Source organism: Molothrus ater, chromosome 1, assembly GCF_012460135.2.
Source record: "Molothrus ater isolate BHLD 08-10-18 breed brown headed cowbird chromosome 1, BPBGC_Mater_1.1, whole genome shotgun sequence".
NCBI lineage: Eukaryota > Metazoa > Chordata > Aves > Passeriformes > Icteridae > Molothrus > Molothrus ater.
This window is the reverse complement of record NC_050478.2, coordinates 136,893,219-137,037,397: the sequence shown is the minus strand read 5'-3', so window position 1 is coordinate 137,037,397 and position 144,179 is coordinate 136,893,219. Positions and strand designations below refer to the sequence as shown.

Sequence of the window (144,179 nt, the reverse complement as noted above, 5' to 3'; positions counted from 1 at the left end):
GACCACGTTAGTACAGAACCAGCCAGTGCTGGTAAAGCCCTGCTGAGTTTGGTTGTGTTATTTCAGGCTTGGCACACTGCTGCCATCATCACCTGCTTTTTCTTCAGCTCGGAGACATTCACCAGGGAGCTTCAGTCTGCACAGAGCAGCAGCAAGGGCAAGCTCACATCAGCAGGTTTCATTTTTCTTCCAGGCTTTGTACATGATGACATACTTCTAGCTTACAAAGTTTGAAAAAAACCAGAAACATGCACTAACCCCTCGTTCCTGCCTGGAAGAAATGAGAAATGCCAGTCCTTACACCTTCAGGATTAGGGATTGGGTGAATCCTACTGCTACAGACACAAACCTCTTCATATGCTTGTGCTGTTCACACATAAGTGAGTTGTAGGAGAAGATATCAAAGGCTGCATGTACCTGTGGACATCAGCACTGGGGCACCGTGAGCCACTTCTGCTCCCTCTTTTCTACAACACTTGCTCAGCAAATGCCTGTTCCCCCAGTGCTGTGTGCTGGCTCTGTAGCCCTGATTTCAAAGTCTGCTCACTGAGATTAAATTGATCACTGGTTCCACTTCCCATGTAGGTTTAAAAAAAAATATTTTGTGTTGGAAAAAATTCTTTTCCTGACAGGTTCCATATGTGAACAGGGATATTTTAGCTTGCCCCAAAGGGACAATGCATTAAACCCTTGTTCCTGCCCAGAATCAGCAAAAAGCACCATTTTTACACCCTCAGTGGTTAGGGACTGGGTGAATCCCACTGCCTGGGCCTAGAGGAATAAATCCTTACTGGAACCAGGAGGAAGTGTGAACTTCAGAAGAGTGAAGCAAGGTGAAACCAGGTCCAGGTATTTCTATCAGAGTAACACTGGGAAGATTTAGGGGAATGAGTAAATCCATCAGTCATGTGTCCTCATCACAAAAAATCCCTCCTGTCTGAGACCATCCTCTACAGAGGAGAAAGCACCCTTCTGGGATTAAAAAAAGGCAAGACAGACACCTTACCTGGGGTGGGCTCAGGCAGAAAATTCATATTGCACTCAGAGCAAGTTTGTGAAGAGTAGTGGGGGAAAAGACCAATAAAATTATTTTTTTTCCTTTCTAACATTAGTTTTTTTCTCATTCAGCAATGTCACAGAATGATTTATTTAAAAGTAGAGGCCTTGCCTACACATATGGTGCAAAGAGCCTGATAACACCATCTTAAAAATCTTTATCAAATGTGTGCTTCTGAGTACCTCCCTCTGTGAATCACATTATTGCTCATCAGTGCAATACTGTGGTCTGTCAGTGCCTCTGTTGCACAGCTGATATTCTAAGAGATTTTTCAAGGGGGGAAGTTGGAGCATGTGTCCTGACAGTTTCTCATACCTACGCATACTCTAGAAAATTGGTTATCCCAAGCTTCTCCAGTATTTCTGCCATGGTTTTCAGAAACCCGTCTCTCCCCAGAAAGCAAAGACTTGGACTGCTGTAGGACTTCCTGACCTCATATGGTTTCCACAAAGTAGCAGCAGTCCATGGAGTCAGTATTTCCATAGCAGAGCCACACCAGCTTGTGGGATAATGCATCTGCTCCCATGCTTGTGGCAGTGGCAGTGCTGTGTGTTTCCAGAGAAGTTGCTTTCATCATTCCGAAGTTTTTCACCCGTGTATCATAATCCATGTGTCTTCATTGCAGGGCAGATGTTTTTCCCACTTTCTGTTGCAATCCCAGTTATCCAGACCAGCAGACCTGCTGGAGCGCAGCACATTTCCTTCCTTTCTCAGCAGATGTGTCCCCCTCTAGGAGAGGGACCGTGCCTTGCAAGACCCCATTGCAACACACATGCCAGCAGAGAGTGGCAGCTGCACTCAGGCCTGGGAGGTCAGATGTGCTCTGAGCTGTTCCATGCTATTTCCATGAGCCTAGAAGCAATGGCAACTGGGATGTCTCAGTCACATCCAGTTCTGAACACTAAAGAGACAAACAGGCAGAAAAAATTACACAATGACAGGGTTGTCCCTGAGCACTCACAAACCCCTCATGCAACAGTACCTCCCATAAAGCAATATGCTGTGTCCCAGAGTGTAATCCATCTGCTGTTGCCATGAAAGTCCCTGGGATAAGTACATGTCTTGTAGTGCTTCAGTTAATTTGCCCAGGGTGAAGATACACAGTGTTGTCACCTATGTATCTTCCCTACTCAGAGTTAATGGCAATGACACATCCTGTGAGAAAACACTAAAATATAAATATGTTTGAATTACCCAGAGTACATCTTGCTATCTTGAACCTTTGGAAAGCTGGGGTGCATCTCTCTTTTTAGAGTTGAAGCAGCTTCTCAGCTCTTTGGTATTATCTCAGTCCTAGAGCCAGTGGCAGGCTGCCCCAAGGCTGCCCCATTTATGTTGCTAGAAAGTCACAGCAGCCATCTACCATCCCGAGGGTATTGCCAGAGCACAGCACACACAGTCCATGCTTCCTGCATCTGGGGCAGTGGGACCCAGCAGTGGGCAAGGAAGGTAGGTCTGGAAACCAGAAGGGGAGTCTGTACTGCACAATACAGCACTAAGAAGACAGTCAAAGGAGCTCAGGCTCTTCTAAACTTAAACAAATACCAGCAGCGGATAACTTCAGAGAGAAATCTCTTATTCTTTTGAAAAAAACCCTAGCAACTTGTTTTAATTGTAAAGAAATAATCAGAGGGAATGAGTTTGAGAGAGTTAGTCTATTAATCATTTATTGTGTTATTTTTATATGGTATTGTGCTGCTGCTATGATATGTTAAATATTGCAGCTTGGTGTGTGGTCCTCAGGCCCAAGGAGTCCTATAAATTAGATGGATTTTTCTAAAGTTCTCTCAGTGAGAAAAGTTCCAGAAAAAGTGAGAATAGCTACATATTGTTCTATCTCCTTAGATGCAAAATAACCCCAGTTGACTGTGTATTATCCTAGCTGCACAATATTATTATGGGAATTTTATTCACAAGCATTCTTTTTTTTTATGAGACTTTGAACAGGAGAACTAAATGGCTGTTGCGAGGTACAGCATCCAAATAACAGGAAATTTTCTCAGGTCATTGTAAAGAGATTTAAACTGGAGTAAAATTTGTCTGTCTTTCCCAGAGTGAGAAGTGAGAAAGGCAACCAATGTACCTGGCCCAACCTTCCTCATTAATGAGCTGGAGTCAATGTCAGACATTTTCCTGTGAAGCATACAAGGAGGAAATCTTCATTCACCCAAAGAGGTAAGAAGGAGTGCTCCTGACTTGTGTGCACTCCAGACGTGTGATTTGAGGGACCTCAGAGCCTTCCACTGTTCACAGAAAGGTTACAAAAGTCTGACCTGCTGTAAGCAACCATCTCCAGCCAAAGCCACGAAAGATCAAAAAAGTGTCCTCCTATGCAATCCAGGGACCAACTTTCTCCCAGTAAAGCTATTCTCCTTGCAAAATTGTGATGTCCCTGTCCTGACAACAGCAAATGTACACCTGAAGCAGCTGCTGCTGGACTGGGGTAAAAAATAGTTTTGTCATTTGCTGAGAAAGAGAGCTCTCCTTGTGCTTTTTTTCTCTTTAGTTTTAAGCCAGAACAATATCAGTATATCAATGTATTAACAAATCAAAACTGGCCACACTCAGCACCTCTCAGGAAAGCCCCAAATTATAGGAAACACCCTTGGAAGAGGTATCAGAATCACCAAAAACGGTATGAACTGGTAACACTGGAACTAGCAAAAAGATTAACAAAAATCAGCTTCCATATTTAAAAATAAACCTGGTCCACAGTCTGTGAAAGACAAGATACATGGAACTCTATATAAAATTTCTAGGCTTTTCTGCTCTAAAAAGTAATAATACCAATTTTCTTAAAACAAATAAACAAACAAAAAAAACCCAACATAACAAAAAAGAAACCCACTAAAATAAAATCTGGACAATCTGAATGTGCAGTCTTTATGCCAACTTTCCTTTCATACAATGTCTGAACAACCAGGTTTTGAAATTGTGAAATCTAATTCTGTACAGTAAATTATCAGTATTGAAAATACTGTGAGAAATGGCCACTACTAATAGTGTCACAGGGATGGACATTTCCAATGGCTCTCCCTTTTGTAAACCTCTCAGTTGGTTTACACTGACAGTTTTGCCTGAAAATGGATCAATTGGAGACTGCAAGATCTTGATTGCTTTTTATTAATTCTATGAAAATGTATTAATATGATCCAACTTCCATTGAAGTCAATGGAAAACTCCTATGTAAGGAGCAGGTTTACTGTGGCCAAAGAGTAAACCCTAAATTTCAGCAGTACAATCATTTGTTCAGGATCTTCAGCCAGTCTGATTCAATGTAACCTTGGACAAAATTTGGCTATTATCCTCTACAGAAGTGTGACAAGATTTTATTAAAGTTTCAAGATGACCATAAAGACTTTTTGCCTCAGGCCACAAAGTGGTTTCAATCACTTGGACCCACACAGTGATGCTTGTTAAGGCCTGGACTGGAGAATCCCAACAAAGCAGCCAGGGGAGTTCTTCCTCTTTGCTCCTCAGAATATATGCTTGAAAAAAGCAACCAAACAAAGGAAACAGCAGAACAACCAGCCAGGTTTGTGTGAAGGCATGATCCTGACTGGAGGGCTGTTCACCATTAAACTAAACTGATATTATGGCTTGTGAATTCAGCGGGAGCAGCAGGACCCTTGCCAGCTCCATTGAGACGCTGCGCAGCCCCATCAGTCACTGGCACTCCCACTAATGTTTCCTGCTCTCCACAGGGCTCAAAGCACTACACACAAGGCAGATGCACAGGCTGCCTGGGCTCTGGCAGTAAGCAGGGCTTGACATACATTTCAACTTAAAGCACGACTCCTGGGGCAGGCAGAACATTTGGCTTCCTGGGACAGGTTACATCCATCAGCTCAGAGCATGGGTGGAGCAAGCTCAGGTCTAGCTGCAGTAATTAGGCTGCAGGGCCAAGCACATGCAGGTGTGAGGATTAAGGCTGTCTGAGCTTCTGCTTGCATGTAAATGTTGCCTTCGTAAATCAGCTAAAAGAAGGGACTGCTGGAAAGCTGGCTACCTGCTCAGGTCTGCTCAGGTGTCTTGAGGTGGGTCTATTTCATGCTGGATGGTGAAAAAAGTTGATTACCACCTAGAGTCAGAATTCTCAAAGACTTACTTCAGTTCTCCTTCCTCTGCCACCCATGTGCTCCTCACACCTGGAGGTGAACAAAGAATGAAATACAATTTCTGACCTGCGCTAGAAATATGTCTTTCACACAAAATGCTGAGTCTTTTATTAGTGCCCCTTGGGAGCTACAGGCTTCACTTATAGCAGGAAAATAAAGAATGCCAGGGAACACTCTGGATACTACAAATCTGCCAGTGCTGCTCTTGGTTTGCTGGAATGGTCCTTGGCATGGAGACAGGCTGGTACAAGTAGCATTTTCCCAAGCCATTCCCAGTTCAGAGACCTCAAAGATCAGGAGCCACTCTTGGGTTGAAGTTTGCATACAGCCTTCCTGTTCTGCAGACCAGAGTGGTCAGTGGCATGGAACCCTTTGTGCCAGCTGGGATCAGAGAGCGGTGCCAGACCTGGTGAGTTACTGTTATTGCTGTAGCCACCATATCCAGGTGAAGTGAGAGTTGTTTTTGTAACTGTATCACTGTGCAGAGGGAAATGAGGTTGGAAAATGGATGTCTCCATTCAAACAGTTGCCAGCAATGCCAAGGTGTTTACCTTTGCCATTGCAGTTACAATAGCATCTTGAGGGAAAAGAGAAGCCCGGTTTGGATCGCTCCCCTCCAGCTCCCCCAGATTCCAGCCTTCACACAGCCTAGGGAGAGAAACCTGTTCTAGGGCTGTCTGAGCCTGGCTGGAGCTGCCTTGGGCAAGATGAAACAGAAGGTCTGCCATAAATCTAAGGGAACCTGAACTCAGACATTTTAAAACCTTCTTTCTTCACCTCTGGTACTCAGTGTACAGTGCCAACCACCCAAGACCTTGAATTCTCAGAGCAGCCCCACATCTGCAGGTTTTATTGACTTCAGCTGACTTCGCAGAAATCAGATTTCAATTCCCTGTGTGGAATTCCTGGAAAATAATGAAGAAAATATTAGCAGCTACTTTCAGAAATTTGGGGAGAGACTTCCATGCAGCCTCCCACAGAGACTTTATGACAGAAGCAGAGATAGAAGCTACACCTCCTAGATCGCAGCCAATTACCTTAACCACAAGACTACTCCACTTCTTCCTGCTTTGTATGTGACACAGGCCTGCTTCATTCTCTATCCATCACAGATACATTGGAAGAATCAGAAGTCCTGTGGAAAAATGGGGTAAGATGAAATAGTGTCACATCCTGTATGTACTAAAGGTCAGACAGTGAAAGGTCTGTAGACAATGTGTCAGCTCTGTCCAGCCTAGAGAAAAAGCAATGTTTATGTTATATTTAATTAACATGGACTAATTCAGGTCAAAACTATATGTCTTATATCCACATCAAAAAAAAGGGTGAATTTAAGTCCAGCTCGCTTATTTCATGTTAACCACATTTCTAGTATGGGAAAGGATCCCATTCCCTGAAAAGTGTATGATGAACAACTCTCTGTCTCTTGGTGCATGAGCCACTCTCAATATAATGCAAATAAAAATCTGTAGTGTTAGAATACAGTATTAGTACTGCTTCAGCAGAGCGTGGTTGTCAGTTTTCCAGCTGCACTCATATTTATGCACATGTTGATGGAAATGGAGGTATTAATGTTACAGACAATGAAAAAGGAAAAATAGTAGCAAAGTAAAGTAAACAGGGATTATGGAATTTGCTTTGACCTCAGTTTCACCCTGAGGAGAAAGAATGATGCCTATGCAGTCATTAGAGTTGCTTCAGTAGTGGAGGACCAGTGTCACCAAAAGGCTCTGCTGAAAACAAATCATAGTCCCTAGGTAAGGTCACCTTCTCCACAACATTGTACCTGAAATAAAATCAGAGTCCACCCACTCAGCAGCTTAAACCACCTATAATTCAGTGTATGGGGGTTGATCACCATGGTCCTGCCAGTGGCCTCGGGGTCAGTTCTGCCCACAGGACATTTTCTCCACAGCACACTCTGGCTGTTCAAGAGGGATGTCTGGTTGAGAGCCTATGAACAGTGGTGTTCCTGCTGCTGCAGTGCCCAGCCAGGTCCTCAGTGCCCCTGCTGGTGAGAAAAGACCAAGTTAAAGCAACTTGATTCAAAAAGGATCCCAAAGGGCTTCTTTGCCCTTTAGTCTGAGCCAGCTTTGGTCACCCAACAGCTGTAGGAACCCCTACCTGCCCTGATCTACCAACCAGAGCTGCAAGATCCTGGAGACAGCCCTGTCCTACCTCCTGCCTTCCTCACACTGTCAGGTCCTTAGCTCTGCACAGGAGCTGCCTGGGTGGTAGCACTGGTTTACCCTTGCAATTTTGCTATTTACAAGATACAGATATGAAAAACAGATATGAGACCCCATTAACCCCCCTGTAAACTCTGCAGCTGCTAAAAGTACCCCAGAAATCCAGCACATGCCCCCCAGTAGCTGACATGTTGCCATGCCAGTGCAGAAGCAGGAGTTAAATAGCTCAGAGGAGCTGGATATTCCTGCTCCTGGGAATGCTGTGCTGAGCTGTCACCCCTGGCCAGACAGGCACGATGTCATGGCATCCCTTGCTGTGCCAAGAGCACACAGGAGCTCTGACTTTGACTTTCTCTTTAAAAACAGAGGTGAAAATTACTTTACCAAATTGCCTCCATAGTGGAGCTGGGATCTTAGCTGGATCCCTTTCCAGGAGCCCTTTCCTGAAAATGCACAGGCAGCTGAGGAGCAGAGTGTCACCTGTGCACATGCAGACATCCCCTGAGATACACACGTGTCCTGTGTGTGAACAGCCTGCTGAGGCTGTGCCTGGCAGCCAGAGGTGCTGTTCATCCCAGAGGTGCTCACACTGCATGTGCCTCCAGCTGCTCTGCAGCGACAGCACAACCCTCCAGACCAGGACCCCTCTGTGGCACCACTTTAGCATCCTAGATACACAGGGGTTTGCAACTTTTCCTGAACTAAGCATAAGAAACATCATCTTCTTTCAAGATCCTACTTAGTTTCCTATCATATTTTGCAAGGACAATTGGAAAAATTTGGAAGAAAGGCTGTTTCAGACTGATTTGTCAACCACCCAAAGTTCAAAGCTATAGCTATCTCTTGTATTAAAATGTTCTGTTGTTCCCTAAGGAAGAATTTTTAATTTCTGATAGGGCTCGTGTCATAGAAAAATTGCCAGTGTGGGTAAGCCTTTGAAAAATTATGTTTTATTCATTAATTATTTTCTCTCATAACCTCTCCAAAGAAAATCAAAGGGTAAAAAACTATGTTACGAAACTGCAACTTTGCTCTCTCTACTAGAAGTAAAAATGTTGTTATGCAGCACATTTTCCTTACTACTCTAAACCAGTCTTTATCTTGGAGGAAACTAAATCACTCATGGAAGATACTGGGTCTCAAAACTATATTTTTCCAAATGTATTTTCCTTATTTATCTAATTAAAGGATCATGTGTATGGTAAGGCCTACCCCACGATTCACATTAAGTTAGTTTTAAAATAATTTGCCATTTACATATGTTTTCACTAGATTGAAAATGTAAAACCCACATTTTATGTAATTCCAGAAATAAACAATAGAAAGAGTCATATATATCTCCCGGGTTTGGTTCAGCAGGCCTGCACTAGATCCTTGTGCCTCGGAAAGTGATATGTTTTCAATGGTGAAGGGTTAAAAGAGGATACCAAACTATCTTCTGGAAATCATTAACTTACAAAGCCCCAAGAAGATAAAAGTTTCCATTTTCTAAAATGTAAATCTAAAACATATTCATTAGTATTGCAAAACAAACATGCAAATCGTCACCACTTGAAACGCTCAGCTAAATATGTACAAGGGCAATACCCAAAAATACATCTGGTCCTCGGTTAGAAAACTTGCCTTTTTGGTTTTATCTAAAGAGCTTGTCTGTCTTCCATGGTTGGCTCCCTGGATTATTGCAATTCATAATAAGCCTTTTAGCTAAGGATGAAATAAACAAAGATAAAGTCTACGTCCTAGTTTTAAATGGTCCAGATGGGATGATTTTTCCATATGTTTAGCACACCAAATGTTTATTAATCATTGCTAGCAGAACTCTGAAAATTGCAACAGCTTATTAAAGAGGGAAGGGTATAAAATTTGCAATTTGTATCATTTTGCCACCTTCTTAATCCTCCACTAACACAGGGTGTGATTTTGTACTGAGTGGGATTCTGTGTGTGTGTGAGCCAGGTTGTGCCTGTGTGTGTGCAGCCGTCACAAGGCAGGGAATTTCAGTTAACTGATCAAGAGAAGGTTTTGTGCCCTAATTTGGATACAGTATCAGTCATGAGGAATGTGTTACATCATAACAATGACAGTGTGGGTAAAACTGGCAGAACTTGACTCGTTCCTCATCAGAGTGATTTACTTAGTGTCTGGCAATCTGTTTTTCACATGATGTTTGTTTCCCATAAACAGTTTCAACATGGGAGAGTATGGTGTCAAGATAACACGCATATCATCAGTCATTGCAGAACATCTACATGGGCTGCCAAGAAAACGAGACTCTTTTATCTCTAGCTCCTCTTAAGTGCTTGTGTTTTAGTGATTGTTTCTCATAAGGTGCATGATTGTTTCCTGAAACCTGACCATCAGCAGCTCCATTATGTTGTCACCTCAACCTGAGCTGAAGTCTATCAAGGGAGCAGGGCTGCCAGGAGGAGCGGGGGCGAGGCTGTGCAGAGACTGTCTTCCACAGGCACCAGGAAAACAGTGCTTAGAAAGTAGCACAACAATAGAGAGACTGGGAGTTAAACCACAGGCAAACACTGAACAATCTGTGAGAGGTGCATTGCACCACACTGTTTTTCTGTGACCTTTCAAATAAAAGGCTTTTGGTATTAGTCAGATAGGATATGAAATTTTCCGTCGCATTTTATGTGTATTCCTTGTACTTAAAAACATTCTACATTTGAAAGAAGCAGGATGAATACAACTTCAAATAGCAAGGAGGCAGCTAACAACTGAATCTCAAGGCATGTTTTGATGGAATGTAGCCATGACTTGAAATACAAACAACAGAATATAAGAACACAATTATATAATTTTAATGTCATAACTCACCATTTTATTTGAGGTAACTTACAGGAGCTTTGGGGTAGATTTATCTCAACCAAACAGAACTGACTTATAGCTAAATAAAGAGAATGCAATACGTATTTCTGATTTGAAAGAAAGGTACTTTGAGTCCTGCACATGGCTGCAAAAATTTCCCCCAAAACCAGAGGTGTGTCAGTAGTCTCCACACCTGATGAACACACATTTTTTCACAACAGTTAGCCTGCCCAAGTCTCTGCTTCTGACTTAACAAAGGGAACTGGTGACTAAAAATGAGACTTCAGTGCTTCTGAAAACACTACCCCTTGTGGACTGCACAGCCAGTGTGTCTCAAGGCAGGAGATGCTCTGAGTCACCTCGCATCCCTTCCAGCCTTCTTTCCCTAAGATGCTGTGAGTTCCTCTGGACCTCTCTGGGGCAGTAATGGAGCTTGGCCGGCATGTCATTTATAAAAAGGAGTAAGCCTTTAAAGCATCCAGTCATGTCCTGGCACCTGCATGAGAGCTAGCTGGATAAGAACCTCTGAGTGGATCTTAATCTTGGCAAAGGAAAAAATAAAACTTTGGACAAAAACAGTGCAACTCTGGTATGAAATCTCAACCCCATATGCCAGATGAAACAGAAAGTGCTCAGGACAACCTATTCAGAAATGTCTGCTCAAGCTCGAGGAAACCAGCAGCTGCAGTTGTCCAAAAGAGAAGCTTTTGGCTTGGCTTCTGATTAATTTCTATAGCCTCTGCTTCTGGGGCTTAGAAATATCTTGGCATCTTCTGGCTCCTCAATGTCCAAGAAGAACAAGACTCAATTTCCTATCCCAAAACATAGAATTGCTGATGCAAAAGTCAAGAAAAAATTACTATCATCTCTGGCACTGAAGCCGGAGATGAAATTCCTGTCAGCAAACTACAGTGTGGCCAAGATCAAGGTTTCATCCAGGCTATTCTGTGACTATTGCATATAAATTATTACATATAAAATCTCCAGTCTGCTTGCAGAGCCCAGGGCCCTCTGACATTCAGAGCCAGTCTGTAGTGGCCCCAAAGAGCTCAGCCCAGTGCTGGGCGTCCCCAGCTGAGATGCAGGAGCCAAGGGCAGTGGCAGGAAGGGTGCACACATAGGAGTCAGAGCTCCCTCGCAGGCCTGGCAGTGGCAGTGCCTGGCAGTGGCAGTGCCTGGTGGCAGTGCTTGGCCACCCCGTGCACAGAGCTGCCGCCTTTGCTTGTGACTTCCCTGTTTCCATCTCCTGGGGCAGAGCTGGGCTGGGATGCATCATCAGCACTCTTTGTTGCCACAGACCTTCTCTTCTACCTTCACATAATTTTTTGCCCGACGATGTCCTCACCCACCTTTGCTCTCATTCATTTGAGGAGTTGCCCTATCTCCACCCACATTCCAGTTGCTTCTCCCCCCACCACTCCCAAAAGTTTTGGATCTTTACCTTTGTCTCTGCACCCCATCACTTTCCAGCTCAGCTCTCACACCAGCCCCTTCATCCACTGTCCCCATTCCTGTCCACGAGGATCATCACTGCTCCACACAGTATTAGGGGATGGCTGTTTTCAATCCTTCCCTCCCATATCAGCTCAGTGCCAGCAGTGGCACTGAGTGAGAGCCCAAGAGTCACAAACTCCATGTTTTAAGCTCTGAATATCACAGTAGCCCCTGGAGATAAGAAAAGTAATTGCTTGGAAAGTCCTACTCCATCCAGGAATGGAATATGCCCAATATTTAATTCACATAGTGAAACAATCCTAGTTCAAAATTTCATTATAATCTACTAGGCCAAATGCAACAACACTTGCAAAAAAGCCAAGTTTCAAGTGAAACTGGACCAATTTACCATCTGGGGTGGAAAACTTCATTCTTCCTACTAAGTTTTGCTCTGCATCATGGGATTCACTGGAAGCCAAAATCAGAAGGTAAACTCATATGATAGAGACACTCCTAAGTTGAAGCATAAGAAAAATTTGTGTGTTCCTATGCAGATTATCTACAATTCTGTGTCCCTCTTCCTTTTCAGAAATTTTTTTGTAGGTGAAGACAGAACTGGCACAATGTATTAATTCTTACGTATGTTATAAGGGACTCAAACATACGATGCAGTAAACTGGCCACTGAATAACATATGTGAGCACAATTTGCATTAATAAAAGCAAAATGTTACAAAGGAACTGAATACCCAATCATTTGGGGATTTTGTCATTCCTTCCTGTGATTCTCTATAACAGCATGTTACAATTATTTGTCAAGACCTCCTAATTTTTCCCAGAGACAAAACCTCTGAGCCTCAGGCAAGCCTTGGCATTGCAGGCAGCCCAGAGATCCAACAAGATTTTGTACAAAGTTACTTCCCTGTAATTTCACCTGAACACCAATGGAAAACCCACCACTGATAGCAGTGAGCTGTGAAAAAACAAAAATGTCAGAGGAGCTGCAGAGCCACCTTCCCTTCCCCACATGGATTCTAAACTGAAATAGCTGTTTCAAGTGAAAGATGAAGAATTATCTCCAGCTGTTTCTGGTGAAGAGCTATCTCAAAGAAGTGATTTTGTAAGGCCCATTTCCAGTCTCTGTTACATAGTGTTACTGTCAGCCTGAGTACTTAAAAATCTTCTCCAGTGAGGGTTCCCCAAAATCACAATATAAAAGCCCTGCACTTTTAATTCCTTTTGTGTGCCCGTTGATTTACGGCGCTGCAAGTGTGGTACTTTGTGTTCACATTCCCAAGCTTTTCTCCACATGCAGGGGCTGGGATGAGCCCCTACCACAGGGCTCCAGAAGAGCAGAGGCCCAGATGTTGGGACTGTAGCATAGGGCTTGTTGACACAATAAGCCTCATCTCTGCTGTCCCTCAGTTCCTGATTATTACATATTATATAGATATATTATATAGATATATATTATTTCCACTGATGTTATGCTCCCTGTCCTGGATGTAATTAATTTCACTGCAAAAATAGCTACCTGGCTATCAAAAATCTTGTATTTGTTCAGAAGATCTCCTGGTTTCTTGGGTTCTGTGTGTGTGTCTCTTTTTCCTAACCCTACCTAAGATGTTAATATTTTCATGAGCTGGGCTCTGTCCCTTCTGATGGCCACTTAATTGGCAATGCTCTGACCATATATCTGAACTTGGCAGCATGTACTGTAGTTTTTGGCTGAAACAAAGCAGAAAAAGGGAAAGGATGAAAGGAAAGAGGTAGTGTATTTTTTTGGGTTGGGTTTTTGGTTTTTGTTTTTCCAGAAGCTGCCTGTTCCACTTACCTGGGATCACATCCTGTCCTCTAGCCCAAAGTTTTCAAACTCATACCTTATCCTCTTCCCAGCAGACAGTTCACCCAGCAGATTAAAGGCTGGTTGGCACAAGGAGTCTTCCTGGCATTGCCCTGTTTTGGAAAGTGATGCCTGAGTGGAGGGGTTAAAGCATCCCCTTGAGCTTGAAAGACACAGGTATTATCCAAGATACTTTCATGTGGGTGACAGAAGAAATGCCAAATCTGCATTTTCATCCTGTATTTTCAGTGCTTCAACAAACATTCTCAGATTAAGACCTGGGCTGCACAGAGAAGCAAAACCAGCTCTGACCAAGCTGACTTGAGCCATGCTATTTTACATGTGTTGAAGTGTTACTTTTTAATCAAGCACCGGGACTTACTCCCATCCTGGGAGTGATTTCACAAATCCAAACGATACTCCTTCTGCCTCAGACTCACAATGTATAAAAATGTGTCACTGAAACAGAAGAGTGACTAATCTGGGGATGTAAGTAATTTGTGTGCAAATAGCATGCAAAGAGCAGGACTGAGACTGTCTGAAGCCAAGTGTTCCATAAGTCAAGCCATACGGAGTGGGAAGTGATAAAGGGTGTGACCCATGAGAAAAAAGTCTAAACTAATTAGGAGGATCTCCTGCTGAATGATATGTAGAAGACTTGACATTTAAAAAGGGGAATGATCTGTTTCAAGCATCACCACCACGCATGGGGTGCTCACAGCCTGTTTGCTCCAAAAATGCTTTTTGAAATACTTATTCCAGATCAGTCCCTGCTTTGATCATTCTTACAGAAACACCCTTTTGCTTTATATCAAATTTGGAAATTGACAGCCTTAGCCTTCATTTCCTGGTATGAGTCTCCCAGCACCAGACATCATCATGGCAACACCCCTTAATCTTAATGCTCCTGGGACTGTGACTAATGAAACAGAGGCGAGTAATAGGTTTTTAGGCCAAATAAATTATTAAGATTGCCTACCCTGACCTCCTCTGTGCTGCATGCCACAGAGTCCCAAGCAGGGACTGAGTCCAGCACAAGAAGGTCTCTTTAGAAAGGAAGCAGGAGCAGTGAGCCTCCGTGAGAGAGCTGCTCCAGTGGCTGGCCAGGGAGGCTCTGGCAGTGCTCCCTGCCCTCCAGCAGCCCTCGGTGGGCAGGAAGAGGGAGTGGCTGCAAAGAGCAGGAGCAGAGCAGGAGCACAGCTGGATGACACACACACCTTGGTGAAGATCAGGTTGGTTTGGATGCTGCTGTTTTCAGAGGTTGAGGCTCCACGGGAGAGATGTCTTCCAAATGGAACATCCATGTCAGAAGTCGACCTCAGGTACAGCAAATCTGTGACCCTTGAAAACTACAAATGGTGTTCAAAGTCCAGAGTTGTTCCAGGCTGGAAATGGGGACTGACAAGAAAAACCTAGGCTCCTGCCCACTGAGGGGAAGACCTTTCCTTGCCTACATTAATCCAAGCCACAAGAGGATATTTTCATTCATGAATCTTCAGAAAGGTTTTAAGGAGATAAAGAGAGAACAACAAGTTACTAATGCCAGGTTAGCTCTCAGAATTTATGTCCCAAAAATATTGCACAGATTTTCTCACTACTAGTATTTTTCTAGAAGCGGTGGAATTTATGCATGGGAAGTGATATGGAAGTACAAAACCTTACCCTCAGATGTGTGGTGTTTGCAGTCATACCTGATCCTTCTGTTGAGAGCAGCCAAGCTGAGCTGCTCTTGTCACTGGTGGGAGGTTGGACCTCTGGAGGCAGATGAAGATCCCCTGACACTGACCCCAGTGACTGCAGCTGCTGCACATTGTGCTCAGCGGGATGCAAGTCAGGGTGCTGTAGGTGAACTTGGCTGTGGTCTTTCCCAAAGAGACCTGATCTGGATTTCAGGAAACCATCACCATCATTTTCCTTATAAAAAAAAGTAAATACAAAAGACTGCTTAAAACCCCAGTCATTACCAGAATAGAAGCATAATCTTTAAAATTACAAATATGTGCATAATTGCACAGTCCTGATTATAGCTCTCTGTATTTGCCTGGCTACAGATCTGACAACTTTGGGAGACCTTGGGCACTCAGATTGCTTTTTTTTAATCAGATCACTGACTTAAGTGTGTGCATATAAAGTCCTTGAAGCCTAAGTTTAGTGACCTATTTTTGAAAATCTTGTTCTGTTTGCACCCAAGCAAAATTACCAACAGTATAACACAAAGGGCTCTTATAGCCAGACTAAACACAGAGAAAAACTTGAATTCTCATCATAGCTACTCAGAGGCAATTAATCCCCAAGCCAAGCAGCTGTAGAAGATGCCACTCTGAATTCAGAAATGCAGATGTTTCACCCATTTCATTACTAATCAGCTAATGCCATGTTGCTTTGAGTGACTGCTATGAATCTCTCCTCCTCAGTATGGCACCCACCATCTCTTTACCTTCAGCTATCATCAGTCTCAGAACATCCTAAGGCAAGGCAGGATCTCCGTATGCTGTCTTTGGATAAAAGCTTCTCCCCAAAGATGAAGAGGATCCCAGAGCATTTCAGCATCCTGGGCAGCTCATTACACAAACTTCCTTCTGCCCTCTCCAGTCCTCTCTGCCCTACCTTTGCCAGCAAGGACCTGGCAGAAGGTCCAGAGGGTTGCTGTGAAGTCAGCAGAGGCAGCATCCACAGCCTCCCAGACCGCACAAGGTCCAGGGGTCCGTGGAGTATTCCTGCTTAATCCTCACTGAAGGGGGAAGAACAATTTTAGTGCATAGTAAAGCATTTGTTTAATTCCTCTTAGGTGCATGGTGCATTTTAATGAATAAAATATTGGATTACCTCATATAAACAAAGTTTAACACGATCATGAATCGAGGCCTGAGAGTGCTCTCTGCAAGCTCTGAAATTGCCTTTGGGAAACTGGCAATGTTTGGCATTTCCTGACTGTATATATTTTATGGAGTATATTATTCACAAACATAAAATGTGCATTAAATAAAGGTAAAACTGTGTCCAAAGCAGTGGGGTCATTAAAGATTCCATGGCACTTTATACTTATTGTGGGTGTTAGCCCTGGTCTTCTGGCCAAAATCAATTTGGCAATTACAGGCTGTTTGCCTAAATTCCCAAGAAGTTTCAGTCAGATGCCATATTCCTTGCTTCCTCCTGAGACTATTGAGTAGTAGCATTGTGTGCTGCTCAACAGTTTCTGTGTTTCATCTTTTAAATGTCTGTTCGGGCCATGTCAGAAATGGGAAAAGCTAGAAAAAGTAGGAGGACACTTGGAAGGTTTTGTTTGTCTTGGGAGGATCTTTGTGGGGTTGGGGTTTTTTTGCTATTTTGGTTTAGGTTTTGTTTTGTTTTTTGGTTGGTTGTTAGTTTTGGGGATTTCAGGGGGGGTTGGGTTTGGTTTTTGCTTTGTTTTTTGTAATTTTTATTTATTTAGTTTAAAACTGAAGAGAATTAAGACATCCCCAAAAATAAAATCCAGCTAATCTGCAGCCATATTGGAAAAATATGGTTACAAAATGTTCTTCAGCCCTGACCCAGTTACAACCTGAATTTAATTTGCTGCCTACATTGCCCATGGCTGTACTGCATCTCAGGAGCATGTTGTTCACATGATAGGGTCGGATCCAACACCCATTCCTTTCTGTGCGAGTCAGGCTCTGCTGCTAATGAGGATGGCATAATTCTCTCCTCGTCGTTATGGCTGCAATCGTGTGCCAGAGGTTACATGTTCCCTTCAGGCACATGCTTTTAAAGAAAGAGTTTATTGTGCACTTTGGTGGAATCTGGAGCTGAAGTACAGAAGCCATATGTCAGGGGCTAGCTGTTTTTATATGGAGGCTTGCCATAGTTACAGCTGTAGGTAATTATTACAAATAATAATGACTAACATTTATGTAACAGCTTTCTCCGAGCATCTCAAATCACTCAGTAAGCCTTATATATTGATTACAAATCCTGAGCCAAATTCTACTTTCATTCATATGTGCACAAGGCCGATGGTAATCTCCACTGGGATTAACAGACGTAGCTGAGGGCAGAAGTTGGTCCTGTGCATACACATGTGTACAAGTGCAATGTATCCACACACACTTAGGGATATAGAGATTGGTTCACTTGCTGGCTGAAAACTGGAGCCATGATACAATCTGAGCAACATTCAGCAACAGCAAAGGCAAGTTGGGATTAATAAATATTTCCACAGAACAGTTTTCTTTGGAAAATTGGGCTTTGTTTTAATCAAAAAATTTCATTTGGGCAAATAAACCAATCTCCAAAGAAATCAGAAAGAAAGGAATTGGTCTCTGTTCTTGTTTTTTTTTCTGAAAAACTAAATATATTCAGCATATCAAAACAAGATATTTGCATATTACCAAAGTAAAATGTATTTCCCAAAATGAAAATAAAATACTGTGACATGTCTTAATGATTTCTGTATTTTTTTCCCTTGATGAATGATCTGTGAGAAAACAAAGAACTAACTTTCTCATTGACAACAAAAACAAATCTGGAGGAGTCAAATTTCCCATGAAAAGATATTCTGTTCTCCAACCAGATCTCCTCAGCAAAGAGATCAGAACAAAGATAATGAGCCTGAAGCCTTTGTTCTCTGATGTTTACATAAACCAGGAGAAGTGGACAGAGGAGCCTTTGCATCATCTTTCAACTTCCCACCTACCTGTGAGTTTGGATTAGCAAAAGTTTGCACCTGCAGATTCCTCTAATCCTTGCATGTTAGTAAAAGAGAAGAAAGCAAACTGGTTTTCAATGAAGCTCTTACATAGGAGAATTTTGAATGAGTAGAACAAAATCACCATCACTGAGTTAATCAAGAAGCTGAAATAAGCAATCCATCTCCTGAGAAAAGTCCAGTAGTGAAAATTTTCTCTAGCATTGTAAGGGTCCTCCAGTTCCAGGCTAACCCAGGAAGAGTCAGGATGTGAATATATGACACTGTTTCCTACTGCACATGTTCCTTGAGATTTTCAATGCCTGTATTGAGCAGGCACAAGATTGCTTATCCAACAGAAAGAAAAAGTTGAGTGACATGGCAGCAGAAAAATGTAACAAGTCTCAAGACTGTGGACAGCTTCAGAAACCATAATCAAAGAGCATAAATCATTGAGACAAAAAGTGCCAAGTATTTACTCTGATGCAATGATAAGAACACTCAGATTCTGCAGCAAGTCACCTTTTACAATATCCATTAAAATGAACAGCACTGAAGTATTTATTTTAGAAATTAAAAAGCACCCTAGTGAATTATTCATCTCTTTCTCTGACTTTAGAGGAGACAGCATGGTACAGCACAGATTGTTGTAATACACAACAGCATTTTGATCTGCAGATTTAAAGAATTTCAGATTGCTTAGAGATACATGAGGCTCCGTGGTGGTATGTAACATAATTTCTCACACAGTCTAACCACTGGAACAACTCTTGCCTTAGAGGAGGTAAGTGGTAATGTGAAACATGTTGTTTCCTATTGTGAAGTTTTAAAGAAATACATTACATGTAAATAATTAGACTTTTTCCTTCATTAATATTCTAGTTAAATATATGCTACTAACAGGCAGCTCTGGGACAGTTTAGACAGCTTGGCTGATACATAATAAAAACAAGGGCCCTTGCTAAATCATGCATTGAAGTTTTTAATAAGAATAATTCCACTGATTTCAGAAGAATTTTTCTTTATTTACTGAGGTACTTCTGACAAGAGAATCAGGCTCAAAGTAATTCTATTGACAGTTTGAAAATGCTCACTCTAATCTCCACAGAGAAACATAATAGTTGAGATTTCCATTTTAAAAAGTATCTGTTTTGATGAAATACAAAAGCATATGCTTTAACAAGCTGCTGCACCATTTTCAATCAGCACAAAAGCACAGATCACATTTTAGAGAGGTATTGTGAAATATTTTTAATGAAACTTGCACAAAAGTTCACCCTCTGAGAAAACTCAGTCTACCAGGCTAATACATCAATAGGAAAGAAAATGAAACATGAAAACAAACTCGAGTCAGATGACGATAGGAAATGTTAGCTAGCCTAGAGGAATGGAAAGGCTTAGAATTTAATGCAAAATTTAACTCTTCTTTTGACACAGGCAATTATCAATGCTTCTTTGGTTACAAACCCTACTGACATAGAGGCTATTTGTTGAGGAGTTGGGTGTAAAATAAATCATTCTGGGAAAGCTCTCACATCTTTGGCAGGCCTGAAAAATCAGGTCAGCTATTAAGGACTATAAATATAGGTCTGTCTCCATTCTGGATGTTTTTTTCCACCATCCTTGTGCTCAAATCATTCATACAAAACTGTATCTTCTCCCTGCAGTCTTTGCATTTCTCTTCTGGCTGCATTTCTCTTCTGGCTGTTTAAGTCACTTAGTGCAGCATTTTTGCTTCTGCAGCCAATGCCTAGATCCTTGTCTGCCCTTGTGAAAGAAGGTGATATCCCAGGAGCCTTATTCTATCTTTTCTGCATTTGAATCTCAATTAAAAAAACCAATCTGTTATAATAAGACATGAAGTGGGACCAGTGCAGAGGGCTCAGGCCTAGTACAAATCACCTGAAAGGGCAATTCAGGGGCTGCTTCTGCTAAGGATCTGCAGTGGGACATGTTGAAGGATTGGGCTGAGCCCCTTTGCTTTTACAGGACCACCAGCACACACTCAGCAAAGTCCTTCATTCTGAACATCCTTAGAAATGTGAATAGATCTTCTGTTATTATTATTAGCCTAGGCCTCTCCTACCAGTTTTGATATGAAATATTCAGGGGGAATTTATTCTCACTGGATGTCTGAGCTGCACTCCACACAATGAAGTCCCCAGTCTCCAGTGGTTCCTCTTGTAATACAAATAAACTACAGTGATAAATATGTCTCTCAAGGAGCAAGTTTCCCTGAGTCAATGGAGTTCAGAGCAGCCCCCTTAGGCAAATTCACCCTTTCATGCTTAGCATTTAAAACTCATTTTATGAGCTGGTTATACGTTTATAATGTTTAATCTTTGCCTAATACTTTTTATGGGGTCCTTGTGGATGAAGGGTACACTTTGAGGGAAGTCAGGCTATGTGAAAACTGCTTACAACAAGAGCAGGAAGGAATGGTTAGCTGAGAACTGGGGAATAATCCTGTAGGTCCTTAACACCAGAACTTGAAAATTAGGGAATTATGGCTCTTTTCTGTTATTCTGCAATTTTTTTCCCAGCTTCTGTTTTGGGCCATGAATGTTTCCCTATAGCCAGGGTAGATAGGCTAATGGCTGGATGGCCTATAGCATTTTTATATTGTCTCATAATAAAACCAACATTGACTTGCCTTCTCAAGGCCTTAACTGACTGCAGTTAGGATATTCAGCCCTTGAAACTCCCACTGACTGTTGCTGGAGGCACCCACACGGGAGGCTGACCTTTAATCTTATTGCACTGCCTCAAGGTGACTCTGTTCACTGTGCTTTGCAGTGGCTGGCTCTCATGGGAAGTGTCTCTATAATATTTGCTAGCTATGAAATGCTATTCTTTTTAACTCAAAGGAAATAAATTTCTGCTTTCTGCAGGGGGTCTGGGGAGTTTTGGGTCTGTCAGTGCCTACTGATGACCTATGTCAGCATCTCTCATCTGCACAGAAGTCTTCCAACTCCTCCTTCTTCATCCCGCCCCTTCTGGACCTCCTCTGAGCTTGAATGAGCTCTCCAAGGAAAAAAGAAAAGCTCAGCTCCTAGCAAAAAAATAAATCCCTGATGATTTCAAGAGACTTAGGGTCATGGTCTCTGCACTCCTCTCTGCCTTTACTTCTGTGTGCTAATCTCTGTAGATAAAAACATTTGTTCCCACATGCTGGATGACTTGCAGTACACGCTCCCATGAGCACCCTCTATCCACCTTCACAGAAAAACAGTCCCTTGCTGCTTTCTACGCCCACACAAGCTTCTTGCTACAGTACCTCTTCACAGAGCTTTGTAAAAACCAGCAACCCCACGTGGTAGAGGGGCTCTGCCAATCCTCCAAAGGCTCAGGACTAACAAAATGGAGCCCTGTAAAATGTGCCTTCTCAGAGCACTCCAAAACATCCACAAATTTACCATCAGAACCCAGGGACAACGCTGGCATCACCCAGGGCTGACCCTGAGCTGGCACTCCCAGGCAGAGGCAGTACAGAGGCCCTGGGCTACATGTACCCCGATCTGTCACGCGCTGGGGCTCGCTGATCACTTTGCTCGTTAGGGTGATCATGTGAGCATTGCAAGACCTTCTACTTTGTTCTACCTAAGTGCAGACCACTGACATTAAAAAGTTATATTTTCAGAAAAATATACTGCAGCAGGCTCTCTTTTATGAAAAACAACTCATTATTTCAAACAGTTCCTTTGCAGAGCAGGTGCCTCTGCCTCATCGGGTATCAAGCTCAGCTAATGTTTTGATTGCAAATAAACATCTGCCTTGCTTTTAACTCACTTACACTGACAGTTCCCTGTAGCCATTTGCAGCACAATGTGCTGTGAAATCATCCATGTGAACTGGAAATCTTAATTGTTACTCTTGTTGTTCTCAATCAACACTGCAGGCTCTTACCTCACACCAAGTGACACCAGCAATGGACAAAAACATGAGGTCCTGGTATTTATCTAATACAGCAGCAGAGGGAAGGCCCTGAATACTCATTCAAGATGTTGACCTGAGCAAAAACAAAAAAGGAATTATCTGGATGATGATTCAAATCAAAGGATCCAAAAAACACAGAGATTATTTATACTGTAGAAAAACCTTTTTGGCCTGCTTAGTACTTTTAAGCAGTTTTCCTGTAGTCACAGGCTTGCGATGGATAGTAATTATTTCAGTCCTTAATACAGACTTCAGCCCCCCTCCTTTTTCTCCTCCCTCAGAAAAAAAAGTTATAGGTAGTAATTTTCCTTCATTGGCCAACACATGGCTGTGTGTGAAGAATACTCTGGATATCCAGCACGATGTAGGCTTTGATGGATGGAAATAAAAGATCATTCTCTGCAAGCTGGAGCTGAAATGTTAGCCTTTGAGAGCAAAGGTTATTTTATCAGGAAATAAATCAGAGCCCTCTTTCATTACTGTTTTTTTCCGTGCTCATCTCAGTGATGACTAGGGTGTGTGTTCAGACCACAGGAATCTGAAGAACCACCCAGTCGCTTCATCAGTCCTAGAAGACGACAGGGCCCAGAGTCAGAGCTGCACCATCCTGGATCTTTTATTTTTTTCTTTTTCTTTTTTTTTTTCTTTTTATTTTTATTTTTATTTGGTCTTATTTCTGTTTGTTCGTTTGGATGTTCTCATTTATAGGCTGGTGGTTACAGTTCATTCCATGGACTCTGAGCCAAGAGACACTGGGTTTTTCTTCCAGCAGCCTGTCCCCTGTGCTGCCATGCCATGAGGTGCCATCCCGTGGCTCTCCCTGATCCATCCCTGGGGAGCCGCCTTCCCCCAGCTGTGGAAAGCACAGATCCTTCTGCAGATCAACATCCATGGCCCTTCAGTGCTGCTCTTCCATCTGGCACATCTCCCCTGCGCTCACAGCTCGCTGCCAGCTCCTTGCGTGTGGCGCTGGGACAGTGTGCCAGCCACAGGGGTGGCTCCAGGGGATGTGGCTGTGGAGCCTCCAGACCCCCACAGAGTGAGGGGACTTGTTATTAGATCTTTCCTAGGGAGGCATGCAGGAAGGAATTGCACTCTGCCCCTGTGTCCAAAGCCAGGGGAAAGGGGGGCCCAGCTGGAGTTGAGAGTTGGGGAGGAAGGAGGGGAGGGTTTGGGGAGACAAACATGGGATGGCAAGGGAGGAAGGCCTGGAACAAGCCTGCACATACATCACATACATAACATACATAACATCCCCCAGGGCGGGTGGCACGGGCTGCCAGCAGGGCAGAACAACAAGTGGCCATGGAGAAGCAGGGTCTGGGTACACGAGTGAGCAAAGAGGATGAGCAAGGAGGATGAGCAAGGAGGATGAGCACAGGCCTTGCCAGGGAGCCAACCCTGTGAAGTATCCACAGCCCCAGGCCCACAATGCCTCCCTACATCAGTCCTCAAATAAACTGGGACACCACACCTTCAAGAAAAGATACAGCTATTTATAAGCATTCCAAGTATGCCTTTGATGCTATTTCAAAACCCTAAGATATAATTTAGGTTTGCTTTTTTTTTTTTTAAGAAAAAAAATGAGAGTATCAGAGAAGAGAGAAAAGAAAGACGTTTGAAACCAGAAATATAGTCCTACCATCACAGCTCACCACTGACTTACAGGCCTGCAGGTCCCACTCAGCCCCTGCCTTCCTGGCAATCAGATTTTAATTCACTGATTTATCACTGGCATTTCATACAATTAAGTGTGTATTTTTTCCAAATATGAATTTTACATTTATCAGCTGCTAAACATACATCACCCATGCCCCTTCAGGAAACATAATAGGTATCACCATTTTACAAATGGCAAAATTAAGACATCAACACACTAGGTGACATATCAGGTTTGCCAAAGCAAGCCTATGTCAGAGATAAGGTGAGAGCATGACTGCTTCATTTTCTGTTCTGATGCTATATGCCATGCTTTTCTTTTTAATCTGTCTTACTTCAACCTGGCAACAATTTTAAGTCTGACTGGAGAAATAAGATCTTCAAATTGAATGTCTCTCAGTGATCTCACTGTGAGTCTTACTTTTTTTACACCAAAATCCTGCCATGGATGGAGTTTTTGTTTGTTCCTGACAACATTGTAGATTATACATTGTTTTAATCATTGGACATACCCATCTTTTTGGATACTTGTCTGTTGTATTACAGAGGTCATGAAGTAGTTGCAAGATCCAAGCTTTAGAAGCATCATTGATCAAGATTCATGCTATGATATTAACCACAACAGAAGGTTCCTTTGAATAAAATGAGCAGAATTTATGCTGCTGCAAATGGGTCACCTCATCAAGACCTCTTTTGCTCGCCCATATTTTGCACAGCTTGGTTCACACATGGTTGTGAAAAATCTCTGACTAGGCTTTGCAGGAGGAACAATCAACTTGTAAGGGGCAGCTCTGGCCTTGCGTCCTCAGATGAGGTGAGAGGAGTATCTGAACCAATATTTCATCATCCTGAACATGCACATCAAATCTGATAAATTTTAGAAGGCAGCATTTTAACCATGGCTGTGGCCTTTTTTGATCCTGGCCTTGTGCCCATGATATTAGTCACATGCTATGAGAACAGCAGCTGGGTTTATCACAGCATACATTTTCTTCTATCTAATTACAGTCCTGAAGTCTAAATTATCTGCACAGCTTTGTTTGAAGTCTACAATCCTGCTTTGAACGTCCCTTTAACTTCCTGCTGGTCTTGCAAAATCTTTCTGTGATTGCTCTGGAGGGTTTCTCGAGGACCCAGCATACTGAGCAGGAGCCAGCAAAAGCAGTGGCTTCAGGTAAGTGTAACAGCAGAGCCTAATGTGTTAAAATTCGGCAACAGTGTGTCATGATTATATTACAATATATTTATCCTTTCATTCCACAAGTGTAGTGAGAATTCTTCTCCTCCTTTAAGGATTCTTTATGCTGCTCAGATGATACAAAAAGAAATGTTTTAAGGCATCAGTGCCCTTCTGCTAGGAAATATCATCCTTATAAAACAGCTCGCCTGCTGGTTTGGGAATGGTGCAATGACTCTGGCCCTCTCAAGCCAGTGACCCAGGAGGGAAGGAGGGAGAGCAATGGGAAGGACAGGGAAGGGGAAAGGCCTGCATGGAGAGGGCAGCACGCACAGTATGAGGATGCCCTGCCACAGCTCAAAGGATGATGCTCCAGGGCACCCATCAGAGTGTGTTGATTTGGCACAGCCTGGTTTTTGGTAGCAGGGGAGGGCTACAGAAGTGGTTTCTGTGAGAAGCTGCTGGAATCTTCCACCATATGTGACAGAGCAATCTCTGATGGTTCTGAAGACAGACACGCTACTGGGCCAGTTAGAGAGGCTGGTAACACCTCTGTGATCACATATTTAAGAAGAAAATCAAAACAGCACAAGCGTAGTTTTTTCCCAGGGGCAGCCCATGGCGATGCACCATGGCCACCGCCACATGGTGCGGCCTGCAGTGCCCCTTGCCGGCCTGGCCACCCCTCGCCAGCCACTGCAGGATCCCACAGGGATCTTTAAATTAGTGGAACTTGTTGGCAATGGCACCTGTGAGCAGCAGTTTTTATTCTGGTCAGAGAAGAGGAGGAAATGAGGATATGTGAGGGAAAACAACACAGCAGCACCAGTGGAAGAGAAAGGGGGAGGAGGTGCTCCAAGCACCGGAGCCGAAATTCCTCTGCAAGCCAGAGTGAGGACTATGGTGAAACAGGCTGTCGTCCCCCATAATGCATGAAGTCCATGGGGGATGCAGAGATCCACTCACAGCCTGTGGAAAAATACTCACACCAGAGCAGGTGGATACCAGAGAAAGCTGTGATCCAGTGGGAGAACCAAATGGAGAGAGGGGGGCCTGGTTCCAGAGATAGAGAGTCCTTGCTTCCAAACTAGAGCAGCCTATCCTTAAAGGACTGCACCCCATGGATGAATGACCCACGCCACAACAGTTTTGGGAGGACTCTTTGCCCGTGGGAGGGACCTCATGGCACAGCAGAGAAGGCTCCTCTCCCTGAGTAAAAAGAAGAGGATCTCAAGTGATGGACAAACTGACCAAAACCCCATGCCCTGTCTCCCTGTGCTTTGATAGGAAGGAGGGAGGGCCTGAGGAGAAAAAAAAAAGGTGTTTTAAAGGCATATTGTACTTCTCATTATCCTCCTCTGACTCTGTTAATAATAAATTTACTTTATACCTTTAAATTTGAACGTATTTTGCCCCTTACAGTGCTTTCTCCCAATCCTTATCTCAACTCATGAGCCCTTCATTTATTTTTTTTTTCTTTTCCTCTCCTGTGCACAGCTGAAAGCAAGAAAGGGGTGAGCAAATGACTTTCATGAGTGTCTGGCATTTGGCCAGTGTCAAACCATGGCACAGAGTCCAAGAGGTGCCCTGAAACCCTCAGAAATGCAGCCCTGCCTCCCAGCATCACAGAGGGTATTTTATCCATACTGTACTCCTGGTTGGGACCCCATACACAACTGCTGAGTTTAACATTTGTGATAGCCTGAGTGCATCACTGAAGACATTATATTTATCTGTACAGTATGGGGGAAGTTAGCAAAATATACTGTGAACAGACTTTTCTTAAACACCATTTTCAAAATGCCTTAGGATTATTCACCTCATTTTAAATACATACTGCATTTGTAACCTGCTTAAATATATCTTTAACTGAAGACTGGACATGTTCCAACAAAGTCATCTATATAGTTGAGCAAATGATATATATTTGCGACCATATGTTATTCTATTAAATAAAAAACAACAAAAATTGTTATTGCCAAAGAGAAAAAGAAAATAACTTCCCAGAAAACATGTATTTACTTAGTGTTATGGCTGCTATACAAGTTAAGAGAAGCCAAGACATTCAAAATCAAGGCTATCCTTTATGCTTTTACCCAGCAGCTATGTGAGGTAAGAGTCAAGTGCCAGCCATAACTTGCATTTCTTGTCCAGCACTGGTTGATGTACCAATTTGTGTGTTATGGCAACAGGCTTCATCTGTTCCTTCAAACCCTTTCCTGCTTTTGCAGTGCCTACAGTAAGCATCCAGAATTTTCCTCTTCCTGACTCTTTTATCTTCCAGCTTTTTTACCCAGAGCTGCTGCAGCTCAGCCGTCCCTGAGGCGGTGCCGTTGCAGGACAGACTTTCCTGGGAGAGGCAAAATCCCAGAGGCCTGAGGGATGGAGGGGAAGGATGGGGGCCAGAGGCTGACTGAACCAAGGGGCCAATGAGTCCTGGTACAGGGAGTGCCTCAGCTGCTGCTGAGCCTGTGGCCACACACCACAGCCAGGGGAACATGATGCATGTTCCTGCAGATTTGGGCAGCTCCAGGCACCAGCTGCCTCCACCCAACCCCTCTGGACTCAGATCCCTGGACTCATCCACCCTCCCAGAGTACACTCCAGGCCCTACAGGCACTAGTGTGAGGATGATCCTCGCTCTAAGCAATGGTTGGATTGGCTTGCCCATACTTAGGATCCAGCAGGAAAGAGAGCTATGTATCCCCCATATTTCAGGAGCATCCAGGCAAAGCTCAGGATTTCACAGGTCCTGTCCAACCTTGTGATAAGGTGCCTAGAACCAAGAAGAGCTGAGTATCAGCCACAGCAGAAGTAGCTGGTGAGCCTCACTCCACAAACCCCACTATTATTTACTGTACAGGTTGCATTAAACTAAACACCTGAGCCACAGAACAAGACACCATGCTCTCAAGTTCTGTGCAGCCTCAGAACTGAGGGATGATCTCCTCTCTGACAAGCTTACTGGAATGAGAGCCTGACATTGTTCTTGCAGATGAGTTCTGTTCATTTCTCTGAACCAGTATCACAACATACAAACAAGTAATCTCCTTACAAGATATACTTTCCAGAGTTCCCTTGTGCACAGCATTTGTCCTCGCAGAAGCACAAGGAGAGGAGAGAAGGATATGAGCAGGGGTGAGTGTGGGAGAGGTGTCCCTGACCAAGGGTTTGTAGGGTGAATGGCTTGTACTTGAATTCAGTGCATGCTGGCTGACAGGCCAGGACTAAAGGGTTGCATACCAAGTGGAATTAAGATGTGCTAGTTTTCCTAGCTCCCATAATTTTTAAAGAACGGAAAGAAAAAAAAAATTCTCGTGGAATTAATCTATTTCTTATGCTCATTCCAGCTGTGCCTAATTTACCCTCTGCTATTTCTCCCCTCTGATCGAGGAATGCTGTATCCGTACATTCATATTTCCCCTTAAAATCCCTGTGTTGAGCAGAGCTTTTCTTAATTGCTTTAATATGCTGCATTCTGGGATGGGAGAAGCTGATCCAGAGTGACAACTGCTCCTTGTCCCCCAGCAGAGCTGCAGCCCCACTGGGATCCGTCATCCACCCAGCAGCCCCTGCCCCCAAAGAGTGACAACTGTTCCTTGTCCCCCAGGCTGTGGCTGCAGCCCACACTGGCCCATCTCACCCAACTCTGCCTGTGCAGAGAGGCAACCACGTCATGTGCTGGACACAGTGACACCAAGCACCCTGCAGCAAAGCCAGAATATTCCCCTCTGCATGGCTCACTTTCATTCATGGATTAAAGGCGAGAGAGAGGCCTTTGGGCGGTCAGATGGAACCCAGCATCCTGGCAAGGCTGCCCAGCCCTGATTTAGCAACCAACCAGATGGACCAAGCCTGGAAGAACAGGGATGGGGCAATGCCAAGCCAACGAGGCAAAGGAAGCACAAAAGGGAGAAACCAGGGAAGAGGAGGGAGATTCAGAGGAGTTTGAGGTTTGTGTGTATGTGTTTGCCTCGACTTGGCTGCAGCTGGTTTCTGTCTACAGCCCCTCAGATAACCTGGGCTCTGCACCTAGCTCTTGCATATGAGACAGGCTGCTAGACAGAGCATCTGTGCTGCAGGCAGCCTAAACATTGCCACAAGCTCTAATGCCACAGGAAGACCTCCCTGCAGGCAGAACAAGAGCCTTCTCCCACCAAGTAGCCTTGGCTGCACCAGCGACACCAGCATGTTAGCCCAGACCCAGAGCAGGGACACATCTTCCACCACCTTCACCTGCCAGTTTCCTACTGACCCACCCTGCAGATGAGGTGTTGCAAGACTGTGAGAGTACTAGCTACCAAACCACAGCCCTGTTTTCTTCAAGTGGAAGGAGTTTCCGTGAGTTGTCCCAGTGGTTTCATTTTTCTTGTCCTTGAAACAGTATCCCATACCCCAGACAATGTGTTATTCTGTTCAGCAGTACAGGAGTGTCCAGGAGGAAGGTACACACCTCTCCAGAGGATGAACCACAGAGGGATAATGTATCTAGACCCCTGCATAATGACCAGATTGAACATAACGCAGCTCTTTGCCAAAATAATCACCCCATGTAGGCCAGTCTCATGAGCTGTGCAAATCATTAGGTCTAACGTATGTGGCAGAACTGCTCAGCAAAATAGGAATTACATAACAATTTATGGGGGATAGAATGCATATTCTATGCCATAACTTCCTCCTCATGGAAATTTCTCTGTAGGTATTTCTCCCCAGCCCTGTTCCCCTGCTGAAGATGCCCTGGCCATTATTCAGCCTCACGTGATGCCCCTTACTAGGAGTCTGTGGAGACTGCTCCCTCCCTGAGGTGTTTAGGATTCATTGCTCCCCACTTTGAAAGCCACTCCAGGGAAGCTTGGGACAGATCATGTAGCAGGAATTTTTTTTATTTTTTTAAATTTTCCTATTCTGTCCTTTTCAGAGACAGCTGAACAACAATAAATAGACCAAACTCTTGGAAGGAAGGAAAAATAAAAGGCAGGCAAGATGATGATGATGTGAAGTTATGCAGTGAGATCAGAAGCTGACAAAGAGGTAAATTATCTGGCCTTTTACAGAGGTGGTCCATGGTGGTGTGTACACTGTGCCCTGCCTTTGGCTTTGGAACAACCCACAAGCAGCAGCCCAGTGTCTGAAACAAGCTGGGCTGAGTCTCTGGATGCCAGGGAACACCGGCACCACCTTGTCCACTAACAGGCCAGGCTGGGGTTTCCTCCTCTTGTGGCCACAGCTATGCTTCACCACCGTCTGGCTGGCTGCTGCTATTTATTCCATGATTTTCTAAAAATGTGCTCCAGCTAGATATCCAGACTGTTGCCAACCTCCTTCTTTAATAAAAGTAACAACAGCAAGGTATTGAAAATCACGAGGCATTTAGAAATATACAGACTCCTTTATGGGTGAAATAATCTAATAGACAAGCTGTTGTTAATTTACAGCCTCAATTTTCAGACACACTTCTTGAGTCAAAAGTACTTCCTGCTCCATAATTCCTACAGGGACACAGGTGGCCCAAATTGCAGTATACATCTACTGTACATTAAAATGTATTTCGGACTTAGCTTAAACATTTTTGAAATCTCAAGTTTATGTCTAGACTATTTTAATCAGCTAAATGTCATAATAAGCCATATGTTGGGCTTGATAGGTTACATATACCAGCCCTGCTCATAAAGTATCAAAAGGTGTTTTTAAAAAGGAGTCTGTGTTTGTTTTACCAGGAAAATGGTGCTTTTAGTCAGTCGTATCAAACCTACTGGCAAAGTGCACAGGTTCTGACGTAACTACTGGGAAAGACGGAGGCCAGGGTGGCCGCAGTGTGGGGAACAGAGATGGCTCAGTGCAGCCCCCGGGCACAGGCAGCTCTGCTGGCAGGGAGCCCTTCTCCTCCTGCCCGCTCGGAACGGCTGCCGGCACCCACGCACCCCCCCAGGCTGCTCCTCTCTGAGGAGCATTCCTGGGCTGAAGTGGCTGAATATTTTTTGCCAGACCCTTCTATGCAAGAGCAAAGGGCACCAGCCAGATCCTAAGCATCGCTTTGCATCAGGCCTTACCTGTGTAGGGGGTGACTTGCTAGAGCAGTGCTGGCAGGTTCTTTGGGTTACACCAGAGAAAGAGAGCTTTCACCAATAAAAATCTGCCATTACCAAATTAAATTAATTAAGCATAACTGCACAAAATCAACCATTCTTTCTCCAGAGATTTCGCTAGTATAAACCAGCAAAAATCAAAGTCTCTTTCCTGAGCATTGTTAAGCCAAAACGCCCAGCTTGGGAAATGACCCATGACTGAGGGATGCCTCATGCCAGAGGGACGGTTCCTCACCACGTAGGCTGAAAGGGATCCTCTGTTTGCTCTGAGCCACAGAGGGCCTATGGCACACAGACACGTAGCTTGGACTGGCTCCAGCAGCCAAGGATATACATGCACACAAATTCATCACACTGTTGTATGAGATTATTTCCTTATGAAAAGCTGGCTCCCTTCTGGATGCAGAAATTCCCCTTCAGCTTCCAGACACTGCCACAGGGAGGTCTCGCAGCCCCAACTCAGGCACCGTGACCACCAGAATGGCTATGGGCCATGCCATGCCCAGTGTCCCCCAGGGCAGTATGTCCATCCTCCTCATTCTCTTCTCCTGACAGCCCTGGCACAGAAGACTTTTATTGGAAAAACCACATATGACCCTTGGAGACATATCTGTGTGTGTCCCAGTGGATGAATCCCAGGGGTTCTATGTCTGGGCACTTCCCTCTGGAGGTTCCCCAGGGACTGAATATACATACAGGAGAGCTTAAAGAGTATTTTAATTACAGTCTTTCCTCAGGAAAAACAGTCCATTCAGTGCACAGAGATCCCCAGGGGCAACACCTGAATTGTGACTAAAAGTAGAGTAACCCTTTGGTTACCCCCCCATCATAGTTCCATGGGATGAGACATTGGAGATAATAGCTGGAGTAACCCACAAACTTTACATCAGCCCCCCTCACACTATCCCAATTCTTTGGCTCCTGAGTAATTTAGCCACTCGCTTTCCAGATGCAATTTTTTTTCCTCCTTTTAACAAGCCTCCAGGGCAGAGGATGAGAGAGAAGTTGTCACGCTCTCATTCTGCAAAGAAAGTGTACTTCCTCTGCAGAGTGTGAAATACAGTCCAGTGGGGTGAAACCATGAAGAAGCAGAGCGTGCCCATGGTACCAGGTAAGAATACTGGCTTTTTTAAAAATATATTTTACTGTCAGTTTCTCCACCACAAAGCATAAATCCTTACGGGATCCCTTTTTTCAGAGTTCCCCTGTTTGCCAGCAGTAAACATCTGAGAGCTGTTTTTATTCCCACAACAGTTTATTGCCATGCAAATACCATAATTTTCAGTCTCTACAAACAGAGAGATCGTCATCCACCCAGTTTGTTACTATACTTGCTGGGCAGAAGGATGTAGTAAAAGTCATGATTGCTCTTCATGTCCAAACTGGAATTCCAGTTTTTAACTCTTTCCCTGCCTCTGCAAGCTTCAGGTTATTTCTTCTAATGCCAGTTAGTCAAGTTGAACTCTGGTGTGAAAATCTGCCCCATCTTCTCCCTGTCATGCTGAGCACCTGCAGAGGAAGGAATAGGCACAGAGTTACAAACACGCAGTGGAACTCAGCAGCCAGTGGAAATTGGTACAGCTTCACTGAAGGTGCCATGCTGAAGATATGCAGCATCAGGGCTTATGGCCTTAGTTCCAAAATAATGAGTCCATGGCCATGACCCACAGGTGGTCATTTCACTTTTTTCTCTCCCAGGCATACATCCAAGACCCTGTATCACTGCAGTGTAGGTCTGCCCAACACCTTCCAGTCTGTCTGTCTGTCTGTGCCTGGACATGAGGAGTGAGCTTGCTTGCCCCAGCAAAAAACTTTGGCACGTAGCATTGCAGGAAGGGACAAGGCCAGCTGGATTTAGGTGGCCTCTCGGGGTCTTAATGGTATAGACAGATCAGCCCCTTTAAGAGAGGACATGCAAGCAAATGTAATTCTGCAACTTCTGGATGACTGATTCCTAATATGGGTGAACAGGAATCAAGAAAAGAAAGCAGGAAGCAATTAGGAATAAAATGGAAAGAGTAGACAGTATCAGCTGAGTCTCTTTTCTCAGACACATAGCTCAGCTGGGCTGGGGACATCTAGTTTTCTGTAGAAGCAAATGGTGATATCAGAACAAAGATAAGGAATGGGATCTGTGTTCATCAATAAAGAGAGGTTAAATTCTGTTGTTAAATCAGAGACACACTGAGCCTTGCAATCACAGTCACTAGGATTATGCATGAGTTTTCAGTCCACTACCTGATAATGCTCTTTCTTGCTTTAACAGTTCAGTGTCACAGAGGCAATAAATAGTCCAGGTAGGATCAATCCACTTAATTAAGGCTCCTCTAATTCTCAATACAATGGTTCTTCTAATTCCTAATATATTCATCATGGAAATTACATACCTCCAGAGACTTCCAAAATGTCAGTCCTGGCTATGTCCTTAACAAGGGACTAGAAAGAGCTTCCCAGTCCTAGGTCCAGACATGTAACTCAGCCACAGACTTTTCTTTCTGTGGGAAGCAAATCTGGGTGTGTTGGAAGGGGACAAGCAATGTCCCCTCTCATCTGGCTGAAGGGAAAACCAGGGCTGTGAGGCACCTGCTCTTCCTGCCTAAAATCAGCTCTACAGGGAAATCAGGCACTTATTAAGGAGACCCAGATCCCATTAACAAGTACATCCATCTTTCCTGTCAATTTGATGCACCACTTTGTTCCCAGATGAAGGGAGTTGAACACAGCTGTTACCTTGAAGGTCAAACTCTGAGTTCAGTCTTGCACCTAACAGGCAAAGGACACTCCTTGGTGTGATCCTGCAATTATACTGAGACATCTCATCCAAACACTCTTGCACACATTCTTGACATGAAACATTTTCATAAGCATGTACATTTCTTTTATCATTGAAACGCTCTATGTGGCTTGTTTGGGGTTTTTTAAAATCAAATCCTTGTGTAAGGTGTTCACACTTTTAATCTATTTCTCATTAAAAGTTGTTGGGTTTTTTCCTAGAAGTAGCTTTGCTTTCATTTTTTGAGGGTCTGTTGAGATTTCCTTTTTTTAAACTTACAATGAGGATGATATTTTTAACAAGCAGTAATTATAAAACACAATACCTGATAGCTTCACAGACAGATGGATCACAAGAGAGTGTAACTGGAGGCAGGTAGGAAATTACACCCCTACCATTCACAGATGCCTCTGTTCCTTAGACAGAAACACTTCTTCTGATCCTTGAGAGCTCTTTAATCTAACAAGCACACAGGGAACAAAATATACTCTTCTACATTGAATGTTGTTGACTACATCTCTGTCAATCAGCACAATATTTCAATTAAGTTTTAGACAGTGGATTTTGACAAAACACTGTCTGTTAGACCAAAGTTGCTGTTTGTACGAGTTGCTAAATGGTGTGATGCATTTTTCATTACTTATCCAGTCCTGAATCAAAGTCTCTATCTTTCTAAAATATATGCTGCAGTTTCACCATAAATTGTTATGTTGGGAGCAGTTTTCATAGTACAAAATCTACGGCTTGTGCAATACTAGTCAAAACAGGAGTAAATTCAAAAGCAACTTGGGATCAAAAACAGCAACCATTTTTTTGATGAGTTTTAATGTTTTTAAGTACCAAAGAAGGATACAAGGTTGCTAAGTCACTCAGGCATTTCTGAACATGCCTAAGTCTTGAGTAATCTCTAGTGTTTCTATACCATTTCTATTTCCAGAAATAAGCTGTTCAGTTCTATGATGAAAGGCTCACACCCACACAGGAGAGCACAGAGACACCAGTGGCGCCTCAGTCAGAGACAAGAAACCTTGTCCCAGCTCCTCCAAGGCGGTCCCAGGAGAGCATCAGCCCCAGGGGGTAGGAAAGACCCAGGAGCATGAGTCCAGCAGGGCAAATCTCTGGGGTACTGCATAGGACAGGACTGACAAGAGGGCAGGATTAGGTCATTTGTGCTGTGTTTGTGTATTTCTACCTGCTTTACTCCCTGTTGCTTTCAGGCTGTGCACACAGGTGTGTGTGTGCACTCATCTGCCTACTGGGAGCACGTGCTCAGTGTCACTGCTGGTTGGGTCTGAGCCTGTGGAGCTGCAGCAGCTTCCCCTCTACTACAGAGCTACTGGTTTTGACAACTTGTAATATAAATCTTGTGGGTATTTTCAGACAAAGCTTGAAATTAAGCATTCATTGCTCTTAAATTGATTGTTTAATGTCAGATTAAAAATAAAGCATGAGCTGTAATGGTCATTAATAGAAGAACCATGGGAAAAGTAAATAACAATATCAGATCCTCTTAACAAAGCCACAGTATCTCCATTCCCAGCTCCATCTTAAGCTCTTCTGGCAGTGAGAAAGATAGACATGATATGGAAAATGATGGAGGGAAAGTCACAAAGCAGGGAAGGGCACATCCTGGGAGGTCTGCAGGCTGTCAGCTCTGTCAGGGCAGAGGACAATTAGATCAATGTGACACACATTTGTAAAAGTGTCCTGATCAAGCAGATCAGCCTTAAAGGACCTGATGCCCTCCCAAGCTGCTGAACCCACTGACCCAGAACAGGGGCAATGAGGGAGGCAGCAGCATGGCCTGCAAGCAAGGAACCTGCGAGGGAAAACACAGCCAAGGCCAGAGTAAATCAGAAGGTGGTGTTTCTCCTGGTGTCTCCCCTAGACCAACACCAGAAACAGTTATAAAAATATCATTCACAAAATTAGAAGACAAGGGGGAGGAGAAGGAACAGAGGGAGTTATTGACAACATCATCAGTCCAACAGACAGACGCCCACACCACTGCCATCCTCCACCAGAAACTGCGTTAGGTCTGTATTTGTTGGGTTGGTTAGTTGGTTGGCTTGCTTGTTTGTCTTGATAATAATATCCTGTGGGTTTCTTCTTGTTCACCTTTTGGGTTTTCATCCTTGAAGTTGAAAAACTCTCAAGTTTTTCTTCAGTAAACCTCGAGCATTACTTAGAAAATATCCTTCTTCTAACACAAAAAGAAACCCAAGATTCTTCTCTGCTCACAGGAAATGATACTTAAAGAAAATAAAATAAAGAGCCACACAAGAAAATTGCTGCACCATCATTTTTTTCAATTGACTACAGGAAAGAACACATTCCTACAGGCAGGTGACAAGGTCTCCGCTCTCATCTGCTCCTGTGACAAAAAAATAAATCCCAATTGCTCATCTGTGAGGAATGATTTAGTTTTCCTTAGCTATGGGACAGGTAAGGTACAGAGGTCTCCTCTCTGGGGAGAGTACAGAGGTCCAATGCTGTCTCCACCGACCCTGCTGCAAGTCATGCACTTGGCAGAGTAGAAAGATTTGCTCTTTGAGTAGATTTGCTGTTGCTATTATGAGGAATGGGCTGCAAAGTGCCTGAGGCAAAACAGCAGGATCCCTCTATTTTAAGGAATGTGTGTGTATACACTGAGTATATAAACCAGATCTGACAACCAAAGTGGCAGCAAAATTAAAAGAGAACGAAAAGAATGCTATTTATGACTGAAAAGAAAAATCACTTTAAGATTAGGAACAAGCAAAAGAGAGCCAGCAAACTATATAATCCTGTTGCCCTGTCTCTTCCAGTGTTTTGAAACAGCAACAAAAACGGCCATGACATCAATGTTTGAAATGCAGCACATGCCCCAAATGTTTTTTACAGTGGCTGTTCACGAGCAGGGTTAAGCTCTGCTGCAGCACAGCCAGATTTATCACTTAGCCAGTTGCCCACAGAATGGGATGTATGTACTGGAGAGTTCAAGTACTACAGACCATCAGCCACTCCTGAAAAAACTGGCCTGGCCAAACAGATCAAAAGCCCAGCTACTAAGTGGTAACCTGCTCACTAATTCCCATTTTAACACACAGTGATTGATTTACCTTTTCTTTGTCCTAATCCTATCAGCTCATCTTTCCTAGGTGGGTACCTTTGGCTCTGTTGCCCTGGGAACTCTGCAGGTGGATGCAGGAAGTGGGAACTTGTCACTGCTGCAGGACCAGCAGATCTCAGCCTGAAGCCATGAGCTGTGCATTAAATATTGGCACATGACATCTTTTGAAAGCAGCTTTTTTCATAGCATTTGCCCAAGACTCCGACTACAGGAATTGAGAGAGGGTAATGAAGTGATGTCTGTCACTTCCCATGCTGTGCCCCAGCCCTGCACTCCCCTGTCAGACACCCAGGGCATCTGTCAGCTCCTCCTCAGGGCAGGTTGGGATTTTGAGTTTAATCTGTGACCACCAACTAACCACTGACCCCAGCGTCCACGGGCTGTCACTGATTTGACACAACAGAAAACAACCATCCCTAGAAAGACCCCACTGCTGGGGTGCAGGGCAGCAGCAGCAGCACACAGTCCTCTGCAGGGCAAAATGATGCTGACCAGTCTCCTGACAGTTTCATGCATCCCTAGGAAGGAGCTTGGGTTCCCTGTGAAGCAGCAAGCTCAGCAAACCAAGACCACACTGAGCTGGCCTTGAAGTCCAGCTCCTGTGAAACTTTTTCTTCCACTGGGCTGGAAGAGAGCATCCAACTTTCAATTTCCTGCCTGCAGCCACTTTGAAGCTGGCTCATACAACTGAAGTGTATTTTTTTAATGTTAAATTTAAGAATTCCTACATTTAATACAGAAAAATTATTACAGATGCTGAAAGGTTTCTAACGTTTCACCTGAAATGCACACATTGGATGAAACCCTTGGACGCAATGTCTGAATTACTGTAGATCATTGTAAAGAAATAATTGCTAAATTAAAGTCTATATGAGAAAACCAGTAAAGATGGATAATTGCAAAACAAGGCATGCAGGACTAGATAGGAACACAAACTCTACCTCAGCCACTTATCAATATCAAAGTACTTCAGAGAGAAGTGATTATTTCAGGGAATATATGTAACAGCACATAAATCCTTCATCCATAGTGCCTCTGGTGCAGCCAAGTTCTAAATAGTCATCCAGCTCAGCCTTGCTCCGTGGGGCCCATGGGCAATCCACAATCAAAAGGCACTAGAAGGTGGTCCGGGAACTGATTGCAGAAAAATAATTAAGGAACCAAACCAAAAAACACACACAGCATCCCACGCAGTTGGCAGGCATTTCTGTCAGTGCCTGCCTACAGGCACCACTCACTCCCTGGCTGCTGGTGCTCAGATCAAAAACCTTGTAGGTCCTTTGATTTTAAAAGATTGAGAAACACTCATTTAGCTTCTGTGAAATAGGGTAGAGCTCTGACTTGGGCTCCCAAGGTCTTCTCCCACTGAATCAGGAATGTGCCACCTCCTCTCCACTGCTCCTCCATCACACAGAAACTACCAGCAGAAGGTTCCCTGGCCAGTAACATGCAAAATAATGCCTCTCAAATTCACTCCAATGTCTTACCCTGGTGCCAGGCCCATGGCCCCAGCCCTCTGTTAGCAGCATGACAGGGGCGGGACTGGACCCACTGTGCTGGGGTGCTGGGTGGGAAGTGCTGCCACTCCAGAAGTGATGTCGTTTCATCTGCCCTTGCAGAACCACCCCACCCATGATCACCCCATCCCAGAAGCATGACAAGAAATGCCTGACCCTGAGAGGCTACAGGGCAATGGAGTTAAACCATAGCTACAACTGAGAGATGCAGCTCATCCAGTAGCTAAATAAAAGGCGAAAGGATCCCATTATTCCTAAATTTGCCATCCTGACAAGCACCAAAACTTGAAAAATAATAACATCTAGAAATATTTCCAGGTGTGACAGACTCTGCAGTTTTCCAGTGAGCAGTTTGCATGACCCTGGAGGAATTATTGGGTATGCACGTTTAGCTGATTGATAGATTTTATTAGTAAAGCAGATTTCTCTGTCGCAAAGTCTGCTCCAGTCTCCAACTAGGAGTAAAAGAACATTGTTTCTCCCCAATAAAGAAACCAGTATCTTATAACTGCCCAAATTTAAGAAAAATGTAGGTCAGGGATTTTATTTTTTTTAATTACCCTGTATTTAAAGAATTACCAGCAAGCACCCTGTTTCTCTTGTTGGGAGCTAACATCAAAAAATTGCCTGACAATTTTTCTAAGAGCCAAGAAAGTCAGCTAGTAATCATGTGGAGTTGTGTGGCCAAAGGTACATAAACTGGCTTCACATGGGACCAGCAGTAGATCAGATTGCATTGAGTAGAATGAAATAAAAAATCCCAGAAGTCTAGTTTCTTTGGAAATGTACCAAAACTGTCTAACCATACCAACCTGGCACATCGTATGTAAAAAGTGACTATTTCCTAGTACAGTATATGGGGTGTTTTATAGAAGTCAAAAAATCAGAATGGCCTTAGTCTGACATCGTAAACACAATATACTGTAATGTCATTGAGAGACTACTTGTTACCTACTTGTCCCAAGATTAATGCTGAAATTGAGCACACAGATCTACCTACAGTTTCCCTCTGAGCACAGACATGCCTGAAAAATCTTTTTGACATGCAACTTGGAAATAGTTACAATAACTATGTAATAGTAGAAACCACTTCTGTTTAATTCACATATATTATGTACATTGGCCCAGGGAGTTTACAGCACTGGGAAGCAACACTAAGGGAATGACACCTTGTTGTGCAGCAAATCTTCTTCCTATCTGCAGCACAGCTGCCCTCCTTGCTGTGACAGCAGGACTGTGTTTGGAGATACAGGTCACTCTTTCTCCCCCAGTCCCTCCTCACCTGGGGCAGCATGGCAGGGACAGAGCCCACAGCCACCAGAGCAGGGGAGGCAGGTCTGCAGTGAGGCAGCTCTTCAGCTTGGGCTGGCTTATCTGGTGCCATCCAAGAGGTAATTTTTGTGCCCCCTTTTCAAGACCAGGCCTGCAAGGGCAAGTCTGTCTGTAAACATGTTGCAGAAGATTAACAGGTGTCTATGCAGTTGATAAGGTTTAGGTTTTCAGATAATCACAGATGCAATTCTGCTGTGCTTCAGGTGCAGATGGAGGTTTGACAACAGGGAGGGAGTTGTCATTAAAGCCCATGAGCCCAGTCACAAACTGCAATTCTGAAAGTGACTACATCCTTAATCTATTCATATTTAGCATTTAGATTAGATTATCTCTTTTAACAGGCTGCACTGTGTCTTGGAGTCAGTGCATCATTCTTGCTGAATTAGATATATTGTCTCCAATGTAACTTACAGATCACCAGCAGCCTGGAGGCACAAATCACTTAGATTTCAATAATAAGAAAGAATGGTAATTAAAAGATGTTGCAGAAAAAAAATCTAACACGATTTTATGCAAATCAAGGTTTCTTTAAATGCAAACCAATATTTGTTAAGATTATATTCTCAAATATAGCTTGTGAACTCCTAAAGGAAAACACTATGACTTCAACTCTCATGTGAGATGCCAAGACTGCTAGAGCCACAAAATACAAAATGAAACAACAACAGTTAGATTTGATGACATTTGCTCTAACTGCAGTTACTAATCACTAGGAGTCCATAGGCATGCAGAAAAGACAGCAAAAAAAGGTGAGAAAGCACTAGGAAACCAATATGATCAACCAATTTGTAAACAGCACAGGACCTAAACCTGGAAGTTTCTGCCCACAGCTCCTTCATGCCAGCTTTCAACAGAACTTTATGTAGATGCATCTAGTGAGGGCAAATCAGTCATGCTTGTAGCAAGAGTGTCTCCCACAGTTACTGGTTAATAGATTGCTGTGGTGATCTTTTTGGGTCCCTTCCAACCCAGAATATTCTGTGATTCTGAATCTAACAAAGGTGGCCTTCCTTGCAAAAGTAATGCATGCAATGAAGAGTTTAAATTATATTTATGACACTTGCTTCTAAAGTGTGAAGGTATTTCTGAAAATGGGAGAGATTTTCATGCTCTTCTTTTTGCCTTGTATGGTTATTAACTTGTAGCAATTAACTCGGCCGCGCTCCCGCTGCTGCCTCTCTCCCCAGCGAGCATCAGTGGGTCTCACCCACAGTGTGCTCTCCTCGCTGCATTCCTCAGCTCTACCAGATGTCAGTCCCTTCCCTGCCTTCAGGAGGGTGAGAAGCTCATGCTCAGAAGGTCCACAGCCCTTTCTAGCCTCTCCATGTCCATCTTGGGGTTTTTTCTCCTTTTCTCTTTTGCCATGAAAGGACAGAGCACAGAGGAGCTGAATCAAGTAAAAGGTTTTCCAAGTTATCTGCTTGCTATTAGGTATCACTGTTCATCACTGAATTATTTATTCCAGCTTCCTAGGCAGGTGTGTGGCAAATTTCCATACAGCTTTAATGGGAATCAGATTGCCAACTTCAAACCCAAATTCTTCATCTGCACCACAGCATGACTGTGAAGTGTTGCTGAGCAAGGGCGGGGTGAGCAGCTATGTAAGAACAGACCGCAGTCACAGCTGGGAGAAGTATGTGGGTCTCACTTAATAAAACTTGATAGAAAATATTTGTAGCTGTTAAAAAATATCAACAAAGGCATGATACACTTCATGTAACCAACACGATTGTCTCACTGAGATGGACACAATCTGGATTTCAGAATTTGATCATCAGTGGGGACTCACTCCACTTTCAGAGCACATGGGAGCACACACACACCTGCTGGCAGACCTAGGGGAGGGTGGCACAGCAGAGCAAGAGCACTCCTTGCATGCAGACTTGCTTTAATTCCATTTCCAGGTGCAAAGTCAAGGTTTTCAGAGTATCACATGCCCAGCATGAAGAGGCAGATCTCATCTACATATAAAAGATATTGAATGAGCTGGGAAAAATGAGATGGGACCCTCCACTGCAGTGTGATCTCAGTGGAGGTACCAGGGGGATGTGCCTTGATGGACAGTCTGCATGCACCTGAGCAGGTACCCCTGTGCCTCCTCTGCAGTGGGCAGAGCTCAGGGCACAACCATCCCATCCAAAACGAGGTGCCTTCATCTGGTCTCCTGGGCATCCCGCATTTCACAGAGAGGCACCAGAAGACAGGTCCAACACGGGCAGCAGAAGACAGCTGACATGGACCAGTCTGGGGCAACAGATACACGAGAGCCCTTGGCAGGTGGTAGCCTTTAGAACAAAGCCAGCTTGTGTGGTCTCATCAAAGGGCAGCAACCAGCAATCCAGGTGGCATGGCAGCCAGGATCTCAGTGGTATTGCTGGATCTGCTCTGGAAGCAGGTAGTGGGATGCTCCCTGGGTGGTGGCTCCCAGCAGCGCTTCCCCTGCCAAGCTGATTGCTAAATATTTATCCAACCAACCCACAATCAAGAGAGTCTTGTGAAGAATCATGGGGTGCACTTTCTGCATAGCACACTACAGACCTAGGTGACAAAAAAAACTCTAACCAGAGAGCAAGAAACACCCCTCCCCCCCAAAAAAAAACAACAAAACCCCCCTCCTTTCACAGGGAAACAACAGAATGCCTTTGTTTGTTCCTTGCCAATGTCAAACACGATTCACAGTCAGATGTTAAAATAAAATGGCCTCATTTTTACTGTCACTGATACATTGTGCTGATTTGGTCAAAAATAAGACCTCTTAAAAATTACAAAAACCTGCACAGCTTCTGGAACAAAAAAACAGATCTGAGCGGAAGAACAAAAAGTTGGTACAAACTGATAGTGTCTGAATTTGTTTCTTTTAATAGATAAATGTCTGTGATTATCACAAAAGGGGTAGAGCCAGCAGTTTCACTGAAGAGTCCTTGACTGAAGAGTCCTCATGGTCTCCCTAGGCTTGCACAAATTGAATGACTGCACTGCTGGCATAGCTGCTCGCCGTGCCAGCAGGGCACAGAGGACCTGTGGGGAAATTATGGTCTCAGTTATGGATGGGGAGAGGGAAAGCTGTGCCTGGAGACTGGCCATGTTTGCAATGCTGTAGCTTGAAAGTGTGCCAAGGGCAAGTATGCCTTTATCACAGTGGAGCAGACAGAAGCATTCAGCACACCTGAAATTTTACAGTTTTAATCTGAAACTTCTCTAAGCGGGATTCAGTTGCCCAGGGTACCATGCAACCTTGGGTGAAGCACATACTTGGGAGCAACTTCTATCCTAATTATTCACTTAAATAAGAAAATAAACTGGAAATGGAAATAAATGTGTAAAGGAGTTCCATTTTGGCCATTGTTTTGAGTCACAACATGGAGTTCAATACTGCTGCTCTCTCATCTGGATCCATCTCCAAATGAGATGTTTCAAATCAGGATTACTACACTTGCAAATTGACTCAGTGAGCTGAGTATTGCAAACAGTGTGCAGCAGTGAAAGGGAAGCTCTGCAATGCCGGTAAAGCTTATTCTGAAAGAGACTCACACACAAACAGAAATGGCAGCCACTGGACAACAGCAAGATGGTGCTGGGGGATGTGATGGGTTCAGGAGCCTGATGAAGGCTCTGATTTGCAGACATAAGTGGTGAGGACACGTTCCAGTTCTTCAGAATAAAGTGTCATCTGTGAACTAATACCTGAGAAAAAAGTTTCCTGTCCACCAAGACCATTTTCACTTATCATTGCCCTACACAGACACCTACTCTCTCCAGGTCACCACCATAGTCTCACCACTTGCAGAAGATTGCTCATCACTGGCTTCAGTCTGCTCACATTCATATTTATACTTAGTCTGAAGAAATCTTCCCACTCAGTAATATGAAAAAACCCACCTTTGCATCTGCCCTTAATGTCTACCTCACATATGGGCATTTCCTCAAGTCAGTTGATTTTTTAGGGCAGTAAATAGCTCTGTGTCTTCCTAATTCCTTCCCTTTTCTCTCCCCACCAAGACATTCCAAAATGATCCCCCTTTTTCTTACCCTCTTAGTGATCATCTTCCTACCTGTGTTTTTGAAACACACCCTGTTTTAAAGCTGGCCCCAGATCCACTGCCCTCTGACATGCCAGGCTGGACCAAGAACAGGCACTCACTTCCCCCAGTCCTCCCTGTAACCTCAGTGTGCTCCTGCCAAAACCACAACACTCATACAAATCCAAACCAAGAAACATGGTACTAAAGAAGGTTTTTCAACCCTTCCATGTCAGAAATTACACATATTCTTAATAGCCATTACTCTTGTTATACCCCCTTTGGAGAGTTCAGACTTCAATTCATGTCTTTGGCAAACCAGTCATGCCAGGGCACCTGTGATGGGCACTCAGCTGGTGAACTACTAGAGAAAATCTTGGCCTGGAGATGACAAAGATTTTCATGACCAGTGTGAATAAAATCATTCTTGCAAAAAAGATTTAGAAGTTTGAAGCAAAGGCTTTACAATACAACTTTTTTTTTTTGCTCTCCACAATTTGTGATGAATCAGAAAAGACCTTGCTATTCCTGCATATATCACCCTTCAGTGATTAATAGGATTCAGGTCGGAAAGATCACAAGAAAGCAGAAGACCAAGGTACCTGCTTGTTAGAAGTGTCTCCTCCTGTTGCACTAGAGCAAACATCTGTGCCCAGCAGCCCACATAGGCTGTGTGCCAACAGCACACTCCATCTGCTCACAAACCACCATGTTTTTGTAAATGGTCACACCTGAGCCTGCTTTTGTCACTTGGGGAAATCCATCTGTTTATCCCACTAGTTGTGGACACTTGTTCTTCACTACAGTTAGCCCTCTTCAGCTCTGCAAACTCCAGTTCTCCTGGCTTTCTCACCTTCTCTTTTTCCTCTGCCTTTACCTCAGGCCCAGATGCCAGAGCACCTCATTCCCTGATGCACACACACCTTCACCAGCACGAGCCCAGCACTGCTGCCCCTGCTTTCACTGCGCCCTGCCCTCCCAACCTGCAGGGAAGTATTGGGCAAAGCTTTGCCACCAAAAGCAATGGGAAACTGCACTGAGAAATGGAATGGCCTAGCAGCAGCCCCCAGCACTCATAATGAAAAACAATGCAGGAATTGGTGAGGCCTAAAAGATTTTTTAAAAAGAAATTCTCTGTGTCAGGGTCTCACAGGAGGTGGGTCTGGATACTTTTTTTTCTGTGCTGAACAATAGAGATGGAGAAAAGTGTGAGTGGTCATCTAAGGGCACAGCACAGAAGTAGTTATGATCTTGAGATGAGAAGACTTCATTCAAAGGGACAAATAAAGCAATGAATTAAGGTATGGTGGCAAAAGGGCTATTACATGTGAAATAAACAACTTTAATGAGGTTGCAACCCTGGATTTATAGTCCCATCTTCATGTGCAGGACTTCAGGTGCATAACTCCATTAGCACTAATGGGATGTGCACAATTAAAGCCCCGTACAACAAGATGAGACTGCTGCTATTAAAATCAGCCATGAACAAGCTTCAAAGAAGTTCTCCCATTTAGCTCAGCAGAGTGATCCAAAAGAGAGCTGATCACTTTGTAAGGTGCTCAAGTAGGAGCATCTACTGTGAGTTCTCTTTATGATGGATATGAATGGGCTGGATGCTGCTCCTGCCCCTGGACATTTTAGATCTCCTCTGCCAGGAAAAGGTTTCTGCTCTCCATGAATGGCCAGTAAAAGTGTTGGCTTCAGTCACCATCAGCTCTTGCTTTCAAACTGGGGAGGGGTTGGCACAGAGGATAACCTGAAGCCTCCCTCCCTCTTGATTCCTTGGCACGTGTCATGGAATGGCAGAGGCTGGGCAGCGTGGCTCAGCTCACAGACAGCGTGTGCCCTGAGGCTCCCAGCCCCAGGCTGGCTGTGCCCAGCACACAGAGAGGACTGCAGCTAGCTGGGGTACCACAGCCCAGCCAGGTGACTTACCTCAGGCAGTGATTCATCCCTCTCAACTGCTCCCAAAGACAGCTCTGGGCTGGCCCATGCCCTGGTACAGCAGCTATTTACCTCTGAAAAAAAAGCCTCTGGGGATTCAAAATCAACATGAGACAGCATTGAAGATACTCTATAGATTTTCACAGGGACAAAAAAAAATTGTCTAACACATACAAAATACAGGACAAAATGGTTCAGTATATTAAATCTGCAAATGTCTCAACTGTTCTCAGGAGCAGAGCACATATTATACACCCCAGTGACAATATGCCAGCTGAGACCCTACTTGTTTACCTGCTATTAAATAGTGCCACCAGGCAGCCATCTCCAGCTGCAAAGGGCAGCAGTTTATATTATCAGTTTCTTTAGAAAACAATGCAGATAATACACTCAGAATTGCTTTCTTGCCAGAGAGAGGTAAAAGCTATTTAAATCTGAATAATTCCACAGCATATCTGAAGGTAATGGAATAAGGTGCAGAGGCTGAAGGCAGAACTACAATGACAAAACATTAAATACCAATATGACTTTAGATATTATATATTATGCTCTCCCAAGAGTTGTAATTCTTCAGATATATGAAGCATTCAGAAAAATTGAATTGAACCCTTCTTCACACTTTTTTTTAATACAATATTAAAAATGTAATTTTACCAGAAGCCATGGGGAGTCTTATGTTCTTAATACACTTAGAGATTTTTACAAGCTGATGTTAAAACTGACTGAATTGTCATACACATTCTTGTTCACACTTAAGTCTGGTCTGAAAGCTATTCTCTTTAATTTTGAACTGTAATGCCTATATTCTTATATTCTTAATACTCACAGATTTAAGAGTACAAAATTTTCACATCACCCCTGAAAAGTCCACGTTCACACAGAATTCAACAATTTCACCATCAGCTTTAGTGGCAGCAGGCTTAAGCCTAGAAGTCTCAAATCTGATAGGCATTAAAGAATGAGCAAATTTCCCAGCTAATCTAATTTAGCTAGCACAAGAACGTTCTCTAAGAGGCCAAGGATATTACTGGCAGCACAAGTAGCCACACTTATGAGGAAGCTACTTAACATTTTCCATTGTAATACTCTGCTTCAGGATAACTTTGAACAATTTAGGCTAAACATTCCTGATGTTAGCTGTCTGACTAATAGGATCTTTTTTGGGAAGGTTTAGCTCAAGGGATTCAGCTATTTCCAAGGCTGAGGTTACAGAAAAGGGAAAAAATAAAAGAAAAAGAAAAAAGAGAAGGAAAACTAGAGTTTCATATGAAAAGCTCTGGCACTTCCATAAGGGAAAATCAGAGTTTTGATCTTAAAATTCAAAGAATGACCAAGGATAAAGGCTGACAATGAGTAACATGATTATCTAATTACAGAATTAAGAAATGTAAGAAATTAAAATCAGGTGCTAAGAAGAGGGGAGGCAGAACAACCTTGTCTGGCTGGTAGCATTACCAGACCAGAAGGGTTCATCACACCGATGCATTTTGCCTCAACCCGGCTTTGCTGTTCAGCAGGTAGCAAAGCAGCTCATTAACACCTCTCTGCTGTCAGCTACACATAGCAGGTAATTGCATTGTGCTTCTGCTTTCCACTCTCTTGGCTCTCAGAGAGAGTAACTGTGTCTCCAACACAGCCTCAAATACAGCTGGCATGGCAGTCTACACAAATTCATACAATAATTTCTGCTTTATTAGACTTTGGAAATCTGAGCCCTCAAGAGACAGGAAAAACCTGAATTGTCAGTGCAATCTTCATCCTGTTACTCAGTACACAACCTTTTAATAGCCTAATCATGTACTATTTTCTCCATAAGATGTAATAATAAGGCAATTATACTTAGATTCTCCAAATGATATCAAGGGCCTGCTGAGCATGGGCTGGATTGAGCACATGAAGTACTTTAAATGCATATGACAGATGACAGCATCTGTCTTAAGGAGCTTACACTCAGAAAATACAAAAGAGAGAACTGCTACTTGTTGTACTGGGGGAATGAAGCACTGGGATTCAAGGACCTTCTCAGGGAGGACCTTTATCTGGATCTATTGTATTCGGGTTTAGATGGGATTCCTATTGGGCTCACATCTATGTTGCTAGGCAGATGTGGATGAAGAAGCAGCTCATATGTTTCCAATCAAGAGCTGCCCTCTACATAGAGAAATTATTCACCCATGTCTATCAACAGCACTACTGGCACTCTAGTGCCTAGAGTGGCACATTCACTGCTATGGCCTGGTGGCAGGCAGAGCTTGCAGCTGGTGAGCCACAAGACATGGACAAGCTTCTCTCCAGGAATGGGGGTTTCCTCCTTTGGGATTGCTAAACCCATGGCCCAGGTCCTCTTTCACATCCTTCAGCAAGGATGCCCTTCTGTATTTTGTAGGAGAAAAGTTTGGCTGTCCCAAGAGAGGAAGAAGCAGCAGCTACCTATGAAGGGGATGAGAAATTTCAGACAGATGCCTGATTCGTGCCACATATTTAAAAGAGATGAAACATACCATATATAAACAAAAGAAGTCTCTTCTAATAATGCTATGATCTAATGAAAGTTCTTATGATTTAAGAAATATTCACACCCACAAATGCTGACTTTTCTGCCAGCATGCATAATTTAAAGACAAACAAAAACCAGTCACTTAACAACCATGGAAGTAGTTTGGTGTTTGATGCAGAAGCGTCTCATAAATTACCTGATTTCCCTTCTACAGATACATAAAATTAAAATGTCTGGGTATCCCCATTTCCTTGGAGTGTGGGGATTAATTATATACTCTCGGAAGTCTTAACAAAAAATCAATTTGTGAATGGGAGCTCTTCACTTCCCAAGAGCTTGTTTGACTGCACTCCATGTCAGCCAGCCCCGGATGGATGCTGGTGGTCCCTGTGAACGCAGATCTGCACAGCCTCCCCTGCCACACTCTGTGCTGCGCACAGCTGGTGGTGTCAGCATTGATGAAGGATTGTGTTGAGCTTTTCTGAGGCAGAGCTGACGCAGTCATGCCGTCTCTTAGCTCCTCTGATCCCTCCCCAAGCTCCGTGGCCAAGCGCAGTTACGAGAGAGCAGCGGCTGAGCTGCCAAGGTCCCGAGCAGGCCTGCAGGACGCATGGCCACGGGAGCTGCACCAGCACTCGCTCACCAGTGAGAAACTCCTGCAGAGAGAACTGAACATCTGATGTGGCAGTTGTGTGTAGGAGTCATCGTGAACAGCTATTTGTGGTTGAACTAAGAAGACCAAAAAGCCACAAGAAACCAAGACCATGATTGCTGGTGCTCACATATATAACTGTAGAAAGTACTCTTCTATGAACTGCAAGGGCTTTTCCCCTTAACAGTACTAGAAATTTAGATGTTTTAGAGCATGACTTCAGGAGTGAAAAATTAACTTTAATATGACCTTAAAGTCCATGTAAAGAAGTTGTTAACATCACTGGAATTTGTAATTGCTAATCATTTTGGAAACTATTTTCTTCATAGCCAGTAACAACAGATTTGCCAGACTTCTGCACAGCAATTAATATGATCATGCCTTTTTTGTTGGGTTTTTTTCCCCAATGAAAAAAAAAAACTATCTGTGTGGAAATCACACATTTGGTTGAAAAGAGAAACTGCTCATGTGTTAAAATTCTTGCAAGACAGACTAGCCTTGACCTACTTACTTCTAAAATAAATAAATTGGTCATTATTAGTCAGTAAATTGGTCATTATTAGTCCAGACTTCCCTTTCAAGCACATTTTTACCACATCTTGAAAAAGGCAAGTCTATTGCAACTGGGGAGTTCCAGATATAATACGTTTTTCTGCCTTAGATGTAATCTGTGAGCTAATAATTAAATGTGCGAATGCTAAAGAAGTAAAGTGAAAGATTTGGGAACAAAAAAAACCAAACCAACTTAATCAGTTCTGTGACAGAGAAAACCTTATTTAAGTGCTTTGTTTTCAAACATCAGGATACACAAGCAAGCAAACACTTCATGTGTTATGAGACCCCTGAAACTTTCAACCAGATTTCAACTTTCTAACCTGAGGGATATGGCTCTCCATAAGTTTTACTGAGAGATAAGGGATGAAATCACACACTGAGTAATGAAAACATGGCATATATAAAACTACATAAGTATTGGTCAAATCCAGAAGGGGGGAAAAAAAAAGACTGATTTATTCTATGACATTTAAGCAACATCACCCTCAGTAATGGAGAGAGACTGAATAAACTGATCATTCAAACCAGAATGGCAATCCTTGTTACACATATTCTTTTCATCTTACGAAGTTTGGAAGGCTTCAGCTGTGTTTCTGATGGATGAATACATTGCTACTCTTCCTTGTTTATTTTACTGACACTCTAATGCCTTTTAATATCATTGTAAAATGGATCTGGCCATTTTTCCTCACATATAAATGTTTGCTTTAATTGAATAAGACATTAAGGGGTCTTTTGCTTTTCTCTCAGTAAGGAGCCTTTTGCAAAGCTGTTGTTTTCAGACATCCTCCACAGCTCTGCACAGTTCACTACTGTTAAGCATATGATGAGTTGTGTCAACAGCAATCTGTTCTGTCAATAAAAGATCAAAAATAAAACACAAGCCCAACTTTGTATAAACCTCCTTCCAGTAGTAAAGCTGACATGAAAAGCTTCTGAACAAGTCCCTCTGGACTAGTCCGAAGAGCAGCACCACCATCTCCTGAGCAGTGCCAAGCTGAAGTGCAGGGGCATGAGAAGGTTGAATTTGGGATCATACCTGACACCTGAGCAACTCAAACCTCCACCATAAATGGAATGTTCAGATCACAAAATATAAAGTGTCATTCCAACTGCAGACAAAGCTTTCCAGAAGAATTCATGGAAAAGTAAATATAATGACAGAAGGCATGGGTTTTAGAGCAGCATGCTGGTTTTGCTTAAAAATCAACAAGCTGTGGGCAAAATCTGAAGAAAATTAAAAGGCAGTATAAAATTCAAGGGGAGAAATGCACAGGCATGGAAAATCATGAGGGACGTATCTCTCACCCCAGGGCTGTCAATCCGGATGAGAAGCAGTTCTACCGACAGCAATTCAACTTCTCTTGCTGCACACACTGCACTTATTTTGACTGGGATATTATTTGCACCACCAGCTCCTAACGACATCTCAACAGAGCATTCAGAGTCCTTTGGCTGCCAAGTGAGAACCATTAAATAGTGCTTGCTTCTTAAAGATGCCTGAGATTGTCACCCATGATTTGTCACATCAGAGATTTGTCAGAAGGCAAAAAAACTGAGCAATACAGGCTAACAAGATGAATGCATGGACACAGAAATTTGCAAAGTATAAAGAGCATAAACACAAAGATGTCAAATGTTCTTTACAAGCATTATTGGTTGCCAATGCCAATCCCAGTGAGTATCCTTGCTAGCACCAAAAAGGACATCTGCAACCTCACTCAGACCTTCTCTACTCTGCCCCTCTGTGCACGTGTTTACATCTGCACAAACACTACCCATTCTTACATGGCAGCTCCTTATACCCACACTGGTCAGCTCTGCATACATGTCCAGACTTCGACAGGACACACAGGAGTAGAAATTAAGCCTCCTACATGTTTAAGTATTTGGAAGAATATCATGTGGAGCTAAAAAGAGAAAAGGACATGATAATCTGGGTAGAAGAGTGGGAGTACCCTATGTTTCTTCTATGTGGGCAGTCAGCAGCAGAATGCTTTACAGCCTAGATGGCCGTAAAGAATACCAAACAGAGAATGGAAACAGTGCATCATATCATGATGTCAAGGCAAGGCCACATCAAGCATGTTCAGATTACAGAAAAGCTCTCCCATTTAGTTTCATTTTCCTTAAATACTAATGTTAAGAACTAGATTCTGACAACAGCTGTGGCAGTTAACTGTATCTAAAGAATTTTTTTATTTTTTTTAGTTAAACGGTCCAAAGTTTAGCACCTTTTCCTATGGCTTGTCCTGAGCATAACTGGGGTGCTGGTCCAACCAGACACATTTCAGACTGTTAGAAATGCTGAGATTAATCTGTTCCACTTTGCTTTGAGCCAAGTAGGAGCATGCACCATCCATTGCTGTGACTACCTCAAATGACCAGAGCATGGAATTTCTGCCCCTTTTATGCAATACCAAACTGCATCCACCCCACCTTTCACCAGCAAAGCCTTTCTGTCTACACAGGACAAGGGGGCTGGGAAAGGGGCACCTATAAGTGGCAGCCATGGCACTGGGACCTGAGCTAGAGCTGTGGTTAAGGAAGACAGCACTTCACATCCATGTTTGCTCCAATTATCAGTAGAGTTAGACATTTCATAAGTAGCAGTGGAACAGAGGCAGTAAATCTCACAGCAAAATCTCACCAGCTATACTGGTGAAGATCCTAAGTAATAAACAACTAGAAGAAATGCTGTTCTTCTCCAGCATCAAAACTAAGATAATTGTCCCCTTTTTTCTCCTTTCAGATGTCACTTTTGAAACACTTGCACATCTAGCTTGAAGAGCCTGTAAGATTCACACCAATTAGAGATGGATACCATAGTAACACTTTCTCTTACAAGGATTACAGTTCTGCAGAAATAAAAAATCAATTACAAGCCAGTTATCCCAACACAAACCTGCACAGTTAGGAGCCTGACAGGAGATGACAGCTTGATGCAGACCGTGTGTGTGTAACTGGTAACCACAGGGCAGGTTTTCCCCTGTGTGCACATTTGGTCTCCTGTGTGAGTCTGTTACCTGTGGACATGTAATGAAGAGGGAACCACGGGGCAGAGGCCATGCCTGCCTCTGCAATGGCTTGCTGACCAAAAAGAAGCTCTAACTTCTTTATACGCATTTCTCAAAGACACTACGTCACTGCATATTCACTAGTACACAGAAAAGCCTTTCACAGACAAGAAAGCAGAAAAAACAGGTAATGCTACAATAATCAGAAACAGAAAGGACATACCTTGTGGTGAATGAGCTGCCAGCTCACTTACATTAGGTAAAGAACAAGTAAAAGCAAAGCTATAGAAATACATAGATAGTGGGGAAAGTCCACACTGAATCCAGTATGAAGACACAGCCCCATCCCTATTAATCTCCAATCTCCACAGATGTTTATTCTCTTTTCTCGATCAACACCTTCAAGTGACTCCACCTCTTGCTTCCCAGAGAAGCTTCCTCTGAATTGTTTCCACCATGACAGAAGACCAAAGTGTAATTCAGAACAGAACATAATTTAAATTATCTCCAAAATTTACTTACACGTCACCTACTTTTTTATCTCATTTCCCTCTCTGACACAGGTCTATGCCTTTAGAAGCTAAAAATCTCTACTGAAGTCTTCCTTGTTTCTTAATGGACTTTAATTGACATTTAGCACATTTTCAATCTGGTTAAAAAAAAAAATCCACTGAGTGCAGAATATTACTGCCTTCTTTCTCCATTTACATCCTCAATCTTAAAGAACTAATTCAAAACACACAGGTTGTTTTTAAGCTGTTCCAAGTATTTGTTTTGCTAACTTTGCAGACCTCCTAGTATGTATAATGTTACTGCTGCTTTCTTCCATACACATACAGAGTCAGTCTTCTATTCCCAGTTATCCAGGAGATCATTTTTTCTCACTCAAATATCTCATCTTAGCCTAATTATCTGCTCCAACTTCTGTTCCCTGGTGGTTATTTTGGTGCTACAGAAAACTAGAAAAATTAACTCAGTTTGAATACTTTTTGTATAGGAAATGAAACTCAATCATGTGGCACTGTAGCAGGATACTTTAGTGATCTTTGATTTCACTGTATAAAAGCTAACACAAAAAAAGGTGACTAAAGTTTCCAAAGTAAAATATCAGCCTGGCAATTTGACAGATATGTGAGGGCTGACCAAAATTTGCATGCATATCTACATAAATATTGCAATCACTATAGTTTAGATTGGAAAAGAATAAGTACTTAGTCTAAACCCCAGGTTTCATACACTTATGACTTTCCAAAATATTCACCTTAGAGGCTGAAATATTCCATGCTAGGTCCATATTTAAATAATATTATTTTAAAAGACCAAACCACACTTTTTCAGCTTTTTATGCTCTTGGTATTCAAGACACAATAACATGCAAGAACTCAAGAGGAAAAAAAGATGAAATCATGACAGCAACGTGTGAGTTGCCATGTACTAAATCTTTAACTTTCCTCTTAAAAAGATAAGTAGACCAAGTTTAGGAATAAAGATTCATCCACATGACAAAGCTCCAGCAGATGCTGCTCTTTTACACCGCACTGGCTGTTCCAGCTACTTCTGCACTTTCTGTCATGAACAATTCAGTAGCATCACTGGATTGCACAGAATTGCTTAGGTTGAAAAAGACCTTTAAGATCTCCAAGTCCAACCATTAACTGGTTTTCATTCCAGCTTTTGGTTCCAGATTCTGATTTCAACCCAGTTGATGGCAGCAAGAGGAAATGGGAACACACCAAAATATGGTGGAGACCTGTCTCCACGTCTCACTGGTTTTGTATGTTCTGAATGTGAAGTCTAAGAAACATTTGTGATACAGAAGGACCATTGCACCATACCATCCAAAGAGATTAAAAGAAAAAAGAGCAACTGCCCCAAGTGTCTAACACATTGCAGTTGTAACTTCTCAACCAAAACTGGGAAATCTTAAATTTCTTCTCTAAGACAGTTATACTGAACATTTGTAATATTTGTTTTTATTTCTGACTCCAAGTTAAATAAAACCTGTATTATTTGCTATGACTAAACATGAATAACTGCCAAACATTTATAAAACCTGAGTGACCACAGAAAATTCCAGTTCAATTCGGCCAACAAGTAAGAAAATACTAAAATATCATTAAAATGTGCCTTTATTTTTCTATTATAAGAGAATTCTCCATAAACCAAGTTGATTCTGTTTTACAAGACTTTCCTCCCAATATAATAAATTTTCAAGATGATCATGAACAGTGTAAAGCTGTAAATTACGCTTCTTGTTCAGGGCTTCAGCAAAGTTTCTTCAGTTGTTGTAATCCTGGAGAGCCTGAGCCATGAAAAGCTTGCCCAGGTTCTGTGCATTGAACTCCTTAATATTCTGGCAGTAGGTATTAATTTGACCTGTCAAAAGAAAAGAGTAAACCCTTGTCAGTTTTGAAATTCAGAAAGACACCCCAGAAAATAGTTTTTCAAAAGACAAATGTGTATGAATCACTGAGGATTTATATGGACGCCATTAACTCTGCTCAGCTACTCCACACTTAGGAATTTTATATTTTCAGGATGTGCCAAATATGTTTGTAACTAAATTAGGAAAACAAGTAAAATGATATGCTCAGAAAAAACCCTTACTTTTCCAGCACTACAATTTCTGAAATACATATGACAATAAAAACAATAAGTAATTCTTGCTGCTGAACTGAAAGCTCAATCACATTAATTCTTCATTTTAGCTGCTCTAAAAATTCTACAAGACTGAATTTCAGTTCTGTTCTTAGGTATATGCCTTCTCTATTAAAATATTTGCAAGAAATATTTTTCAGCAGCACATTTAAAATTGTGCCATTCCTCTCTGACATTCTGCTAGCTTTTTTTTCTACCTAATATTTCACTTTATTTCAAAAATCATCAGGGTATGAAGATTTGTCAGTGCTTTACAAATCAAATGTGCCCATCAAAGCATTTTTATACTCTTACAGCTACAAGTTATTTCCCTTGTTAGCTACGAATAGCAAAACCTGAAGCCAGTTTAATCAAAATTAAGGCTGTTTACAAAGCCAATAAACTCTCGATTTAAAGAGAAGTAGAGAACTCTCTATTTGAGAAGTTTCAATGCCTCAGAGACAAAGACCTGAGTTTTATTCTTTATCCACAAACTTTACTTCATCTAAGTTGAAGTGGATGCTTTCAATTCTTCCCCTGACTATGGTAAAAGAACAAACAAAGAAAGTGCTTTGGCTGAAAACTGTCTTTTCCTTTAAGTATAATAGTTTTCAATTGCTTCTCTCGTAAGGGGTGATTCATCCTAAGCTTTCACTTTCATAAAAAACACATCTACACATATACACTCTTCAGCTGCATTTATAAGCTCTGCTAGAGCTGAATATTTAAATACTTTAATGCTGCTAGGATTCAGTAACTGCTAAAAACTATAAAAACAATAGGGTTTTCTAAAAGAGTCTGTAAGGAGTAATAAATCAAGAATATTCTTTCTTCTAAACACAGCACTTATTATCAGTGTGAAACTATTCAATATTAAAATAATAAACTCTTGGTCACTTCAAAACTCAGGTAATTCAAATCCACTTTTTTTTTTTTTTTTTTTTTTTTTTTTTAAATGCCAAAGCACTCTTTGGTGTACAGAACATTACCAGGATTTTGAATTTTCTCTCAGTAGAAAACAAGGTGATAGCTATCTGATCCAAAAAGCCTGCTACAGTTAAACAATTTGCTTTCTCATGACATTTTCCAAACTTATTTTACTTAGCAGGGCACCTAGGTTGCCTGCTCTCTGGTGGCACTGTGAGGTCCCAGGTGTTTTTATCCTTTCAGGAGGCACAGAACAGGCACTGACAGTGGCTATGCCTGCAGCCCACCAGTGAACTGAAGAAACTGGGGGGTGGTATCTCTAGCTATGCTTTATTCCAATTTATATTTTCTCTCTCCTGACAGTGCAAGAATATGGGGCTAGTTTCTCTAAATCTCTGGCCATACAAAAAAAAGAAATTATCTCCACTCTATTTGAAATTAAAAACAAAACCTTCTCAGCTGCTGCAACAATCAGTTTAAACCTAAAATATTATCAATAACTTGGGGCTGCTATCAACTGCTCTGAATGAGAAGTTCCAGCCCAAAGAGCTTATTCCTGAGTCTTGTCTGTACAGCTCCTGAACTTCTGGAGCTGAGGGAGGGGCTGGGGCGTCAGTGAAGGGGGCAGTTACACCCATTCAAGGAAAAAGCCTGCCCCATGGAGCATTTCTCAATCTCTCCTTTAAAATGTCAAATTTACAATATCAAGGATAGGATGTGGAATGCTACCTAGCTAAAATATCATACCATGATGGCAAAGGTAATGAAAACTTAAAATGCTTTCAAAGGATACAATTGTACTTTTTCCAAGCAGACACGCTTTTGTTCAAAGGCAATTTGAAAGCACTGCTAAACATTACCTGCAATAAGGAGTGACTCCATTCTTGGAGGTGGTTGTGGTGGTTTAAAAAGCTTATTGATGTCCTCCTCAGGAAGAGGGGGCTCTCCTCGGCTTTGACGCTGTATATTTTCTTGCTGACGTCTCTGCTGATACTGAAATAAAACAACAGAATCAAAATGCAGCAGGACTTACAAAGCTGCAAAAAAATTTCTTTCCAGATGTTTTCAAGAAACCAGCAAGTATGTTTTAAAAAATACGTTTTTTAATGCAATTCAGGTTACTACAAACAATATAATGCAAATCACAGTTCATTTCAATTCACTGGCAACAGGGCTTAGCTTCTAAAATTTTTCAAAGACAAACACTGTATCTGATGGCAAGAATAGAGCATGGTTGAGAAAGGCCTCTACTGCCCCACACGACAGAGAAAAGCAAGGGTGGAATATGGAGGTGTGAGAAGCCATCACCTCAGACAGTTGCACAAACCAAAAATTCTGCATTTTATGTAAGTTAAAGGTCAAAACAATATTAATGTGAAAGGGGAAGAGAACTTGATTAAATAAGGTATTTTAAGCCAAAAAATATTAACTCCAAACTGAGAACAAAGTGGTGGCTGAAACCAAGCACAATGGTTCATTTCTCCATTAATATGCTAGAATAGCAGCTTGTAAAAGTTTTTCTGCTATATCTATATATAAAAAAATTTGTTTTCCATACTTCTCTTTGCCACAGAGATTACTCAAACTTAATAAAAATTGAGAGAAACGTTTCTGCAGCTATCAGATAAACATTTGTTCTTGCAAAGCTCATAAATTCAGGAACTATGTGAGATTTCATACTGTATGAGGATTTAGTTATGAAGTTTGTCTTCAAATTCCTCCATCCAACACAAGAAAAAAGTCTTTAAGGAGACAAAGAGTACAGAGTGTTTTCTCTTGCTTACTTAAATGTATCTGTGATCCAATGAGTTTGAAAACAGTTCTTACTTGGTGGCACAATCAAATGAAGTAATTTTTTTCCAGTAGTAGTGACAAATACATGTTTTTGGACAATGTTAAAAATAAAATATGAAATGCCCATATTTGTATGTGAATTGCATGCAGTTTCTTCTTTCTTTGTATTACCCCATTCACTTCTCAGCAGTCTGCCTATTATTCTTTATTGAAATGGCTTGCTCTTAATCACAATTGCTCCATTCTAGAAATGAAGTTACGACCACTAAGTATGCTGCAATGAGCCACTACTGAAGCAGCTATAGTTAGTAAAGAAATTAGTGAGACACCATGGAACCTTCCTTGCTCTGCTTTTCAAAATAAATAGATCCCCTTGTTGTTAACAAAAACCTTTGAAGTAGATGCCATCATTCTATTCAAATTAGGCAGTAAGGGAAAAAAAATTCTGAAGATAACATGCATGAAGCTTCTATGTCCTTGGGCATTCCATAGCTAGGACAGATCACTGATCATGCGCTCCTTCCCAAAAATATTCCCTGCCCAAGCTACACTTTAGTTATGTGAAAAAAAGCAAGTTTGATTTTAAAACAGTCTGAATGAAGTCTTTTACATGAACAACAGGTGCTCTTTTTAATAATCACTTACTGTGTGTGGCAATACCTGCAACATTTTATCTTAAAAGTGATCTGGCCCATTTTCAGTTGGCCAGTATTGAATCTTGTCGTATCTCTGTCTGCTAGATAAAAGAGCTCAAATTTATCCTTCACGCAGGTATCTCTTGAGTAAGCAAGTAACTTGTTAACTTTTCATATTATGTGAATTCTGTTCACCAAAATCTTCCCTCCAGGCTTTCAAATAATTCTCATGGTGCTTTTTTCCAATCTACCACCATCCTCCTACAGTCAGACAGAGCATTGCTTTACCTGTGCAGCAAGAGCAAAGAAAGTAATATTGTCTTCAAATAGCAGAATAGTTAAGGTTGGAAGGGACCTCTGGAGGTCCCTTGTCCAACCCTTCTGCTCAAGCAGGGTCAGAGATTGAATATGAAGAGTGCTGCTCTTCATACTCAATCTCTAATCAATGGATTTTAATTCTAATTCTCTAATGCTTTGGATTTTAAAGAGGCCCTTTGGCACCAGGAATTGATAGTCAGCATCACCCAATCAGCATCACTATTTATTGATACTAAATATGACTCAAATGTCCTTTTCAATCAGAGAACAGTCCAACTTCCTCACAGTCCACTGGACTATGCTTCTTTATTTCTAGATACATGACTACATGTGATTGTACTAAGACACAGTTTGGTTTGGAGCAAAACTTGTACTTTCACCCCTTTCATTTACTGAATCTCTTATTCCTGTATCCATGGTGTATTTATAAATTATTTTGGTTTATCCTAAATCACTAAAAAACATGTAAAATAGCAAAGAAAGCTAAATTCATACCCTACGTCAGTAGAAGTGAATTCATTTGGTAATTGCCCACTGACTAACCCATTTTATAAATCTTCTTGTACTGGGTTTGTGTGGCAAGATTTTGGTAGCAGGGGGACTACAGAGGTGGATTCTGTGAAAAGCTGCCAGAAGCTGCCTCCATGTCCAATATGGCCAACAGCAGCTGGCTCTGAGATGGACCCAGCACTGGCCAACACCAAGCCCAACAGTGACAGCAACAGCACCTCTGGGGAAAAAATGCCAGCCAAGAGAGAGGAATGAGAGTATGTGAGAGATACAACCCTGCAGACACCAAGGTCAGTGAGGAAGGAGATTCCCCTGCAGCCTGTGGTGCAGAACATGGTGAAGCAGCTGTGCCCTTGCAGCCCATGGAGCAGGGGAGGAATGTGAGGGGACCTCTCCCTGAGGAGGAAGGAGCAGCAGAGGTTTATGATGAACTGACCACAGCCCCTGTTCCCTGGCCCCCTGCACTACTGAGGGGAAGAAGGAGAGAACACTGGGACTGAAGTTGAACCCACAAAGTAGGGATGAGTAAAGGGAAGGTGTTTTAAGATTTAGGTTAATTTCTCATCACCCTACTCTGATTTGATTGATAACAAATTAAATTAATTACCCTAAGTCAAGCCTGTTTTGCCTGAGATGGTAATTGGTGAGTGACTTCTCCCTGCCCTTAGATCAACCCATAAGACTTCTGCATTTTTTCTCCCATGCCCAGCTGAGGAGAGGAGTGACAAACTGGCTTTCTGGGGCATGTGGCACCCAGCCAGGGTCAACCCACCACACTGCTTAACAGGTGTATTTTTGAAAGATCTTGCTTAGATCCCAATTTATCTGTCTTGGACAACACAAGACAAACTATATTTTGTGGGGGAAAAAAATGCTCTCATTTAAGTTTGTCCATGTTACCAACCTGATGTTTCTGCTGCTGCTGCTTGCTTACGTTCCTCAGGTAGGTATTATATTTAACAATGTCTTGGCTCATCTCATCCACTCTGTCCATCAGCAGCTGCAGGCTCTTCCCAAGGTGATTACTGAAAAAGGAGAAGCATTCATGAAAGATTAAATTTACTACCAAAAAAATTAAAAATTTAAAATTCATTCTGTCTCTTGACCAGTATTTCTGCACTAATGACACCATTTGCAAATTTTTAAGCTCCTGATTATCTTTGTTCATATATTTATTTGATGATACTTTACATGGTATCTCCTCCTCTAGCATCTTTGCCTCACTGCAAATGCCAAGTTTAAGTGTTTTGGTCTTTCTAGGAACCTCCCACTAATGAAAAAACAATGCCTTGCATGAATTTACAGTTATTAAAGATGCAGGGCATACATCTAAAAGAAAAAGTCTGATGTTTTGGTGACATGCAACCCAAGCAACAATCCAGGAGATGTGCTCAAAGTGTTTGGTTTCAAATTACTTTTTAAAATTCATTACCTGAATTTGGTTTTGCACAGATTTTTAATTATCCCTCTGTTAAATATTATTCTGAGTAAGAACAGTTAAATATTCTTCAGAACTCCATCTCATTAACCATGCCTGGAAGTTCAGCAGACATGGTTTGATCCTAGCTGTTGAGAGGGAGTCTGTGTCCTGTCCAGCCAGCTCCACATTCCATACCATAGGCAACATGGAAGCAGCAGGCTGGGCGTGTCCAGCTATGCGATCTACTGCCTTGGCCAGACAAATGCAGTCTGTTAAACAACTTTTATTGTTACCATTTTTAGCAATGCATTCACTATTTTGCAGAAATGTTCAACTTAAGGTATACCTTCCAAGTCAAAGTTTTGGAAGTTTTTAGGTTGGTGCCCATGGAGACATCCTCCTAAATTGTGTTTACAGGGTAGAGCAGTAAAAGAAGGACACTTTCTACTCACTATTGATCTCTTTGATCAGAAGCTGTTTTGTTGGCTCTGTTATCCTACTTGGCTGATTACCAACAACTCAAAACTCCATCTTTCTCCTCCTCTGAAATCTAATAATCATGAGAGTTTCTTTCCAATTTAAAGTTTGGTGCACTTCAATGTCAGAATCCCACCCCTCAATCACCGTTTCACAATGTTATCTGAGATTCTTTCTTCTTTCACAATGCTTTCCTATCATCCTACAGCCTATGGACTGGAAAAACTCTAACTGGAAGACACAGGCATAAAGTCAAAAGAGAATCGCACATGTAATACTGTGCACACCCCTAAGTGTAAATTATTTCCAGACTCCATAGAACTCATAGCTGGAGACAGAAGGTGATCAAGCACTTAGGAATACCTGCAGAGAAGAGAGCTGGAGACACCCTTATCTCTGAGTGCAAGGACAGCTGTTTCACTCACTGGGCTGCTCACTGAACAAAGGTCTGCATCAGGAACCTCAGACCACAATTTATTTACAAGCCAGAGTTAAATCGCACTTGCGTACAGAGGCAGATGGTGTGGAGGATTTCAGCTCCACAGCAGCAAGAAAGGCGCCACTATAATAATTATTTTTAAACTTCTTGGGGTTTTTTTGGTTGAGCATTTCAAGCACATGATATTTAGAACTGTGGAATATTGCCATGGCCAGGAGCATGCATGCTTTCAGTTTTTTACAGAGTTTACATTGTATGGAGTTAGTGTTAGAACTGGATATTATCAGAAATGCCTGTATGGGTACACACTAATAGCTTTGTAAGGTATGTGCACAACAGAAATACAGAATTATTTTACAGATAGTGTCCCTGTGAAATATAGTTGGTTACAAAGAATGATTTTATGTGAATCTCTTTGGGACCAGCTTAGTACAACAGAGCACAGAAACAGAGAGTTATTGTCAGAAGTTGCAGTAACACAGTGTTTGCTCTCATTGCCAGGGCAACAAAAAACAGATAACTTAAACAGATGTGAACTGAGACACGAAGTGATAAGTATGCTGCAAATACAGAACCAGCTTTTCCCTCAGTTCTCATGGGGCTGATACCCTTTTTTGCTCCATCTCTTAAAAAATAGAAAGACAAATAGGAAGCAGTTTATAAAAATGCTTACATACCATCTCTAAGTAAGTTTTATTCAGCTGAAGTTTATTCTGCTGATACTTTGAAGTTAGATCACATTGCTCCAGACCATAACACTCATCATACACCTAATTTGCCCAAAGAGTGCTTTAGGCACCTCCATACACTGTGCATTCCCTACAGCAGATCTCAAAGCTCACACTGCCACATACCTAAATGCCCTCTATGCATCAATACAATTAAAAAAAAAGTTTAAAAAAAAAATATATATTTTAAAAAGTGGTCCCAGTAAGTGCTGCTTGCATCCTTATCTAGACTCACTTCTCTACAGGGCTCTGTGACAGTCAAGTGTAGACAATGCAGAGCTCAGCACTTGCATTTGTTGTTGTTCTGGGGGGATCAGTAATAAAGAAACTGCTATTTCAATGGCTGCATTTCAGTCAGCAGATTCAGCAAAAGAGTCAATTAAATTGAGTTTACATTTAAATTAGTGAGTAATGCAGACCAACAGGAACAGACCTATAAAGCAAAACAGCTGGTGCTGAGAAACCAATGGCCATGCTACATGTGTTTGGGGGGGTTCTTATCACTGCTTCTGACATGGTCCAGTGATCTGCAAGTGGCTGAGGCACAGTAATTATCCTCCCAAAGCCTCTTTTCAGTTTAGTTTCATCTGAAACAAATCAGGTCTGAGATCACAATGACCTGAAGGCACTCTTGAATTGAGCTAGAAGACAGCTCCACCATAAGATAGCACCAGGAGACCACCACTCCTCTGGTACAGTGAATCTTCATGGAAGAAAACTATCAGCTTTCATCACAAAGTCCCCCCTCTCACATGGGGACTGTGTTCTTTTTTGTGAAGAAATACAGACAAGAAAAGAGGGGGAAAATTAAAAATCAGAAAAAGTACCTGTCATGTGGATTCTTACACATCTAATGAAGAATAATCTAATGTGAGAACACTCCTTCACCACAACTGTTACCAGAATCACGGACCTGCAAGGAGTGACCCATAGAACTTCTGGAAATTTATAATTTGAGACTTATTTGTGTAGCTTAGATAGCATAAGCAAAAATGCCCCCAAATGACTAACACATACAAACTGCCAAAGGGAAATTGTCAAAGCCTCTTTACATCATAAAACACAATAGAAACTATAGTCTGGAAAGCAGTTTCTTGAGCTGTGCATTTTTTCTGTAACAGCCTTATATGTAATGGGATGTAATTGTTTACCCACAAGGGCAGATATAAGATCAGGTCATTGACACATGAGATTCCTTGTTTAACAATGATCAAATACAAGGGTCAATTAATTCTGAGGGTGAAAGGCAGAAACCTATGAGCAGAATAGCCTAACCTTCAGATAACACTGATGGTCTTTCCTGTCTTGTTCTTCCTGCTGGTGATCCCTGCAGTTGGCAGTGATGGAATCCAGCACCCACAGAAGGAGAAAGCAACAATGATACATTAACTGAACTCACAGATCACTCACTGCACAAGGGCATCCTTGTAGGATACAGATCTGGCTAAGAGACCTGAATGCAAGCCTTGCTCTTCCCAAGGGAGTGAGTGCTCATACCACCAAAGCCTCCCTTTTGCAGATATATTTTAAGGAGAGCAAAGGTCCAGTTCACTGTTGCCAGCAAAGGCAGCTTAAGAGGTTCCACCATCAGCATCTCCCTGCCTCTCCCTTTGCCCACAGCTTACAGCAACCTGAGCTGTACGGATTCAGCTGTTTGTGTGGGCACACCTCAAACTCCTTCAGTGAAACAGTCTACTCTAAATGCAAAAACACCCCCTGTTGGGGTTTCTATTTTTTTGGGGAGGCAGAGGGGAAGGCTGGGAGGGAGGAGTGGGAGTCTGACTTTTTCCATCAGACTATGCCACAAAAGCTATTTGTACTGCCATATTCTGAAACAGATGAGGAAATAAAAATCTTTGAGGGTGGGAGGGATGTAGAGATGAAATGGGGGTAGTGGGGAGAAACAAGACAAACAGCTGGGACTGGAACCTCAAACTGGCTCTGCTTCTGTAGCATTCATAATGGGGAACTACACATGAAGCCCATATTTCAGCATCTTTAATCAGAAAAGGACTCCAGACACACTTGCTAAAGGTCTGAAACATCCAAAATGAAGCTTCAAGTCAGACAGCCAAGCTTCAAAGAAGAAGCAGTTCCCTTGGCTCCCAGCTCCCCTATGCTGCTCACTCCTTTGCCTGTGTCCAGGCACAGCTGGGCTCAGCTGGCACAGCCCGCGGGCCCGCGCTGCCCCACGAGCCGGCGGCACTGCTCCTCCTGCTCCTCCTGCTCCTCTGAGACGCCAGTCACGGTGCTGCACCCAGGCACCAAGGTTTGGGCTTTAACAATCCTGAAGCTGGAGATGTGCAAAAAAGACAGCCCCCTAAACCTGCCTACAATTGCCATAATTGGACCCCCTCACTTAATTGATTTTATTCTGCTTGTACCATGGCTAAGGAAGATGAGAGCAAGAACAGCAAGAGAAAGTGCTGGAAAATGCTGTATCTGCTGCTCATTTTTTCCACTTTCCACCACTCCACCGAGGCCTCCTCTCAGCCACTGCTTTTTGGGACAGGTGCCATCCTGTTCAGAATTTTCCTCCTGGTGGGAACAGCTTTGGGTGGATTAGAGAAGTACTGCTGGGCAAAGCACATCTTTTTGACTAAAAATGTGTAAGGTACGTTCCCACCACTTAGCAGAACTTGTTTACATCTCAGCATTTCAGCCTGAGTTCAACCTGTGTTATTTAAGAGGATTTTGTTTGAATGAGATATGTAAGTCAAGAGTCTTGAGTTCCATTCTGTTTTCTATTCTGACTTTGATGTGTACCTTTGGGCAACAAATTTACTCTCTCTGTGTCAGGTTCCCCCACCTGCAAATTAGAGATTTTCATAATTATCTTAATAATCCGTTAAGCATATTGAGAGTTTTGAATAAGCAGTGCAATGTATAAAGGTTAATATTGTTTTTAAAAGCCAAAGCAACCCTTCTTATGTTACTTCTGCAAAAATACTGCATCTGATGTTTGAAAAATATAACTGCCAAGTAGATGTTAGTGCAGTAAATGTTCAGCACATGTTTGCTTCTACTGACGCACACTATTAGAAAAATTGTTTGAGACAAATTGAGATATTATAGAACAACCCTATTATGAAGCTAGACCACAAAAAAGCTTTTTTTAATTTAAACTAGATCATCAATAGAATAAGGAAGAGATGGAAGAGAATGAGAAAGTTGGTTGTAATTATTTCCCTGCAGATCTGGAACATTATCTGACAGGATTTTAATTCTTGAGTCTCTATCAAAAGACTGGCAGTACTCCAAGGTCTTCAAGACATTTTGGTCCTTAAGGGTAGCAGGATAACTGTTTGAGTAAAAGGCCTTTACTTGCTATTACTTGCTAACCTTGTGCTGGTCTGCCTTCTTCAACCTCTTTGCCTAGAGGACTTGAGTCAATTCATATTTCACAAGAGAAACACAACTTTATGTCCAAAAAAGTAAATTACTATATACAATTATCACAAATATACTTCAAATTGAGAAAGATACTAAGGTGCAAGCAAAGTGCCTCAAATAGGTAGAGCTTTAAACTCAGACAAGGTGGGTGGCTGAACATGTGAAAATCTTGAAGAAGCAAACTCTCCAGAAGAGAGGAACTATGGGTAAATAATTTTATTGCCGAAATCATTGCTTCAGAGAGTAGAGAAGTTAGGGATGCTCCCAAGGAGCCAAAAAAGCCCCCCAAAAGCCCATCAAACCCAAGACTCCAAAGAAATAAAACAACAACAAAAACCTAAACAAAAATAAAAACAAATAAACAAACAAAAATGTCACAAACTCTAAACAAACAAAAAACCAAAACAAAAACCCCCACAATTAAACAAAACAAACTAAGACAAAAACCAAAAAACAAGGCCAAACCCAAAAAGTAGCTTTGAAGTTACTGTCAACAACAGCAAAGTTAAGTAAGGAAGATATGCACCAAAATTAAAAGTTATTTGAAATGTTTTAGCCTAAACTGCTGAAAGACAAAAATAAGGAAATATGAAAATAAAACTCCAGAATAGTGGAGATTTGAACTCCCTTTCTTCAGGTAATACATGCTTTGACAGAGTAATCTTCATAGCTGAATTCAAGTAAAAACTGGCTAAACATTTCAGCAGGCAGTACAAGTCACCTAACCTTGAATAAACAAGCATTAAAATGCTTTAGTTTGCCACCTGCTTTGCCAGTTATACCAATATAAGATATCATTGAATATAACCTGCCTGGTAAGTAAAAGTAGCTATCAAATATTAAACAAAAGGACACATACAAAAACCTCCAAACAACCCACTGGAGTAATTCCCAAAACTTTCTCTCCTTCAAACCAAACTAAGCACCTTACGTTCCTCAAAGAGATCAGGTGAGCTTCAAAAATCTGCCAGGAAAGTCTGGTTTTAGTTTTGGGCTGGTACTTTTCTTGTTCACCTCTCATTCCCTTTACTGGTAAAAAGACCAACACAAAAGCCTGTCTGCCTTGCATCAGACATTTAACACCAGAACAGAAAGTAATTTGTACATTTCTTATCTTTTATCTTGAGTCAGGACAGTGGCACAGAACAGTTACTACATAAGAGCTAAAGCTGTGATTTGTGATCTGTTCAAATTACTTGCCATTTCCGGAACTGTACTGTGTCACTAGCAGCAGCCCTTACTAGATCCAGGGTGCCAGGTAGTCCCAGCCCTTTATACAGGAGGAAACCCAAAGAATCAACTGAGGGCAATGCTGCCAGGCCACCTGGGAACCTTCTGTACCCTCAGCATGGTTCTTCCTCATTTTCACCACAAAGTGAAAGAGCTCACAAAGAATCAAACCACTGTCATCTCCTACATCCAGTCCTCACCCTCTCCTCAAATGGGAAAAGCTTTGTGATCTTTGACCATGGAAAGAAAATTACTTACAGAACACCTGCAGAGTAAACACACTGAGTATCTCAGCAAGAATTCTTCACTTCATTAATTCCAATGTGCAAAGTAACAACTTTACTGGACAGAATTACTGACTAAGTATTACTTGTGGCATTCGTAAATACCCCAGCAGAGTTCAACTCTATACTCATTCTCTCTTGATCACTTCTCTAAAAGCTATCAGATCCTTCTGAACATCCACATAAGCTCAAGTAGAGAAAGCGGAAAATTTTTGCTAACTTAGGCAACACAGGGACCACTAGAAATACATATCCATTAACTTCAGCCTTACATGATGGGTGAAGGAAGGGGAGCAGGAGAAAAAAGGAAAAAGAAAAAAGGCCACTAGGATCAGAATCTTGGCAGACAATAGCTTGATGCCAAAGTGAAGTGTTTTACCCCAAAAAACTATTCATGAATACAACCTAGCATTATTTTGTGTATCTCGTTATTTTGGTCAGACCAATAATAATCCAACTGATTGTGTTGTGTAAGATTTAAATACTGCCAAATTTTTAATCATACTGCTAGAAGTCGTGCCTACTTTGTTATCAAAAGTGGATTTTCAGGGCAAAGTGCTACAAGAAGAAAAAGTTATTCCTAGACAAAGTTATGAGAAGATCATTTTAGAAACTCTTAAAACAATTTCCAACATCATGAATGCTGTCTGTCATGACAATCAGTGGCATTTTGCCTGTTTATCAGAGCCTTTATTATTTTATTTTAAAATTCATCCTGCTACTGAAGATTTCTTTTTTATTAAAATAATTTATGTAATTACTAACAGAATGTTTAACAAAACCTATTTTTAATAGATCTATTTGCCTGAAATTCTGAGTGCCCATATTTTCTTGAAAAACCACACTCTTGTGAAACAGTTATACATTTCAAGCACTGCAAGTATATGAGGATAAGAGACTGAATTTAGTCCTTGAATCTAATGCTACAGTTTTACCATGCAGTTTTTCCTTCAGCAAAAGAACATGAAGGGTAAAGTGTTAACCCCATTAGAAGTCAAGGCAAAGCTTCCATGGACTGTAATGAGACTGGGATTTCACCCAAGGTGTTAAACTGTGGTTTGGGAAAGTGAATAAAAGTACATCCATTATTGTAACAAGTACTTACCTGCTAGCCAGACTGAGCAACTCATGTCTATCGGCTACTGCAGATTTCTTTTCCAGTTCCCACAACATCACATTGATCAGGTATGAATTCTTAATTACAATAGGCACTTCTTCAAACATGTTTTCATATGCAATATTTGCTTTTTTCAAGCTGTGAAAAAAGTTACAGAATATTTACTAATATAAAAAGTATTTCTCTTATTCTCTTTGTTGAATTGTTGCTCCAACAAACAACAGTTTTGTAAAAATTCTTGATTTTCATACTTTCAAAATTAAACAAGAGTCAAATTTTATTAAGAAAGCATTTGCATGGCAAAACCTCACGTTTACAAAGACTAGGAAAAGCTGCTCTAGGAAAAATTCTCAGAAGACAAGCAGCTGCCTTGCTTGTTAATAGATTACCTACGTGAAAAAGCCTCCAGCAAGAGACTGTACTGACAGGATTAACTCTGCCCCTTCCAAAATATTTTACTGGTTTTCCTGCCATCAGCGTTTCTTGAGCAGAATTAAACAGTTAGTTACCACATGATGCTAAAATACCTTTAAATATCATAACTACTACCATGAAGAACAATTTTCCCAGTACCTGAATAAGTAAAACTTTTACTGACCAAAAAAGTAGATTCACAAAATATTGTATGTTTTGGAATAAATCAATTCTGTGGTGAATATTAAAACACAAATTTTTAGTGTGCATTTTTTTTACAACATACACATAAAAAACTATTGCTGTTGCTTTATAATAAAGTAAATAAAATAGACAGTAATACTTTTCATAAAATATGGATATAAAGCATGATTTAGAAATCTCTAAGGAAATAGAGCCTTAACTTCTTTATATTCATACTGGATTTTGTAACAAAAACTTTTGCTTTTTGCCTCCACCCCTCCTTTTTTTGACTGATCACTGATTTGTTTGCTCATCATTACAGTTTAAGACACTAAGCAATGAAATGAATACATTTTTCCTCAACAAAAGTGATTTTAACAAGTTGTTTGTGCTTTTACTATTGAACACCAAGCAGTTGGAGGCAAAGGATGCTAAGGCCTACATCTGTAACAAGTAGCTAATCTTTTGAAACAGAGTAATTATCCTACTTTACTCCAGAAGATGGTGTCCACATGGGGAGTTAATCTAGAACAAATACACTGGGACAGCTATTCCAGAATACCTGTTCTATTTTAATTTTGGGGGGGGGGAAAAAGAGCTTAAAGACAGATCAGCTATTTCCCTCCCTCCATTTTTTTTCCCTGTTTTTGGCTCTGCTCCCACGTACAGCTATCTACCCCATGGTCCTTACAGCACACCCTCTGAGTAGCCCCAAACCCAGTTTGGGTGCCCCCACTTCTGGAAATGCCCAGCCAGCCTCTCACACCTCCTCAGCCCACTGTGCCACTGCACGACTGTCACAGCCCATACAGGCCCTGTTCCCCCAGCACACACTGCTACATGAGATTTTAAAATACAGCGTTCCATAACCCCAGGTACCGTTCTGTGTCCCAGCAACTCAGCAAACCCTATGAGAAAACGTTATTTGAAGTTACTTACGCTTCTGGAGAGAAGTCTTTTTCCTTGCAAACTTCCATCAATTTGGGAGTCAGCCTATATGCCTTCAGTGACAAAGACCCTTGGGCAGTCTTAATGGGATCTATTATTAAAAATGGAAGGAAGCCTATTATTACCAAACCCAGACTGCCTTTTTCTTTTTAAATATCTGAATGACATAAACAGGAGGAAAATTACTAAGTCGTCCTAGTGAAAAAAAAATTAAAGACAATAAACACAGAAAAGACACCATAGCAGAGGCAGTCCTATTGCACTGCTATGTAAAATACAACCAACAATATAAAGTGATGCCAAGAAGTAAATTTAGCTTGGAGAACTTGGGGGGAATCTTGATCGATTCTATTCATATTATTTCCCCATTAAAGGTCCAATTCACATTTCCTTTTTTTGTATGAATTATCCACAGAAATTATGTAAGAGTGACCTCATTTAAATAAAGAGTCTTCCTTCCAGTCATTCTGCAGTAAATTAAAATATTCATTAAACAGCATTTTATATGAAAAAAATTAATTTCAGAGTAGCAATAAGCTAATTCTGATCAAGCTGCCATGCCACTTTGTGCATGACAATGTAACTGGTACATACAGATTCGTTTTGCCTTGAATTTAGGCGGAAATTTTCTAAACAAACTGTTACATTCCTTGGACAAAGAAGCTTAACACTTGCAGCATGATAACAGCTGAAGCATGCCAACACAAGAATAAAAGCTGTGTTAACATTCATGTTGTCTGAAACTTAACACAGTAAAACTTTTAGCAATCGGTGATAAAATGAAAACCAAAATAGACTGAAACAAGTGGAAAATTCATCAAGGTCTGATGATGCAATGTTTCCAGCCAATATAACTATACTTTAACAACTTGTTCTTTACTGTAATCCAATTGTTAACATACTGAAACAATTTTGGGGCAGCTCATAAGATTGATCGTATTCATTAGTATTTTTTCTGACAGATACTCAGGACGTTACATTTACTTCTCAGCTGGAAACTATATGCAAGTCTGCCAGATATGGCAAACTGTGAGTGTTTGGGGAGGGGGAGGCTATAAAGCTGTTAAATTGCCTACGGTTCTGATACAGCACAGAACATCTGGTCTGGAGAGCTTGAGGAAACACCATTAAATAGGCAGAAAAGAAAAAAATCTTTGTGCTAAGAAACAGTCCAGGTTTTGTATGCTTCTGTCAGAGGTATTAAAAAAACTTGGCAATTCGTGTGATGATTGGTCAGTCACGTACAGAGCCAGACATGCTAGCAAGCGGGGTTTGTTAGACATCTGGTCGGGTTCCACCAGCCCCTTCCACGAGGGAGGGGAGATGAAGGAATAAAAATGAAGCAGCTACTCCAGCATTCCAAAACGTACACATCAGGGCTCTGATAGCAAGAAAAATAAACAGAAAGAAGGAAACCCTGTCTAGACTTAGCTGCTGCTGAGGCTGCCGTAGACACAGGGTTGGTATTTACTCGAAAAGGCCTGCCAGGCTACTCTTACAGGCAAAAGACAGAATACAAAAATAGTAGTAATAATATTAAGAGGGGAAAAGAGTAATAAAGGAAACCTCATACTAACCGTAAATGAGAACTACAGACTCCTCAATTGCATGCTGGTAACTGAACTGGGAGTCCAGGAGGGCACGGGTGACAAAAGAGCCATAGTATGTGGACTGGTACCAGCCAACGTGAAGATGATCAATGTTTACGTGGCGCAGGCTTCGCATCATTTCCATCTGGTATTGGACTGGATTAAATAAAAGGCGTGTTAAAAAAGTAAACTTACACAATCGGTACTATTTAAAGAGAAAGCTTGATATTAAATGAGTCAATTGTATTTTATTTTCATTTTTGCAACTGCCTAGAAATTTGTTTACTCACTGGACTGTCTTCATTAAAACCCAGAGTTTCCTCAGAGAATGAGAGTAAAACCAGCCTGAGTAAGTAGACTTTTTTCAGCTGCAGTTAATTGCTAAAGTGATCAACAAACTGTTACACGTCATTTACAGTGTGCATTACCTTCCACATTCATAAAAAAAAATCTGATACTGGGTTTCATTAAGCAGTAACATTTTACCGTTTAGTAACAAAGACTTATTGTGATTTAAGTTGCAATACTGTCTGGAATTAGGTAACTTTTGGAATCAAAAGGAGAATTATTTAATGAATATATGAAATTGATTATAAACTGTCTTTTTCACAACATAAAACTACATTTTCAGTATCAGAGCTTGGGGAACCAGCTACAGCTGTTAGATACTTTTGTTTGCAATTTATTTCCAATGTTCAGCACTGTTTCTTCTTTTTAGGTGTATATAAATGCAAAGGATACATGCATGTACATATTATTGTTTATAATACACATATATCTAAATACAGCAAGTTACCTTAAACAGTAAATGACATATTTTTTGTAAGGCTTTTTACACCAGCAGCACAAAAATTCTATTTCTATTAAATGCTTCATTCAAACAATCACCTTCATGGAACAGAGTTCTGTTCAGGAATATTTAATATAATCCCATCAAACAGAACAACATACTTTATCACTTATCAGACCTTTTAAACAGACAGACACTGTGACTGCTAGTTAAACTTAAGGAAAGAGAAATCAGTGTGATTATCAGATGAACCAACATTCGGAGCCAACTCACAGGAAATCAAATGCAAGAACACTACACAAGCCTTAAGTTTTGTCTGCAGCTGCAAAAATTACAAAGATAACACACACACCCCATGTGTTCATTTTTGGTAATTTTTTTCAAGGCTTCTCCTTGTACCGATGCAAATATGATATTCATTATAAAAGAGAGAAACACAAATTAATTAGCTGCAGAATGTGCTACATTTTCAGACTCTACTTCATATCCTTTCAAAAGGGGAAAATATCCACACATAGTATTTAAAGATATGAAGAGACATTCTTCAAGACTGGACAAATATTTTTCCAACTTATCACTCATCCTTGCAGCACAAACTACATTCTGCAGTCTTCTTAAATTGCCTTTTCATTAAATTGCCATATCTGACTGTTGTATTGTAGTAACCTATATACACTTACAGAAATCTTGCAGACTTCTTCTATCAGTACATGCTGGTGATTGTATTTTATACCATAGTATCTTAACAGGAATTACTCGAAATCTGTGTTTCATCCAGGGCACCATGATAATCCAGCATCCCACAACCAATACAGGAAAACCATGTGGGCTCTGTTCTAACACAGCCAGTGAAGGAGAGGCCTGCTTGATGTGTGTGTCTCTAAACCAAGGCAAATCTGGAGATGCCTCTACACTCTTCAGGGCAGCCTGCACAATTGATCCAACAGCTATTCCCAAGTCAGAATGAAAACCTTTCCCCTTGCCAGACCTAAGCAAGCTCATTGTGCTGCTTCCAGAAACAGAGGCCAGGCTGAGCAAAGCTGCTTACCCAGAGCCCAATGCTTTTGCATCTCAGTGTTTAGCTCAAAAGCAAAGATCTAGTTTGTCAAAGAGGTTCAGTCCTTTAAAAGTTTTTGTGGACTTTTTGGAGGTGAAGATGATATGTTTCTAAATTTTATAATTAAAACAAGAACAAAGACCTCCCCCAAAACAAACTAAAAGACTCCTCATGCAAGCATGATTTTGAATTGAAAAAGCATATCAAGTTACTAAGAGTAGCTAGAATAAACTCTTTTGGCTAAAATAAGCTTCTCAAAGGTATATCTGTGTAAAAAGCGAGAATGACTTGTTTCTCATATGACTTGCTACAACATGCTAAAAAATGAAATTATAGTTAGATCCTTTGTAGCCAAATGAAGTCATTAAGAGGAAAAACTAGGAAGGATTTTGTGATTATTAAATTTAATTAAATTAAATGTGGACTTTTAGATAGCTGAGTTAGACTTCTTGCAGTGGCAATTCTCTTGTAATGTTAGACACTCTCAAAGTAGAGATGGTCATGTAATCACGGGGAAAAGATACTTAGACATAGATTCCTATGAAATCATGCGGCTGATACATCCAGATAATTTCCACCTTGAGAAGTGTAATATTCAAGAGCAGGAAAACATCCAGGTCTTTAACAAACTTGAATAAAGGCATTTCATGCTCACAAAAGTGTTCCTCTGAGAGCTAACTGGTAACCAAGTTCCAGGAACAAGCTCTTTTCTTAAACACAGTATACCCAGCTACATGTAAGAGATGTAACACGACGCAAGAGATACTATCCAGAAGAAAAAGGGCTCACTGAAAACCATCCAGATTTCATGTCAGCAATTCCTCCTCTCATGACTGTTAGCAGTTAGATGATAATGAAGGCAATAGTGGAAAAAATGTCAAAGAACCAATAAAGCATCAATAGCTAACATCTTTGCCTTGGGAAAACAACTACAGAAATTAAAACATGATGCAGTCCCCACCAGGGAGAAATGGAAACTCTTTTAACCAAACATATATATTTTATAACATGTATTAGAAGCTAGATAGTTCCAACAAACTGCCAACTTGCACAAATGGATAACAGCCCCCAAGCTGCTTTTGTTGATACCATTACCACTGTTTCTTTACATCCTTTGCCCAATCTACAGAATGTCATCTTTTTACCTAGAAGCTTAGCACAGAGAGGGCAAGAGTTCCCTCTCTCCTTCTATTTATTACTCAATCTGCTAGCATTTGGGACAGCTGTGCACTTTTTCATGTCACAGTCCCTCCCAAGCCACTCTGCAAAGCTGACACTGAAAGGGCCTCTTAGTCTAAGAGTGCCCAGAACCGAGGTGAGCAAAGAAAAGGGCAGGGGAACAGCCAGACCAGGATGCTGCCTCCTTCTCCCTCACATTTAGACAGTGTATCTACATTTTAAAACAAACTATTTGTTCAGGGATTTCCTTATGATGGGCAAAGGCAACAGCCACGCCTGCACTTCCCAGCAGTACTGCTTGCACTGAGAACGTGCAAACTCTGTCTCCTGAGCCACCAATGCTCTCCTGAGCACCTTTCTGAGATTCTTAGATTTTAAATTTTTTTAAAAGATTCTCACTTTTCTTATTGTTAAAAAACACCAACTCCTTCCTCTAAAATGTCAATTTTTAGTTAGTTTGCAAACAAATGGGTGGGGGGAGGGAATAAAGGAAGCTAGAAAGCATTACTATAATTTGTCTAGAGCAAACAAAGTGCAAAACTATACAATATGGGGTTTTGTTTGAAAATGACTGACTTGTGTGGATTTGTATTACCAAAATGCCTTGACTGAAAAACCTTGACAGTAAACCCTATTATAGCAGTTTATTTGTTTTAATAAACACTATTTTAAAAAGATTTTTAAAAATAATAGAATAACATTTTCCTTTTCTAGAAAGTACTGCCAATATTAGAAACTTTTTCTGGGCCCTAATATATAGGAGATATATACCCTACCTTACCAACAAAAAAAAAAAAAACCTCAAAAAACCCCAAACCACCCCAAAAAAACCACAACCAAAAGAAAAAAAAAATACATAATATATCAGATACAAGACAAAGAATTGAGCCCTGATGTAATGGCCCATTCAACACTGGGACAATTCAGCCATGTCTTCTGTACCTTAAAATATCTGGTCAGTAATTTCACTATTTGAAAACCTAATTTCAGAATAGGTCAAGTCAGCTGAAGCATTGAAAAAAAGGTCCATCATTATTCTAAAATGCAAACAAATCTAAAACCCTAGAGTTAAAAACAACTGGCAAATGACACAAGTTTACTTATTACTGAACTCTTTACCAAGAAAAATTCATTAGAATTCACCTCTCATGGGGTCACATATGCATGTTGCTGACTGAAACAGTGATTGTTATCATCAGAGGAGATGCACTTCAGCCTGGCCACATTCAGACTATCAGTAACTATTGTGACATGTGAAACCCACATGATCGTAGTGGCCTGGAGGCAATATATTTGATAACACCTCACTGGCTCAAGGCCTTAATTTCCAAAAGATAACTCAAGTTGATACACCTTAAGAAACTTGATTTTAAGAGCAGCAATCCACATGCCTCCTAAAAAGCAACACCCCACTGAAATGGAAGGACTCTGTACCAGTGTTAGGTGCCACAGACTGACTGGTTTTATGTTGAGCTGCTCATCACCAAGCTTGCTGCAGTGGGCCCTGTGCAAAAGAAGTAACAACCAACTCTAAGCTACAAATCACTAACATCTGTGCAGTGTTCTGCCACCTCGGTCTGCCACTCACAACTTAGTGTTTGCCTCAACCTGCCTTTCCCAAATTTGTCCTTTAAGTGTGCTCAAAGAGCAGAAGATGCATGTGCCTTCAGGAGGGCAGGTCACTGGTTCAAGAACAAAGCTTTTAAAAAGAGACCTTTACTGCTCCCTCACCTTCTACAGACTCCTCACAAAGACACTCTCAAGGAGAATGAATCTGCAGATGAATATTGTTTGCCCAAAGAATGCTGAGCACCCAGAAGACAGATGAAGTAAAACTACCTAAAATTTACTCACAATTAGGCATACCGTCCAAAGGACACAAAAGTCCATCAGAAGAGACAGCATCCAGTTTCTGTGCAAACACTTCTCTGAATTTAACTAGCAACATGAACATAGCAAATTTTGGTTAATCTGGTCAAAATATACTGAAAAACAACCAAAATATTCCTTTTATAGCACTGCTATTAATGTGGGTTGTATTTTTAATGCAATAATTTATCTGTTTTGAAGTGCTACCATGTGGTAGCATGCGTACTGAACAAGTGCTATACACTTCGCAGCACAAAAAAATTTGGGTTTTTCTATACATATTAACTTTGCCAAACCACATGTATGCTTCAGACAGTATCTTCAATGACTAAACCAAGTTAGCAGATGCTAGTTCAAGGAACCAGCGTATGCATTTGAAAAGAAGGAAAATTGATTTATTTAATTTAGCACAGAGAATTATGGAGACAACAGATTAATTCGTTTCCCTCCACACACACAATCTCAATTAATTGTCTAAAAAACTATGAATCACAATAACTGCATCTATTGATAACAATTCCAATTGTGAAGATACAAAAAAAAAAGGAATGCTACAACCAACTTGTTATAGTTAAAAAATACAACTACAAAGAATGAGAAAAGAGAAACCAGAATTCAGAATTAATTCCAGCAAAGGCAATGTTTCATCTGAAAAAGCCTTTAGATACTGTTGAAATATATTTCTCCGTCCAAAGTGTGCAACACATATGCATACAAATATTTACAGATTTTTATCTATATCCAACCACTTCACACATACACACTTCTCCCAAGACAAATGCACAAGCTCAGTAACTCAACAATTCCCCTATTCATGGAGAAAAAAAATTAAAAGTAAATATTGCCTTCCTCAATAATATTAATTTCCTTCTCTGAAATATCAAGTCATGGTTACAAAACAGTGCTCTATTTTATGCACTTTTGCTATACAGGGCTGGAAGCACCTGACCTCATCTAAACTTGGAAGTTAAGCAGACCAGGGTCTGTAGGTAGCTGGATGGGAAAAAAAAAAATCATGAAAATAGGCAAAAGTCCAAGAGTCATAGTTATAAGAGCACAAAACGAAAAGCAAGTCGAAAGACTTAATTCAACCCTATTTTAATTGCTAAACTGAAGAATGAAAATAAGACTAGAACCTATGTGGCCAAATCACAGAATCACCTAAACCTCGACACACTATCACTGGGTTGGAAGAGACCTTCAAGATTGAAGATGTATTCCCACTGCAACACAAGATCACCAAGTCCAACCCAGCCCTAACACCTCAACTAAACCATGGCACCCAGTGCCACATCCAGGCTTTTTTTAAACACATCCAGGGATGGTGACTCCATCACCTCCCTGGCAGACCATTCCAGTATTTTTTCACCCATTCTGTAAAAAACTTTTTCCTAATATCCAACCTATATTTCCCTTGGTACAGCTTGAGACTGTGTCCTCTCGTTCTGTCAGTTGCTGCCCCTGGAGAAAGAGACCAACCCCCACCTATCCACAACCACCTTTCAGGGAGTTGTAGAGAGTGATAAGTTCACCTCTGAGTCTCCTTTTCTCCAGGCTAAATACCCCCAGCCCCCTCACTTGTTCCTCATTGAACTTGTGTTCCAAGCTTCTCACCGGCCTTTTTTTTTTTTTTTTTTTTTTTGAGGAAATTGGGTTCTATTGAGTTAGCAACAGAGGAAGAAAAACTGAACATTCACAAATCTGCATTTTCTGTACAGGCTATGTGATAAATTGGCTACAAATCTTTAGGAATCCACTCCATCTATGCCACCAACACTACTGCTCTAGTAAAAGCCAACTTCTTCTGAGTGAATGCTTATTACAGCAACTGAGGCTTTGCTAGCACCTTCATGTTTTTCTAAAACAAAAAGGTCCTTGCTTTTATGAGAAAGAATGAGAGAAACAGAAGAGGAAAGACTCTTCAGTACCAATTCATTATGTACACTCAGTAAACTCATTCATTTTTAACCTCGATCACAGCCCAATGTTGGTTTTATGACAGCACTGTGTGATATTAATTGTGCTCAACAGAATAAAGTACAGGACACCCAAAGGAGATATCACAATCAGTAGGTGAACAGTGAAAAGTAACAGAACATAATAAAAATAAAACCCCACATTTAGAGTGCTTCTGTCGGGAGATACTTACCCAAGTGTAAGCATGTACCTCCAGAGTGTTATTTGTTATCACTTTAGCCAGCAGTTGCCAGAGCACAGTCCCCAGCAGAGCTGATGACCACAGCCCCGATATTAGGGACAGGGAGAACTGTGCTGGGATCAGGGACATCCCAGCACAGCCAGCAGTGACTGCCCATGACTACCTTGCTACTTTACAGAGGAGGCTCCAAGCCAAAGGCCAGCACAAGGACAGCTGACAGCTCCTGACCAAGTAGGGCAAGGTAGGAAAGGGCAGCTCTGTCACTGGTGGGAATAAAGGATGAGGACAAGTTTTGAGAGCAAATGAGTAAAACAAGGGAATGGGGAGCACGGGGATGTGCGTGACAGGACAAGGGGAAAGCAGAAAATGGAAGCACACCACTTCCTGCACATGTGCTGGCACTCACCCAGGGTTTTCTGACAGTGGGTTTGGGACTCTGGTCTAAGCACACAATCAGTGAATTAGGAGCAATCAAAGCCATCAACCTATTACAGCATTTTATTAACACATGAGTAAACACTCAGATAAGCCTTTGGACAAGCTAAATCTCACTGACCACACAATTGTCTACACAATTCAAGGTAATGGAAACTTGTCCTGTTTTTAAATAAGTACATTCAAGCCTCAAGACGACTCTAAATGTGATGGGTAGGACTGTCAAGGTAACTTGTGAAATTGTCTTCTAATGTATGCAACATTATTCCAAAGGATAAAAACATTATAATACAATCTTTCAGAAATATTAAAACACTGAGTTTTCAAAAAGCATTTTTAATTCAGAAATTCACTACAAACTAGCATCCTGAAATAACTTTAAAATCAAGCAATATAATTAAACTATTTTGTTGGCAATGATTATCAAGAAGAAATGGTCAAAAGAAAAAGCAACATATTTGAAGGCTTTCTGCCATATCTTTGGAGTATTTTTTTCACATTTATCTAGAAAGATCCATCTTCACAGCATCTTACAAACACCCGCTAATTAATCCTCCATCTCCTCCTATAGGGCAGGTAAATATTATTCTTGTCCAAGCATCCATCTGGCTAACTACACTACTATTTCTACACTGATTGAAGACAAATTTGATATGAGATCAAAATCTTTATCCAGAGAAAAAGTTTCAGTCAGCCTACATTGTCATGACAGCAGTAAATTGTACTACTAAAAATGCCATCTGTTCAGCCTAAAGCTTGCTTTCCTTGTAAGAAGGCAGGAAGATGATATCTCATTTCCTAATAAACATCACATGCCTAATGAAAGCATCAACTGTTTTCTATTAGGAGTGTATTCCCATGGACTTCAGCCCACCTTGAAGCCTTTACTTACACCAATTTTGTCCGGTGTCATTCTAGCTGCTAACATGCAAAGTAGGATTAAAGGCATGAAAAGGAACTAGCATGGTCAAAAACCAACTCTTTGTTTCAGTAACCTCATATCTAACAAAGCACATCCTTTAAAAAAATGGTTTTTTTAAATTTCCTAAGATGTCCTTAACTTTGTTTAACAGCCATTGATTTTAGCTTGTTTACTCTAGTGAGGATACATTAACAGGTAAAAGCTCTCTCTTTACAAAATATCTTTACAACATATTCTTTACAACATATCATACAATGCTCTAAGTTACAAAGCAATTAAGCAAACAATAACACAAAAATGTGTGGTGAAAGTAATTCCTTCCTACATAAATGTCAATCAGATTAATGTATTTTTTATGAAATTTTATATTACATAAATACTCAAAGAGGTTATTCAATTACCTGGAAAAAATTGGAAATGTTTAAAGATTAATGAATTAGACAGTCACTTTTACTTTAATATAACACAGTTTTTCATGCTCAACAATTTGAAAGCAGAACAGGAACAGACTGAAATGGAAACAACTCAAAAATCACTGCATTTTGAAAATCAGTAATTTCATACACCATGCATCACAAGAAAGTCAGTCTCATTTAGTCAATAACTTTTCAGTAAGTGAAGAAAAATGATGATTTCACATAAGAGGTTTTGGGCCTTTTAAATTCCTCATCTCCCTGAAAACACAGAAAAAACCCCACTTTTCTTCTTTGTAAAGCTTCAAAGTTTGGGTATTTTCTACCAATCACTGTTTGCACTGCTGAAATTCAAAGGGCAGTGGGAAGTGGAAGGACATCTTCCACAGCTTATTTAAAGTCAAGACACCCATCTTGTGTTACCAGATACAATGAAGCAAATGGTTTTCTGATGGCTTGGTATTAAATATGCACAAGTCTGCTTTCAAGAATTTCTCACATTGTTCTTAAGTTTCAAGCTCATAAAACACAGTCTTGAGCACTGAAGCATACACAGCCCCCATACAGCAATTTTCCTGAATTGTCTTTACAGCAATTCATTGCTACTGCCTATTTTTTCAGCTGAAAGTTACACCAGTTATTTTTCTGTGACCTCCATCAGCCCATCATGTAGGGATAACACTACTAAACATTTAGCAGTGAGAATCAGTGAAGTTCCAATTTTTGGCAAAACAAAAGAACATGGTAGCCACCACCATAAACTCATCCTTTGAATCAAAATTACACAGGTATTTTATTAAAAAATAAAAAGATGATTGTATCTTCAGCATTGCCCTTACTGCTTCTGCTGGGGCCTACTGTGCAGGGCAGGACCTCCCCATGCACTGGGAAGGCCTGAAGCAGTCAGCATCTATTGCTCCTTTCAGGAAGGCAGAAGGACCCCACACACCCCCCAAAATTCAACTAGTTTTACAAAGTCTACCAGTTTTGTCTAGCCCAGGTGCTGTTACTTGCTGAGCAAACAGCTATGAAATGCCACATTAACTTCTTTCTCTTCAGTAAGAACAGCACTTAACTATCACCCCTCATTTAACACAGCAACTAGGAGCTTTGTCTAACACCTAGATGAACACAATGTCACAAGGACGCTTCAGCACACCTCTTACAACATTCTTAGAGCCCCACTTCCATCTCCAAGGAACACATCCCATTGAGCAGTCCAGGACACAGCCTGAGACATCCCATCTGACCAGCTTAGAGAGCAATGACTAAGCTGAAAGCTCTAACAAAGGGCAGCTTCACTTGGATCTCTGCGGTAGGACCATCTACAAGTGCTCCTCATGGCTGTCAGCCAGGTCTTCAAGCCATGAGCAACACTTTAATTCACAGGAGGTACAAGTAAGTCAGAATTCAAGCCAAGCCCTACCCAGCAGACAGATGACAAAGTATCTCTTCACTACAAGATCCAGGGTCAGACATTTGCTTTGCCAAGCAATGACTTCCAGATAAAATAAGTCAAGTCCTTTTGCTTGCAATCCCTGCCACAACAGAAATCTTTGCCCTTGTTTAGCTTGCAGGCAGATTAGAGTGACAGGTTCCCTTCTGGTTTAGTTCCTGAGCTAATGATTGCCACTACACAACAGACACACATATTTAACACCACTTCTTATCACTAGGCAACTCTTCAAAAGAGAGGGAAAACTCAGCTTTTTTTATCCAAACTCTAACACAAAAAATTCTTAACATGCAGGCTTACAAAAGGATAAGTAAACAACCCGTCCACCTAAAGATTTCTCTGGATGAAGTGCAAGGTTTGCATTGCACATGTGGAGGCCACGGATCCATACAGAGATGATGCCTAATGAGAGCCAGAACTGAGTATATCAGACAATTCCATTTTTTGAGTGGCACATCTTCCACTAGTATTTTATTGTAGCATGATGGCTACCAAGAGCTGTTTGTAGTTTTCTTCAGGATAGTTTTAAGTTTGTGAAATAATATGAAGGACACTGATTTTAGATGGGTTCAAAAATAGAAGACACTGATCAACATTTTCTAGGGAGCTTGAGGAAAAATATTCAATTTTGGAGGAAGAATAAGACTACTGGTTCAAACCTTGTGAAAGCATTTGCCCCAAGGACTCTTAAATTACTGCAATTAGATCACAAGACATTTTCTGCTTTTTTATTAAGTCTTCCCTGCCAACCAACAGTCACAGTTATTTTGGAAGCTGTTGGCTGCACCAAGAAACAACAGATTAAATCAAATCTCATAGAGGTAGTCCCTTCTTGCATGTGAAAATCAGCCTCCTTTGCTCCCTAAATATTACATATAATATTGTGTGCATTTCAACATGACAGGTGATAGCATTAGAAGGATATTGGAGATGCAAGAAGTTATACAGTGGGCACGTATACTAGCAGGTAGCAAGAGCTTGCAGTGAGAGACATGACACTGACCAAAAATTCATCATCCAGAACTGATGACATCCAAATTCTGAACACATCTCATCCCATACAGCTAAGCAGTGATGTTAGAAAAAAGCCAGTGTTATGCTTCATTAGGTAAAACCTTGTTTTTATGCCAATTCCAAAACAGAAATGTTCAAGAACATCACTAATACATTGTACTGTTTCCTTACATGACTACTACCACAGCATCTATCAATTAATTACAATGTGTGCAATATTTAATAAGTAAAAGGGTATTACAGTACTTAAGGTTTTAAAACTGTTACAGTTTCAGGCATAGCAGCACAGGCTTCTAAATAACTCCAAAATGATGCTTTTAAACAGGGTTAGCAACTCACAGCCCAGGTGCCATGGAAAGCCAGCAGTACAGTTTTGAAAGGCTCAGTGGAAGCTACTGCGCCACTTTATCACAAGAGCCACCACAGTTAGGGAGACACACGCACACCAGATCTTGTTTTAACACACAGGAATCTACTGCAGTACCTAAAAAACAATGGGTCAGTTTCCAGAGGCTTCCTATGTGGATGTAAAAAAAGTAAAATCTGGTACACCAGAATGGCATTTCAACTGGTCAAGACAGATCCAGACTAACTGTGCATTAACTGCATTAACATTATCCAAATCCCCAAACTATTTCTATACCAGACTTCCAACCTTGTCCTGAACAACCTGCATAGTTAGCTACTACATGTCCCATTTTCTTCCCAAGGAAATCAGATGCATCATCATCACTTACTGCCTCCTTTATTTTCAGTCATGCATGTGCATATATGTACACACACATACATACAGATGTGAGGGGGGTGGAAGAAGGGGGAGAGAGGAAAGAATACATACATACACACTACATATATATATATATATATATATATATCCCATATGTAAATACATATTTAACCATTACTCAAGGTGTATTTCCCATGGTAAATGTTAATGCACATGACCATGCTTTTATATACCCAGAAAAAGTAAGGTAAAGGCAACTTCTCAACAATAAACAAGACACAGAAGGCTGACAGCATTTGTTTCCAGTTTTACAAAGTTCATCTCAATCCTTACCCCCACTGCACCCACTCCAAAAAATTTTCAGCTTATAATTTCTCACCGCTGCCCAGATAATAACATCAAGGTCAGGGGAAATCAGGCCAAGGTAACTCAGAACAGAAATCCCCATTTCACTGAGCATTACTCCTGCAGTAAGGAACTACAACACTGCACAGCATCTACTGAATGGCATCATCATTGGTATTGCTCAGCGGAGTTTCTAAACCCTGAGCTAACACTAGCAATGCCTGCATCAGTATCACTTCTACTTTTTCAATGTATCCTCAAAAAAACAATTAATTCAGGCCAGATTCAGGAAGTCTGTTCCATAGCCCAGCAAGAGAAACAATAAAACCAGGAGTGGTTAGATATCTGAGGTAAATGACAATCATGGCTTTGCAGGGGCAGCCTTTGGCACACAGCAATTTGAGATTGTGCACTATGTTCAAATGCAAAGATACCAAATAATTTAAGCAAAACTAAAACCCACAGCAGTTTAAGAATATTTAATTTAGAAAATAAAGCTCATGGCTTTTAGATCAAGCTACACAAGACAGAGTCAGGACGAATTCCTCCTCTTTCTAGGGCTTGTAACATCATATGGCAGGATTTTGCAAGCCAAAGCTAATATTTCAGCAACATAGCACTTGCAACTTTTATATCTAAGTGTGGCTTGTTCTTTTAAAGTAGCCAAGAACTGAACTCACACCCTGTTTGAACAGGCAGAAAAAGTGCTCTGTGCCAAGAAGGAAGTTATAAACTTAAGGTTTTTACATTGGAACCAAGTTGGGAAGCAGAGGGGCAGATTCACTGCAATCAATTCTTTAATGAGTAAGAGAAAAAGCACAGTACATCAGAGCTGGAGGCAGTAGGCTGTGGTTCCACTGCTTGCTCAGCTGAAGGACTCCCTGATGGGGGCTGGACAAGTCAATTCTTTCCACTCCCACTTTCTCTGAAGAATACAAACCCTTGGGACAGCACTCACCATTTATTCTGAACAAAGCCTCGAAGCAAAACAGTTTCATTTGAGGAAGAGATGAATCATCAAATCACTTGGTGGTACCTATTTTTCACTAACTGCCAAAATGCCTTTGTAACAACATTGTATTTACAAACTTAAATTATAGTTGGAGGGGGAAAAAAAGAATACAAAAGATTAATACTATCCAAACACACTTCAGAAAAAAGCCACAAAGATGATGAGCCATGCAGGGCTGTGAGCAGCAGCACTAAGTCCATCTGGATGCCAGTCACTCTTTGTGTGCCCAAGGGATTGATACTGGGTCCAATACTCTTCAGTCATCTTCATTAATGACCTGGATGATGGGACAGAGTGCACCCTCAGCTAGTTTGCCATGATAAAAACCATAATGAGGTTTGTGCTGACTTCCAGAGTGACTTAAACAGGCTGGAAAAAAGTTCAGCAAAGGCAAATGCAATGTCCTGCTCCTGGGGAGGAAGAACTCCAGGCACCAGCACATGCTGGGACAGAGTAGGTGGAAAGAAACTCAGCAGAAAATGCAACTGGGAGTCCTGGATGGACATTTGGTTGAGCCATCAGTGGACCCTTGCCATCAATGGATGGCATCAGCGGAGCCATCAATGGACAGGCCAGGAGTTCTTGGGCATTAAGCAAAGCATTCCCAGCAGGTTGAGGGAGGTGATCCTTCCCCTCTGCTCAGCCCTGGCGAGACACATCTGGGGTGCTGTGTCCAGTGCTGGGCTCCTGGACCTACTGCAAAGAGCTCAGGGACAGGCCACAAAAATGACTGGGACTGGGACATCTGTCATTCAAGGAGAGGCTGAGAGAGCTGGAGAAGGGAGAGGGATCTCATCCATGTGCGTGAAGATTTTGGAAATTCAACTTCAATATATGACAAAATAGCTTATTTGTTTGCTTGATTTCAAACTCTGAGGAAGGGCAAACTTCCCAGTGGCTGTCAAGAGAAGCCGTAGAGCCTCCAGCCTTGGAGACAATCAAAACTCGTGTGTACAACCTGCTCTAGCTGTGCTGCTTTGAGCAGGAGGATTGAACCAGAGACCTCCAGACACTCCTTCCAAGCTCAGCAATTCAATGATTCTCTGACTGGAAAAGATGGCTTAATAAGTTAAATACAGTAAAGAAAAATAACAAAAAGAAATGCCAAACATTAATTTCAGTCACATAAAACATTATTTTTTTAAAGGGGTCAGAATCACAAAGTTTTGCTGATTGCTAAAATAAAAATATCACAATGTAAGTAAATGAAGTTTGCCTTGAATAAAATATAGGTTTCTAGAAACAACTATAGTGTGAAATCTCACTACAGGATATTTTCTGTGTTTCAAAAGCATTTATTTTCATTCTGCATTCATCTTTTTGTTAGTTATTGAAAATGTTAAAAGCAATTATACAGAGGACTATATAATTCTCAAAGGATTCAGCCTAAATACTTTTTCAAATGCAAACAAGACACAGTCACAATAGGTGCAAAATCTTTGGTTAACAGCCACAGACTATATTTATTTTACACACTCTCACTGAATGTCAAAAATGTAACAGAAATTGTTTCAAAAAATTAACATGGGTAAGCCAGTCTGAAAATATTTTGTTACACAAACTGTGCTTAGATTTGCATCTGCAGTTCAATATGGTAAGCAAATACAAAAATACAGAACTGTCAAAGGACAAAAAGGAAACAAAGGCAAGGACTGAATAACACTGAACTGCAATGTCAAGAGAACTTGAAAATAAAGGCCTGAAGAATTAATTTTGTTCAACAGAGAAACGTGGCAGAAAGAAATGTAAATTAAGAAGGATTTAATGCTTTTTAACCATGATGTCCTATTTTTAAAGTTGCATTTAAATTTTTTAAAAATAGTGTTGCAGCTATCAAGAAAGAGCAGACTCAGTAAATTCTCTTTAATATCAATATAACCAGAATTACAACTAGATGGGCTGCTGAAGACTCCTTCTCTGCAAGATATTACAAAGAATGATATTTCCTGAAGTATTTCACTGAAAAAACTAAAAACTTGCATTTGCCACAGTTACACATTTATACCAGAAAACAGTTCAAAATAATACAAGTTTAATGAGTGGAACAGTAGCAACTTTGAGGTATCTGTTAAGGTGACAATTCAGCAAGAATAACCTCAATTTATGCTAACCTAATTATTTTAAATTTCTCAATGTATTTTATTTTTACGTATAACAATCACAGTATCAGGTCCCAGTAGGGAATCTGCAAACTTTGTAAGAAGTTTACTCTGCCTTAGATGAAAGATGTTTATATCATTCTCTCAAGAGTCTCTAAACAACTACTTAAAAACCTGCAATTTGTGTTTTAAACACCTCCTCCATTTTTATCATTTGAATATACTCAAGGGGACTGGAAAAAATCCTTCTTTCTGTGGGAAGACTGAGTCAGCGATGCTTATTAGAGAGCCTTAACGTATCCACACAGACACAGAGCTTGTGGTGTATATGCACAGAGCCTTAGCCATAAAACACCAACCAAATCATGCAGATTGGTAGCATAACAGTTTTTTCACTGCCCAATACATTCAGTTGCTGATTAGCTAAGAGTCTAATACAGTTTTTTTGCAAATAATCTTTCTTCAAGTCTTAACATAAGGAGTTCAGGTGTCTTGCAACCATGTCCCACTCTATTAGCAAGTGGAAGATTCCACAGAAAAGAAATGTCCTTGCCAAAGTCCTGAAAGTTAGAAACACCCAAGAAACTGACAATTGCACCTACTGAAACTTCTCTGCAGGAGAGCTGAATTTCACAAATCCAGATGTCTACCTTGGACTCAGCATAACCCATCCCATGGTGATCCATCCCACTTCTGCGATGGACAACCACTCCTACAGAGAGATTTCCAGGCAACTGGCAAAATGAGCTGCACAATCACCACAACACAACTGAAACTTTGGCCTTTCCATCATTGTCCTTTAAAGAGAAGGAGGCCAAGGTCTTCTCCTCTGCTCCTCTCTCACAAAAAGGCCATGTGGTGAACCAAGTCTATTCTCGCAGCCTCCTCTCTTAGCCATTACTTTGGAAGCATGAGGAGAGTCAGGAATAGTACCCTGGACTTAAAGACATGTAATTAGCTTTAAAAGCAGACCTCCAAATTCCCTGACGTGTCCTCACATTATTAAACATGCCTGATGAACAAAATTCACTAAACACAGATAAACATTTCACTTGCTATCCTCTACAATTTTCCCTGGCAAAATTTTCCATGACATGGGAGTGATACACTAACTTTTTGTTCACAGACACACATAAGCTTTTAAACAATGCTGTAACTGAAATATGGCAAGGGAGGCACATGGTTGGAGCACAGGAGTAGCTGAGGGTGGACAGAAGCTGAATTTCTGATACCCCATTCTGCACAGAGGTGAAGGCCTTTGTGCAAAGACAAAGCCAGTGAGTCACACAAGTGGCCCACTTATTCAAAGATGAAATTAAAAGATTCATTTCCTTCAAGAAATATCAACTGCATCAGCCCAAGGGATCTCTTCTAGAGATTCAGAATTATTACTGAAATTACTGAGGCTTCTTCATCCAAAAGACTACTTTATGCTGTGAACAATCTCTAGCAGTAAATATGTAAGATATCAAATCACTTGAACTATTAATAAATATAGAAGTAGACAATAGGCTTACATAAACATACAAAATCTGCTCTGTTTAGTGTTACATTATCTTTACAGGCAAGCTTAGTCTAAGACTAGATCATTATACAAATGGAAATTATAAAATATCTTGCTGAAATACAATCTAAAAGAAAAATATATTTAATATGAGACATTACAATGGTTCCTCAAGTTATAAAAGGTTTCCTTTATCTCCAAACATTCATAACATGTTTAAAATATATTCTGAATTTTATTTCTCACAGTGTTTGATATAAAAAACAAACCAGAAGGTTGCCCTAAAGATAAATGAAACATCTGGTGGAACATGTAATAAGCTTCAGGCTCACATCTGCTACTGAAGTTAGTATTCCCGCACCATAGCTACAAACTCTGTGCAAAGCCCTACAAGAATAACTGAGAACAGGGAGGATTATAGGGAACACATTCCTCAATCTAAATTGATATTTCCTCTTCCATCTGAATCAACATTATGCTTCCATATGTATGCGTTAATGCCCAGCACTAACCCTCAGTGGAAAATAATTTCTAAAAGTAAAGTTATCTCAATTAAAACCTATCCTATTATTTTATATCATTAGGGGTTTTAAGCAGTTTTAAACATATGAAACCATTTATCTAGGCATATTTATATACATAAATATATATAGCTAAAACTGGATATGTGCATATATATATATATAGTTTCACTAGTTTTAGAGTGCAAGCAAACTTACAGTTAATTCATCCATATAACATTGCATTTGACAAAACTTAGTGGCAAAATAACAAAGAGTAGACAGTAGACAGCACAGTCACTGCAATTATATAGAAGTGAAGCCCCAAGTATATTCAATCAGTAACTGATAAAACTGAATGTAAGATATTTCCTAAGGAACAAACTATGTGCAACTCACATTCCTGTTTCTATAAGGAGACTGCTCAATATTTATCTTTTTTTATCCATTCACTCCTGAACTTTCAATTTCCATAAACAATGACAGCAAAATGTTTACATTTAATGCGAACAGAAATTGCTTTATATTTGTGACATTTTAAGAAGACCCTTTTGTGCCATGGAGAGTTTAGAAAAAGGCAGATATCTTCACAGCAGGGAAAAAACGCACTTACATTTTGCAACAGCTGTGAAAGATCAGTCCACCAGGGAAACCAAAATCAACGGCAAACTAGGAAGTGTTTAGGAAATAAAATGTTTCCATCACCTCATACTATCATTCACTTCCATTAGTACTGACGAAAGAGAGACTGGATTTTATACAGTGTTATAAATGGTAGGAACATTACAGGCAGTGGAAACAGAACTGATCACTAAACATTGTTTGGTGACCAACAAAATTGGTCACTAAACAATTCTAACATCAAACCTGGGACAAAAAAGCAAAAATTCCCATTGAGCATCTGGTTAGTCAGGAGATGAAGAAGTAATATCGACATCCAAACTTATTTTTCTTGGCTAAAAATTTCATAGTAGAACTGAAAGTGATTAAGATGTTTAATCAGAGGAACATGGAAACTTTTTCAAAAAATAGATTACATGGTAACACAAACTGCGCTACAGAAAACTCCCTCAGTACAAGGCCCTTTTCTCACACTTAAATTTGCAAAAATTAAATTATTATAATAATCAAAAAAGTTTTATATAGATTTAATGCAAGAGATGGGAGAAAATCAGGGAAGATATATATGTCATGTGATCACCTGGGGAACAGAAATTAAGGACTAACCACAGAAAACGTGATCAGGCCAGCAGTGTCATGATATAAATCATGCACAATACCAAGAATCTAGCATGCAGAAACAGAATTGCAATACCAAGCATACCAAATTATTAGGTGCTACTTGTGTCCTGCTCCTTGACACCCCGCAGAAAAGGGACGAAAGGCTGCAGGAGAAGAATGGACAAAGAAAGACTGCTTCTGACACAAGGAGAACCAAGGCATGGAGGGGGCATTTGCATTTGTTCAGATTTAAGAAAAAACAAGCAAGCCCCAGCTTCTCTTCCAAATAACTCCTGCAAATAATCCACCAATGTAACTTTGCAATACTCTGAAGACGAGTGTGATGCAAAAGCTTTTCAGAACTCAAAGCAGCTGTAGGGGCAAAACCCACCCCGTATTCCCAAAAAATCCAAACGGGCACAGAGAACCAAAATGTCAATCTGATGCACAGAGCCCTGTGTATTCAAGGCTCTAGAAATCATTATCTATTTACACTGCCTTGAACATAGTAGAGCAGTTTGGATGAATCTCAAGTATTGTCTAAATGCTCAAGTAACCTGTCTGTCTTTGTGAGTTCAAATGTAGTTCTTCCCTTAATGAGAGTCATGGCAGCTGCTTAGCTTTTTTACAGAATTTGACAAGTCTACAGTGGTCAAACAGGTAATACTTTGCTCAGGCTTATTTCAGAATTACTGTATCTGACATTATCTGCATATTTAGCTGAGTATAAAGTAAGTCACCACAATAATGTTTACAGCTCTTGGTAATTTTATGATAGAATAAACTCTCTGCTGTGTTCACAGACAACAAAGTACATAAGCTGGCAACAAAAATCAGACTGCTTCATGTCACACTCAATCCTTTACCCTCAACTGCTGTTGAAATGCGTGGTCCATACCCAATCCTGCTCTTCCTCCAGCTACATGAGCTTCACCAATTTGTTGGATTCAGTCTCCAGTAGATCAATAAGCTGATCTGACTTGCTCTGTGGCCATGGAAGCCCTGGATCCTGCACAAGGCAAGAGGCAGGACCAGGCAGCCAAATGCACAGAGGGACAGTTGGGATGGCTCCTATCCTCAGCTGATAGATTAAATCACATGTATTATATAAGTTCAACTGCAGAGAACAAATCACTCTTTCTAGAATGAACAGCGCTGTAACTAGAAATACCCAATCAATTTTTTTTTTCCTATTCATCATTTAAAAAAAACTGTCCTAAAAATATCAAAGAAGGGATAAATTACATGTTATGATCAATTTACCATTCTTGAAGCCATCCAACTTAATCAATACACCATTGCTTTCAAGCCACAACACAAATGCCTTGGGTAGGTAAGGGTTGCTTTGCCAGGCGTGCTTAAATTACAACCTTTAACAGCCAAGAAGATATTTAAACTCTGCCTACAAAGGTCTTCCTATAGCAATGATCATTTGCTTCAGAAACTGCAGAGCAGTGAATGGTCTGCTCCCAGCAGTAAGTGCCCTAACAAGAGCTATAACAGAAAAACATCAGCAAGACACTTAAATAAGACTTAAATCATTTAAAGTCATCCAGAACTTACAGAATTGATCAAATAATACATATGTACTTTGTTTCTTACATTTGAGAAACTGAGAAAATATTGTAAAATTAAAAGCAAGGGCTCTGTGTCATTAACTGGAAACCTTAATTCACTGAATTTACAGTGTGAAGGACAAATACATAGTCAGAGTGCCTTACACACCGACACAGGATTTATGCAGCAAATGATTAAAAAGGAGTGTCAGAATTCCAAAACACAAATCTTCTCTTTACAAAAAAACAAACAAAACCAACCACAGAACCCCTCACTTCTGTGTGGAAAGCTGTCTAAAGAGTAAGCATTTGTTTTGTCATCAAAAACAGGCATTTAAGAGAGCATCATGTATCAATACAAAAAGTATTATAGTGATTAAAAGATCCAATCCAGTTTGAGACAGAAAAACATGCAATAGAAGAGTGCATTAATAGTCAAGGTCTTCAGAGGCTGCTGGTGTTAGAACTACTGATTTGACTATTTTTACATAACATTAAGTTAGGAAATAGTTTCTGAAATTGCCAAGCAGAGTTGCAGGACTTGAAGATGTTGACATATCTTGCTTTAAGTCATTCTGCAGTCTTCTCTCTATCCTGAAGTGTGTGCAAATCACTATCTCCATCCATACACACACATCTGTGGTGCTATTGGCAAGTAGGAGTAAGATCAAGTTATGAAGAGGAAATAATGGTACATACTGTATTTCAATCTATGACCAATTAACAACTACATGAAATAAGTCAAGACAGGAACCATCAAAGAAAGGGCCTCCCTCTCTGCAGCATGCTATGCAGACAAGATTAATCACAAAAAATATTATTCAAATTTCAACTGTGAAAATGGAAGGGGAGAAAGACAAGGAAGGAAAAGGAAAAGGAAAAGGAAAAGGAAAAGGAAAAGGAAAAGGAAAAGGAAAAGGAAAAGGAAAAGGAAAAGGAAAAGGAAAAGGAAAAGGAAAAGGAAAAGGAAAAGGAAAAGGAAAAGGAAAAGGAAAAGGAAAAGGAAAAGGAAAAGGAAAGAAACCAGAGATTTCTATTCTTGGTAGAATGGCAAAATAGCAGAATAACTAAAAGTATTGAGGCATATGTTTAATTTTACAGCAAATGGATCAAATCCTGGAATTAAGTTTGATCCTTCAGGCTGGATCACAAGAGCATGTTCCCACAGCACCAGTTAACACCTCCATACCCTTTACTAGGCACTGACATTCTTGGGCATCTTTGTCTTCAATGAAAGCCACTTCACCAGCTCAAGCTTGATACAACCCACTGAATCACCTTTTACCCATTTCACAAAACCTCTCAACTTCCTCTCTGAGTAGGACAGCTGATAAAAACTAGCCAGTGTATTTCCTTCTTATTATTTCCAGCTGTCTTTCTTTCTTAGCTTGACGTTCCCTACAGCTCATTTTCTTTTCAATCCAAGCAAGCTTCATGTTGCATAGAAAATCCCACCTTGAAACACATCTGCTCTTTTTGATGCATAAAGCTCACTAAATGTACTGCTTACAGTCAGAATGTGGGGATCCTCTCAAGTTGTCTCCTAGACACATTCTTAAAAGAAGTCAATTGCAACTGAAAACATAGCCATTCCTACGTATAGGATCCACAAGGCAACAAATAATCAATCCAGTCTCTTGGTATCTTCCTCTGTTTAAAAATTATTACAATTGGCCTTCCTTTAGCTTTGGCCAGTATACTGATAATTTCTTCATATCAATTCACCAAGCTAATACAGATAGTTCTCCTATTCAACTGCTTTAATACATTAATAAAGAAGGCTGGAGGGGAAAGGAAAAGCTGTTGTTGCTATAACAAATATAAGTTTATCTCTCTACTTTTAAGCTTTTGTCTAGTTTTCCATTTTCTGCATGTAAATACTCCTTCAATACTAAAGGTTCATTTCCATTTTCCTATTCTCACACTTCCCATCACCTTTTGCCATTATTTCAGCTACATTTTTTACAAAAAGCACAAACACTGCTGACTTTGCTTATGAAGAGTTGTCCAAAACCAGCTGCAAATCATTCTCGCTTTTCTTTGAGGAACCACTCCTCTGTCAGGATGCTCAAGAAAGCTTGATAAAAATCTATTATTTTATCAGGTGTATTTTATAATCCCAACACTCAACTTGCTAACACTTCCAAGCAAGGGAACATGGCAGTTGGTGCACTACACAAATGCAACGTGACCACATTTGAGTTTACAGGTACCTTGACAGAAATAAGCAAATGTACAGCAACCCCTCTGGGGCCACTATTCTAGAGCTAGTTTTACCTGCTACACCATCAAATGGAAACTGCTAGCAAGGAGGACACTTTGCTAGGAACTGAAGAACCCATTCACACTTTCTGAGTCACTTAAATAAAATTTATGGGAAAAGACTGAGTTCCATGAAAAATTAGTGAGTAGCTTACAAAGTACTCTAAAAATCCTCTGAGATACCCAACTTCTAGGAACATGAAAACCCAGCAGAGAAAACATGCTTGTGTTTTAACAGAGACAGTTCATTAAAGTGAATACTTGAAAGGCTGAAATACTTGTAAAAATCAAAAAACCAGAATGATTTTTAGAAAATTGTTTCAGCATATACTTAAAAACAAAACCAAACCAAAACAAACAAAACACTCAGGGATACAGGCCCCTCCATCTCACCAGAACACTGCGTGCAATTACAGTTTAAAATGTGCTCAAACAAAGAACTCCTGAGAGGTTTTGCAAAAAAACAGACTGCATCAGCTAAAGCACAGGAAAAACTTGATTAAAAGCATGTACCTTATTGTAAACCAAATGTGCTACCCTTGAAGTTTATACATTGAAAGTAGTTCTGTGTCTAGTAAAATGGAAGATATCTCACCTTATCATCTCTTTACTTGCATATTTCTGTGAGAGTGTAACATAGTACTGCCTTATAAACTTGGAATGAAAAACTATCATCTCCTCCAGTAAATACTTTCAACATTTAACAGGTTGAAACATTTAACATATCTGGGTTTTACCATTTGTTGCTTAATTCTGATCACTGTTGTGCTTTTTTTATGGCCAATTACAGGTACCTTCTCATCCTAGGGTGAAATGCCAATTGAGATTTCCCCTGACACTAAATTTGCTACTCTCTGGGAGAGAGAGAGAGAAAATTTACTATTTTATAAACACAAAGTAAGCCTAAGGAGATTTGTTTCAATAGAATAAATCTGGCCTTTGAAATACTGTTAAGGGACATTCCCAAGCTTCTACCCCACCCTTCCTCCACCTTTGTAAACTGCTCCCTTTGTCTGCAATAGCCCACACTTCCACAGCAGCTACCAAGAAACTAAAAAAATTAGAAGAAAGAAAAAAAAAATCTGCATGTTACCTTCATGTTATTTAAAATAGTCAAAAAGGCGTCTGAAAAATGGTAGATTCCTTGTGCCTGTAATGTTAGGTGTTAAGTGGGACTAGATGATGGTCAACTCAATTTGTCATTGTCTTTTTCCCCAATTACATGAGACTAGTGGAATTTTCAGAACCAGGTAAGTAGCTGGCTTATTCTAAAGAAATGCTTAAAAATCCTGCTTTAATCTGCCCATTGCGTGGAACAGTGAAGTTACCAGACTTCATCTTTTGTGGAATTGTATAAAAAAGTAACTGAAAATCTGTTTGGCTTGTTTGAGTTTTTTTCCCATTGGTAATAATTGACTTATATAAATTAGACATGAAAAAAATTAGGAGCCATTAATTAATTATACTTAGAAAAACAACACGTTAAAATATTTCTAAAGATTTTACTTTTCCTCCTTTCCAGTATCACAGTAAGAACCACAAGCTTTATTTATTTTGGAATGACTTACAATCCATTTTTTTCTAGCTGGTTATAATATTGTGCAGTCTTCTAATAGATGTGAAGTATCCTTTTTTCAATAACAAATTACACAATCTATTAGCAAGTCAGCTATTTCTCTTTCTTTTTCAACTACCATGAAGGCCATCCAGCTATAGTAATTTACTGAAATATATTTTCTTTTTACTCCTAAAGAAAACAATATACCTATGATAAGCAGCAGACAGAGCAGACCTCAAATACTGTGACTCTTGTAACTGTTCAGGTCTTGTTCCCCAGTTGGTTTTACAATGACACATTTTAAAAATCTCAAGGTAAATTTTTAGAAGGAATGTTTCTGTTGGGGAGGAAGGAGAGCACTATTTACATGCCCAGTTTTCAGATAAATTATGTTTAAAATAAAATCTAGCCTGAAACATCAGAATACTTGTAAGCATGGTGTGCCAAAAACATATACTACCATCTGACAGCACCTCAAACAGATTCTAGTCATTAACTTCATATGTGTCCTGAAGTGACAATATTTTGTATAAACAGCTCACTTTACTTAAGATAATAAACTTGTTTTCTTGAGTACGTTTGAAGCAAACATCTTTCCTGGTATGCAGACAGATTACCTTCCAGAATATCTACAGAGCACACTAATTTTTTCTAATATGTCTTTTATATGTGTTTTTTGTGAAATACTGTCTACCAAAATGGAATACACAATGATAAAGTACTTCTAGCAATTTTTAAAAGCATACAAAGCATACTCCTCTGACAAAAAGGAAGCAGAGTGATATGGTTTGGCCCACATGAAGACCTACCTAAAAATCAAGTAATTATACATTTCATATCCAGTTCCTTCATTTTCAGAAAAGGAAAGCCATAGTTTCATATGTAGAGGATTCGTCCATGGAAGCCTGGGAAAGGAAAGGCTTCAAAATCTTTTTTGAACAGAAGACATAAACTGAAAGTAGAAATTACTATTAAAAAAGAAAACACCACATGTTCTAGAACAGATGCCCATATTTTCATTTTGTAGTGTTTTGTAGTGTTATCAGATTAGGTGGCACAAGGCAAAGATTACTATCCTCTTTTCATACAAAACACAGCTTATTACCAATTTATGGTGAAATACATTCTTTGCTGTCATATGTTCAGCAATTGTGTGTCTGGGAGCCACAGAAAAGCCTGCATGAAACACCATATCTGCATTTCTGGCATGACTAAAGTAACATATATTATGTTTCCATATGGAAGTTCTCTCTTAGGTTAACAGCAGGAGTTACTTTAAAAAATTATACATTTCCCTCAGTGTCAAAAACTTGCAGGCCTCAGGGTCTCTTGTGGAGGTAAAATAATCACTTAGCACACAGTTCATCAAATTTCTCAAATGCTGGTTTTTATGCATTGAATTAAATCCTTTGATTTTTACAATGCAGAAAATAAATTTACCCATTTTAGCCTTATCTTTACAGAAAGAGACTATACTAAAAAAACAACACCCTGCCTTTTAACTTCTACCTCCCATCACCACTTCACTCCCAGTAACACAGAATTACAACTCCCACTACAGTAAATATACTCTTTCTTCATGTACAAATTCTCTTCTCTCTCCTTCCACTCTTAGCCTATTTAATGCCCATATTTCTTTCCACTGTCCCTGCTTCTTAAAGCTTTGCCTGCTTACTTATGCAACTCTCACTGACTAATTACAAAACTAGTAAATTACCATCTTATAAACATAAAAGTGGTACACTATCATCTTCTGCATTCTCACTGATATGTTTTTTGCCAATCCTTCTTTGCCTATTTATTACTGGGGACTATGGCTAATTCATCTGATTTTTTTCTCAAAAAACATAATAAAGACATTCTTTTCCCAGTTAAAACTGTAAGCAAACATTCTCTTGTAGTCCATTTACTACTTAAATTTAGTAACCCACTTGGCTTGTTCAAGTCCCAGGATGTAACTGGCACATCTCTATCCTCACCAGAATGGACCTATACTATTTCACTGTTATGATATAAATTAATTACTACATAGTTTCCATTACACAGAATCTCATGACATCCATTACATTTTTAAAAAATACTTATTATCTACAAATATAAGGACACCTACTTTTACACAGCAAAGTTTCTTAAATAATGAAAATGTATTCATTTTTAAAATGTAAAATTAATAAAATGTAATCTTCAAATCAATATTGACCTGCAGTGAGATTACTAGTGTTTTATTCTTCTTGGGAGTAAGGTCTAATTAACTTGCACTAAAAGTAGTCAATTCAATTTAAAAAAATAAAAATAAAATCTCTTCCTTCAGGGCTGAATCATTAAATACTAAAAACTTCATTTCCAGCCCACTGTGAAGGGAAACAGTAAATAGGTGTTTCAAATAGGTCAGCTGGATTATTTTCTGTAAAGACAATAACACTGCATGTAAGAGCTATGTTTTCTTGGGCATTATTATTTTACAAACTGTTTTGTAGAAGAGGCAAACAAAATAAATGTGTCTTTCAATGAAACACCAAGCTTTTAAAAGAAGTCTCTTCATATTTCTGGAATTTTCTGCATATCTTAAAAATAATTGTGTAAAGCAACCAGGAGGCCCTACTACTTAGCAGGATGCCAATTTAAAAGAAGGAAACAACATGTTCTTTTGCCAGATTCCAAATCAGCTTTATGTCCAGGCCAGGAACAAAGAACCACCATGCTCTGAGATAATAATTTAATAAAATTTGTGGCATCCGAAGTAGCAATCTTTACCTCAGAATGTTATTCACAGGCATCAAATTTAATAAAGTGGCCCCAATAAAAGTTAATCAAAAGTGTTTAAATGTATTGGCAATAAAACAAATTTTATGGCAGCAGAGTCAGTTCTCTTCTGTGTGACAAATGAACTAAGCACTGAAAATGGGTGATGCATCAATACCATTTCAACAATGAAAAACGTGTGCAAGTCTGGCAGGAGAGAAACTCCATGCAGGAAGAGCACAGAAATTAGTAAAACATCCATAACACCATGCATTTTGTACAACACAGAAGAAAAAAACAACCAAAGGGGTTTTCTTTTCTTCAGCATGACCATAACTCTACCCAGGCTACATCAACAGGCAATGTCTGCTCTTTAATTAAATTGCCAAATGCAGAACAAGTACCAAACGCTCGTCGGAAGGTTTGCAGGTATCCTTACAAGAGATGAATTCTGCTCCACTCTCTACCATGCCAGTTTGAACACTCACCAGTATGAACCTCTGAAAGTTGTAACACACAAATTGTGGCCCTAATTAACTTTCTTGGAGCTGGGCGATGAATTGGAACGAGCTGGTTCATGTTACCTGTATGCATACATTACAGCAGTTTGACAGAATCATTTTCCACAGCAGAGGGGCTAGAACTAAGTGATCTACAAGGTCCTTTGCAACCCAAGCCATTCTGTGATGCTAAAATTTTTAAAAACAGCATCAGCAACTGCATTTTGCTCAAAACTTCTCAGCTTGTCATTTGAACTTAAAACTGCTAAATTCTTTTCACTGGCAACAAGCAACAGGACAAGAGGAAATGCCTCAAGCTGTGTCTCAGAAGGTTCAGGTTTGACATCAAGATGAATTTCTTCACTGAAAGGGTAGTCAGGCATTGGAAGAGGCTTCTCAGGAAAGTGGCGGAGTCACCATCACCAGAAGGGTTCAAGGATTGCCTGGACGTGGTACTACAGGCTATGGTGTTCAGTAAAAGGCTGCACTCAATCATCTTGGAGGTCTTTTCCAACCTAAATGATTTAAAGTTTTCTCCCTGGAAACCATCCATTTCCCTTCTCATCACAGAAATCACCTTGTGCCACCTAAAAAGTTTCTAAGATTGTCTTCTCTAATGAAGACAAGCTTTGTACATATGTTTCAAAATATTTCTCTTTAAGAAACTAGTTAAATAATGTTCAGCCCTAGTCACTCTTATTTTAAGGAAGAAATACTGTATGGCCTTCCTAAATGAGATGCAGATCAGAAATAAAAGACAAACCGCAGGTTTGGGGTACAAAAAAGTAAGTAAAAAAATTTCATCTATCTTGAATACCTCACTTTATGATTTTGCCTTGCAGCATGAGATGCACTGTGGCATATTCAGAAGTAGAAAAAAACCCTGCTTCATCCTGTGAGGCCAAGCAGCTGAAATGAAAGATTAAAACCAATTACCAGTACTGTCAAGTCCACAGTACTTTAACAGAAAATCCTGTTTACTTTTTTTTTCCTCTACAAAGCTGAGGTCAAAAATGTGTTCTACTTACTGAGCACATGACTATTATTATATTTTTCTCACTACCTTTGACTGTCCAGTGTCTTAAAACCAAAAGGAAGTCACTATTAATAACTGGCACATGTAATATAGAAATCATGTTTCATGATGTGGGGAGGTATGTAAGTAGTGTCCATTTTTATCCTTGGGTATTTTAAATCAGAATATATATTGTCATAGTTCAAAAAACTTCTGAAGTACACCTCTACCTTAAGAATTACTACTTTGAGTCACCTTTCTGAAGATAGCTTTTCACATATACTACTACAAAGGATGCAGCCTGCAGCACTGTTTCCCCTAAAACACAAATTTCATTTTCATATGTCTCTTTAACCACCAATGACTTGAGGTATCCTTTCCCAGGACATACTTAACTTCCAGGTACTCCTGTTCTCCTAACCAGGATGGACAAGCAGGAATTTTACACCAACATGGTTAAAACAATAAAAAAATAGCTCTGGTTATTTTATTTATAACATGAAAAAAAAGACGAATAGGAAAAAACTAAGTGGAAGTTTACTCTGGGTAACAGAGAGGTGTGTCCATACACTAAAAGAGAAATGCAATTTTATTTAATGCTCATAAATTCTAACAGAGACAAAGCCATGCCTTCATGGGAGCATTGTTAGTTACTTTTTAGTTCATCCAGAATTGCCCAGCCACCATGAGCAAAACACATATTTAGCTTCAAGCATGGCAACTCAGGGACTACAGGATTACTGATTGATGATTTCTTTAAGTGACAAGAACAAAAGGGAACATACAAAGAATGTATTTTGACACCTGTATTTTGAGAAGAGTGGGAAGAAAGTCAAGACTTAACTATTTCCATGGTAATACTCTGCTCTTCAGCTTTTAAGTTAGACAATTTGCATTGCTCTAACTCAGTTAAAAGAACTTTATTTCCCTTTTCAACAGCTGTCACCTGCGAGACCACAGTTCAAAGGACCATGGGGAAAAAAAGCACAGGGAAGGAACTCACACAACTGAAGAGCTGGAGGAACAAAAAGAGCTAGAATCAATTACTGCCTGTTGTGTAGGGAAATTAAGTGGTGTGATGCTAGACATCCCAAAATTAGCATGAGATGAACTTCAAATATTTCTGCCACAACTACCCAGGCATCCCAAGGAAGTTACTTCAATTCTTCTATGCATCAGCTTCTTTAACCGTAAACTAGTGATAGTTTTTACCTCACAGAGAGGTTATGAGGCAATTAACTGATCATAAAGCACACCAAGATCGTCAAATGAAAGGTGCTATGCAAGTGCAGGGTATTAATCTCACACTCCAGGTACAAATCATTCTCTTATCCCACCTTTTACCTAGTGTTGGCAGCTTTACAACCATTAAAACTCTCTACTACACACACTGGCTCGATTCCCTGCAGCAGACATCTTAGACACAGTGCACTTTTGTGGTTCAGCTACCTACATTTTCCTACATAAAACAGGGCATTTGGTTCAAGGCATCTGCAGCTTCAGGTAGACTTCCCAAACACCCAGCCTGCAAGCTGGACACAGACTGTGTTTTTGGCTGCAGTACTACAAGATCCATGAAACTTCTGTCAACTGCATGTAATGTATGTTGCTAGATACCATCTAATGAGCATAAAAGCTGTAAAGTAGAAGCAGCAAAAGGACCACCAGCCACCCTTGTGAATTTAACTCTTAATTGCATATTTTTCAAAACATGCATTGGTTCTATTACCAGTCTGAATGCTTTCACTTCATTCATCATAATGTTATTTAAATAATATATTAGATGGAGACTTCCTTCTAAATTAATAACACAATTTTAATTTTGGAACGGGCAGTAACATAAACACTGGAAAATTTACACTCAGGATCACTGGTGATACAGATCCAGCAGAGGTAGCAAAAAGGACAGTCCAGCAAAGAGATAGTGCTTTTATCAGCCTAGTCTGCAGGTCAGAAGATCAAGCAGAAAAAAGGTTTCCAAGCAGGAAGTGCAGGGGAAAAAGAGCAGCAGTGCAAGCAAGGGCAGTTCTGTTCTATGTTAACAGGACAAGCTGGGGGAAGGAAACAAAAAGATCAAGGCAAGAGACAAGAGAACTATAAATCACATGTAACCCTAATGCCATAATCTGGACAGGGAATGGGAGAGACTTTAAAAAAGAGAGACTTCCTAAAAAGGAGGTGACAGTAAAAATTGATTTATCATAGAGTGATATTCCATACAAAAAGATGGAATAAGACACCAAACACTTTAGAAAGCTAAAGAAAATACAGCATTTGCAAGGTTCCAGATAACACAGAAGAGCAGTTTCGGAGTCTGCACGTGTGGATGACATGATGACAACAAAGCCATTTCAAAGATAGCCTGGGACACTATGAAGGAAATGCAAAACAAACCATAATGATGATCAAAGTTACACAGCACTGGCTAAATCCACTTTAGTCCTGCATTCACTATAGTTTCAAGTTATGATTTACTAGGATAAACAAAGTAATTTTTTTTTTCCTTCCACAGCTCAGAAGTGCTTTGCAGTTCCCCAAGCCTGAAACCTACGTCCCTTTCCATTATTTTCTTCCAAGTCTCTTTTGAGTAATTTTCCCTTCTCACAGAGCCAACAGCAATAGCATTTTATAGATGTTCAGTGCGCTAGACACCTCTCTTCTACACAGAGACAGAAAGAAGCACACATACACCTTTACACTAGTTCTGACAAGAGAAAAGCATTTTGGGAAGAAAAATATCAACAGGACTTCTAAATAGTTAATACTTCTTAAATTAAAAGACTACTTATGTGTTTAAAAACACCTGATCAAGCATGTTCTTCATGTCATGCTATATTCATTCTGTACCTACATAATAAAAAGCGGGGGGCCAGAGGGGCCAGAGTGGTCTTAAGTTGTAAGAGTTTCAATGCATATATATAAAAAAACACATTTAGCATTAGTAAATAAATTTTATTAAACTTGTAGTTGTTCATCCATGTCTACAATTCTTTTAACACTTTTAGCCACAGCTTGATAAAATGAGAATGGTGACCTTGTGTTAATCAAGATATGACATTGATCTCTGATGATATTGGAAGGTATATTATTTTACCACTTTACAGAATAAGCTGAGTAGGAAGAGACCCACAAGGATCATCCAGTCCAACTCCTGGCCCTGCACAGCACACCACCAAAAGTCCCACCATGTGCCTCAGAGTATTGTCCAAACACTTCTCAAACTCTGTCAGTGCTGTCACCACTTCCCTGGGGACCCTGGGTGCCCCAGCACGCTCAGAGTGAAAAACTTTTTTCTTGATATCCAGCCTAAGCCTCCCTTGACACAACTTCAGGCTGTTCTCTTGGGTCCTGTTGCTGGTTGCCACAGAGAAGAGATCAGTGTCTGGCCCTCCTCTCCTCCTCCTCTCATGAGGAACTCTTCATGCACTCCTCATATGGTTTCCCCTCAAGGCCCTTCAACACTTTCTTTGCCCTCCTTTGGATGCTCTCTAATAGTTAGAATCTTTCTCATATTGTGGCACTCAAAACTGCACACAGGACTTGAGGTGAGGCTGCCCCAGAGCAGAGCAGGACAATCCCCTCCCTTGCCCAGCTGGTGATGCTGGGCCTGATGCCCCCAGGACAGGGTTGGCCCTCCTGGCTGCCAGGGCACTGCTGGCTCATGTTCATCTTTCCATCAACCACGACCCCCAGGTCTCTTTCCACAGCACTGCTCTCCAGCCTCTCATCCCCAGTCTTTCCATACATTCATGGATGCCCCATCCCAGGTGCAGGATCTGACACTTCCCTTATTGAACTTCACGCTGTTGGAGATTGCCAAGCCCTCTGATTTGTCAAGGTCTCTCTGCAGGACCTCCCTGCCTCTGAGGGAACCAACAGCTCCTCCCACTTTTGTATCATCTGGGAACTTGCTCAGTGTCCCTTGCAGTCCCGTGTCCAAGTCATTCATGAAGATGCTGAAGAGCACAGAGCCCGAGATGAAGCCCTGCAGAACCCCAGGAGTGACAGGTTGCCAGTCTGATGTCACCTCATTCACTACAACCTTTTGTGCCTGACCCATCAGCAGTTGCTCACCCATCCCATGATGTCTTGATCCAGCTGTGGGCTGGACATTTTATCCAGAAGGATCCTGTGAGAGACAGGAATGCTGAAGCTTTACTGGAATCCAAAAAGATTACAACAACTGGCTTCCCTTTATCAACTAGGTGAGTTGCCTGACATGAAAAGAAATCAGGTTTGATACCAGGACTTTCCTCCCATGAAGCCATGCTGGATGTGACCTACGAGTGCATTGTCTTCCTGGTGTTTTCAATATCTCTCAGAATAATATTTTCCTTAACTTTGCCAGGCACTGAAGTGAGACTGACAGCTCTGTAGTTTCTGGGCTCCTCCTTCTTGCCCTTCTTGAAAATCTGGACAATGTTTGCCAGCTTCCAATCAGCTGGGACCTCTGAATTCCCAAAACAGTTCAAAAATCAAGAGAGGTTCTGCAATGACATCAAGCAGCTCCTTGGATATCCTTGGATGAATCTCACCAGGCACCACAGATTTGTAAGGATACAGCTGGAGGAGCAAATCCTGAACAGTTTCAGGGTCAACTGGGAGTTAACCATTCTCTCAGTCATGGTCCTCCAGCTCAGGGCAACCCTTGGAGCCTCCTCTGTGTTAAAGAAAGAGGCAAAGAATGCATTAAACACCTCTGCCTTATGTCTGCCCCTGTTTGTGAGGTGACCATCCTCATCCTGTAACAGGACAATTTTATTTCTACACTGCCTTTTGCCACGAACAGATTTGAAAAAACTTTTTTTATTGTGCCCCACAGTTCTGCCCAGATTCAACTCCAACTGAGTTTTGGCCACACAAATTCTCTCCTTACAGAAGCAATCAGCATCTTTGTAATCCTCTCATGTGCTTCCAGTGGGCATGCACCTTCCTTTTTTACCTTCCTTCCAAGAGAAGATCCCTGCTCAGCCAAGCTGGTCTTCTGCCTCCCCTGCCTGACTCCCAGCATTTGAGAATTGCCTGCTCCTGTGCCCTTAGGAGGTGATGTTTAAAATGTGACCAGCAGTGATGGACCCCAGCATCTGCAAAAACATTTTCCATGAGGACTTTACTCACTAATTCCCTGAGCAGCCTGAAGTCTGCTCTCTTCATGTCCAGAGCTGGGGTCTTACTGGCACCTTTCCTCCTGTCAACAGAGATTTTAAACTTTATCACTTTGTTGTCAATGTGGCCAAGACAGTCACCAATCTTGACTTTGCTCATGAGATCCACTCTGTTAACAAGCACCAAATCAAGGAGGGAACCTCTCCCTGCCAGCTCCCTTAGGACCTGTTCCATAAAGCTGTCATCCAGGATTTTTAGAAATCTTCTGATGCAGGTTGTACCAGCTATGTGATGCTCCCAGTTGATTTCTGGCAAGTTAAAGCCCTCCATAAGGACAAGGGCAGTTGACCTGGAAGTGTCCCTTAGTCCATCAAAGAATAAATTCATCACCATCATTGTCCTGGCTGGGAGGTCTACAGCAGACTCCTACAATGATATCTGCATTATTTGTTTGCCCCTTGATTCTGCCACAAAGACTGTCCATTGTGAGCTCCATACATTCAAACACTTCTATTATGTACAATGACAACCCCCAGCCTCTTCCACCCTGCCTGTCCCTCCTGAAGAGCCTGCAACCATCCAAGAGGGCACTCCAGACACAAGATTCATCCCACCAGGTTTCACTTATACCAGTAATGTCAAATCTCTGGGACTGGGACAAAGCCTGAAGCTCCTCTTGTGTTTGTTCCTCACATTGCATATATTAGTGTCGAAACATTCTGAGTGTTGTAGATTGCATCCAATACCTGGTAAAGCAGATTGGGGGATTCACTAGTACTCTCTTCCTCATGTTTTGGCATAGGGTCCCATCACTCGTGAGCCTTGTTTGTTCCTTTCTCCCTTCCAAGCTAGTTTAAAGCTCTAACAATGAGCCTTATTAGTTCCTGTCCTAGACATGCATCCTGTCAGGTGTTAGACTGGGTGTTGAGTATACCATCCTGCAGTCAAAAATCCCAACGTTTTTCCACTGACACCAACCTCAGAGCCACAAACTGACCTGATGGATCTCCTTATTCCCATCAGTATTATTTCTTGTTACCAGAAGGATCAAGAAAATCATTATCCACACTCCTGATTCTTCTACCAATCGCCCCAGGGCCCTGAAGTCTTTTTTGATTGCCCTCAGATTTCTGTTATTTTATCACGACCAGCTTGAACAACTGAAGTGGATAGTAATCAGATGGCTTTATTGACTGGAGAGTTTTTCAGTCATGTCCCTTACCTGAGCCCATGGGAGACAGCAGACTTCCCTGAGAGTGAGGTCCACTCTGCATATTGGGCCCTTTGTACCCCTTAGAAGGGAGTCTCCTATTGCAACTACCCACTTCTTCTGTTAACAGAGGAGGTTTTGATACAGGGTAGAGGTAGCACTGCTTCAGGAGGCCCCACTATCCCAGAAAGACCTTCACTCACCTCATCAGTTGTCTGGCTTTCTAGTTCCAGAGCCTCACACCTTTGCAGAAGGTGCCAGTCTTACTTGTCAAATTCCAAGGAGGAACCTTCCTCCTGCTATGTGCAGTGACCTACTTCCAGCCTTCATTGTGAACAGACCCTTGACTAACAGTCCTTTGACTAATTAATTACCCTGCAGGGTTCTGAATCCACCTGCTTTTCCTCTGCAATGGAGGTTTAAGACTCCCAAGAGTCTGAGACCGTGGTGTCTCTGAAAAGAACCGGTCAATCTCCTGCTCCTTGGCTGAAAGACTATGTAACCTATCCACTTCCTCCTGTAGCTCCTTCACCTGGTGACACAGCTCTTAAACCACAGCACACCTTCTGCAAAAGAACTCCCCAGCCTTGGGGAGCGGTATCAGGCACTTCTGGCAACCTGTGACCTGGAGAGCTGCAGTAACAGCAACTGTTAGCTGTAATCTTCAAAAACACAGAGATAGGCCTTTACCTGAGCTGAAGATCTCCAATACATTACTAGGAAATAAAACTAAAAAAGTCTACTTGAGCTGAAGGCCCAGAACATTAGCAACACCTTTCCTAAAAATGGCCTATCCAAAAATGTGCTCTTACAAGTGACAATGACTATTTTTATCCAAATTTACAATAAACAAATAATATTATCAATGTATTTCCATATTTAAAACACACATATTTGGCTGAAAGCCTTACAAATATGGTGGAAGTAACTTAATGAGTTAATGGGGATTGGGAGTGCACATTAATATTATGCTTTGACACTTGAATATAAAAATTGACCACTAACATTTGCTTCTTTCCACCAATACTTTTTTAACCTTAAGAAGAGCACTACATTTGAGACCTGATCCAGACAGAAATAAACCCACTGATGAGAGATAACTGAAAGTCTCTTAAACACACAGGCTAGGTCCAGACAACCCCAGGCAGTGACCATCTGCCCCCATTCATATGGCACTTCCCAGTTCACACCTGTACAAGCAAGGGCTTGGCTACAGGTCTGGCTGGAGTGGAGCAGGACCAGGGACACACCAGCTGGGCACCAGGAGGAGTGGCGGGACCCCAGCCCACCAAGTCAGTCCAGCATCTCCTGTGGACACTTTTAGAGGTTCACTTAAGCTTTGAAAGTGAGTAAAAGCATAGTGACACAAGGATGAGAACTTCTGAAGCAAGGAAAAGTGAAATAGGCAGGAAAGTTACAGACAGAGTGCATGCTCATGGCCTGAAAATACAGACCTGTTGCCATTTCAACTAAGATTGTAGCACTTCCTTGAATGCAAAACAGTCAGTGGTAAAAGTTATTAAAAAATTTAGCTTAATTATTAAACATTATTTGTTCTGAAAGAGAAAATGTGGACTAATAAAACAGCTACTTGCACATATGTAATGAATTTTAATATTAACACTAAAATTGCTAAAAATATCAAGGAAAAAAACAGATTTTCCAATAAAAAATATATGGAAGCTTTGACTTTTGTATGCAATTTAAAAACAGAAAAAAAGAAAAACCACCAAAATCAGAAATTTACAAATGGGGAGGATTCCCCCAAATTTGCCCTATTGCCTACTAAAATTACCTGGTTTTATTTTATAAAGTAGCAGATCTTAAAAGACATTTGGGCATTACTCCATGTTTACCATGTTCACATCAACTACTTTCCTTTATGCTAAAAAGGAAAAACCTGTAACATATGCAACTGAGTAAAATGACAAATAATTAAAAGTAAAATATTATTTCTTCTTTATACTATTCTGACATACTTAAACTACATCAGTTGAGATGCTTTCATGCAAATGTTGGGTTTCCATTTCATAACTGTACATATTTCCAATTAAATCACCTTCACATCAGCCCTTGCACAAATGAAGACTTCCACATACAGGAGGGTGTATGGAAAATATTACTTAACTAGTTGATCAAATTACAGTAGTTGAAATGCATCAGTTTCAGTAATTTAAAAGTCTCTTTCAAATTCAGGATAAATAGGATATCAAAATCATAGGGACAGAGCTAAAAGTCATCTGATAGCCGTTTCCTCCCATTACACACTGTTTGCAGCAAACATCTGGCTAACGTATCCTTCACGACCTCCCCAGACTTCCACTCAACCTGCCCTACTGTACCACTACTCTTATGGGGTTTCTCCTCATGACTCACCCTAATACAAGTTGAACCTTCTGCTTCTTCTTGCAACCACCCTGGACACAGGAAAAAGTATCAGGCAAAATCATTTTTCTTTAGAGAGATTTAATCAAATGTCCCTTCAGTCTCTCTACACTGAAGAAAGCAAAAGCACACAACAGAATCAATCCCAATTAAGAACTCCTGTCACCATTACTGTAAAACACTAGCTGTTACACAGCTGTAATACTAAAAAGGGGGGAAGGCAGGGGAGAGAGAATTTTCAGCAGCAGGTAACTCGGCAAGAAAAGCAGTGTCGTTCCAGGCTCAATAATATGCTCAAGTATCCATAACCAACCAATACCCAATACCCAGACACCACCAAACAAGCAGCTCTCCTACCTTTGCCAATCAGCAAAGCCTCAAAGAGATAACCTACCCAACTTCTATATAGTGATGGCTTTATTTCATAGCTGCAGAACTGTATCAAAATTTTAGCAATAGAAAGAATAAAAAACAGATCTTTGCCCTATTCAAGTTATTAAGATGGATCATATTTTATTAATTGGTTAGCAAGTATGAGCAGTATCAGAAGCTGGACCCAAGAACTCCTCCTTTCATGTTAAAGTGTCATTTAAATGCAAGAAAGGAAAATCTTAAAGAGCATGTCTGCATTGTGCAAAGGGCTGTGCTGGGAAGCCAAGGCTGGACCAGAAGTGCATTGCAGAGCTGTGCACCAGGCCTACAGCCGTGCCTCCTTGTGACACCAGTTCCTAAGGGACACAGCTGCACCAAACCAGCACACACATGGCCTTACTCACTGGCCCTGATCCCTCCGTCCAAGATGACAGCACCCCATTCCATGTAAACTCCTCTGTTTGCTGCCAGCAAGCCTGAGTTATTACCACTCTCTCCGCGGCATGATGTGTCCCACATCTCCTGAAAGCCATCTACTGCTCTTCCAGATTACAGGTCTTGCTTAAACAGGTACTTTTGTTCCCAGGCTGACACACTGAACTAGCATCTCTCCCATACCAGTTTACCATTTGAGTACTGTCTTGATTTTTGCAATTCCTCTTTGTATTGTGTCAGATTAAAATCTAAATCACAGTGATGACAAGGAACATTGATGTTGTAGACAGACACCTCTTTAAATAAAGTTGTGATCAAAGCATCGAGTAGCCCAATAAAACCCACAGGGCTCTGGCTTATCATATGCCATACTCATTATTTAAAGTGTCCCATTTAATAGATTTCCAGGTGTCAACAAAAGGTTTGTGCCAGTTCTTTCGTTTTTGGCTCTGTTTATATATCTGGTGATTTCTGATAAGAAGGTTTAATATGAAAAAATAAAAAAGGTTAAAAATACCTATTTTAAAATCAGGCATTTCACCACAGTTGGCAAAACCACAGAAACCAGTGTGTCTTTGTATTATTCACCATCTACATAAAGCATAGCTAATTACAGAGGAATACCAAATGATTCATGTTTGCCATAGTTTTGTGTGGGCCAATATGTTTATCCAAAAAAGTCCAAAAATTTTAAAAATTTAATGTCAACTTTACGAGATTTAATCTGAAAGTTTCATGTAAAAACACAGTCAAAATTTTTACCTATTTATGGAAGTCATTACCTTTAAAATTACTGTAAGCTCTGACAGCAAGCAGATAAAGAGGAAAATAAAGCTGATTTGACATTTATTCTTCATTTAACTTTGTGCTTTATGTGTTCGAATACATCAATTAATTTTTCACTTGAAACATCATTACAAGAAAAATGCCTTGGAAGATTTGGTCAAGTATCATACAATGGAGCGCTGTGAATAGCAGGAACCTTTTTAAATGTCATTTTAAAAAGTAAAACCAAGAGCTGAAATTTCTACATTTGAGGATAGAGGCATGTTTTGTTTTTAATTCTACATCATTGCATCAAAGTAGAATTTTACAAGGCGCTTCCTCATCCCTCACCGTGTCATTCATCATTTCAAGTAGTGTCTTGCTTCCTCTCCAAGCGCATGTTATTTTCTGACCCACTATTTCAATTTCTTTTCATACAAAAGAGACAAAATTTTTGTATGGAAATAAGGTTTAGAGGTCTAATCTTTCTAAAATGCTATGGTATTTCACCTTCAAATCCTCACTTGCCTTTCAGCTATAACTGAAATTTCAGTTTCCAAATTAGCCACGTAGAGATGCCAACAATATTCCACTGAAAGCCATTAAGAACTGGACACCTAAACTCCTGTGCTGTTTCTAAAATGTTTGAGCAAGTATGTGTTTGTATAATGTTCAGGACACCCAGAGCCAGCTGACGCCTCTGGGCATGAGCACAGTAAAGCATAAATCAGGTCACGCTTCCTAGTTTGAGAGCTACACAGCTTTCAGGGTGGAAGCACTAACCTCATTCCAATTTACATCTAAACATTTCTTACTCCCACTCCTTATTCCATCTCCTCAGCATTCCTCGTATCTTCAACACTTAGTGCCTATTGGAAACCATCACTGCCTCCAAGTCCAGCAAACTGACCAATCCCAAACCCATCCTCAACTGTCCTTTCCTCTAGTCTTCTACCAGTAACACACCACCAATTGAATCTGACACTGAAATGATGTAAAAAGAAAGCCCATGGCAGAATGAAACTATATATAAAAATACATACATACATATACATATGTGTATATGTATATATGTGTGTATATATATATTTATATATATTTATATATATGCTTGCAGGCAGACATTTCATTAACATTTTTTAGTTTTGCAATTATTTTTTCTATTTCTGAGGAGAACTGTCATATTTGGTCTGGTTCCTGAACAGTTGGTGTTGCACTCTTATCTCTCTTACACATGATGGGAGGTATGGAACTAGACAGCAACATACCAAGTCTAGAAAACCATTCTCGGTAGAACTAAAAAAAAAAAAAAAAATCCTGCCCCTGTATCTTTGGTTACTCCTCGCAGGACTGAGGACAATGTTTCTCAGCTACAAGAACCACTAGGCTCAGGGGACGAAGACCTTCAGAATTTCCTGAGTATACAAAGACCTCCATTTTTAAGTGCCTGCTGTTCCACGGTGTGAGAAAGTCTTTCAGGCTCAGTGTGTACCAGGAGTGGCACCCAGTGTCCAAACTGCATCCTTACAACAGCGTCTCCAGTTCCCTCCTCAGTCTCTCTTTGTTCCTTTCTCCCAGGCTGCAGTTACAGAAAATCAGCAGTTCTCTGCTTAAACTGTACATATATTCTAAGCAAAATAGTTTACACACAATTTCTGCCAAACTGTTTAAATCAACTGTGCACAGATGAATGAAATTTTCAACTATTCAATGTGGACAACAACTATTAAGTCCCGTAAAATACTTCAATTAAGCCACAGAGATACAGATTTAAACTGTGAATGAAATCAACATTTGTGTAGACTATGGTCTTTTAACTATACTCAACAACTGACTTCACAGTACCAGGCTGATTTATTCTTGATCATTGGCACTGCTTTAATAGTCCACACCAGTCTTCCTAAACACATTTTGTTAGAACAGAAGTAAAAATCACTAAAAGAATTGGAAAAAAAACCCAAAACAACAAAGCCCCAACAAATGATTTTCCTATTTTGCAGCTATGCGGGATTTTAGAGACCATCTACTGTGCTTGGCAAAAACAACTGAGTAAAACTGAGAGTAACAAATCTAGAAAATAAAATTGCTTTGTTTTTCCCAAAACTGATCAGAGGGATAACACTTAATTTTAAACAAGATTCAACACCGAGAGTAAGTTATAAAGAAAGCTTCCCCCAAATTGCTGCAAAAGCCACAATTTCTAGCTTTTTTTTCTCTTTCATTATCACAGAGTAGCAGAAAACAGATCAAGATAAAACACTTAATTATTATAACAATTATCCTAAAGCATTAAACAGCTATTGTTCTATCCGTAGGTAAGAGCACAGTATGGAACAGTGGAGCAATAGAAATTGGTAAAAATTAAAAGAACAAAAAATAGAAAAAGAAAAAAAAAAACCTATTTCCATTTACAGTCAAATTGCAAACACCCCTTTAAGTAGTTTTGCCCAGCTCCACCTGGCCAGTTTTCCTTTTTCACTAAAATCAAAAGCTAACCCCTACCATAACATCTCTCCCCTCAAACAATGAAGCCCAGCACTATTTGCCTCACATGTGCAAGCTGCAAGAACATTACATGCACCTCTTCAGGAGTCAAATGCCTTGCAGCTAAGTGAAATTCTGCGTTGATTAAAACCTAAAAGATTAGATCTCAGCTCTACTGCAAATATCTCTAAAGAAGCTTTTGTTTCTCAACCAAAGACACAAAACTGGCACAATTTAACAGTTTATCAACTTATTTATCAACTTCAAAATCATGATGTTTAGAATCTGCAGTTCCTCCCTGACCCCTCTGATTTCTCTGCTGCATAAGAGCATTACAAAATCTGCAATACACCCCACATGGATCAGGTTTTTATATATAAATATATATACACACACAGGCACTGAACAGCATGTTCAAATCCTTGAATTACTTCCCTGGTAAGATTTATTTTGTTTCAACGAGACTTCTACTTGCAAAAACACGCACACATTGCACAGCAAATTCATCTCTTGTTAGGTGCCTAATATGGCCAGGGAAACCATTTTGATTATTCTGTGCCCGCTTATGCATTGTCCTACAAAACAATAAGATAGAACAGCAAGAAACTAGCAATTAACGGAGTCTAAATGCACATCGGGAATCACTAAAATCCACGCTAGCCAAGTCAGGAACAATATGACTGATGAATAGGCCATATTATATTAGGATTGTTAGCAAGTGTTAGAAAATTATCCTTAGCAGATGTCCCTTATGACCTATATATATCACACAAAGAATATGCCTGTCTTGTTTTCTAAAAAAGTTTTAAGAAATCTTTCCATTTTTATTTCTAACTAGAACTCCACATGTCTGCATGCTGGCTATAAATATGTATAGAGGATTTATCACACTAAACTTACAAAAACATGTAAGTATTTTACTGTAAGCAACCTATTTTCATGTGTATTTTTCTACTGCATTAATTTACACTGTACTGAAGCACGTAATCCAATAAAAGAAATCAAACTGTGAATTCAGCACAGCGAAACAAAAGGCAAGATACATACTACAAGCTACATATTGCTATTGCAACTTATCAACCGACACACCACAAACCAAAACAGAGTGAATTTCTTCAGTCAGATGGGTGAGAGTCTTATCTGCAATAAAAACATTTTGTGGATGCAGTCAATAAGGAATTATATAAATTTAAGTTACTGTACACTATTACATATGCTACTATGCACACCCTGCTCATCTTCACTAGAGCTTTAAAGTAGTTTTTACTTTCTTAAATTTTGCTGATATTAAGATTCTATATACTGGATTACCTTCAAACTACAGAGATAAGCAAGATCTGCTCAGTTTGAGCTTTCTCAGTTTCTCCATGTATTTTTTACTGCACCACTGGATTTCACAATATGTACTAATCATAAACAACTAATGCTAAAATAAAGATGCAAACATAACCTTTACTAAGATTTTTCTGTTTTCTATCAAAGACTAGTATTTTTAAAACACTTTAAAGTTCTATAATTTTTTATTTAAAAAATTCATATATCTCTTTAACTCTACTGCTGCAGTGGGTTTCCTGCCAGCAGAATGGATTTCAAGTCTGTTCCTCAACTATTTAATTCCAAATTCAGTCCTGAACCTTGGGCCAGCTTCTTGTCTCTGCCTTTACATCAAAAAAATAAATGTGAACACTATGAACAAAAGAGGTGCAACTTAGCTTTCATGTGTACTGTATCTTGAGTATGGAATATTTTCTCAGAGAATAATGCTACATAATTTTTCCACATTATGCAGTTCATAAGTCCATAAAACATTATTGAACAAGAAATAAGAATGAAAATGATTTTTCATAATTTACTACTACTATTTATTTCAATCAGTTTCTATTACCTCTCACACAGATGTATTGATTTGAACTGCTTTTCAATAGAACTATAGGCATTTCCTTAATTTTAGCTCTCAGAAAAAAAAAAAATAGGGATCTGCTCATTTTGCTGTGCTTGCCTTCAGCTCCCTCAATTTTATTACAGCTTTCTTTGGGAAAGGAAATGGCTAAATACTTGCATTAGCAAAAAAGGAAAGGAGGGGGAATGGAAAGAGGTAATAAGAAGGTGTTGAAAGGACTCTCTCTTCCTCTTGGTCCAGTCCCACTGGGAAAAGAACAGAGGAGCGTAGAGTCCAAATGTATGGCCAAGGCTGAGGGGAACCACAAGGTCCACAAATAATTGGTCCCTTAAGAAAGGACATGCTACAGACCCAAGCAAGACATGCAAAAAGCACAGAGAGTGAGATCCAGGCAGTCCTACTGAAACAGCCACTCCTGTACCACATTGTCCAAGACCAAGGAATAATCACTGAGGATGAAGAAGCTGAACGTTTTTAGCAGAACTGACAATGTTGTCTTCACAACACTGGGCTTCCTTCTGGATGAAGCTTTATTCCTCCAAACACAGAGGCAGACACGAGCAGATCCTAAGTATGTGTGTATATACATACATACGCATGCACTTTCATTATTTAATTGGTTATCTGCTTCTGTGCTCTTTTATGTCTTCAGTCAATGCTGAGCTGATTATATTAGCACCAAAAAAATTAAATTCAGAATATCTCATTTGTAATATTTTACCAAAAGTGAAGGTAAAAGAAACTGGGCTTTCATATTGCTGACCATATAAAAATTAATGAGTTTCTGCAAGTCTTACAAGATTATATTAAATATCCATATAACAAACTAAATTATTGTATATCATGATTATAAATAAAAAATACAGCTAAGATAGAACACAAGCTCCAAAGTAAAAACTCCTGGCTTTAAGATGAAATCTTCCATATAACGAAATGTTTAAATAGCTGCGTTGGATACAATCTCCCAGCTCATTTTAAAGCTGCTAAAAATCAGTTATATACATCTAACTACCTGTGAAAACAGATGCTTTTCTAACTTCATTTTCAGGCTAAGTAAGTGAATATTTTTAAACACAATTTTAAGTAAAGTACAGCATGGGAGTTTATTAAGTATGATAATAATATCCCTGCAATTGCGAATTACGGAGAAAAAAAAAAATCAAGCTACCTACAACAGATTTTAGGCTAGGTTTTTCTGTTTAAAATTGCTCAAGGAAAAATGCCATTAAATATGTTTTCTTAAAAAAAAAAAGCTAAGAGCTAGTAGAACATTTTGCATTTTAAATCAAATGACACTAACTTATTTTGCAGCAAAATTGCAAGGGAAACTGATTTAAATAAAACTTTAATATGCATGGTACTTTAAAGAGCAAAATAATTTCTCTTTTTTGATATAAAATTACATGTTGAACAAAAGTATTAACCTACCACTTTACAGTATTGCCCCTACAGTAAAAATCAACTTGAAAATCCAAAACTGCAGTAAACAAAGCATTTCAGGCAGTTTGTGCAATACTGTCAGAAGAGGAATAGTTGATGTGCAGTTTTTGTGTCTGCACAGTCCAGTAGTGTAAATCCCTTTAGATAAACCATTGAGTTCCATCACAATTGCTGCCTCCTCTTTCTTAGTTAGCGTGGTAGAATTGGGAAGCAAAGAAGCAAACCCGCAGAAGAAGCAAGCTCCGTCCTGCTTTTAGGATACACACACATGGAAGTCGGAATCTAATTCTTCCATCTACACTGAGCCCTAGCGCACACAGCCCATTTAGGCTGATTTAAGAACCACAAAAACACTGAGTCAGGATAGTCAATGCACTTTCTAACAAATTTTCTGAATTCGTTTGTGCAAAAGATTAGATGCACCGTGTCAGAGAAGGTACCGTGTGCCCCGCGCTGCCGCACGCCCCGGGACACCCGGCCGGGAGGGCGGCCAGGCCTGAGCCGAGCGCTGGCCACGGGCGCCCTCTGCCGGCGGCTCCCGGCCACGGGGAGACAGACACACGGACACGGGGCGGGACACACGGACACGGGACGGGACACACGGCCATGAGGGGGACAGGCGGCCATCGTGGGGGGGACACGAGGGGCCATGGCGGGGACACCCGGACAATTCACTGGCCTCGGGCACGGGCAGTAAAAGCACTGTTTCTTAGCACTTGTGATTACAAAACCATCCTGGGGCACACACTGCCGCCTCTGATAGAGACAAGCGCACTTCAGCCCGCGCCCGGCAAAGGAGCCTTTTACTGGGATTTCTCCTTTCTTACTTATTGAAGACAAAAGCCTCCGAGTCGTTACAGGTAAGTCTGCACTGTATGAAAACTTCGGCAAAACATCTAACAGGCTGCATGCCTGCTACTCCACTGAACCATCACAATTACACAAACCATGTCAGTATTAGCTTCCTTTCAGGAAACAAATCAAGGGATTGTACTAGGGACAAGTAAAGCACAAAATAATTCAGGTGTGATTAGCAGTTTTATTGAAGAACCTTGAAAAAGTGATACATCTTATTAGATTGAATTAAGCACATAATAAATAACATTTTTGTCCATCATTATATTGCAATATCAGTTTTGGCAAACAATAAAAAAAATATCAAAGATAAGATGACATTATTCTGAATGCTTAACAACTGATCATCCACCCTTTGTCGTCATCATCTGAATTCCTTATATAAATTAAACCTTACTGAGCCTATGGACTGTTTCACATACTCATTACACCCAAATGATAAAGAAACAAAAAACAAGCATAAAAATCTATATCCTTTTTTACATAGAGAACGAAGTGTAACTTCATAAATGCATGGACAAACCTGACAGGCTTTCACCAGCACTCAGTAATTGAAAAGTCAACATTTACACAGTATGGCTTTCTTCCTAAATTACAACAGGCCTTACAAAAAACACAGATGAGGAATTTACATAAACGGAATACAACTGGAACCAGAACCAAGGCTGTGATTAGGGAGCTTTTGGGTTATCTGTTCCTGCCCTTAGTGAAATAAAATTCAAATATCATGTAACCTGATTTTTTCATTTCATAAACATTCAATTTTCTTAAAGTAAACAACAGAAGACATGAGCTACAACTGTTATATCTAAAGAGAATAAGGCTATACAAACACAAAAAAAAAAGAAGAAAAAAACCAGCTAAAATTGTATCTGCCTATTCAGAACATAGTTACAGTCACTGCATGTTCAAGGTCTGTCACACAATACAAGAGAAATACAAGATGATAAATACAATGATAAAACCTTTGATTTAAAATGGGAATAAAACAAGAAAAACTCACTAAATCTAACCTGGACAGAAGCCTTTACAGAAAGCAGATGAACCAACACTGCTGGGAGGGCAGTGATTTAATGACACCAGGACTTCTCCAGCAATACTAACAAAAGAAATCAACCCTCACAGAGTCCATTTGGACCCTACTGCAACAAGATTATGAAAGGTCTAGAAAATATGTCTTAAGGGACCAGCTGATGGAGCTGTGTCTGCTCCATCTTGAGTAGAGAAGGTTCAGGAGGGACCTCACTGCTCTCTACAACCAGTAGAGAGGTTGAATCTGAAAGGAGGGTGTAATGAGGTGGAGGCCAGTCTATTCTGCTGTGCCTGCAGTGGGGACCAGAGGAAATGGCTTAAACTGAGACAGGGAAGATGCAGATTCGGTATTAGAATTTCTTTTTCCAGTGTTGGGGTAGTCAGGCCCTGGAATAGGTTGCCCAGGTAGGTGGCAGATTCACCAGCCCTGGAAGTATTTAAGGGGTATCTGGATCTGATCCTGGGTGATGTGATTCAGGGGTTACAGTGATAGAACTGGGCAATAGTGGGACTTGGCAATCTTCTCATTTTCTTCCAACCTTGATGATCCTGTGATTCTACCTGAAGCCCTCTGCTTCTGCAAGGACCACACGTCACAGGTGAGCAAACAGAGCAGGTAAGGCTCAGCAGCTCAAACTGCTCCTGCCCTTGGCCAAGTAAAACCCTGAATAAGCACTATTTTTGAGTTATGACAACTTTGTCCACATGAAACTGCACCTATCTGAGGCTAAAAAAATGGTGGGTTTGTGGAAATGTCGTACTATGTTATTTCTAGTTGTTACTGAATGATTACACAACTAAATCCAACCTAAAGCACAGAAAAACACAGGTAATTGAATATTTAATAATCTAGCTAATTCTAACCTGAAAACAGAAATTAATCCTCCTAAGTAACAAAGTAAAAATCATGTTGGGGGATAGGGGGAGAAGGCATCAACTTTTCTTCTGGAGCATCTCAGAGAGAGTCTAATAAAAGAAAAAAAGGTTGCAACCATATAGAACTCATTTCGATATATAATTATATAACTGTCTCAAAGTTCCAACTGGCATATTTACCACAGGACCTGGTTTATCATCTTAGCTTTGTAACTAAGTTACTAAAATACATCAGACTGAATTAAATCTTTAATTATTCAAATTAATGTCTCACAACATCTATAATGAGTGACAAGAGGTATGCTTCATTTTTAACTGTTGTATTTCCAAGAAGTGAATATAAATTTCCTTTAAATTGGGAGAAAAGCTATCCAGTGAAAAGGACCGAAGATAAAGTCAATAAAGTGCAAAGGATTGAACTTAACATGTTGCTTAGAAATATATAGACATGAAAAGTACATTTATTGATCAGGAAGAACATAGAGAAAATAAGGTTTTTAGTAAACCTTAACTGAAAGACAGCAAAACTATGCTCAGACAAAGGCTTGCAAGTGCCCTAAAGTGAAAGCACTTCTCAGAAAACTACCCTCAGTAAGACAAGCTGGAATACTACAACTTTTCACAGAAGTACCTAAGCCAAAAATTGTTACAGCAGAAATCTGATTTTCCCTAAACAAGAGTTCAATCTGTGGGGTGGAGGATGTGGGGAAGGGGAGACAGGGGGCACAGGAATAGGGGTTGTACGTGTAAATCACTGAAAGTATCTTTATGAAATTTAAGATCACTGCTTTGAAAAATAAAGCCAATGCCTATGAGGATTTAAGTGCACTAGCAATAAGGAAACACAACTATGTGAAAAGTAAATGCCTAACCAAAAGCCCAAAGTGCAGCCCTAAAGTACTGAACATTCACATTGAAGCATCTTTTGCTGAGGACTCAACAACAATTCTGCAATTTTCCTCTGTTAGCTCACACATCATCAACTAAACTTCACCTACAGATTTCTAACAGAGGGCAGGGTTGAACCCTCTCACCCCCACTAAAAATCTCATGCTGCAGCAGGCCAGCCTAAGTGTTTAAGACTTCCCTGACAGGAAATCTTACCAAAAAATTGCACTTTGTAAAAAGAATCATAGGAAGACAACACTTCAGGAGAAACTTTCTATGATGAAAAACACCTGCAGATTCATACATGGTGGACAGGCTGCCCACATTTGAAATAAGAATTACCTGAAAAAAACCTCTCTCTGTTTTCTGTAGTTTCAGAAATAGTCCAATTCAAACTGCATTAAAAAATGTTCTTGCAGTAAAAGAACAAGTTCAGATATGTTTTGTTTTTTTTTAATTAATTTTTGAAGTAATTCTGAAACAGCAAATAGTCAAAATTTGATATTATCTCAACCATTAGAAGCAAGAGACAAAATGGCACCATCACAAAAGCATAACTAAGCATATCTAAAGAAATGGTTGCAAGTTTAAATACATCTTTATCAAACTGATTCTTAAATGTCATGCATACCTATTTCAAGTTCAATTTAAGGATATTTTCTTAGCACCCTCAAAAATGTGGTTTGTATTAGGTTTGCACAGCTTAAAAGAGGAAAACATTCACGTAAATGTGTCTTGCCAATTACCCAACAGTTTATTTGCTCAAATATCACCCTCTTGTACAAAGGCTCAAATTCTCTTAACAACAGTCACCTCGAGACCACTAAGGCCTACGCTGAGGCAGAAGATGATGCCACATCATGCTGACAAAAGAGCACAATGTTAAGTATCATTCTGTGTGACAGCAGCACTGAAGTGCCAAGGTCTTTGTATTTTCCCTCCATATCTGTGGGCCTGAATTTGTGCAAATATGTAAAGCCAGGTAGAGTACTGAAGTAACACACAAGTCATAGGGGGAAGGAGGTGCCTTGTTTTCTTTGGTTTTTAGCATCCTCCATTTTAATATTCTGGCACATAACAAGAGATTTCTCTACTTGAATTATCTGCATCTAGAAGAAAAAGAATCTTTTGAAAATCTGGCAGGATACTTACATAGGGAAACACAGCTCCAGGAAAAACAAACAGGGGGCATTTATAAAACATTATTGTTTTTCACATTGGCAAGACAGCAGACAACTCTGAGGAGCCTAAAAAGATACCAAAGGCTCAAGCAAGCAACCCCAACAGCCATTTTGTTTAAGTTTTCATCTTCTCTAGGCTCTGCTACATAGGTTTAAGAGCCCAACAGGCCCCTAGTAAAGGGAATGCAGAATGAACACGAGCACTTGGCATTTTCTAAGTGGTTCAGTCTATTTAACTGCATTTCACTGAGAAGAATACAGAGGCAACATCGCTGTGAGCCATGTACTACAGGCTAGGGAAGATGGAAATCCATAGGAAATTCTCCTGAATTAGCTTACAGGGTTTAGCCCAGGCAAGCTCCTTGACCTGGCTGCAGCTTCCCCCCCACTGCCAGAGGCAGCATCAGCCTCACTGCCACAGGCTCACTTCCCTCTCTGGCCAGAGTTTGCTCTGCTTTCTGTGCCACAGCATGGGAACAGAAAGCTGAAAAGCTAAGGGGTCCAGGTGAGGGAAGCTTTGCCTTTGGACCTTACTTAATGTAAGGAGTATTGCCTACTTGCTAAAAAAGGAAAGACTTGCACCAAAAATCACTTTCCTGGAAGGAAGTTTTTCCCAAACACAAAGAGTTGAACCCTGCACACCAGATCACAGGCTTACAGCTCAGCACGGGAGCCATCCTACAGTGAGCTGAATCCATCTCTGACACTGAGAAATTCCTTTCAATACTTGCTCTCCTATCAGCTACATGGAAATAATTCAGCCATTTTCTACAGAAAAAAATGAAGCATGGGGTCCAATTAAGAATTTTGATTACTTCAATCCTTTGAAGAGCTCCAGAAGAGAAGGAGCCTAGAAGGAGCTAAAATATTTCTTAGGCTTTAGTAAAATATAGTTCTGACTCAAGCACCATGTTATTGTAGGACAATTAAGATTCCTTTTTGGTTTTGCACTCCTATTTTCTTTGACCTAACTGTATAATCCCACAAGAAGACAATTAACAGCAATGAAACCGTACCAAGTTGCAAAGAATTCTTAAAATTATCTCTGCTAGAAAAGCAGAGTCCAAGATTCTTTTAAGATAAAATACTAATTTAATAATACCTAATCTCGTTATAAGCAAGAAAAAGCAGTTTATACGTACAGATTAAGTGATCTTGCTCAAACTGAGTTATCAAAACAGAAGCTACTGCAACTACTTTGACTATATTGCCTCTTTAGTTACTCTTGAAGTTAAACTGACTCTTTATGCCCTAAAAAAGTTTTTCTAATAGTATCCTTAAATACACACATGTATACTTATAATATCAAGATTAGAACTGTAAGCCTTTTAAGTTTGCTTTATAAATTTGATGTCATTCTGTGCCAAGCCAATCATAGTATCTTACAGTGTCACTAACAGAACATCACTAGGACCAACAAAAACCATTGAGACAGACAGAAACTACCCATACTACATTCTAGCTCACTTAGAAAGCAAAATGATCACCCAGACTTCAAGTTAGCCAAAGCCACTCAAAACTCACAAAGCTCTGCTCTCCAGATTTCCAATAAGTACTTAATGCATACAATTAAATCCACAGAGAGGCAATCTATGTGCCAAGCTACATCCAGATGTGTATGTATGCACACACGTACACACAGCCATTTCCATAAAAAGCATTAAATTGATTATGAATTACAGACAGGAAACTAATGTAACTTCCTGTGTGGAGTCTCATCCTAAAACAAATGTCCATATCATACTGTATTCATCCCCTATAACTTCCCTTATACAGAAAAGCTTTAAGTTGGATTTTCAGGACAGCACTCCAATTAACCATCGACACTTCAACCCAGAGTAAAAAATCTGAGTACATACAAGCTTCTTCTCACTGTGAGGGAAAAAAGGCCTTTACAGCCCACAGAGACCTTCTTTTTTGTCTAAGTTTTACAAAACTTTAACTATTACCTTCATCAAAGTCTGCATCATCCTCTGTATGTTGAGGGAAAGGGAAGCAATTTGTGATTTCCAGTCTGTCATCCACCACAAGACCCAGCAGCACGCCTTGGACCACTTCATTCCCCTGTCCTTCTTCTTGGTAATGTTTAATGATCTTTAACACAACCTAGAACACAAAATGATAAAATCATAATATGCAATGCATTGTTTTTGTCCTCAAACCTATGTATCTGGAATTTTAAATTTGTTGCATGGTTTAGAGCTGCAAACAAAGTAAGCTTAAGCACCAGCAATTTTAATACAGGTTGAGGAACAGACAGCCATCCTAATATTACAGAGAAAAAACAAGACCATTAAATAAACCATCAAAATGCAGTTCTAAATCAATTTTCTGAAACACCATTCTAAAATGAAATATTGATCGTTTTTACTTTAGCTTGTTGCTTTAACTGTGAGCTTTTAACAGTATCTTGCAGGTCCAATAAGCCCCCTCTTGAAGGAAACAGGGCACAAAGAACTAACAAAACATCTTAAAAAACTATGCAGAAACTGGTAGGAATTTTTTAAAAGGCGCAGATCCCATCAAATTTCAATTGCATTAATCTTCTAAAGTACATCTCACTGAAGTTTTACTTCAGATGATAGTTCAAGTTATATAATGTGAATGGCATGTCATAGGGTATTTAAGGAAAATCAATGACAAAGAAAAAAAATATGCACAAATTACTCGTAATGTTTTTAACAACATAATTTCCACTTCCTTCCTTAAATCTGAACTCTACAATGAATAATTCTCATGAGATGATACTGTAAATTGGAACAGTATGAACAAAACCACTCAAAAATAGTCAGTCATTTGCTAGCAACACTTCATACTTGAATAACATTTTATACTTGACAAGAACTACAATAAGGTACGACACTAACCACAAACCTTGACTTGAAAGAACTTAGGCTTTCTCCAGTGTAAGAGAGGTTTATTCTACTAAACCCTAATCCATCCATTCAAAATCCAACAGAAAATGTCTGATGATTATTGTTTTCATTAAAGCAATACTACTTTAACATCTGCTGGCAAACAAACTAGTTTAGTAGGTTTCAGCTCAACTGCCCTTAGAACAGGCTTTGTACAAGTACTGGCTTTTAGAGAACATTCTATGGGGGGGGGGGGAAGGAAGTTAAGCTCATACTTAGACATCAGGAACATATATTTGTACTTAGCTATCTCCTTTGTTGATTAGCAGATGTCACTCTTTGTAAAACACCATTAATGTACTGAAGTACCATAATACAGATTAAATGAAAGAAAAAGGAGAGTAGAAGATATTTGCAAATACACTGCCTTCTTGGGCTAAAATGGGAAAACAAGCTTCATACTTGGAGGCAGGGCAGAGAGGGTAAAACTGAAAAGAAATACCATTTCCAACTAAGTTGGATTTCAGTATCAAACTGGGCTAACGCCCACTGACTCCTTGTTTATTTACAGTATCGCATATTTGTGCTTCCTCTTTAATCTAGATATACTTGCATTGAAGCTTCTCAATCATAGATAGAAAACAACATTTCACTCCAATACTCATTCACATCTGTCACTCAAATCCTTTGCAGCCACACCTTTTTATTCAATTTGCTAAAACAGGTCTACAGAGCAGAGACACAAAGAGATACTTTGGTTATATACACCTTATTTCAGGGGAAAACAATAAGGAAATTAGGATCAGTGGGCAGTGAAGCAGTATTTAACAGTGATGGAAACAATATACCAATCACCAGTTTGAGATCACCTAGACATAGCAGATGAATATACCAGTCAGCACATAAATAATATTGAGCTTGCATTTACTATAAAGCTAAGGTTTATCATACATTTGCCATAAGCCCTGTCTTCCACAGCCATGGCATCCCTAACTACCCAGCCAGAATACAGCACAGCGTGTACTCAGCTGTCTACAACTATTCTCAGCATCTTTACAGTCTTGTAAGCTTCACCTTTTCCAGTATTTTTCTCATTTTCTCTTGAGCTCTCTATGCACACTGACTGTCCCTGTTAATGTGAGTATTATTTGCCTGTTTGACTTCATTCAGGAGCATTTGTGATACAATGCCAATTTGCTGCAGCGTTTCCGATGATAATTGCTCACAGAAAGCAGTCACAAATGAAACAAGCATGGGCTGTCACAGAATATCAATGATTGTTTCAGAGGAAGAAAACTAGGAGTTCAAAGCTCTTAAATGTTAACCAAATACCCAAATATACAATGAAGTTATCACACAAGCCTGCCACTTTTCAATCGCCAGCCTGAAGACCAGAGCAGACATTATCCAGGGAGACACAAACCCCAGGGATTTAAGCCTACCTACAACCTCATTTTCCAACAGAGTCTGAGAAAGGGAGCAGAGAGGTTCATGAACTCAATACTCCAAATTTCACAACCATTAGGACACTGGAGAAGTTTGTGTTTATGACTGCACTGGAAAATACATTAGCTACCGAAATCACTTATAAAAAGATGCATCCAATGACACAGGATTTTTGTTTTCATTTTGTTCTTTGTTCTGGACAGTTTTATTCAGCACTTAAGACACCAGTCTTTTGTACAGCAGACTCTTCAGCTCAGATTGAAAAACCTGCCACCAAAACACTACCATATGACCAAGCAGGAAATGTGCTCTGAAACTTGTGTTTCAGTACTAAAAGCAGATCTGCAGGTGTAAAGCAGAACTACTTCTCTAGTAATAACATCAGCTACAACAATAAAAATGTAATTTCCATTTGTTTGCTAGTCTAGATACAGCAGGAAGAGCTGACCACTATGCAAACACCAATACCATAACATTTCAATACTTCATACTGAATAAACCACATATACTCAAGAAAAATGAGCACTAACTTGTATCTAGACATTTCCTAAAAGAAAAATATGTTATGTTTGTGAAGCATGGGAACAGAATCAGAGTAATTATATTGGTCTGAAAATAAATGTAGTAAGTGTTAATATAAATAATGCAAGTAATGCAGCACATTGAAAAGTATCTGTTTTTCCAAGTAACACTGAAAAAAAAATCCCAAAGAAATCTAAACGAACACCAGTATAAGCATCTTTCAGTCAATGCTGAGTCACCTTCCAAACACCATTTATAATTCCCATCCAATTAATCCCCTAATAGGAGATATTGCTCCTTTGTACAAGCTATAAATTGTTTTAAATACCCATAGACCCTTCACTGCTATGCCATAGCTACACAAAATTAACAGTATCCAAACCAAACCATTTCAACTGCTGCTGTTACTAAAGTAATGCAGCTGGCCAGCCAGGAAAGGGTATGTTTTTAAGGAGAAAATGTATCAAATAACGAAAAATCCCTCAGATTTGTAAACTCTAATACCCTGAACACAAGTCAATAATCATATGCAGCACGATTTAGTAAATCAGCATTTAAGAAATATTCAGGTACATAATGACTCTTTAGAAAAGAATATACAAGAAATTACTAAATAAAACTCAAGAGTCCCCCAGCCTTGTAAATTTAGTGTTCAAAACACCAAAGTAATTTAATCACTTGGAGTAGCCACTTATCAGATTTTAATGACCATTAATCCTCAATTTAAAAAAAAACAAAAACAACTTTGCAATTCTGCAGTGCTTATAATCTCCAAATCTTCAAAGCACTGCTCAAACATTAAGAATAAAGTTAAACTAAAAAAAAAAATTAAAAAAATGTAAAAGCCATTCTGAAACTATTAAGAACATCAAAGATACATATTTTAACTGCATACTGCCAAATTTTGAATTGGGCTACATCCCAACATCATAGTTGCTAATTTCAAAAGTTTGTACTTCACTACAGAAATACATGTAACAGGAACCCACAGCTGAAGTATTATGAGCCTTTGGAGGAAAATTCTGTGAAGATCCCACTGTAGGGACATGAATATACCAAGATGCACATTTCTGCATTTATCTAAAGAGAAACAACAGCAAATCAAAGCACTGAGGATTCATTTACAGCAGTGTTCCAGAGAGCTGAATGTCATCACATTGAAACCAGACTGCATTACCTGTGCCATGCCTTGCACATGTGAAATCAAACAAGAGAGAGCTTCTGTTAGCCCAACGAATACATGATATAGCACACTGATCTACAGTCTTAAATTAAGTATTTATGTCTTTTTAAATGCTTAACATTTTTTGCCACCCAAGAAAGCTTTGTGGTCACAACCACTAGCATCAATTGCCAGCATCTGGGGAAGAGAGAGGATGGGGAGGGAGTCTAAATAACTCTGGGCAATGTAGCTGGTGTCAGCACTGATGTGGAAGTGCCACAACACTCACATCTCCCAGTGCTTAACACTGACACTGTGACCAACAGTTAGCTGGCACAAGGGTCTCCAAAGCTGTGACTGCTAATAATGTGTGATAACTTTGAATACATCCATATCACACATGTAGCCTTCTCCATACAAACCCTTAAAACTCAAACCATGGACTTTTATATATCAGTGTTTCAGCACAAGCAAATTTACATAAACTCCTAGTATAAACCAGATTCAAGAGAGAACTGATAATGCAGCTTTGTAAATGGACAGATCACAATGTTAGTCATTACTAACAATGACTCAGGCAATTGTGTTAACGTCAGAGTTGCCTGGAATCAACATCTTCTTGATACACATAAATGGTGTGTATATGTATGGCATATATGCCACCTCTGGATAAAGAGTTGAACTGTTTAGCAATTAATATCCACATGAAGACATACCACATTTTACTCTAATTTAGTGGCCATGTCTCCTTCTCCAGGTAGCCCTACACCAAAAGCAAATCTACAACTGCTGGTGTGCTGAAACAACCAATTAGCTATGCAAAAATGAAATTTAATTAAACAGTTCTGAAATACCCAAGTAAGCATGGAATGGCTTTGTTTTTAAACAAAGACTTGGAAAAAAATGCAAAAAACCTAGATATCATGAAACATGAGCAATGTTAACATTTTAATAGCTCCAGATGAGGTTTTTACACACTACAGATAAGTGCTTATCCTACAGTTACAAAAGACAAGCTCTGGAAGCTTACCAAAAAAACTTGCCTTGAGCTGATTTGTCTCCTGGCTACAGCACCATTTGATAAGACAATAACAGAGACTCTCAACTTTCCTGCCAGGAGAAAAGGAACTCTAAAGTAAATTAAAGATATTACTGCAACAATTAACATTAAGAGAACATATGTCTGATACACATGACACACTCTTCCAGATGATTAAGGAGACAGATGTTTATAGACACACATCGAAAATTCCACCTTAATCAGGGCAGTGCACAGAAATGGGTTCTAGAAAGCACTGTGACAGATAACATGTCAGAATTAAGTACAGAATCAACAGGTTGATATCCTGGTCTCATAGCTGTTGCATATGAACCTTTGTGGCACACGACTCACCACCACATAAAGTCATGGCATGAGTCCAACATCAAGCTGAGTTGTGTGGCTGACAGTCCTGAAGGACAGAATGCTATCAGAGGGACCTGGACAAGCTCAAGAAGTAGGCCACAGGAACTGCATCAGATTTTGTAAGAGCAAGGGCAGGGTGCTGCACCTGGGTCAGAGCAACCCCCAGTAGCGGCACAGGCTGGGGATGAACACATGGAGAGCAGCCCTGCCCAGCAGGACTTGGGGTGCTGCTGGATGTGAGGCTGGACAGGAGCTGGCAATGGGCACCCCCTGGTCACAAAGCCAAACAGGTCCTGGGCTGCATCCAAGGCAGACTGGGCAGCAGGTCGAGCAGGTGACTCTGTCCCTTCTGCTCCACTCTCATGAGATCCCACCTGCAGTGGTGTGTCCAGCTCTGGACTCCCCAATGCAGGAAGGCCATGGACCTGTTGGAGTGAATCCAGAGGAAGCCACCAAGTTGATCAGAGGGATGGAATACCTCTCCTATAAGGAAAAGCTGAGAGATTTGGGCTTGTTCAGCCTGGAAAAAAAAGGTCTTGGGCTGACCTGACTGTGGCCTTCCAGCACCTGCAGGGAGCCTACAAGGATAATGGAGAGGATTTACAAGACCATGTTGTGACAGGACAAGGGGGAATGCCTTCAAACTTAAAGAGAGTGGTACTAGATCAGATATTAGAAAAAAATCCTTAACTGTGAGGATGGTGAGGCACTGGCACAGGTTGCCCAGAGAAGCAGTGGTGCCCCATCCCTGAAGGTGTTCAAGGCCAGGCTGGATGGAGCTCTGAGCAACCTGGTCTTTGAGAAGTTTCCCTGCCCATGACAGGGGGGCTGGAACTAGATGATTCTTAAGGTCCCTTCCAACCCAAACCACTGTATGAAACTAAAGATTAGAGGTGAAACTGAACTTTGCATGTTATACTAATCTCAATAAATATGATAATTTCTACTGATAAACACTGAATTCACTTAAATGCATATTCCAGCTTATTTGCAGAGATCTTTGATTTTTTCTAGATTCTCTTATTGAACAGGACTGCATTTTTGACCATTCCTGACATGATGGATGTCTAGACATTTTTTCTTTTGTTCTTCATACTTAACTTTTATTCTAAAGTTCTTAAATGCTCAACACAAACTGCAAGCAAAGCTTCAACCACCACTGAAATACCCCAGCGAAAACACTTCTAAAGTAACTGCTCTTTCAGTTGTTTTATTTCTCTTTTTCAGAAGAATTACTTCCAAACTGCTGTGACTCGAGAGCTCTAGGATTTCCCTAATAGCAGGAAGGAAAACCATTCTAACAAGAAAGGGGCGTCCCTACAGCAACACAGCTGCACCTGCCAACAGCACCCCACTTCCAGTCAGGGTGGTTGCTCCCACAGTGCAAGCCCAGGTTCCTATAGACACTGCCAAGTGATTGACACACAGGCTATTCACTCACTGGAAGCAAGCTTAGCTGCTGCAAACACGGGTTGGCTGCTCCCTCATTCTATTAATGGGACACTTTCAAAGTCATAAAGATTTTTTTAAAAATCATAACCTACAAAAAAACTTACTTCAAATTACAAAAATCACTGATTTAATGTAAAACCAGACACAGAACATGAAACATTTCTCAGTACCTAGAACTAAGACAAGTTAATATCCTAAATATAAAATGGAACAGACAAACTGAGACAAGACTCCACAGGTAGGTGGAGTTCAGACTGAAGAACTGGAATAGTACAGACACCAAGCCTGTTTCTGCACAAGTTCAACATTAGAAGGGAAGATTACTGGGTTTTGGCTAGAGGCGTGTTGAGTTTTCATAGGCTGTGGTTTTCCTTGACTCTGCCAGGAATTTACATTCATCAGCTAATGTCTAGTAGGTACCATGAAATATCTGTTTAAGTCATTTATTTACTCATGTCCAAGTGAGCTGCTTGTTCTTGCAAAAGGAAGCAGTTAAACACAAACTGCAGCACATCAAAGGAAAAACTACTTAAATAGTGGAGAAAAGCAAAGGTTATTAAAACAGAAAAATACTGAATGTTAATCAAGGTGTTTGTTACCAAATAGATCAATGGATTCTTCATTTTCTGTCCCACTACATTTGAGTTTTACAGTAGTTCAGTCTAATAACCATCTCCAGGGCTAATCACAAGCCATTAGCACACCTTAATATTGCCTGAATGTAAGTAAAAATGCAGTATTACATGTGCATTGAAACTCCCCATTGCTGTGCTCACATGCTGGTAAAACACAGTTCTCTGCAATGCAAAGTTTCATAACACATTTCACAGTACATGGATTCATGCACATTCCCATGGAAACCATCAAGGCCACAGGCACTGCAGAATCACTTCCTTATAGAAACACTTCCATAGGACAGCCTAGGACCTCATGGTGCAAGGGCAGGACATTAGACATTATTAGCACACTGACAGGAAGCAGAGATAGGGATGGGATGAGATTAGCATCCAAAACTCTGCTGGTTGCAAGAGGGATGGAGCATTTCCCCAGGACTACTTAGTATATTATTTCTTCTATTTCCCAAATCTCACCAAACAAAACACTTGAAAACATTTAGTATTTCAGGCAGTTTTTGCAAAATTGCCAATATAATTCATCTTTATTATTCTTAATGAATTCAATATCTAGCGATCATTTCAAGAATGAAAGCTAAGGAATATACTCCTTCAGAGCACAACATATGGAAATTATATACAAGTGGTACAGACAGGCACAGTTTCAACATTTTCTGCTCGAAACACCAGAACTTTGCATTTATCCTTCAACACACAGTCGATAAAATGTTCTGTGTATTAGTGAATCACCAGTGTTCACATTCATGGTGCACAAGGAGTGTATTGCAAGTATAAGGTTTTCTTCAGCATCAACTTCTAGCAGCTTCCTACAAAAAGATTTAAAGATGACAGCCAAAGGCAGCAGTAGCAACTTTATTTAACAGCCTATTCTTTAATCAGATTGTGCCAGACTGCTACCATTTTGAAGTTGAAGAAAAACTGCAAGACAGTTACTCTTACCTATTTGACCTTCAAAAATTAGCAAAGGCAGACCTAGATGGGGATGAGGGAGTTCATCTGAGACTACTGATCTTTTCCAAAAAACATACCCTGCACAATGAAATTGGAATATGCTATTTAAGGGTGTGTCTTTAAAGCATGACTTCCATATGCATTCAACAGATGCTTCCAAGTAACCAGTAAAATCCCTACTGGAATGACTTCCATATCGTTTTAATAATTTATAACTTTTTGCACAACGATTTTTTCCACATTGAAACACTCAGCCTTCCTGGCAAACACTTGGTTATGTGCTAAGGGGCTGCAACAGAGACAGATCCTCCTAGTAACAGCTAGTGCAATCCAGAGAACCAAGCCTGCATGGAGTCTCAGTTTTCCTGCTGACTTAAAAGTATAAAATTGAGGGGGGGAAAAAAAAAAGCCCAAACCATGAACATCAGTTATTGCTTCAGCTTTCCCATCTTTCGAACAGAGATTTGCCTTTGTATCATCATCTGAGGACTGCCACATGAAAATCACTTCCAGCAGAGTTCCATTTCTAATAACAGCTACTGTGACAAAGAGATTAAAAACAACCATTCTAAATTTTATCACTGACAGTGCCAATGGAGAAGGCAGTATGGCTTTCAAATTGCTTCCAAGGAGTGATGACAGCTGCAGTAAATATCCTACGTCTCATCTAAAGTTTAAAAAACTTTAAAACAGCTGTTTGGGGTTTTTTTTTTGCATTTATAATAATGTAATAGGAAAAAAACCCAAGACCTAAGTGCTCAAAACTCAGCCCTACACTGAAGAAGTATTTTGTCAGACGCCATACTTTCCTGAGGTATGCACAAAAAAACCCCAAATAATGATAAGTGATTCACACCTCCACATTCCTAAACACCAAAGAACTTGCTAAACAGGAAGGGGTATGAACACTGCTTCTTGCACAGATATGGGCTCCAAGGAACAAGGAAGGATGGGCAGTAAACACACTGCAAATGCAGCAGGATACAACATGTGAGCAGAACAAAGGCAAAGGCAAAGACCAACAAGACTTACATGCTCAAAGCAACATCCACACACTCTCTTTCCAGAAAAAAACCCAAATATTTACAAAAGAGAATTAGCTTGTTAGTGTATGCATGAAGCAAAATTCAGGCATATCTTCAAACTCCAGTGAGTAAATAAGCCTGTCTATTAACTCTAAAATTTGATAAAGCCAAAAGAAATTAATAGAATGCTTATCTGAAATAAATATCCATACACGAGTCATTCAAAAATATTCCCAGACTTAGCTGAAGTAACTTTGTGTATGCACATTAAAAAAGACATTATCAAAGTAAAGCTCTATTGTCTTGGTTTTAGATTATTGAATAATCATACAAAATACTAACAAGAATATTTATTATATGAGTCTAAGTTTTTCCCATTTAGTAAATTAACAATTAATTTACTTTCCTTTAAGCTGATATGATTTTATTATGTGGTAACATAATTTAACTGTTAGACACTGTTGGTAAAACCAGTATCATATCTCTGCAATTTTAATACTGCTGGAAGATTAAAAATAATATGAAAGAAAAGTATGCTCAAAACTATACCATCACTGAGAAGGTATTTTGAGCTTATGTGTAAATATGGAAAAACAACATCCAAAAGGAACCATATCCAAAAAATATCTCTGGCAAAGAAAGATTAATGATAAAATACTATTGCAACAAAAAGTTGAAGATACACAATCCTTTTTCAAAGATTAGGGGACCAAAAAAAAAAAGTTTGCTCCTCCTCCTACAAGGCCTTTCATATAGTCTGTAAGATTTATTTAAAAGGTGGAAGAAAAAGTCCTAAGACTGAATAGGGTCTGGCAGGTGTTCATTTCATACACACCACCAAGGGCCTTTCAGTATCTGTACCTGCTGGGTCTCTCCCTGGGGCCTGCAGTTCTGTGTACACTTCTCTCACCCACACCACACTGAATGTCAGCTGCAAAGCTCTAATCTTTTTACAGTAAACTGAAAACCAAAGGAGAACATTTAACAATGTTCAGTGTGCAAGCAGACATAATGCACTGATTGCATTCAGCAACAAAACCATCACTGGTCACCTCCCAACACACAGAGTCAAAGCTAACACCAACCAGCACAAAAGGTCATGATTATTACCTGCTGCATTTTAGATGTAACATTTCAATCACTAAAAGGTAGGAATTTATTTGAAAGATATCTGGTGGAAATACTCTTGTCCTCCAGTATCAACACAAACAGGAACCACAAGAGCACTATGAATTCACAATTACCACGCCAGAGACCAGTTTGATATGCACATAAGAAGGCCTAAAAACAGAATTTTAACTGCTAGTGACAGCAGTGTAGAGGGCAACACATTATTCCTCCCTGCATGCAGCAAAAGAAAGGCCTGTTTTGAACTAAGATTTTCCCCTTGAAGTCTTGAAGTGTAACACTGCTCAACACATTTAAGCCACCTCCACATTCAGAGTAACTCCTTTTGTCAGCACACAAGTTTCATGGCATGAAGCGATACCAGATGTTCCAGATCTAAATGCCTCACTAGGGTACACTTACCATGACACTTAGGAGATGCTGAGTGCACCACTGCACTCTTACTAATCATTTAAAGTTTGTGCTCTGCTAGCACATATCCACTCCTATCGACTGACAAAACACACTGAAATTTGCATTCTCAGAACATCATGATATGGGTACTTCACCCACTGCAGTTCAAGAAATTTCACTAAGCCTGAAAATTGTTGTATTCCAAGGAGGCTCTTGCCCTTTCAACTTACCAGCGCACATTACTGCTTTCTCTTCTGAATTTAAGCACAGATTATATGTCAGAAGTTCCCTTCTGGGTTAGATTCATGCAACTCATTGTTAATACATGAAGATTAATAGAATATAAAACAAAGCTCTTCTGTCTTCTCCATGGTTCAAGGTACCCATGAATACATCAAGCCAGTATTCAATCCACATACCAACTCTCAGAGCCAGCATAATGTCATCTAACTCTTTAGGGGAAACAGGTCAAGGAAATGTCAACAAGATTAAACTTCAAATTAAAATTCCATTTTAACTCCTTTGGAAGAAACACAAAATACAATACAGCCTAGAGGATGTTATAGCCTTAAATACTCCTCTACAGCTCTTCAATGTCAGAAACACTACAAATGACAGCAGGCAGAACCCACCACTGTGCATTCTTGCAAAGTCTTCAGAAAGGGTAAAGAAGGAAAAAAAGAAACACAAGAAATGCTAGGGAAAGCACAATATTCACAATTCAAGAAATGTCAGAGATTTCAGCCAGTTCAATACAGGCTTCACCAGTACGACAAAATTACAAAATTTACTATGGAAATGGATTCTTTTCTTTCCATAGTGTCAAAAGTTGTCATTTTAAAAAGTCCTTACACAAACATTTACAAGTCTTAGAAATTGATTTTCAGTAATCATGGTACCTCATTTCATTTACTGTGGTCAAACATATCATCCTGAAGGGCTCCTCCCTACAAACAGCTGAGGATACAGTCCAATGTATCCAACCCCTTTATGGCAAAAATGGATGGTAATTAAAAAAAAGGCACAAGTGTGACAGTGTTCACAGGGGTCCAAGGATGAGGGAAGAGACGAGAATCTGACTCCATGTTTCAGAAGGCTTGATTTATTATTTTATGATACATATTATACTAAAACTATACTAAAAGAATAGAAGAAAGGATTTCATCAGAAGGCTAGCTAAGAATAGACAAGAAAGAACGATAACAAAAGCTTGTGTCTCAGACAGTCCAAGCCAGCTGACTGTGATTGGCCATTAATTAGAAACAACCACATGAGACCAATCACAGATCCACCTGTTGCATTCCACAGCAGCAGATAACCATTGTTTACATTTTGTTCCTGAGGCCTCTCAGCTTCTCAGAAGAAAAAATTCTAGGGAAAGAATTTTTCATAAAATGTGTTTGTGACACACAAGCAACTTAAATATCACAATTATGAACAGAGCAGCTACTGAAAAAGAATTCAAAAATTATGTGAGAGGTTTTTTAAACATGCAGACTCATATATTCTTATATGTGTTATTGTAAATAAGTAAATAAATCCTCTATATATACTTACCATAGATAAGAATACAAAGCACTAGGCACGCCACAGCATCACCAAATCAGGGATGATGTAATGAAGCTTGAAGTAACAATCTTTGATTACATCACTCATATCTGACACAAGAGAATGTGGCACTATAGCCCCACTGGTGATAGTGATGCACACATGCAGACAAGGCCTACAACTTCTAACCATCCTCTTGACATATTTATGTTTTGGCCAATGTATGTTTGTATTTATCCAAACAAACTTACAAAGATATCTTAAGGTGTAGTGGCAATTTGTTATTAGTGTGCCTAGCAGCACACTTGCTTGCTAAGAGTTCCCCACCTCCCATCCCACAGCTGCTATTTTCCAGAAGAAATTTTCCATATATCCATCACCCACATATTAGTGGTTGGCACAACTCGCAATCCACCACATGGAGTATCTGGTTTTGGATATTAGTTCAATTTCTGAATGACACAGACTTTGATGCTCATCATGTAGAAATGCTACTTACTTACCCTACCAGATCTCACTATGCCTTTGAATGACACACCAGTTCACTTCTGCCTTCACAGTTTTCTATGTTGCCTGATATCACTACTAAAATCATCAGAAATGCATAAATATGCCAAGGAAGTCCTCCATAGGTGCAATTTTTTACAGTGTAGTAGGGTTAGAGGTTTCACTACGGAAGCATTTTAGAGAAGTCTCCAAGACTTAATGGAAATCTAGAATCTTCTGTTAACCTAAAAATCATTCAAAGGAATAATTATTTCTTATGTCCTAAAATACATCAGCTTATAGATGAAATTTCTTACGGAAAGAAGTTACTATTATATCAGTGAACCAAATCTGATTAATTTTATCAGCTGAATTACCAAATATTTGGTTCCAATTGGAGAATTTCCAGATTAGAACAAACCAGAGTCCATCAGCACCTCTTGCAAAAAAAAAAAAAAAAGTGTAAGCAAATTATGGTAAGCAAATTCTGTATAATTATTTCTGACAGCTTGCAATAATTATAGACTCAGAGAACTGTTTAGGCTGGAAAAGATCGCTTAAGATCATCAAGTCTCACCATCAACCATGAAACCACATATTTAAGTGTCACATCTACATGTATTTTCAAACACTTTTGAGGAATGATGATTCCACCACTCTGGGCTGCCTGTTACAATATTTAACCACCCTTGCAGTAAAGAAATTTTTCCTAATATCCAATTTAAACTTCTCCTGCACCAACCTGAGGCCATTTCCTCTTGTTCTATCACTGGTTACCATGGAGAAGAGACCAACCCCACCTGGCTCCAGCCTCCTTTAAGGGAGCTGTAGGGAGTGACAAGGTCTCCCCTGGGCCTCCTTTTCTCCAGGCTGAACAGCCCCAGCTCCCTCAGCTGCTCTTCATCTGAGTTATGCTCCAGACCCTCCCCCAGACATGCTCCAGGCCCTCAATGACTTCCTTGTAGCAGAGAGCCCAAAACTGAACATGGGATTTGAGGTGCAGCCTCACTACGGCTGTGTCCAGGGGCACAATCATTCCCCTGCTCCTGCTGCCACACTACTCCTGCCCCAGGCCGTTGGTCCTTCTGGACACCTGGGCACACAGTGGTCACGTCTGGTTGCTGTCAACCAGCACTCCCAGGCTCTTTCCCATCAGTCACTCTTTCCCAAGCCTGTGCATTGCTGTAAACAAAAGCTCTCTCTGGGCTCCTTGACTGGAGAAAACATGATGGAATATCCATTCAAATTTCTACAACAGGAAGCAAAGACAACAGGATATCATACATGGCACTTAATCTGATCTTTTTGTCAGGATGGTCAAAAACAAATACGTGAATTCTTACATCTCACCTGAAGGAAAAAGCACATTTTATAATGTGCTTCTGGAGGCTGATTTTTTACCGTCCATTTTCTAATTTCTTAGAAAAACCAGACCACCTATACTGTAATCCATTTTCAATCTAAGTTTATTTATTAAGAAATTGAACAGATTAAAACCAGATTTTTAAAAGAGGCCCAAGAAGCAGACATTGCTGCACCATTACACAGTAAGGTAACATCCTGACATTCAGAACGTCTTCTTTTCATTACAAATACTAGGGTTTTTTTTTTTACTTTATTACTCCTCTGAAACACCAAGCTTTCTAAACATACTTTCACATTCTCACATACAGAGACTACTCATGCATCTTCTATTTAGCACTCACAGACTCCAAAGCAACCCACTTAAACATGCCTCTGCTTTCAAAGCAGCCCCATTTGAAGGGTTAATTGTGACACTACCAGGAGATGGGTGACCACTGAAGAGAAAGAGATCACCAACTCCCCTGATGCCCACCTGAATTCAGAACTCTTGGTGTGTAATCACCCTGGCCATCACCAAGATGACCGATGAAGTGCTGTTACTTTGTGAGAGCAGACAAGACATTTAAACCAGTGAGGTATCAGGAACACTTCAGAGGCATTTCAGTAAGACATTATAACAGAATTCACATTGTTTGCATAGCAAGCAAATTTATGCCAACATTTCTCTCCATCACAGATGTCACAGAAGTTTGTGAACCAGTGCCAATGTCCTGAGAACACTTTCTTTGTCTAGGAGACATCTTCAGGAGGTGGAAAGTTGAAAGCTTTCATAGTTTTCAATAAATCACCTCCCTCTGTACTGACTCCATGTGAGAGGCACCACTGTGCTGTACCAGAAGAAAATACAGAGAAGGAAAAAACCCATGAAACAAAACAAAATAATAAGCATTTGCTGAACTGTCAGAAGCAGAGCATCAGGTCACAGCTGATCTGAATCAACAGCAGCTCACAAAGCAGATTATATGCTTGGTAGAGAACAACCATGAGCAAAAGAAATCAAATTTACCAGTTGTTGTCAAAGTGTATAGCACCAGCCTGCAGCAGGAGCAGCCTGCTATGCACTGCTGGCTTTTTTGGAACATTTCACAAGTGGTCAGTTTTCGCCACTCCTTGAAAATGCTCCATGCACCAAAGCCACAGGCACACAGATAGCTGGACAAAACAGGGCAGAAAAAATGTGATTCAGATTTCCTCTTTCACAAGACCTACCACACACAAATAAATTATTCTTCATCTTCCCAAATATTTACTACACTGTATACCTCCAGGATAAGAGCTGAGATCTACCACTAGAAGTGCCAAGCAGGCATCAAAGCTTATCTCAAAACTATGATCTTCTTTCTCATAATCAGGGTGCCAACTCTCTCCTTCACACTCCAGCTGTACAGTGTTCTATTGACACTTGGCAAAGATGATGAAGCAAAAAAACAATGTTCCTATACTTAAGAAGTAACTTTTCCTCCCTCTGTCACTAACAGTATTCCCAACTCTCTAAGGCCTGAACCAACACAAAAAGAACCAGCAGCAAAGCCAAGAACCAACTTTAGCAGATGCTCTTCCACTTTTGGCCTGCACGGATTGTCTGTATTAGGAAGGCTCTGTTCTCTGCTAAACCACTTCACCCCTTTAGTTTAATTTATTTCTCACTAAGCAAAGGCAGGAGGTCCTGGCAGCTCTGACAGAGAGGGCAAAAGGCACAAAAGGTGAGGGAAAACCCACCGTGCTTCTCATCTTACACCTGCGGCATTTTCCGGGTATCTGGTACGAGTGTGAGGTATGAAAGCTGCACATAGCAACTCCGGACACAGGGGCGGCAGAACTGAACGGGGGAATGGGACATTTATAGACAAATCACTCCGCTCTGGCCCGTTTGTTGACACACCAGGGACAAGCACCGGGAAGCCGGGCAGAGGTAAGAAGCCGTTCCTGCCCCTCGAGAAGCGCCGCTCTCCGCAGGACACGAGGCTCCGCCGCGGCACCGCCCCACGCACAGGCCCCGCCGGCGGCTCCACGCGGCCACCCCGACCGCCCCCCGCCCGCAGAGGTCCCGGGCCCTCTGCTCACCAGCCCGTCGATCTGCACTTGCTTGACGGCCGAGTCTCCCGCGGCGGCGGCTTTGCCTTTGCCCTTGGAGGCGCCGAAGCCGCCGCCGGCAGCGCCCGAGCCTTCCTTGCGCGACGCCATGGCTGCCCCGCACGGCCGGAAGAGGAAACGCGCCACACCGGAAGCGGCGGCGCGGCCGGGGCGCTGCGCGGCCAAACGGCCCCGGGCGGGAACGCGGAGCGGCGAGCGCGGGGTCCGGCATGGCGGCGGTGCCGGCTCCGGGCTGCAGGTCCGGCTTGGCCCGGCCCGGCCCGGCTCGGCTCGGCCCCGGTGAGCCCGCAGAGACTGGGCCCGAGACCTTGTGCCAGCTCATCCGGCATGCGACAGCCGAGACAGCCTTCCCTGCCGGCTTTCCTCTCCACAGAATCATTTACCTTGGAAAAAGCCGCCAGGATCATCGAGTCCACCCTATGAGCAAACACCAGCTTGTCCCCTACACCATGGCACTGAGTGCCACATCCAGGCGTCTTTGGGCACTTCCATCGATGCCGACTCCACTCCCTGGGCAGCCCATTCCAGTGGTTAATCGCGCTTTCTGGGAAGAAAGTCTTCTTGATGCCCAACCTAAACCTCCCGCTTGAGGCCATGTCCTCTGTTCCTGTCATCCATCCTGTCGCTATTTACCTGGGAAATGAGGCCAACCTCTGTAGCCACATTTCTCCTCACAGAGAAAAGCAAGGCAATCTTCCCAAGAATATTTCTGAGATTCACATTCTCTGAACCTCAGAGAATGATCATAACAATTCTTATCTCATTTGCTGTGCCTATGTTGTGCCGAAGTAGAATGCACTATGGAGATTGTTTACCCAAAGTGATGGTGTTTTGTTTCCTTGGAGTGTCAGGGCCAAGTGTGTGTGTGTGTGTGTGTGTGTTGGGACTGTCTGCTGACAGTCACGAGATTCTGTGCAGTTGGGGTGCAGAGTGGAGTGCTTGGCAGATTCAGTTTAGATGTAAGGTAATATAGTGTAATACAATATAGAATGATATAGTATAATAATTAATTAGCCTTCTGATAAGATGGAGTCCTCCTCATCATTTTTCCCTGCCACAGGGGTCGACCTGTTTCGATAGCCCTCCATCTGGCTACAATTATCTTTGGTTTCAAAATGTGGAATATGTAAAAAAAATTTTAAGAAGGGATATTCTTTGACATCTGTTCTTTGTATGCCTTCAAGCCTAATCAACAAAAAAGGAGATTTATTCTGTGAATTAGATAGCAGCTAACAAGGTCTAAGCGATGTCCAGGCATTAGAAAGAAAAAATACTTGTTGCCTTGTTAAGGTTTAATGCTGGATATTCTTCAATGATCTCAGACCTAGGGGAAAGTTAACAAAGAGCTTGGGAAGAAGGATGTGCCACTGGCAGTGGACACAAACAATGTGGAATTTATGGGCCACAACGATATTTGGCAGAATCCCCAAGATAGGGAAGAAACTAATAAGGACATCTCAGTAACTGTGCTGTATCAGCTCCCATGGGGTAAAAAGTAATTCAGCAGTGGAAAGTCATGACTCAAGAAAGCCACCAACTCAAAGGATGATAAGGACTTAGCACGCAGACTAATTAACATGGGAAGCAAGAGAATCATTAATCAATAGAAGATAGAATACTAGTTAATAAGAGGACTAAGTAATTTCTAATGAATGAACATTAGTGCCTTTGCTAAAATGTACAAATAGTGAAAAGTTTTGGTAGTCATTGTGCTGGCTTTGTGGATTTGCACCTCTTTCTGCACAGAACTGTAAATAAATAGAATACCTCAATTCTGTGTGGATTGGCCTCTTGCACACTGGCTGAAAGAACCTGTGTGGGCAACACTTTCAGGGAGATGTAGAGAGCAATAAGGTCCCCCTTGAGCCTCTTTTTCCCCAGGCCAAACACCTCCAGCTCTCTCTACTGTTCATCAGCCCTGTGTTCCAGAGCCTTCCCCAGCTCCACTGCCCATCTCTGGACTCGCTCCAGCCCCTAAATGTCCTTCTTGTAGTGAAGGGCCCAGAACTGAACACAGGGCTTGAGGTGTGGCCTCACCAGTGCTGAGGGGAGGGGAGGGGTCACTACCCTGGTCCAGCTGCCAGCTGGCCCCTGGCAAACCATTTCTGGCAGCCCAGGAAGCTCCATCTGTGCATTTCCATGGCCACCTCGGGCAGCTCTGCTGCCACAGGGACCCGAATTCCCAGCCCTGGGCTGCAGTGAGGGCTCCCCAGCATGGCTGAGGAGACTCTGGTCTTGGGGGGGATTTACACCTAATAATCCTGGAAGTGTTGAGGGAGATGTACTTCTAAGAGTTTTGAAAGCTTTGTGTATTACCTTTACAAAAAGCAAACTGCTGTGGAGTGACGTGAATCTCTGTCCTCAGCATGAATAATGAGGCATCAGTGCAAACTCTTAACATTACACTAATCCCTGAACTATCAACTTCTCATGCAGTTCTCAGGAATGAGTTTGTGTTGCATTAAAACAGTTGGTTTTGCTGCTCTATTTTGTGTGAGGTAGGGGTTTTTTTTAATGTGCTTTTTTCCTAATTTAATTTCAAACTCTACTCTTCAAATTCCTTCTGAAAAATGCAACGCGCTGTGAAAGGCAGCCCTAACAAACCCCCCAAATCTGTTCAGACACTTTGCCAAATATGTGACTTCATAAAAATTTATCTTTTCAACAATGTAGTTAACAGTCATTTCTAATTAAGGGTGAGGAACATATTTATCAACACCAATATTAAAATGTATGTGTATTTGCCTGTAGCCACAGACCCAACATTTGCCTGTTCCTATAAAACAATTTTAACATCACTTAGAATAGTCCCTATCAGTTGCTTGCATTGCTGCTGGAACAAATTCAAGCAAAGGATCCAGTATAATAATCATCCCAGGAAGGCAAAATGTATCCTAAATGCCACTGATATCACTGACTAGAACTGCATTGACCCTAGCAAGAAATCCGGACACCCAGCTCTGCTAAGGACACCTTGTGATAGATGTCTAAAGCAGGGTATGATGAAGCCCACTTCACATTTTCCTTTGGGAAAATAATTCTTAAATGGAGATTGAAGGGGAAGTTCACAATGGCACCATCACTGAGGTAAACAGGCCCTGTGCCCCAAAGAGACTGAAGTGCATGTGCAGTGGGGTTAGGGGGTTTTTCTACAAGCAATTTGTAGAGAGGCTGATGCAATAACAACCCTGAGCTTCAGGGAAGTATGCTGTGGCCAGCAAGCTCAGCCATCACGTAGGTGTTGAACATTTGAGTCCTGCCCTTGGGTTGCCATGACTGAAGGCTGCACTCCCACTGGAATTGCCTTTTGACATTTTTCTAGAGAATGAAGTTGTTTAATTCAATACTATTATTTCACTTAGCTATTATATTAACATGAATATCCAGTTTTAACTCACAATATAATAGAGTCATAGGATCATTGAATATGCTGAGTTGGAAGGGACCCCTCAGGATCGAGTGCAGCTCTGGCTGCACAGGACATCCCCAAGACTCACACCATGTGCCTGAGAGTGTTGTTCCAATGCCTCTTGAGCTCTGTCAGGTTTCATGCCATGACCACTTTCCTGGGGGCCTGTTGCAGTTCCCAAACACCCTCTGGGTGAAGAACCTTTTCCTGATATCCAACCTAAGCTTCTCCTGACTCAGCTTCATGCTGTTTCTTCATGTGCTGTCACTGGTCGTGAGGGTGAAGAGATCTATACCTGCCCCTCCATTTCCCCCACTGAGGAAGCTGTAAACTCTGTGATGTCTCTCCTCAGTCTCCTCCAGGCTGAACAGACCAAGTGACCTCAGCTGCTCCTCGTACAGCATCTCCTCAAGGCCCTGCACCTTGGTTGTCGTCCTTTGGATGCTCTTTAATGGTTTAATATCTTTTTTATATTGTGGTGACCAAAACTGTCCCCAGCACTCAAGGTGAGGATGCCCCAGTGCAGAGCAGAGCAGGACAATCCCCTCCCTTGCCCAGCTGGTGATGCTGTCCCTGATGCCCCCAGAACAGGGTTGGCCCTCCTGGCTGCCAGGGCACTGCTGGCTCATGTTCAACTTGACATCAACCTCTAGGTCCCCTTCCATGACTCTGCTCTCCAGCCTCTCATTCTCCTGTCTATGCACAGCCAGGGTTGCCCTGTCCTGGGTGCAGAATCCAGCACTTGCCCTTGTTAGACTAAATCTAGTCAAATAGTTTTAATTAAGAAAACAAAGAGTAGGAAGCAGTACTGTGGTAATACAGTGATTTTCAACTCCCATCCATGGACTGCTGGAGATGCGTGGAATACTTCAAAGATGTTGTTGAAGGGTATTTAAATAGGAGAACATACTTTCTGAAATGCACAATGCTTTAACACTGGCAAATTCTTAGGGATCTGAAAAAGAATGAAAACTCCTGGGATAATACAAATGTGATGTATTATCCTGGCCTACGAAATTTCTGAACAGAAAATCAATCTAATTAAAAACAAAACAAAAAAAAAAAAAAACCAAACAACACACAAACAAAATCAAAGCAAAACAAAAAAACAACCAACGAACAACAAAAACAAAAACCCAAAAAACTACAAACCCAAAATACCCCCCAAAAAACCCCAACAAGTAGCTACAGCACAGAACATCACCATGTTCAGGGATATTGCTGTGGGCACCCAAAATATCCCTATTCAAGGGACTGGCATAGGGCTCACTACTTAATGCACTGCCAGAATAATTGAGTCAATTTTGTTAATTATTATTAACATGAAAAATGAAAAACAAATATCAACTTTCTACCTTACAAAACTCACCAAATCACTGCGGGCAAGAGGCCATAAAAAATTTCACCATTGAAAATTATGAATTCTTGAAAAGGAGGCCACAAAAAAGATGTCAGTGTGAAGAATTTAGAAACATTGCCCAAGCTACTCAGGAAAACCACAAAACAGAAGACTTTCATCACAAAATACTTTAGAAAATTGAAGTAGTGCACAGTCTCCATTAATCATTTTTAAATTGTTCTCTTAAATCAAAAGA

At 40.5% G+C, this 144,179-nt stretch overlaps 1 protein-coding gene across 1 annotated transcript; it reads right to left on the bottom strand.

The window, feature by feature from the left end:
* Nucleotides 1-54,513: 54,513 nt before the first annotated feature.
* Nucleotides 54,514-139,272, bottom strand: EIF3H (eukaryotic translation initiation factor 3 subunit H). Its single transcript, XM_036406976.2, has 8 exons — nt 139,146-139,272; nt 122,658-122,814; nt 71,434-71,601; nt 69,848-69,947; nt 68,300-68,449; nt 60,128-60,248; nt 56,827-56,959; nt 54,514-54,778 (listed from the first exon to the last, which is right to left on the bottom strand). The coding sequence occupies exons 1-8, from the start codon at nt 139,263-139,265 to the stop codon at nt 54,681-54,683; spliced, it is 1,047 nt and encodes a 348-aa protein (XP_036262869.1). The 5' UTR covers nt 139,266-139,272; the 3' UTR covers nt 54,514-54,680.
* Nucleotides 139,273-144,179: the final 4,907 nt, after the last annotated feature.

What these genes read in the sequence shown, in the direction of transcription:
- EIF3H (XM_036406976.2), bottom strand. Translation starts at nt 139,265, where the DNA reads ATGGCGTCGCGCAAGGAAGGCTCGGGCGCTGCCGGCGGCGGCTTCGGC. An exon ending in TGATGCAGACTTTGATGAAG is followed by an intron (nt 71,602 to 122,657) that starts GTAATAGTTAAA and finishes TATTTAATCCAG; the next exon opens with TCCAATACCAGATGGAAATG. An exon ending in GTCTGTAGTTCTCATTTACG is followed by an intron (nt 69,948 to 71,433) that starts GTTAGTATGAGG and finishes TTTTAATAATAG; the next exon opens with ATCCCATTAAGACTGCCCAA.